We start from the raw sequence: 128,792 nt of genomic DNA on the forward strand, positions 1-128,792 counted from the left end.
TAATAACAAAGGCTGAAGATGTTAAAGCCCTACAAGCCTATGCTTTATTCCTGCGTGGCTGTGGAAATGTGATGGAAGAGCTTCATTACATGCTGGAATTGGATATGCCGTCCAATATGAGAATGGTCGTTTCCAAATTGCCATACAAGATCTAGGAACGATGGAGAAACATAGCTCATAATATTATGGAAAACTCCAATAACATGGCTCATTTCATTGACATAGTTGAATTCCTTGAGAAGCATATAAGAGTCCTTGCTGACCCGATCTTTGGAAACATTGAAGATGTATCACAAAATAGAGTTGGTTCCAACAAGGTCCAGCAAAAATCAAGTAACCGAGTGAAAGGAAGTAGTTTTGTAACAACAGTAACACCAACAAATTGTGTTGGAAGGAAAACAACAAATGTTTCAAAGCCACAGGGAAGCTTGTTATGTCATTGCTGTTCCCGCACTCACCTTTTGGACAAATGCCAACAGTTCAAAGAAAAGAAGCACAGAGACAAGATTCACTTTCTAAAGGAGAAAATAATTTGTTTTGGATGCTTGCGTATTGGGCACATAAGTCGGGACTGTAATGAACGCTTGAAATGTGAAGTTTGTGAACAACATCATTCCACTGTGCTCCATATAAAGAAACCAACAATCGAGCAACAAGGAACTCAATCACAAACTTCCGTTCAGACATGTGGGCGTACAGGGGCCAGAAAAGATTGCTGTATCCTAGCAATTATTCCGGTACAAGTCAAATCCACTAAGGGAAGTGAGGTTATTCAGACCTATGCATTTTTGGATCCGGGAAGTTCAGCTCCATTCTGCTCAGAAGATCTCATGCAGAGGTTGAATATTACAGGAAAAAGAAGGCATTTTCTTCTGAAAACTATGGGACAGAAAAAGGTCGTTCCAGCTTACTCCTTATTTGGGATGGAGGTATCTGGTCTTGAGGAAAATAACTTTTATCCTCTCCCAGAGGTCCTCACTCAGAAGCAAAGGCCAGTCACTGCAGACAACATTGCTACTGTTGTATTGTATGATATTGGAACCTTGGGAAATTGTCAACAGCCGTGGAGATAGCCCATACGCTATAAGAAGTGTTAGGATGGGTCATTAATGGTCCTTTAAATGGAAATGGAAATGGCAGCAATGTTGACATGGAGGTATCTTGGTGAATAGGATCTCTGTAATCAACTTGGAGCGCATGCTGAAGAGCCAGTATAATCATGACTTCAATGAAAAGGCCTCAGAGGACAAAGCCCTGTCGATGGAAGACCACAGATTTATGGAAATTATGAACGAGTCTGCAACACTATAGGACGACAGGTACAGGTGAAGTTGCCCCTTAAGAAACCTGATGTCCTTCTACCAAATAACTTTGCAGTGGCAAAGCAAAGGCTACTTGGATTAAGTACACAAAGAATATGCCAGCTATCTAAATGGGGTTATTGCTATGCTGAGCAGATACCTCAGCAGCAGTGTGAAAGTGGAAAGTTGTGGTACATCCCACACCACAGTGTTTATCATCCCAGAAAGGGTTCTCTCCAAGTTGTCTTTGATTGCGGTGCTACATTTAAAGGAACATCTTTAAACTGCAAACTGTTTTAAGGTCCCAACCTCACCAGTTCACTGCTTGACGTCCTTACTCGTTTCAGGCAGCAGCCTGTGGCATTTATGGGTGACATTCAAGCTATGTTTCATCAGTTAAAAGTTGCAGAACAAGACAGAGATTACCGAATGACTGTACATCTGTTCGGGCTGTTTCATCACCCAGTTGTGCTAGCTAAGTGCTAAGGAAACCCGCTGACGACAACAGGTCTGACTTTTCTGCTGACACTGTTCAAGCTGTTAAACAAAATTTCTATGTGGACGGTAGTTTGATGAGCTTGGGCTCGGAAAAGGCAGCCATACAAATGGAGGAAGATCATATCTGCATGCAGCTTTTGCAGACGTTAGAGCAAAAGATGGCAGATCTTCCAAAGGAGATAATTATTCCAGATCTACCTCCATTCACCAATGTTGGAGTAGATTATTTTGGACCTGTGGAAATTAGGAGAGGTAGAACCACTTGCAAACGTTATGGAGTGATATTTACCTGCTTAACGAGTAGAGAAGTTCACTCATTTATAAATGCTGTTGAATCATGGGAAGATTCAAGGAGCTCTCATTTCAGCTGGAGTTGAATGGAGTTTCAATCCCCCAGCGGGATCTCATCATGGTGGTGTTTGGGAGCGCTTGATACGCATGGAAAAGCGCATTCTCAATTCAATTTTGCACCAGCAGATGTTGGATGATGATGGACTACACACAGTCATGTGTGAAGTAGAAGCCATTCTTAACGATCGTCCAATCACCAAGCTGTCCGACGATCCAAATGATTTGGAACCCATTACACCAAATCATCTTCTTCTTTTGAAAGGAAAACCGGCTCTCCCACCTGGATTGTTTGAGCCATCTGACATGTATGTAAAACGTCGCTGGAGGCAAGTTCAATATATCTCGGATCTGTTTTGGAAGCGATGGGTTCGGGAATACCTGTCGTTACTACACGAGAGGCAGAAGTGGAATCAAAGGAAAAGGAGTTTGGTCGCTGAAGATGTTGTAGTCATCATGGATTCTTCAGCTCCACGTGGTTCCTGGCCTCGTATTGAAGGTTTTTCCGGACAAAAGGGGTCTTGTGCACTCTGTCAGACTGTTAGACTGCCGGGGGACACCTCCCTGCTCTCTTCCTCTCTCCTCCCCTCCCTCTCTTCTTCTCCCTATCTATCTCTATCTATCTATCTATCTATCTATCTCTATCTATCTATCTATCTATCATTTATGTAAATGTATGTTACTAACTCATCATCCAGGGCATCATCCCCGGAGTGTCTGTCTCTCATGTGGTAGGTTGCCACTGATAAAGTTTACGTCAGGATCAGGAATCATGGCTGCGCCTGCTGCCCTGGTCCTGCTGGATACCGGGAAGCCTTTTTGACATTTTTCTGGATTCACCCATACTTTCTCTTTTTAACACAACATCATTTCTGTCAAATGTTGTATTTGTAAACTGTGAACTTTGTTAAAAATTCAAAATTGGACTTCCTGTTGGGCGAACATGTGAGGGCAGCGTTGTCTCGTTCTCCCACGACTCTATTTTATGAACATTTCATTTATAACCACCAAATTTGAGCTAAAACAGTATTTGTGAACATCATTTGGACTCCATTATCTCTGAAGATCAGATGGGATTTATATGGGGGAAGCACTCCTTCACAAATTTCCGATGACTTCTCAGCGTCATCCACAGTCCGCCTTCTCCTGCCGAACCGGAGGTTGTCATATCTCTTGATGCTGAGAAGGCCTTCGACAGGGTTGAGTGGGCCTATCTGTTTGCATCTGGGCTTCGGTCCTGGCCTTATCTCTTGGGTTAGACTTCTGTACTCTTCTCCTCACTCCTTTGTATGTACGAACACCCATCGCTCCAAATTCTTCCCTCTTTTCCGCGGGACGCGTCAGAGTTGTCCGCTTTCCCCACTACTATTCGCAATTGCTATCGAGGCATTGTCAATTGCTCTAAAAGCAGAGAGAGGAATTAAGGGGATTCAGAGGGGGGATATCGAACATAGGGTCTCGTTATATGCTGACGACCTGCTTCTGTATGTGCGCGATCCTATAGCTAGTAATCCACACATACTCTCACTTTTGACTACTTTAGGTTCATTTTCAGGATACAAATTAAACATCCAAAAGAGTGAATGTTTCCCTATCAACCAATAGGCTACAGAGTTACCTCCGTTGTCGTTGCTTTTTAGAATATCCAACTCAGGGTTTAGATATCTAGGCATTGCAATCACAGTCTTTTAGTGCGTTACGAGAACAAAATCTTACTGTCCTGACGGCAACAGTCAAATCTGACCTACAAAGGTGGGGTCACCTGTCACTCTCTCTAGCAGGAAGAGTTCAGATGATAAAAATGAACATACTGCCCAGATACCTATACATCTTCCAATGCCTACCTATTTTTTTTGCCTAAATCTTTTTTCACTGCTATTGATGATATTATTTCCTCATTTATGTTATTTATCCGGATAGATTGGATGACAGGTGTGATAGATGCTCCCAGGCCCCCTGCGACCTGACTCACATGTTCTGGTTGTGCCCTAAATTATCTACCTTCTGGCAATCTTTCTTCGAATGTATTTCTGAAATTGTAGGTCTAAAAATCTCTCCATCCCCTCATGTAGCTATTTTCGGTAGGCCTCCGACACTCAAACCAATGTCATTGCCTTTCCCTCTTTGATTGCTCGTAGGAAAATCCTTCTCTTGTGGAAATCTCCTTTACCACCCTATTTTAAAATGTGGCTGAGCAATACTATGTCTCTCCTAAAGTTGGAAAAAATTAAGTTCAGATAAGTTTTATGCTCATTGGAGACCACTGATCAGTAATGTAGACCGTCTTCCCCCTTGATATAGTGTCGCTGTAGGGATTCTTCCTGTATCTGCCTATAATTCCAATATTTTCACTCCCCTGTCCACCACACATGCAGCCCATGTGACATCCCTTGATATATGTGTTAGTATGTGTACGTTTACATGTGTGTATGTATGCAGGTATGTGTATATATGTGCATGTATATTATTCTATCTATCATTTGGTATGTAATTGATGTACTGTTGCCTTATTGCTCCGGGAGAGGGGTCGGTGGGATGGGTTGGGATGGGGCTGGGTTGAGGAAAAGTGGGTAAGGGTTCTTTTGTAAAAAAATAAAAAATAAAATGCCTTATTTGCTGTAATGCTCTGTTACACTTTTTCATGTGAATAAAAATATTTTGAAAAAAAAATGAACTATGAACTTTATCTAGTGCATTTTAATCTATGTGAACCTAACTTTGAGCTAGCTCAAGTGTGAACTTGCACAACCCTGTTGAAAATGAAATAAAGAAAATATTTACAGTAAATATACCAAGCAGATGCAGAATAAACCAAAAAAAAAGTTTCTGTCTTTCAGCTGAAGTAGAAAACTAAAGTAAAAAACTACAGGCCAAACTTTTGAAAGACTTGGTGGAAGGGTGTAGCATGGGCCAAAGAAGAAACCATTACATTTTGGAGCATATCCAACACAACATAATTTCTGTCAAATGTTGTATTTGTACTATGTTGTTTATCCTGTACACACGACATCTATTGCACGTCTGTCCGTCCTGGGAGAGGGATCCCTCCTCAGTTGCTCTCCCTGAGGTTTCTTCCATTTTTTCCCCTTTAATTTTGGGGTTTCTTTTAGGAAGTTTTTCCTTGTGCGATGCGAGGGTCTAAGGACAGAGGATGTCGTAACCTGTACAGTCTGTAAAGCACACTGAGACAAATGTATAATTTGTGATATTGGGCTATACAAATAAATTTGATTTGATTTGATCACCGGGCAGATACGGATCATTGTTCACTTCAGTACTACAGTCCCCTCCAAAACTATTGGAACAGCGAGGTCAATTCCTTTATTTTTGCTGTACACTGAAAACAATTGAGTTTGACATCAAAAGATGAATATGAAAAAAAAATCAGTCTTTCAGCTTCTATTTCCAGGTATTTACATCTCGATCAGTTAAACAACTTAGGAGATAGCAACAGTCCCAGTTGATACAATAGCTGCCCAATAGCTGGGTTAAATAGTTAGGTTTAATGCTGAGTAAATGTCACTGTCTGTGCTGTGTACGTGTGTGTGACCTCCTCAAATGCTATTAGACAATACCTTCATTATATATCCCCAATGGTAGCTATGGCTTTAGATACAACTTGCAACAACATTAAGGGCTGTATCCATAAAACAAACTCACAGAAAGTGGTATGGCATACAACCTCACTGATATGCATGAAAAGATCAAATTAGATCAGATGAAAGCACATCAGTCCCAGTTCACTGACCATGAAGTCAGAAAAAGCATTCAGCAGCCAAGAAAACACACAGTGGAACACTGTGATACGTTGGATAATGACTGGAATATAGAGCAGCAATTCTGCTGACGTCGTTGGAGCAGGATGGCACATACATTTTCTATGACAGCATGTGTGGAAGTCCTTTGTTGTTGGCAAAGGACAATCCTTCCTGACCCATCTGATTAAAATAAGGAGCCAATTGCTACTCTACAGAAAGCTACGAGAGCTTTTTGCAAAATGCAGGTACTCGAAAAACCAAACTGAGTCTCCTTTTTTTGTATGAATGTTACAAAGAGAGATACAGAAAAGAATGGGGACAGCACACACTCATTGTCAAATCATGACAGTGGTGAATTTCATCACATGCACAGTTTTAAGCTTTCGTGACTGTTATCACGTAGTCCCTCTCTCCCAGTGAATCTTTCGGAGCCTCTGCTTCTCTGAATTGGTCTCTTCTGTGTTTTATCCTGTGCCAGGTGTAGAATGCAAAGACTAAAAGCTCAGTTTTGGCAAAAGATAAAAAGTAATAATACATCTAGAAAAGGAAAGTTGCAATGTGTCCTGACTGGAAACGCCAGAACAGCTCATTCACTTCATAGCCACTATGATAGGTTACATTAAAGTCAAGCTAAAATTTAATTTATATTTGTTTTATGTAAAGAAAATATTAGCTTTTTCCTTTTCAAATGAGGATAAACTAATTTTTGGAATATATGTGCACCTCGGAATGGGCCTATCAGGTTGGTTTCAAATCCGCTCAGCTATTATGAAACAGAGTTGTTGTTTTTTTGATTGTACATTGCACAAATAATTATACAAATATGATAATATAATAATGTAAATAATTTAATCCATCCACCTGTTTGTTATGCAATGCAGAGGGAAATGTGAGTGAAATGTGAACATGAAGCATGTGACTTAAACATCAGTCAAACTTCCACTGAAGAGATAAAAACTATCTGTGTTGAGCAATGAAGACACTGTAACCTTCCTTACATTAATACATGAAACAAACAGAAATGTCATATTTCCATGTTTTCCGCATGGTTTTCCATTGTTTGAGGTTTGACTCTAGCTCTTTTCAAGACATCTTGTTGTATCCTCTTCTTCTGCACTGGTTTGATCAACCAGTACCAAAATGTTCCTTTACTAGAGAACACATATACAAATATAATAGGCTCTCTCTCTACAGGAAAGTAAACACAATTCTGATTTCTTCTTTTTGACCTAATACCAGTGTGGGATAATCAGCAGCCTAACAATTGCTGCCCACAGATGTGGCAACTCAGTGCTCTACATTGCACTGTGTTGATTTAGAGCCTCTGAAGGAAAATCAGCTGTTCCAATAAACCAGGGGACTGATCCACATATAGGCTTCAGTTGTTCCTAAGTCTTTCTGCTGTTTTACTGGAATTGTAGCTTCTGGGTAAACCTACTGTTATTTTAGCTGGATTGTGGTACTGCTATATGTAAAAAATAATTTTAGGGAATTAGGGAAATATAATGGTTTTAATCAAATACAGCAATTTAGTCAAGAAGTTAAATCAAGTCAGTATTTACTTAGTACTTATTGTGTTTAAAAGGAACTCATTTGGACGGCATTATCCATCCATCATTTTTCTTCTGCAAATCCGGGACTGGGTCACGGGGGCAGCAGGCTAAGGGTATTCCAGACATCCCTCTCCAGCAACATTTTCCATCTCCTCCTGGGGAGCTTCTGGGCTTTCCCAGGCCAAATGAGATATATAATCTCTCCAGCGTGTTCTGGATCTACCTTTTGCCAGTTGTACGTGCCCAGAAAACCTCACGGTATGCACCCAGGAGGCATCCTGATCAGATGTACGAACCACCTCAGCTGGCCCCTTCCAAAGCAAAGGTGAAGCAGCTCTACTCAGAGATCCCACTGGATGTCTGAGCTCATCACCCTATCTCTAAGGCTCAGTCCAGCCACCCCACTAAGTAAACTCATTTTGGTAGCTTGTATGTGTAATCTCATTCTTAGAAGAATGAGATTACACTCAGTACGCACTCATTACGCTCATGACCATAGGTATGGGACGGAACGTAGATGGCTTGGTAAATTTGAGATATGTGCCTTCCGTCCCAGCTCCCTTTTTAGGAAGTGCCAGGCAGTGTGTATGTATCTTAATATTCCTTGTGGCACCATGTCCATAGACTTTTTTATTTATTGTCTGTCATTTTGGTTTATTTGTCTAAGTTTTGTCTCTTTTCTAATTGAATCTAGTGAAACTACACGGAGGAAGGCAGTTTTTTTTAACTGATGATCAGCTGTATGCACGAGCTACAAAGTGGCATCCATAGAAATGGAATGGAATTGTTGGTTGGGACAGAAGGGGTATTTCTAAGAATATAGGGCTAAACGGGATTCAAAATAAGTCAGCAGACTGACATTGTTACCATTATCCTTCCGACGGGACAGTCTCAGTCTCAATGAATCTGTTAAGCCTGATACTTATCATCCATGTTTGTCCTGCCAACCGGAATACTGTAAACTCTTCTGAAAAACACTGCATTTCTCTAACTCTCTATTTGTTTGTGTCCCACAAAGACCCTCTCTACCTATTTAATCCTCCTTGCCTTCTCTTCTCACTAAGACTTCGGACCATCAGCTACTTTCACTTCTGAAACCAGACCTAGGCCCTTGCTCTTATTAGACCCCCAATTTTACTCAAGTACAATACCAAATCACTGGAGTAGTGCCCATTAGATACAGTGCACATAGTAGACAACACATGGAAGTTTCATTATATATTCACTCAGAGGCCCAGAAACCAACCATTAGTACGATAGAAAGTATAACCCCTAGAGTTCTGTAATTGCATTTGTAGTAATTCAATCAACACATATTTAGGAATAATTAAGAATATGCATCATGTAAACAAATGTATAGAATATAAACAAAAATATTGAAACTAGATTTTGACACAAGATTCCTTAACAGTTAGACCTGGTTGCCTCTTCCCTTGTAATTAACAGTTTAGTAAACCACAGTGGTGTCAGTGGCTGCAACAATGTGACTTCCACCAACAGCACTTTGTCATGACGCAATGGTCCTAACTCCCTGCAGGGTGTATTGTTGCCACAAAACACAGCTGATGGCCTCTAGCTAGTCAGGGAATAAGAGAACAATTTCCTTAGCTGCCGAGCACTTGTTTGTTTTTGTGCTTGTACTTTGTGTGGATCTTGAATGGTCTCTCTCAGTCTTCTGTTCTCTCAGCGGATTGTTTTTGCCCAGCATTGAGTTCTGATCCAAAACTAAAACTCCCCACAGGAAATTATCCAGGGTGACCTTGACAGCTGCGGCAAGCAGCCAGCTCCTTATTTTGACTTACATCCCCTACCCCTCGCCCTGTGACCTCTGCAACCCTGCTGACCTGTTGTTTCGGGGATCATTGCAGGGCAGGAGGGGCCAGGGTCAGGGGCCAAATTCACCATAAGAGCATGTATCAGCAAGATGAAAGGCTGTCATGCTGGTTTTTCAAGACCCACTGCTGTGTACATGACATGATGTTTTATACAAAACTTTTAACTTGTCAGAGTAGCAGCTGAAGACTGATTACCCAATGTGACAAGGTGAAAAGTAAGATTGGAAACCGGAGTGGGTGCTAGAGATGTAGTGAAATGCAACATGTGCACTCATTAATTTTTTATCTTTGAGTTGCTTTAATGTTAGCATCATTCTGGAGGTACATTTTCTGACCAGAAACTGATATTCCATAATCCATAATTACACAAGACAGGGTGTTGTGGGTTCGATGGACCTCTCTCCAGCGGTACCATGCCATTATTCCGACAGCCAATTACACCGAACCCCAATATTTTGAAAATTCATTTAACCAAAGGCTCATTTGTCCGACACCAACAAATAGAAGCACATAGCTAATTATAATGCAGACCTACCCAGTCACAATTTGTTGTTTGTTTGTGGGGAAGGCATGACCCGCCCTAATCTGCCTCTGATTGGCTTACCCTGATATTCTTACCATAACCCCAACACATCTCACTCATAATGCCTAAACCTAAACAACCCAACCAACGAAGGCAATGATTACTAACCACTCAGAGGCAGAGTAGGGTGGGGTCATGCATTCCGTAGTAGAAAATAAATTGGGAAGGTCCAATGACATCATTCTGCATAGTAATTAGCCATGTGCTTTTGTTTGTTACACAAAAAGGGTGTTTTTTTATAGTAATGGGCCTTCAGAACAATGGAAGATTGTTTTGTGGATAACAGGCAAATAGGCTTTCGGTCCAATGTGAACATTTTTGGCCTATTGGGTTTTTGGAATAATGGGCCGTTGGAAAAGTTGGCAGTCCCCTCTCCCAGAGCACCTCGACCTGGCATCCCACTGACACAAACTAACACTCTTGACTGCTGGCACGTACGACCAAACCAATTAATCATTTTAAATTACCTATTATATAAGCAATTAGGCACAACCCTGTTACATGCTTATGTTGACATAACTCAAACACAGCCACCCCAGAGTAAAAGGCCAGGAACATCCTTCTGTGTCTCTTTATATGAGAAAGTGTCACAGTGGCTGCAATGGATGCCCTTCTTGTTCACTGTTAGAAGAACATATACTTTTAAATGTGTCTTTGTTTTTTAAAGAATACTTTTTTCATTTGTGTCTTGGAGTAATGCCTTCAGCTTCTCTACATTTGCTTTAATGCATTATTGGTTGTTGGAATTTTGAGTGATGATGATTGCATGAAACTCATTGCTTCAAAATGTTAAAATCAAACACTTAAAAACCAAACAACTTTTTTTTCCAGATCTTTTATGTGTTATTACCATCAATTTATTTATTATTATTATATTATTATTTATTTAAACCATCATCAGTTATGCTCTTTTTATGCTCTGTTTTCACTCCCTTAAGTTACAAGCTTTGGACATATTTAGCTTAATGTATGTTAGGTATGCCATGTGCTTTTGTTTGTTACAGTTTAGCAGTTTTAGCATGGCAGTAACGTTCTAGAAGAGTCTTTTGAAGGAAACAAAGATTTCCAACACACCTCAAAAACAGGTTATCAGTGTTACAAAGGATATTCAAGGATTCAAGACAACAAAATTGCATCAAAGTTCAGTGGAGCTATCGACCACTGCATCTACATGCGCCGCTGTGGCTATGTGTATATATATATATATATATATATGGAACCAGAATTGTAATATTTTAATAACAATATGTAATAATACTGTATATTGATCACCTAACTGAAAATGTCCCCGGTTTATATATCAGAAAACTATTTGATGCTAAAATGAAGTATGGAACAGAACAGATTCCTCCTTGTATGTTGTTCCATATTGCCATTTTATGCAAACCTAAGACCAATGTTTTAAATATATTTTGTATTTTTCCACAAGATGCTTTATTGACATGACATAGTTGGGAACTGAAAATGTTAAATGCATTATTTTGTGGTAACTGTGATCTTTATCCACTTAAATGGTCAATTTGAAAAAGCAATATTGAAAAGAAATTTGGTAAGATGTAATTTGACATTACAAAAGGGTAAATTAAGTGTAAAATTAACACCATTGATTGAAAACTTGAAGAACTTGAAATTTACAAATGATGCATCCACTTGCTTATTCTGTCATCACAGAGGAAGTTTTAGATGCTGTTAGACGATCCAACAAGCACTTCAACCGATGCATGCTGAGGCCTTTTGTCAGGTTAGCAACGGAGAGCGAGAATTTCAGGTCAAGATGTTTGGTGTCACATGATGACCTAACGCATGAATCTGTCCCCACAGAACATGTCACTTCAGCTGTCAGTAATATACCTTCTATCACCTGGATTTGAGCGTCTCACGGGTGATTGTTAGCCTCCCCCAGTAAGGAAAAAAAAAGGTCTTATTTTTATCTTGATATTGTCTTTGTGTATCCTGATTAATACCTGATTTTCACTATAAACATAAGCGTGTTGAGACAAACTATTTACATTGATTAATAGACCCTGTCTAGTGAGTTGTTGAGAGGAGAGCCCTGGCTAGCAGGGGTCACATCTTAACTTACATTAGAACTCGTTCTAGAATTTCAGCCTCTCCCCCTTCAGTATCCAGGAAAGCCCAGAACTCAGTTTGCCTTTTGGCCCTGTGAAACAGATGTGTCACCTCAGACAACATGTGTGTTACGGGTAGAATTGTAGTTACTTTTCACAACAAGTCAGTATCCCTCCGCGTCTGAGAAAAAGCTACAGCTGTGTATTCGCTCAGAACAGAGGCGCTGTTTCGCGGGCTTCCGGGAGGGCCGTAAGTGAAGTTACCGATCGATATATGCTGTAAAGCGCAGAGTCTCAGCTTTCAGAAACCGTTGAAATCTTTTCGATTGCGCAAACTATGACATAATTACGGTAATCCAAAATGTTGCTTGCAATTGCCGACACATTCGGTGTTAAAGGGAAACAAATGTTCAAAGCTTTACTCTGGAGGAGTGGATTGATCAGTGCCTATCTCCAGAAAAAAAAGCCCCTAAAAGACGATATGCAGAGCTACGTGAAGAGCAGGTAGACCAAATAATCGATCAACGTTGTCTGTCTAATATGTTCGATATCTATTAGTGTTGTTGCATAGCAACCACCTCGCATGTTTTGTGCAGAAGGCAACGGAGGGACTATTTTATTTTGAACATCATTATTTAATAATAAAAACTATTTAAATTGGAGTGTGTATTTTTCTTTCATATTGCCACACTTGGTAACCGTTTTATAAAAGCAATAGCTCACTTCAGACCGTGATATATGGTCATTATATCACAGTTAAGGGGGTTGTCGGCCGACGCGAAACATGCCCCTTAACTGTGATATAATGAGCATATACCACGGCCTGTCGTGAGCTATTGCTTAAGTATATTAGGGCTGTCAAATTAGCGCGTTAATTTCGATTAATTAATCACAGAAAAAATAACGTGACAGAAATATTTACGCAGATTAATCGCGCTCTTAGATGCCCCATGACTCTTTACGTCACCGACGCGGCGCGGCCACAGCAGCCTTGCCATGATGAAGCGGATGAGAAAACGTTACTTGGCCCAGTGAATGGAAAGTTTACATTAATAAACTCCCGGATGTAACTGTTGATGCTCCGTTCTGTGCTATGCCTGCAGCAAAGAATGTTCGAACCATCGGAGAACTTCAAGCTGAAATATCACCTCAACGCAAAGCACGTAGCAGCTCGGAGCTAGCTAGCACCGCCGCTGATACTAAAGTCAGCGACCCATCTCGTCATCTCTCCATCAGGCGTTCAGACGCAGAATGAGTCGGTCTACCTGAGACACATTAACAACTCCATCGAGAAATGTATTGCAATGGACTGCAGGTAGTGGAGAACAGGGAGCTAACGGAGGCTTTACACATGGCGTCACATGACACAACTTTTAAAGATATTGTTTATTGTGCAATGAAAGATGTTATGCCAGATTTTAAATTGCACTTTATGTCAAACTGTTGGTCTGTGTTATCTAAAATAATTGTGGCATACAAGATATTGGACAAATTGGTATTGAAATAAAAGACATGTTGACCAGTTTATAATGCTACTCATTGATTCACTCATCTTCCAAAATCCATTTGAATATTTTGAAATGCTTTTCACAGCAAATATTGATATATGCGATTAATTTAGATTAATTTAGATTAATTAATCACAAAGCTTGTAATTAATTAGAATATTTTTTTTAAGCGCTTGAATATATATATATATATATATATTCAAGCGGTTAAAAAAATATTCTAATTAATTACATAACTGCTGGCTAAGGCTAAACGTAAATACAGTAAGATTGTTATTCACGTCGGCGGTAATGACAAGCGATTGCGTCAATCGGAGTGTACTAAAGTTAATGTGGAGTCGGTGTGTACATTTGCCAAAACAATGTCGGACTCCGTAGTTTTCTCTGGTCCTCTGCCAAATCTTTTGAATGATGACATGTTTAGCCGCATGTCATCATTCCGTCGCTGGCTCTCACGGTGTTCTCCAGATAATGATGTGGACTTCCTAGACAATTGGTGGACTTTCTGGGGAAAACCTGGTCTGATTAGGAGTGACGGCATCCATCCTACTTTGGCTGGAGCAGATCTCATATCCAATAATATTACAAAGTTTATTAGTGGACCTAATCCATGACAACCCAGAGTTGAGACCAGGACAAAGAGTTGCAGTCTTACACACTTCTCTGTGCTTCTTTCCGGGCAGTCACCCACTCAAATCCCCATAGTGACTATGTCTGCCCCACGACCACTGAAACTAATAAAATCTATGGTTAACAGAAGAGGAGTTATACATGAAAACCTAATTAAAATAAACACCACCGCTGCAAAAGTGCAACTAAATCGAAAAATTAAATGTGGGCTCTTAAACATCAGATCTTTATCAACGAAAGCTGGATTGGTAAATGATTTAATATCAGATAATAAGATTGATTTATTTTGTCTCACTGAAACCTGGCTGAGACATGAAGAATATGTCAGTCTAAATGAATCCACTCCACCTGGTCATATTAATACTCACATTCCTCAAGGTACTGGTGGAGTTGTGGCCATATTTGACTCAAACCTCTTGATCAATCCTAAGCCTAAACTAAACTATAACTCTTTTGAAAGCCTTGTTCTTACGCTCTCAAGCCCAACATGAAAAACAATAAAGCCAATTTTATTTGTTACTGTGTACCGCCCTCCTGGTCCGTATTCTGAATTTCTATCTGAATTCTCAGAATTTTAGAAGTTTAGTCCTTAAAACAGATAAAGTAATTATTGTAGGTGACTTTAATATTCATGTGGATGTTGATAGTGACAGCCTTAATAATGCATTTATCTCAATATTAGATTCAATTGGGTTCAGTCAAAATGTACATGAACCAACTCACTGTTTAAACCACACTCTGGACCTTGTTCTGGGATATGGTGTTGAAATTGAAAGTTTATCAGTGTGTCCACATAATCCTCTTTTATCAGACCATTTTTTTAATAACTTTTGAAGTCCTGTTACTGGACTACAAGCCAGTAGGCAAAAATATCCTACGCTCGATGTTTATCTGAAAGTGCTGTGACTAAATTTAAGGAAGTGATTCCATCAGCACTTGATTCAATAACAGGACTCAATATCAATATAATGAAGGACTCCAATGCTAACTTTAGTCCCTCCCAAATTAATCATCTTGTTGATAGCGCTGCAGCCTCACTGCGACTAACACTCGACTCTGTCGCTCCTCTAAAGAAGAAGATCATAAAACAGAAAAAGAAAGCTCCATGGCTTAATTTACAAATCCGCAAACTAAAACAAAAGTCGAGAAATCTTGAAAGTAAATGGTGTTCCACTAAATTGGAAGAATCTCGTTTAGTCTGGTTAGATCATCTTAAAAAACATCTGTAACTCCTGAAATATATCTAGACTGTTTCACTCCAATCAACCTTAACCAACTAACTTCAACAATCTCATCGTCTAAGCCATCAACCTGTCTTTTAGACCCGATTCCAACTAAACTGTTTAAAGAAGTTTTACACTTAATTAACACCTCGTTATTAAATATGATCAACCTGTCTCTATTATCTGGCTACGTACCACAATCCTTTAAAGTAGCTGTAATAAAACCACTTCTTAAAAAGCCTAGTCTTGATCCAGAGGTTTTAGCCTACCCTTTCTCGCTAAGATCCTTGAGAAAGCAGTTGCAAAATAGTTATGTGATTTTTTACATAATAATAGTTTATTTGAGATTTTTCAATCTGGATTTAGAGTTCATCATAGCACAGAGACGGCACTGGTGAAAGTTACCAATGACCTTCTAATGGCATCAGACAAAGGACATCAGACAAAGTCAGTCTTGGAGTTCCGCAGGGTTCTGTACTTGGACCGATTCTATTCACCTTATATATGCTTCCTTTGGGCAATATTATAAGGAACCACTCTATAAACTTTCATTGTTATGCGGATGATACCCAATTATATCTATCAATTAAACCAGATGAAACCAATCAATTGGCTAAACTTCAAGCATGCCTTAAGGACATAAAAACTTGGATGTCTAGCAACTTTTTGATGTTAAACACAGACAAAACTGAAGTTATTATACTTGGCCCTAAACGCCTCCGAAACGCATTTTCTAATGACATAGAAGCTCTGGATGGCATTAATTTGGCCTCCAGCACCACTGTAAGGAATCTTGACGTCATCTTTGATCAAGATCTGTCGTTTAACTCCCACATAAAACAAATCTCAAGGATTGCCTTCTTTCATCTACGTAACATTGCAAAAATAAGACACATCCTGTCTCAAAATGATGCAGAAAAACTAGTCCATGCATTTGTTACTTCAATGCTGGATTACTGCAACTCATTGTTTTCAGGTTGTCCCAAAAAGTTGCTTAAGACTCTTCAGTTGATCCAAAATGCAGTGGCACGTGTATTGACAAGAACAAGGAAACGGGATCATATTACTCCTGTATTAGCTGCTCTGTACTGGCTCCCGGTAAAATACAGAATATAATTCAAAATCCTTCTCCTGATTTACAAAGCAATTAATGGTCAGGCTCCAGCATTTCTTAAAGATCTCATAGTACCTTATAAACCAACTAGAACATTACGCTCCCAGACTGCAGGGTTACTTGTGGTTCCTAGAGTCTCTAAGAGTACAATGGGAGCCAGAGCCTTCAGCTATCAAGCTCCTCTCCAGTGGAACCAGCTTCCAGTTTGTGTTCGGGAGGCAGACATCCTCTCCACATTTAAGAGCAGGCTGAAGACTTTCCTTTTTGATAAAGCTTATAGTTAGGGCTGGCTCAGGTTTGCCCTGGATCAGCCCCTAGTTATGCTGCTATAGGCTTAGACTGCCAGGGGACACCTCCCTGCTCTCTTCCTTCTCTTCCTCTATCCTCCCCTCCCTCTCTTCTTCTCCCTCTCTATCTGTATGCATTTATGTAAATGTAGGTTACTAACTCATCATCCGGGGCATCATCCCCGGAGTTTCTGTCTCTCATGTGGCAGGTTGCCACTGATAAAGTTTACGTCAGGATCAGGAATCATGGCTGCGCCTGCTGCCCTGGTCCTGCTGGATACCGGGAAGCCTTTTTGACATTTTCCTGGATTCATCCAACTTTCTCTTTTTTCAACACAACATAATTTCTGTCAAATGTTGTATTTGTACTATGTTGTTTATCCTGTACACACGACATCTATTGCACGTCTGTCCGTCCTGGAAGAGGGATCCCTCCTCAGTTGCTCTCCCTGAGGTTTCTTCTATTTTTCCCCCTTTAATTATGGGGTTTCTTTTAGGAAGTTTTTCCTTGAGCGATGTGAGGGTCTAAGGACAGAGGGTGTCGTAACCTGTACAGTCTGTAAAGCACACTGAGACAAATGTATAATTTATGATATTGGGCTATACAAATACATTTGATTTGATATATATATATACATACATACATATATATGCCCTGGCTGCTGCTGTTTACATGGAAAGAAAGCCAATCACCACCTCCCATCTCTTGGTCCTCTGATCCTATATCAGATGCTTTAAAGCTGCATCCCGTAAAGTTTCACACTCTCCTTACTGCCCACCTTTTCTGTCACAGTGCCGCACCTCTAGCTGATCAATGACAAAAAACACTACTTCCAGAAGTTCGGACTAATAGGCTACAAGCACTACGGTCTGTAATGTACTTCCAATTGCAACTATTACTGCTCGTCTGTTTCCGATGTCTGTTGCCGGTAGCTGTAGGTAGCCTTTGTTCCCTTCGAGTTAGGGTGTTAATGTTTAGGCTATTTATTTTTGAAAATGTTCTGTCTTGAACATTTACAAAACAGCAGAAGAAATACTCAGAGCATTGCTGTGTACCATTTTGTTTGGCGTCATCCAAATTTACAAATCTACAGAAGACCTGTCCAGAAAATAAGAGGATTTGAAAAAGGAAATGCAGGAGTTACGTGTCCTGCGAGAGTTTGAGTTACAGTGGTTTGCTGGCTCTGACACCGACATCTGATACCATACCTGGTAATTTATGCCTAAATTGTATCTAGTCTATTTGATATGAGTTAAATTATAGAAAATCCTTTTGTCAGTCTGAATATTTTTTTAAAGGTTTACTTACCGTGTGGCCACTGACTATATATGCATGTATGCAGTGGTGGAAGAAGTATTCAGATAATTTACTTAAGTAAAAGTATCAATACAACACTGAACATACTCCACTCCAAGTAAAAGTATTGCATTCAAAACCTTACTTAAGTATGTAAGTATTATGGTAAATGAACTGCATTTATATAGCATTTGTACTAGTCCTAATGACCGCTCAATGCACTTTTACAACACAAGTCAGCATTTACCCATTCACACACATTCATACAGAGGCAGAGGCTACCATACAAGGTGCTATCTGCTCATCAGGAGTGATAAACCTCCAAGAGACACCTGCTCCTGGCAATCAATGAGTTCTTTCTTTTCCTTCCTGTATTCCTGTCGGTTGGTTTGAAGGAGGGGGACCTAACACATCGATTTAATGTACACCAGCCCACAGTGAGCCGCATTTTTGCAACATAAACACATTTTCTAGCCTCTTCACTGGGGTCACAATGCATTTGGCTTACATCTGCAGAAGTGCAAGCTTACCTTCCAGAGGCATTCAGAGATTTCACAGACACACAGGTGATCCAGGATTGTACAGATCTCGGTTGTCAAACTTCTCATTCTCAAGCCTCCTCCCAAAGTGAGATGTACTCTGCGTACAGATGCCACTGCAACATGAAAGCCCTGGTTGGCATAGCACCACATGGTGCAGTGACATTCATCTGTAATCTGAATGGTTGTTCGGTTAGTGATAAGGGGAATATTAAAACAATCTGCAATAGCTGAGAAGTTGACTGAAAACATGGCAGTGATGGTAGATAAGGGCTTCCTAATTGTACTAAGAACTTTCGGCCCAAATTCCATTTCTACATTGTAATCCGCAGACAGGGTAGACGGCGAGAGCGAGAAATTGAAATCGAAAGAGAGACCGCTGCAAACAGTTGTATTGGGAATCGATCATAAATCATAAAAATATTTAGTGTTACATTCTTGTGCTCTGATTTACAAATATATTATTTGATTTTGAAACAACAGCTGTATGATGTTATTTAACCTTTCTGAGGCCATTGCATGGTTAAACTTATACATTTTATTTTATAAAATAAATTTCTCCCTCACAATTTTTACCAGCCCCATTAGTACTTGATCCTGGTGTCTGGCCTGAAGTGGGTGAGAAAAAACTGAACCCATGGATACTGTCAATGAAGACTACTTTAGACATGGATTCACAAATAGGGACATTTGAGTGGTTTTGGAGGAATGGCATTATAGCAAACTGAGGCTCCGGACAATAGAGACAAAGCTACAAAAGAACCAGCATTGGCGGAAACTAATAAGACAGATGAAGCTGAAGTGGCATCCCTCATTGACCAACAGCTACAAACGTCTGCCAAACAGCACGGATACAGATGGATGCACTAGAAATGTTGGATGGCAGGGATAATTAACGACTGATAGGGTAGATCTGCGTGCGTGGCACAGAGTTTGTCAATTTAGGTGAAAGTAATGGCAATCAGCAGATTGAACCTTGGTGGGGCACCTTGAGAATTATTTGTGCCCAGTTTTGGATGGATCATTTTGACCAGCTGAAAGCAGATGGCTATTTTGACAAATCACTGATCCAGTTTTGTGTCCAAAATACCAGTCTTATGTAATTCATGTTAGAACTCAGTGGGAGAAGGTGTTCTCTCTGTCCTTTAAAGAGGCACTCTAACATTTCCCCCACCATCTGGCTTTCATCTATGGTGACTCATGTTTCAAATAATCCCCTGCAGCCGAGTGCTCAAAAGGGTCCTGAGGACAATTAAAAGATGAAGACATGCAATATATCCTGTCTCCTTACTTTCTTAATAGTGGAATATCAACTGCAGTTTTACATAAAACAAGTTAGGGATCTATAGTAATTTTGTAATTAAAATTCAATCAAAATAGATTTTAAGGCTAATATTTGTTTGATTGAAGATAGTGATGAAATTTCCCTCCTCCGTTCACGTGACTGAATCGAAACCAGCCGAGACAGAACAACTGGGAGGCGGGGTTTAAGGAAAATGTGCATGAGCTTGCTCTATGGGCCCCATGGATGCGGTAGATTGCAGAAAGATCCAGATAATTTTATACTCGAAAGTTGAACCATTTTGTCTTCATGCGCCACTGAGCAGCTTTCATAGGAACAAACTATTAATACAGACTACAATTGAGTGAGAAAAATATCCAGTTGATATGCAATACAAAAAAATAGTACAAAATTTCATAATCACATTGACCAAGAGTGCTCTTTTCTTGTTCCTTTAAAATTGACTTTCTCCATAGTAATCAGCTCTGAGCAATAGATAACTGTATCAGTTGCATACAAATGGACTGCAGCATTTGAATAAATGATCAATCTGTTTTGAAATGTTATAGTCAAAACAATTGATGTTGAAAATAATTGGCTGAACTACCAAGTGCAACAACCTTAAAGGGCCTACGAAATGATATCTTGTCAGTGTTATTGGGCTTGGCATATGATATATATGGTATATATATATGGTATATGATTTTAATATTGATGTATTCGTAATAAATCACGATCATAACAGTATAAAAATGACTTCCGCTAACAACAATCGATCGCTGCGCCGAGAGCATCCACTTCGGCAATGTTCGGGCGATGACGTCACAAGTAGAATACAGCCGCCGCAAGTAGAATACAGCCGCCGCCAGTGTTCGTCTGCGTTACAGCCGCCGCCAGTGTTTGTCTGCGTTGAAGCGTCAAAAACTGCTGTCAATTATTACGAAAAAGAACGGACAACAATCGATCGTCAAGGATAATTGTGAAGCGATGTGTTGTATGGGGATGTGAGGCCGTCTCCAAATCTAGCTTTCTGTGGCCAAAAGATGATAAAATTGCGCGTTTATGGACAAGACAAGTGCGTCGATGAAACCGACGATTTGTGGGCAGCACTTTGAGAGATCGTGTTTCGAACAAACTATGCTCGACAAGGAAATGAGATTCAAAAAGAATTTAAAACTGAACGCAGATGCTGTGCCTACAATACTGCCGAGACCCCAGCCAGCACAAGCCAGCACAAGCCAGCACAAGCCAGCACAAGCCAGCACAAGCCAGCACAAGCCAGCACAAGCCAGCACAAGCCAGCACAAGCCAGCACAAGCCAGCACAAGCCAGCACAAGCCAGCACGCCGATTCAAACACGTCCGCCGGTGCAGAGTCCTCCACCAAAAAGACGACGAAATGCATTCGCCTAAAAGGCAGAGAGCAAAGGTAAGCCGTGCTACTTGTTTACTGTATTTATTGTTTCAATCATAAAGCCATAATCGGTCTAGGCCTACTGTATGTAACGAGTTGACATACAAATGTAAACTGTACTGTAAATGTTTCCTAAATTTCCCTCGGGATGAATAAAGTATCTGTGGCAGTGGGGTGTGGTTAGGGCGCCGGCTGCTGTGGAGAGACAGGAGTGTCCCAGCTGGAGGCCAGACAGCTGAACGGAATCAGGTAATCAGTCACATAATAAATGCACGGTGATGGCCTGGTTCTGCTCTCTTGCAGTAGGCTGGGTTCCAGAGCAGACCGAGACGCCTGGTGAGCCACGACGCAGCGGAGCCTGGAGAGCGACGAACAGCAGAGCGACCGACTGGAGAGCGACCTGTTATTGTGATTGTGATAGAAAGCTTACCTGTGAGCGAATAAAGCGGTGTGTTTAAACCCTATACTCTCTCTCTCTGTCATCCCTGAATCTGACTGTGGACAAGAGGGTCCACAGTATCTATCTATCTATCTACGCCAGGCCAAAGCCAATATCTGTGTTATTGTTTGTAGTATTAATATTAATAACTTTAGCTAATTACACTTCATTAGCTTAATTAAGTATAGATTCAATAGTTTATAACAGGCTTCCCCATTTTATTCTGTATTTTGAGTCAAAGCGTGAGTCTATTTAACTTTTAACTATCACCCTATTATTACATAGGTATTGAAACATTGGTGAATGAAGCCACTGACAGAACTGAGGATACCTGTATGATCAGTGACCATCTATTGGACATCCACACTGGGGAGGAAGCTGTGTGTACACCAGTAAGTCTACAGACTGTACATCATCTGTACATTACAGTTGTAGTACCAGTAGACCTGCACATGACGTGTTAAACATACAATCACCACATGCATGTACATAATTCATATATTTGTTACTGAACTCTTGACCGAGACTCAATGCTTTGTGCCAAGACAATGTTGATGAGGAACCTTTCGAAGTCCCAGATCCACTCAGCAGTCGGTGGAAGAATCAAACAAGAGGGATGCTGTTGTGCTGTATAGAAGCAGATTCAATCACTGAACTGACATTGTGTTTTGTTATTGACTCTAATAAAGTGCTGATACTTGAACGACGTGTAGTTGTCAGATGGAAACGTAGCACAGATCTTTTGAATGGCACATGATGGCATTCTGTGGTTCTTACCAAGTATTCACCAGCTGGCGGTATGCCATATAGTGATACATTCTGTAACATACAAAATAATACATGTCAATGGTAATCACTTCAACCTTATTTGCTTATTTATCTATGTATTCTGTGACTGTGCCAGAGTGACCATTCGACTTCCCATAAATACATCAAAGTTTCTGAGCTCTACACATTACACAAGTAACTTACTCATTACGTGGCTGATCACCTGCTTGTTGTCTGTCCCTCTTCAAATACCTTTGGTAGGCTGTCTGCAACACCCAAACATCCAGACACTTTGATTTTTATCCTGGGTGATCTGTTATGCAGGTTATGTTTGCACCATGTCCCTCATATTCATTGAATTCCTCCATGACATCCTTTTCTTGGCAGCAGCTCTTCAATTGCTTCCATAATTGTACAGTTTTCACATGTACACCTAAATGTACAACAGAAGAGTGGTAAGGACATATACACAATATGCAATATCCAGAAAATAACAATTCAAGGAAACCAAGCTATCGACTTGCTAGCAAGCTATCGATAGCTTGTTATCTATTTACGATCGAGGATAATGTTACGTTTTATTAAGATGTATTTACTATATATTGAGAAGTTCTATCAACTATAGTCAAATGTATATACCTGTCTGTGTTCTGTTGTCGCACTGGATCTCCGCCAAATCCAGGATCACCGTCACCATCATCCGCATGTTCGCTCCCGTCTGTGTCTCCATCTTTAATACTGTGTCTCGAGCTGCTCTGTTTCCACCACGTTAAACTCGCCCGCATGATCTAAATCCACGACACTGGCATCTTCTTCAATAAACTCCTCTTCTTGAAGGTGCAACGAGTCTATTGACGACTCACTGTCACTCAATTCTGTCGAAATATCCGAGCCAGAGTCCGACATCGCCACGTCTGCCGCTTCTGCTGCTTCTGTCTGTGTATTCAACTGGTGGACTATTTTATACTTGTGACGTCAGAACACGGCGTCGGGTGTTTCCGGTAGCGGCAATGTAAACATCGTTGGTCGACATACTAAATCATGATATATTAAATACTGTGACCATTGTGTCATAAATAACACATTATTACACCACAAATAGCATTTACTATCATCAGTAGAAATTCATGTTTATCATTTCGTAGGCCCTTTAATGCCTTTCAGAAGCGGCTGTCTGAAAGTGTACGTCATGCTCCATTTGTACGATTCAGTGTGTTCAACCCTCTTTCAGTGCAGCCGTTTGGAACTACTTTTTTTCAAGAACACTCGTGCCCTTAGGCACCATTTGAAGAAAAGTATATCTATCTAATGATCTTTGATTTTAAAATGAACAGCAGAGGTATACAAACTTTTCAGTCTATGTACCAGTATGTGCACATGCTTGGCTGTATTCTGGGATAGCAACTACTTCAGATGGAGGAGTGATAACCTCCATAGAGAAAGGAGGTGTGTATGTGCTAAAAATGAGTATCAGACACAACTGGCAACACTGAAGTGTTTCAAACAGCAACAACAAGGTACAAAAATGATTTAATACTATTAGTGAAGTAAGTACATTTAGCAATGGTTAAGAGTTGAGGCCTAAGTAAAAATCTTGTAGGAGCAGCTTATGACATGAGCATTGCTGGTCCACTCTAAAAGTCAGGCCGCCTTAAGCTTGAGATGTTTTTTGTCACCGCTGGCTTCGGGGCTAACCTCAGCACCTTCAACAGGTGGAGTTGTTGAATTTATTCACCGACAAATAAACTGTACACATACTGCATGGCTACGTGACTGCCGTCTTCGTACTCACTGCACACACATGCTTGCTCCCTCACTCTCTCTCCCTCGACCGAGCGACAGCAAGTGTGCGGCTGATCAGTCACCGTACAACAGGCTCAACGGAGATGAACGGCAAATCATGAAACCATGAAATTGGATTTGTGTTCGCAGATTGGCAGTTAAATAAAATAATAATTACTAACTTGCCGTTTCTCTCTCTCTCTCTCTCTCTCTCTCTCTCGCACTCCACATCTTAAAAGTACATTTAAAAACCTTGATAATAACCTATAGCTTAGACCCAGAGCTCCAGACACCCCGACCTCCCCATTTTCCACTTCTCTCTGCTTTAGCATACCTATGTAAATCGGCTGATGTTCAAACCATGATGCAACAGTCAGGGCTGGTGAGTTGTAGCAGGTGTGTTGTGATGAGTATGTTACTAACTTGTACTGTTGTGTTATTGATTTATTTTTCACTACTCAGAGCTAATAATTTCTGACAGCGGTGTGTACAGTAGATGGACTAACGCAAAAACACTTGACACTTAAACACTTAACCGACAGTCTTGTACTTATTCGCTAACTACCTAGCTATTTAGCACTCAATTAATGTGATGAAAGTTGTTCCAACAGTGCTCATCATCGCACATTAGTATACAACCTGCATTCTAATGAATGACTGGTAGATGATCTAGTCTCATCAGCGATATTATGTATTGCTTTTGCATGATGTGAATATTGTATAATATTGTATATATAAATCACTGCACCCTTGTTCTCGCTGCCTCCATCTTCCCCATGCCGTGTTGGTGCTGTCCTGTGAGTTGGCTCTTCCAGATGCTCTCTACATTGTTTTTTACCTTCATATGGCTTTAGACTGGCCGTATTAAACTCTGACACTGCAGCCATAAAACCAGAATGTTTGTGTGTATGCTTATTATTATTATGTATTATGTGTGTTATGTATAGTGTTACTAACCTGGAAAAAGTTGTAAAGCGCTGTAATTACGCAGCCAATTGAGGGAAATCCATCGTAGCGACGGAGAACTTTAATCCCTGGCTACATCACAGGGAAATGCGATTATTTTATGGCTGTGTCCTTTTTTTCCAAACCTCTGTAACTTTCTGGATCTGAAGCTTGTCAGTATTTCCTTTATGTATGCTTGTGATTCATTTTGGAGAAATAGTATCCAGCACAGGATTACTTACTGATGAAAGTTTGCATCAGAAAGTTTCCAGCAGAAGACCCCTGTGTATACAAACTCTCATCCCATTACATTCCCCAACCCTTCCACACCACCACAGTCTCTGCTCAATCTCTCCCTTTGAGCAGAGCCCACATCAACAAGATGTAGGTGGATTTCGTGAGCGTCTTTGGTCCATTTATGATGATTTCGGATTTAATTTTAGGAAATTGATTTGTAGCCAGGATTTTATTTCAGTGATGCATTTTGTCAGGATACAGTGTGTAGTGGTGGACATTGACTTGGTGGAGATGAGGAGCTGGATATCAGGTAACAGGTACAGGATGAATAGGAGGGGGCCGAGAACTGAACCATGGGGGACACCTTGGGGTAGGGAAGCGGTGGGGCATTTGCTGTCACGGCCACGCCTCCTGTCATTCCTTGTGTTTTCCCTGTGTCGCCTGCTTGTTTCTCTCTCTGTGTATGTGTCTGTGTTGTGGGCGTGTCGCCCCCCTCACTCTCCCTTGATTGCAGTTCAGTCAACTCACCTGCTCCAAGCCTCACCCCTGCCATCCATTAACTCATCAACCCAGCAGTATATCAACCCTAGTCTTCAGCCACTCGTCGCTAGATCGTCTACTCAGCTACAGTGGTAGTTTGCGTCTCTGGCTGCTTGAATTGTGCATTCAAGTACATTTGCTTGTGTGTTTTTTCGTATTAACTCTTACTGGTTTTTGTGCTATAGGATCCCTGGCTTCCTGTCCACCCGCCTGCCTGCTACCTGCTACCCACTTCACCCTCTGCCTCCACGAGCCGGATGTTCTCCGTCCTCTGTCCCCTTTCCCTGGAAACCCCTTCAATAAACCTCCCACTTATTGCTCCAAGTTTGTGTCCTGCGTTTGGGTCCTTCCCTTGTTGCACACGTGAGAGAACGATCTAGCCAGCATGGACCCAGCGGACTATGATGTTTTGAAGACTGCAATCTCCAACCAGGGACAGCGTTTGGGTCATCAGGAGTACACGCTGCAAACCGTTGTGGATCAGTTGAAGGACATCACCTCCATATGGACAACGCTCAGCTTCCAACAGATCCAAGCTGTGGCAGCAACCTCTGCTCAGCAACCAGTAGCTGCCCAACAAGCTCCTCATGCCTCTCCAATTTCTGAGCCTCACATCCCACCCCCATCTAAGTATTCTGGTGACCCCAACACCTGCCGTGAGTTCCTAACACAGTGTCAGCTAGCTTTTGATGTCCAGCCATCCCGCTACAGCAGTGAGGTAGCTAAAGTAGCTTACATTGTTAATCTGTTGGAGGGAGCCCCACTTAGCTTGTACAACGCCCTCTATGTGCAAGGCTCCACCACAGCCCAGTCATTTGTAGCTTTTTCAGCTGAATTAAGCCTTGTTTTTGACCACCCTGTATGGAGGCAGCTCGCAGGTCAACACTTAACGAAACTGCGACAGGGCAAGCTCAGTGTTCGTGAGTACATAAGAAAATTTCGCAGTTTGGCAGTTGAATCAGGCTGGAATGATTCTGCCCTTATCACTGCATTTCAGATTGAGCTTAACAAGGATATTGGTCGGGAGGTGGCTCTCAGGGAGGAGGTTAGGTCCTTAGATGAAGCTATCAGAGTAGCTATTAGGATATCTGACCAGGTTACTCAGTGGCGCCTTGAGCCAGAGCCCCCTAGAGCAGCTGGCCGTCCCTTAGGGTTTTTTGGGGGTGCCAGTTCTAACCCTCAGCCCGAACCGGAGCCCATACAGTAAGGTCGTGCTTGACTGTCTCCAGCTGAGAGACTCTGAAGGATGAGAGGGGAGTGCCTGTACTTTACATTACATTACAGTTCATTTAGCTGACCCTTTTGTCCAAAGTGACGTACAAAAAGTGCAAACAATCATGGAGATACAACTCCGAACAGCAAGAATCTTGTATTGCGGCCGGACCGGCCCTTTCCTGACTTCCTGCCCCTTTCAGCCAAAAGGCTCACCGGTAAAAGTGGGGAAACTGGTGAGTCAAACTTCTTCTCCACCCTTCGAACGCCTGCAGTTTCACGCCACCCTGTGTTGGAATCAAGAGTCGTTACCCCTGTTGGCTTTAGTGGATTCTGGTGCGGATGAAAATTTCTTGGACAGTAACCTTGCTGCACAAGCTGGCATTCCTGTCAAATCCCTTGCTTCCCCATTCAATGCTAATGCCCTGGATGGGAGACTTCTGGCCAAAGTCACCATCCAGACCAGTCCTGTGCCCCTCATTCTATCTGGTAACCATCATGAACTGATCGAATTCCACCTCATCTCCTCCCCTCATGCTCCTATTATTCTGGGACAATCCTGGTTAAAGCGTCACAACCCCCATTTTGACATTTTGACTGCCCACGGGGAGTGTCGAGCGTTAGCAGCTACCGAGTGACCTGCAGCTCGATGACTGCAGCGGTGGCTAGCAGGGAGCTAGCTAGCTGTCCAGGTGTTTCAGGTGTCAACAGGTAGGAAAACATAGAAACCTTCACACGGCGAACAGTGATCCAGACAGCGGTGGGTAGAACCCAAACAGTGAAATAGAGCTTTACTAGACTGGTCGGCCAAAAAGCTGCTAAGATTACTTTAGGAAAGAGTAGATTTTCTTTCATTTATCCAGACAGAGAAGCGGCGAACAGCCAGCGTCCTCGTCCTCCGGACATACTATTTATTTAGTGATACAAAGAGATATACAAAATGTGTTGTTATTATAATAATAATAATAATAACAATAACAATACTAATCATGGTTATAACAATCATAGTAGTAATGATGATAATAATAATAATAGCTATGACTACGACAATACCACTAGTAATATCAAGAGGAAAATAAACATCATGAAAGAGGAAAAGGAACATAAAAAACACACATATTAACATTCCTTTCCTGGTCAGAGGTATGCAAGCCCAAGGTGGTCATTACTTTGTGAATGAACAGGATGATAAGAAAGGAAGGTGTTATTATCTGTTACTGTTACTGTCAATGCCACATAAAAACATATATACGTGATTCTGGACAGCAGTGTCAAAACCAGTGTTCACATGATGTGCATGTGGATATGGAACAAACTTTACTTTCACTTTATCCACAGATGCTCTACTGTTTAACAAGCCAATTTTAGATTTGAAGACTGTCTTTACTTCACTTTATCCACAGATGCTCTACTGTTTAACAAGCCAATTTTAGATTTGAAGACTGTCTTTTTGCAACTAATGTGTATGGACATAGGAAAGAAAAAATATACATATTTTTCGGTATTTGTGAATGCGTTTGTAAGAAGCATTGGCATTGCACATTCAATCAAAAAAGACACGTTAACTTTTACAAGACAAGTTGATTAATTATAGTATCAATAAATATAAAATATTTTTTAATAAACAACTACTAAAAATCTGAATAAATTTCACAATCTGACAGAATGCGCTATTTCATATTTGCTAGACAGTTCCTACACAGCAAGCAAAAAAGCACTTTCTCTGACAAGCCAGCGGTTTATAAAATGTTTTAATCCAAAGTTTTCTTCAATAATCAAACTTTTGTATGTATTATCTTCTCAAGGCCCCACATATCTGTATGACGTAAACGTATGCTGGCGCATACAAAATATCGGCAATAGGTTGATATAAATTAAGGGTAAGTTACGCAGGCGATACGCCAGACATACGGCCCTGTCACACAGTTCCGTATGGCAGAAACATGCCGGCGTATATGAAAATTAGCTCAAAATGTGTCAGAGTCCAAATACGTCTAACTTTACCAAAGAGGTGTTGTAGCTGATGTATACATAACGAATACATAACAAATTACTATACGTATGTCTAACCTATTGATAGCGTATCACTTACTTATACAAAACTATCAGAGTGTCTGGCCAACGGAGCTGGAAAAGTGTCATTTGGTTCACGTCATGCTGATGCTGGAGAACGGCTAGAATGCTGAACGCTAGCTGTACTGTAGAAACACGTTTAATAAGTTACTCCGTCGTCAGGCATAATCTTAATATAGGGTAGGAATAGGGTATCCACTCGTTATCAATACATTGGCTGTAGGGTTCACCGTCAGCCGACGTAGCCCATATCTAACGTACCTCTAACGTAGTCACGTAGGTAGTCACGTAGGTATTTACGTACTGTATTTACGTAGGTAAGTATTCACTTACGATTATTTTTTCCCAATAAACGCAGTTGAGTTGACTATTTTTATTTTAGCCAAGAGTAGTGTCAGGTAAATTAATCCTGATCTGTATTAATCCACACTGGAAAGACTATCACATGTATTTGTCCTACCTCAATCAATATGTATTACGACACTATGAATATGTTTCTGCACTATTATGTATTTTCTGCACAACTATGTATTTTCTGCACAATTATGTATTTTCTGCACAACTATGTATTACAAACATAATAGGGGCACTTCCCCTTTAAGAGTAACAGGTCAACAAACCATCACTTCCGGACTGCTGACGAAGGAACGTGTAGGCGCCAACTGGGACCAATGAGGAGAAGGTCAACGCCTACTCCATGTATTAGATGCGAATTTTCAAATGTTTGTACACACTTGCAGCGGGACCGTGAGACAGTTAACTGGGGCTTTTTAGAGCGTTCAGTCTGTGGAAACGGCGAAGTGAAAAGTGTCCTCAGCTGAGAATATTTTCTTTGTTTGACTTATTGCGTTAAATAAATATATAGATGACATCAGGAGATTGCTGTTTTGATTCGACATTCAAGCTCCGAGTTCTTCAGCTTTTTCCTACCCTTTAATAGTGTCTACACCAGGGGTAGCCAACGCGGTGCCCGCGGTTCACTTGGTCGCCGGCAGGGACCACATGAGTCGCCCGCAGGGCATGTTCTAAAAATACACTACTCACCATGGAGCTCCGTCTAAAATTTGTATTTAATTGTTTTACTGTTTTTATTTTATTTTATCAATAACACTTGATTTATTCTTTATTTTAAAATGACAATATTGAATATAGAATAAAAAAACTAAAATGTTTTATGTATATATAAATAAACTCTGACCCTCTAAGCTAAATCTCCATTTCCCTTTTCTCTGAGACAAGCTAGCGGCAGCAGCTACGATGCGGCGCTAGGTGCGTTTTTTACGCTAAACACGGCAGAAAAGCGAAAGAAAACGAACTATTTTCACAATGATTGAGAGGAAGAATTATTTTTTACAACAGTGAAAGAAAAGTGTGTATGTCTATTTGCGGGGTGACGGCAAAGCGGCACATTGTGGAGACACTTTGGTACGTGTCACAGAAGCTACCATGCTAACTAACTAACTAACTAACTACCCACTTGCAGCACTGCGGGCAGAACAAGCTGAGAGTTAAAGGCAGTTTTGGGCAGCAGCATCTGTTTTCACGAGGCCGGTGAACAAGTCACAGAAAGCAACGGAAGCTTCATTTAGAGCTGCACATTTTAAATAAAGAACAAGAAAGCCTTTTCGGACGGAGAGGTCTTGAAAGGTGCAATGATGTTATTGAAAACACTGTTCTAAGACGAGAAGAAAGGTTCTGATGTGATCTCCACTCTCTGATGTTACAAAGTTAGTGTTTGTACAAACAGGATATGATTTGAAGATGTGACAGTTAATGATTTCCACATTTTTTTACAGAAGTGATGCTTTGTACTAAAATATAACTGCTGTGATTTTTAACAAAATGCTACAAATGTTCTCATTCATACAAAACTGTCAAAAATATTTACAAAAATATCAGAAATGTGATAACTCTGACTTTCAAATGTTGAAATAGATTGAGAACATAAATAAATAATGTTGCATGTTTAAATATATCTGTTTCCTACCATGGTAAATCATTCTTAATAATTATTGTGAGGAATAATAAACATTAACATGTGATCAGAAAGTCTCTTCACATGTATGAATATTTATTATGATTATTATTATTAATGATAATATTATCATTAAAGGTGAACCGTGCAACTATTCAGGAAGTTTGTATCAAACAAGTAGCCCTTCATATTATTAAGCACCCTTGAAGTAGCTCTCAGTATCAAAAAGGTTGGTGACCCCTGGTCTACGCCAACAATAAGGTAGGACAACCTGTAAGTAGCATGAGAGGGAAAACATGGGGACAAACTGTTTGTTGATATCATAGTTTTGAGCGCCTGGTAATAACTGAGTATCATCATTTTTATCATCTCATATATACTGTACTGTACTGTACTGTACTGTGGTGGACTTACAGTCAGGGAACAATGTTTAAAAGGGACAGTGAACCAAAAAACAACCAGATACTATAAAAGTGAGAGGGTGGGGGGCAACATCTTTGAATAACCGGGGGGACATCCAACCATCTCTAGGGTAAATGATAATTATATGATAAAATAAATGATAAGTGAGAGGGTGGGGGGCAACATCTTTGAATAACCGGGGGGACATCCAACCATCTCTAGGGTAAATGAAACACCTGTGATTAAATCTCAATGAAACCTTTCTCAGCACTGACAACACTGTCCTGTTGAAGTAGCTGTGTCAACCAGAAGGAGGAGCTCTGGGTCCACTTACTGTCAGCCTCTGAGTTTGTCCTAATGTTGCATGACACTCAGTTACGTACATCACAGTCAGTCATTTAGAAGCTCTGCTACAATAATCAACAATTTTTAAGTACCCAGAGTAGTCTTGCCTACCGCTGATCCGGGCCACTGTCTCCACAGAGCAGCAGAGCTCGCTGTGTTATGATCAAACTCATGCAGCTGAACAAAACCAATCATACTTCAGTGTATATGCAGGTAACAATGGAGTACTCCCCAAAAACACTGATTTCAAGCAGGTTGGAATTTCACTTGTATAAATATTTTGTAAAAGCAAAGCAGACCTGACGACAGACAGTCTCACTGGCTGACGTTCTAAACTTAGAGGGGAGCCACGAGTGCTGGTTAGTTAACTGTGTAGCTTTTTTACTGGAGAATAAGTAACTGTGCAGCATTTAAATACAAAAATATCATAAAAGGTATCCTATGCAGATATTTCCTAAAACTAGAAGTGTGTGGTGGTGTCTGGATTTGCAGAGACTCTGAGAAACAATTTTATATATTTATCCATGCATCCATCCATCGTCTACCGCTTATCCGGGGTTGGGTCACAGAGGCAGCAGGCTCCAGTAAGGAACCCCAAACTTCCCTTCTCGGGGCCACATCCGCCAGCTCCAACTGGGGGATCCTGAGGCGTTCCCAGGCCTGTGTGGAGATATAATCTCTCCACTGAGTCCTGGTCTTCCCCGGGGTCTCCTCCCAGCTGGAAGTGCCTGGAACACCTCCCTAGGGAGGCGGCCAGGTGGCATGCTTACTAGATGCCCGAACCATCTCAACTGGCTCTTCATGACCATAGGTGAGGGTAGGAACGAAGATCGCCCGAAAGATCGAGAGCTTTGCCTTCTGGCTCAGCTCTCTTTTCGTCACAACTGTGCGTTAAAGCGACTGCAGTACTTGAACTCCTTCACTTGGTATATTTTCCTCCTTTATGCAGGAGTACCTTATGATTTCTGATGACCTTATTTAAGATTTTTTGAAAGTTTGTTTTTCACTAAAAAAAGGATGTTCACAAAAAAAGTGAGTCCTAACTGTGATGCAATAAAAATATTAGTATCTTAACATATTGTAAAGTAAAGTGATGACATGTTTAAGTGCCATTTTAAGAGTTTTAAGCTCATTTTGATAGTAAACGTGATAATATCGTGAATAGCTATTATTTTGGCCAGGATGATCGTAACATTAAATTTTCATATCGTTCCATGCCTACACACAAATTTGTGCCGTTGACCAATAACGAGCCATCTTGACAGTGCTGACTTTTACTTGTACACAGAGCTTGAGAGTCCAAAACAGAGATGGCTTGTCTTTTGATATATTAATATTAGCATGATATTCTTACCCTCACCCTAAACAATGTCACTCCTCATGCCTACACCTAACCGACCCAACCAACAAAGGCAATCATTTTTAGTCAATCAGATGCAGAATAGGGCGGGTCATGCCTTAGCCCAGGGGTCGGGAACCTATGGCTCGCGAGCCATATATGGCTCTTTCGATAACGCAATATGGCTCGCTGACAATTTTGAGCTGACATTTAACATGATTAACAGGTAATAAATAATTATATTGTGTCATTTTAAAGTAAAACATTTAGCAGCGGATTTGTTTTTAGTTCTCCCCTCTCCTTTCCTCCGCTTTGTCTCTGGCTGTAGGTGAAGGTGTGTTCACACGTGTGTGGGTAGGGGGCGGAGCCCCGCCCTTCGCGAAACCGAGCAGAGGAGAAACTGCACAAAACAAGCAGTAGACCGGGGGCCAACATTAAAAACTGGGACTACGTCGAGGGCCAAACACGGTCCACATGAATTGAACAGGGTACACATAAAGTGCAAAAAGATATGGAACATATTTAAGTCAACTGCAAACGGATTGTTGAGCAGTTCAATTAAAATATCTGAGCAGCAAAGTCGGCAAATGGTCTCAGTTGATCAGCAGAATGCTGTCGGGAACACAGCAGTGGCGATGGTTTGTCAGTGTTTGGAAACACGTAGTGACCAAAGTTTCCTTCTGCATCCGAGTCTCCCACAGGCAGCTCGGCTTGGAAAGCTCTCACTGCATCACACATGTCTGTGATCACACGGCCCTGAAGCTGCAGGTTTAACAGTGAGATGCTTCGTTATGTCGCACAAACAGTCCAGCTCACATCGTCCCAGAGATCTGTGGTGTCTTTCCCTTTGCTTTCCAAAAACTTTTATTCCATTCACATATTTAGATACTTCCTCAAATGTATTTTCCCGTGGTTGTGCCATGCATTGATTTAATTACCAAAACTGGCGGGCCAGTTATGACAGACATATGATATTTTCTCGCGGGCCGGATATAATTGCCTTGAGTTTGACACCCGTGCAGTAAACACTGAAACGTGCACATAAATGAGATGAATAACGTAAGTGTTATTTATTTAATAAAAGAGCACCTGTTCAATGAAACACTGATACCTCTATTAGTACTCGGAGACGTGTTATTCTTAAAAAATGCACGCATAAAGTTGCATTCAAATTTATTAAATATATGGCTCTCAAGGAAATACATAAAAATATATTTGGCTTTTATGGCTCTCCCAGCCAAAAAGGTTCCCGACCCCTGCCTTAGCCATTGTAGCAGAGTGTGTATTTGCGGAGCAATGGGTGTTTTTTTTCAACGAATGGACTGTCGGACAAATTAGCTTTCAGTCCAATTGGACATTTTTCAGACTATTGGGCTTTCGGAATTATTGCACTTGAGCACAACAATTGACATACCCTCCGACAATGGGGTTTGTGCTGGCTGAATTTGAGTTGCTGCTGCTACTGACTGAGGGTCCTTCTCCTGGAATTCCTGCTCTCCCCCAGGTAGGGTGGTCTCCTGGCAGCAGGGAGGAAAAGACGAAGGTGCAGGTTTTTTAAAATCATTTCTCACACTTTGGATTTAGGCCAATAAACAAACTATCAAATCAAACATGGAGCATACAGCTCCCAGATAGTAAACATTATATTATGGCAGAGTTGTTTGGCAGGACTCACACACACTCACATATATTCAGTTTACCTTCTTTTGACCTCACTAATCTCTTAGCTTCATAAAAGCCCTTCTAGGGACAGGCGTTGCAGACTAGCAATTGCTATACACACTCACTACCTGCATATTATAGCTGTTTAAAGTTTGTCTATGTATTGCACATCTTATCGTATCAAATCAATTGAAAATAGTTAAAGTTTTTACAAACTAAACTGAAGTGAGCTTTGGCTACAATTGAGGACTGGTGTGGACAGTGGGTGTTACATTGTGAAAGAGCAAGTAAGAATGCTGAAGACTGAGGGTGTGTCTGTGTGTGTGTTGTGTCTGGAGATGGCCTAAATGAGGTTGTTGGGTCACATAAGGACATGGAAAAAGGGATGTGTCTTATTTTGGGAGCGTGTCAGACTGACCGCACTGCGATGACTCTTGCATGGTATGAACTGCAATCGAAATAACCAGAGCCTTTCAGCACAGTCATGACAGAATTCTCTGTTAGCGCAGGAGAAACCCAAAACAGCTTCAGACAGAACAAAAAAGAGTATGAGAGAATGTAGATAATGATTAATTGTCAGGGAGCACATGACTCCAGACGTAAAGTGATTAAGCTCAACATGAATACACAAAACATTAATCCTATCATAGTTAAAAAAGGAAAAGTCTGGTAATGTTTAATATTTTTATTCTACTCTGGTAATGTAGCTCTGAGGTCACAGTGTTCATGCTCTGGTCTTCCTGTGGATAACAAGACTTTCCTAAAACTGCTGGCCGCTGTGTTGTCATCATTGAAGAATGAAACCTTATCAAACACAAGCTTCAGGATCGAGCATCAGGTCCCTCAGATTATCTATAAAACATGGCAGATTCATTGTTTGTACTGTCATGTTATTTCTAGGCCAACTATGTACTACTGCAGATATATTTGGTCTTGAATGAACAAGAAGCATGTATTTAGCAGGGAGTGTGGTGATCACACTACAAAAACCCATTGACCAGGGAATCGGACGTGCAACAACGCTTAATCATTTCCAGGTTTTAAGACTAATTCCTGCAGCACTCATAGTAGGTAACTCAGGTAACAGGTAACACAAACTTCATACAGCAACAAAGGAACTAAGGAAAACACATTGAGTATATCTTAGTGTGCATGCTATTTGTGAGCATTTGTAATAATTTTAGCACTCTATTGACAGACTGTAGCCTACACAATTTGGTACAGAAGTAAGCAGTTCCATCTCACCTCAGCCCTTCATGGCCAGATTTAGTTTTGATTTGATTCATTGCAGATAAAGATATGCTAATACAAACTGAGGAGGCAGGTATCTGCAAGACATTCTTTAGTGCCTTGAAGATCTTCAGCATCAAAAGACTCTTTGTATCACAACAATGTGTGTAAAAGTTACTGAGGGAAGTGTGGACAGGGGGAACACATTCTACATTGATCCACCCTAGAACCTGTATGGCACATGAATACCATTGGACGTGATATCCAGCATCACATCTGAACATCCTGTCTTTTTACTCTTTGCATGTCTCTAGACACAACAGGGACACAACAGGGACACCTATCTGCAGTGTCACAGTACAGACACTGCAGAGTGGGTAAATGGAATGTGTAGTGTCGTACCCAAAACATCTTCCCTTCCACTTAACATGTAACACTTTGTTAACTGGATAATCCTTGCCAGAGAACAAAATACAGTTAGGAATTGCACTTCGTCCAAAACATACTAAATAAAACCAATAACTAGTATACAGCAAGCATTTTTATTGTCCTCTGCTTCCTTATAAAGAGTCAACAGTGGGAACAGACACATTCTAAACCACAGGAACATACAGTCCACTCATACACTTTTTTATGGCCCAATTCCAAAAAAGAAACACCAAGAATGTGACCAGTGGAAAAACATGCAGATCAATAATTAACAGAGGCAGATACCACTTCTGTAGAGCAAAGGAAATGCAATGTCCATCAAGGAAGAATATGTAGCTATTTGTATCCACATGTTGGTGCAAAGATCCCTTAGCTTGATGAAACAAAAAACAGGAAACAAGTTTCTCCAACCGTAGCACATTATTGGCCATGCCAGCATATGCACAATATATTTTCTCTCCCTTGCCTTTCTCCAGCACGCAGACCTGTTGCTATAAGGTCGTTTGTCACGCTCCATGTGGAAAAAGGCCATTTCCAATCTGAAAATAGTCTATGAGGAGCGACACATGGGCGGTTTACTGAGCGCTGTAAGGACCTCAAAATACTCCTGTAATGCTGAACATTCAACTCCTTCTGCATGCCTGTAATTGCATGTAAAGAAGCTTATTACAGCAAAAGTATTGTGACATGGTCCACATTTATCTGACCGAGCATCACTGGCAGGCTCGGCGTGTCCCTGTGGTTGGCGTGCAACGTGGATAACATTGTTCACGACTTCCAGCCTGCCAACCTATTATTACGGTTCACCTCAGAGCAAACAGGCATTTTTCCTTAAATCCATGCTTTCACTTATCTGATTAAATATGCCGCCCACACAAATACACATCCACCGATTTAGATTTGACTACATGGTTGGCATTATGGCCACGGGTCTTTATTTAGCGTGAGACACTGAGCCAGCTGAGCTGTGAGACGTTAAAGACACCTTCAGGGGAATTAAGACATTTATGACTTTTACGGACCTCTGTTAGCCAGAATCACTGCAACATCCACTCATCTCTAGCTGAGCTTACTTAGGGTTGTAATTGACACAGGCAAGGCAAGCTTTATTTTTGTAGCACGTTGCATACCCAGGGGAAAACTAAATGCGCTTTATACGAAGATTAAGAACAAAGAACAAAAAGAGAATTGTAATAACAATCATGCTAATAGTGATGATGATGCTAATGCTGATAACAATACTAAAAGTAATAATAATAAATAAAGCCATACACAACTAGATAAAAGCTGGACTTTGAATTGATTCACTGTTAAGCAAGAATATTAGAACTAGATGACCTGAGAGGTCTGACTCATAGCTTTTAAGCAGGTTTACCATATATGATCATTCAGGGCTTTCTAGACAAACATAAACTTATATTCTCTTCTGGTGTATATAGAGGCCAATGTAATGACTGGTGAAGACCGGTGCAATTAGCTCTTTTCTCTTAGTCTCTGTTAAAAGCCTGGATGCATCACTCTAAAGAGGAAGGAGTTAGACCAGGGGTGTCAAACATGCGGCCCGGGGGCCAAAACTGGCCCGCCAAAGGGTCCAATCCAGCCCGCGGGATGACTTTGCAAAGTGTAAAAATGTGTTGTTTGATCATAAAGTAAAATACTGTTCCAGATACCTGTGACGAAATGTTTTGTGCCTTTGTAGATACACTGTGATCTTTAAGTTGTAATGCACATGTGTAACTGATAAACTGGAGCAAACATGATTTTGTGCTTTTCGATGAATGACTAAGCCTGTTGCCTGTTGCCTGTTGCCTTCATCTATATTACTGCGACATTCCCATCTTGTCACACTCTTTATTTAGTGGTCCTTCTGGACACAGACAGCCCCAGACATTCAAAGATTAGATGGACTTTCTCACTCCTTGCTGTGTTACATATGACTGGAGCAGTATGGGTTAAATGTGGTGATGGCCATACCACCCACTGTGACTGCTGGATGCCAGGTTTGGTTACCAAACCATGCCACTGGTACTTCCAACTCACCCAAATGATGTAACAATTCACGATCCAAAAAACTGCAGATTAGTTGTGCAAACTATATTTTGTGTCTTTTGTAATGTGAGGACAAGCCTGCATAATAAAGGCGACACTGTGTTGAGAGAAGTGTGATTTATGCCTCTGTTAAATTATGTGATGAAAACAAAGACTTTACAGCACAGCTCATGACATTTCAAAGGTATGTTCTATTTTATGTGTATATGACTGCATGTATGGTGCAACACAGTATTTTAGTTATTTAGCCATACTTGTGGCTCAAGGGATTGCATGTTGGTCAGTTCCACTCTGTTCCAGGCTGAAATAACTCAGAAACTATTGGATAGATTGCCATTTGTACATTCATGGACCACAGATGATGGATCCTTCTGACTTTGGTGATCCCATTTTTGTCTAGCACTCCCATCAGGTATATAACAGAAATATCTCGACAGCTGGGAACCATCACCTTATCGTGGTGGAGAGGTTTGTGTGTCCCTATGAACCTGAGAGCTGTGTTGTCTGGAGCCTAGTGCTCCTGGTAGGGTCTCCCAAGGCAAATTGGTCTCAGGCGAAGGGCCAGACTAAGAATGGTTCAAAAACGACTTCATGAAAGAAAGGGAAAGGAAAGGAGAGACCCTGCCCGGAGGAAGCCCGGGGCCCCCGTCTGGAGCCAGGCCCAGAGGGAGGGCCCGACAGCGAGCGCCTGGTGGCCGGGTTTGCCACGGAGCCCGGTCGGGCACAGCCCGAAGAAGCTACGTGGTGCCTCCCATCCATCCATCCTGTGGGCCCACCACTCATGGGAAAAACCGCTGGGGTCGGGTGCGCTGTCACACGGGTGGCAGTGATGGTCAGGGACCTCGACGGACCAGACCCGGGCAGCAGAGGCTGGCTCTGGGGACGTGGAACGTCACCTCTCTGTGGGGGAAGGAGCCGGAACTAGTGCGGGAGATGGATCGCTACCAGTTGGATCTGGTGGGGCTTACCTCCACGCACAGTCTTGGCTCTGGAACCGTACTCCTGGATAGGGGTTGGACTCTATTCTTCTCCGGAGTTGCCCAAGGTGTGAGGCCTCGGGCCGGGGTGGGGATACTCACTAGCCCCCGGCTGAGCGCCGCCACGTTGGAGTTTATCCCGGTGGACGAGAGGGTCGCCTCCCTACGCCTTCGGGTTATGGGGGGGAAAACTCTGACTGTTGTTTGTGCCTATGCCCCAAACCGCAGTTCGGAGTATTCGGCCTTCTTGGAGACCCTGAATGGAGCCCTGCAGGTGGCTCCAGTAGGGGACTCCGTAGTCTTGCTGGGAGACTTCAACGCACACGTGGGAAACGATGGAGACACCTGGAGAGGCGTGATTGGGAGGAAGGGCCTCCCTGATCTAAACCCGAACGGTCGTTTGTTGTTGGACTTCTGTGCTAGTCATGGAATGGCCATAACAAACACCATGTTGGAACATAAGGATGCTCATAAGTGCACATGGTACCAGAGCACCCTAGGCCAAAGGTCAATGATCGATTTCGTAATCGTATCATCTGATCTGAGGCCGCATGTTTTGGACACTCGGGTGAAGAGAGGGGCGGAGCTGTCGACTGATCACCATCTGGTGGTGAGTTGGATCAAGGGGTGGGGGAAGACTCTGGACAGACCTGGTAAACCCAAACGGGTAGTGCGGGTGAACTGGGAACGTCTGGAGGAAGCCCCTGTCCTGGGGATCTTTAACTCACACCTCCGGCGGAGCTTTTCAGCCATCCCTGTGGAGGTTGGGGGCATTGAACCTGAGTGGGCGATGTTCAAAACCTCTATTGCTGAAGCTGCGGTGATGAGCTGTGGTCTCAAGGTCTTAGGTGCCTCAAGGGGCGGTAACCCTCGAACACCGTGGTGGACCCCGGTGGTCAGGGAAGCCGTCCGACTGAAGAAGGAGTCCTTCCGGGTTATGTTATCCGGGAGGACTCCGGAAACAGTTGCAGGGTATCGAAGGACTAGAAGGGCGGCAGCTTCTGCCGTGTCAGAGGCAAAGCAGCGGGTGTGGGAGAAGTTCGGAGAAGCTATGGAGAAGGACCTTCGGTCGGCACCAAGGTGCTTCTGGAAAACCATCCGGCACCTCAGGAGGGGGAAGCGAGGAACCATCCAAGCTGTGTACAGCAAGGGTGGGACCCTGCTGACTTCAACTGAGAAGGTTATCGGCCGCTGGAAGGAGCACTTTGAGGAACTCCTGAATCCGACTAACACGCCCTCTATGGTTGAGGCAGAGCTGGAAGCTGATGGGGGATCATCGTCAATTTCCCTGATGGAAGTCACTGAGGTAGTCAAACAACTCCACAGTGGCAAAGCCGCAGGGGTTGATGAGATCCGTCCAGAAATGCTGAAGGCTTTGGGTGTTGAGGGGCTGTCTTGGTTGACACGCCTCGTCAACATTGCGTGGAAGTCTGGGACAGTGCCTAGGGGTTGGCAGACCGGGGTGGTGGTTCCCCTATTTAAAAAGGGGGACCAGAGAGTGTGTGCCAACTACAGGGGTATCACACTTCTCAGCCTCCCTGGTAAAGTCTACTCCAAGGTACTGGAAAGGAGGGTTCGGCCGGTAGTCGAACCTCTGATTGAAGAGGAACAATGCGGATTCCGTCCTGGTCGTGGAACAACAGACCAACTCTTTACTCTTGCAAGGATCCTGGAGGGGGCCTGGGAGTACGCCCATCCGGTCTACATGTGTTTTGTGGATCTGGAGAAGGCGTATGACCGGGTCCCCCGGGTGATACTGTGGGAGGTGCTGCGGGAGTATGGGGTGAGGGGGTCACTTTTGAGGGCAATCCAATCCCTGTACGCCCAAAGCGAGAGTTGTGTCCGGATACTCGGCAGTAAGTCGGACTCGTTTCCCGTGAATGTTGGCCTCCGCCAGGGCTGCGCTTTATCACCAATCCTGTTCGTGATTTTCATGGATAGGATATCGAGGCGTAGTCGTGGAGGAGAGGGGTTGCAGTTCGGTGACCTGAGGATCTCATCGCTGCTCTTTGCAGATGATGTGGTCCTTATGGCATCATCGGTCTGTGACCTTCAACACTCACTGGATCGGTTCGCAGCCGAGTGTGCAGCGGTTGGGATGAGGATCAGCACCTCCAAATCTGAGGCCATGGCTCTCAGCAGGAAACCGGTGGATTGCCTACTCCGGGTAGGGAATGAGCCATTACCCCAAGTGAAGGAGTTCAAGTACCTCGGGGTCTTGTTCGCGAGTGAGGGGACAATGGAGCGAGAGATTGGCCGGAGAATCGGCGCAGCGGGGGCGGTATTACAGTCACTTTACCGCACCGTTGTGACGAAAAGAGAGCTGAGCCAGAAGGCAAAGCTCTCAATATACCGGTCGATCTTCGTTCCTACCCTCACCTATGGTCATGAAGGCTGGGTCATGACCGAAAGAACGAGATCACGGGTACAAGCGGCCGAAATGGGTTTTCTCAGACGGGTGGCTGGCGTCTCCCTTAGAGATAGGGTGAGAAGCTCAGCCATCCGTGAGAGACTCGGAGTAGAGCCGCTGCTCCTTTACGTTGAAAGGAGCCAGTTGAGGTGGTTCGGGCATCTAGTAAGGATGCCACCTGGGCGCCTCCCTAGGGAGGTGTTCCAGGCACGTCCAGCTGGGAGGAGACCCCGGGGAAGACCCAGGACTCGGTGGAGAGATTATATCTCCTCACTGGCCTGGGAACGCCTCAGGATCCCCCAGTCGGAGCTGGAGGATGTGGCCCGGAGAAGGGAAGATTGGGGTTCCTTACTGGAGCTGCTGCCCCCGCGACCCGATCCCGGATAAGCGGTAGACGATGGATGGATGGATGGATGGATCTCGACAGCTATTGGATGAATTGCCATGGAAACATTCATGTTTTCCTCAGAATTAACTGTAATAACTTGGGTTGATCTCCTCACCTTTCAATTTGCGCCATCCTGCGCCAAAATCTTTAAATAGGTCAATACTTTTGTAAAGTAGGGTGGCCAATGGCCCCTTCCCCACTTCCTACCTGCTAAGTCCAGCGCCCTTGCTTGGATGACACCCATCTTCAAACTCAACCTTTATTTTGATCTCATCTACACATCTGTAAAGTATCACACCTGCATCTTGCACGATTGTGACAGTATCGGGGTGAAAAAATCTGTACACACAATTACTTTCATGTTTTGTCACATGAAAATCATTCATATTGAAAGATTGATTATTTCTTCATAGATAAATCCCTGCTACCCTCTGATAATACAACTGAATATTTTGCCATTGTAGAATCGGATAATTTAGTAGTATTGCTTGACTTTTGTTTTCTCCTCAAACGCGCGGAACGGCCCAATTGTAGATTAGATTTTACTTTATTTGCAGATCATATATTTTTGTGTCTCTCATCTAGCAGGTTGCCACGTTTAAAGGTTGTGTCTGGATCATGAATAGTGGCTGCACCCGTTGTCCTGCTTGATGCCCACATTATTATTGTTAGAGGCACCTGGAAGCTTTTTGACATCCTCCTGGATCCATCTTTTTTACAAATGATCACATTATCATTTTCGTTTATTCTGTTCATACATCATCTATTGAACTTTCTGCTCTGCAAGGGTCTAAGGACAGTTGTAAAGGCCTCTGAGACAAATGTGTCATTTGTGATATTGGGCTGTATAAGCTTTTGGCCCATTCGCTGAAATGTAGATCTGCTGCTCAACTTATACCACTGACCAAGAAGACCCCTGATGAGCCACTGGTATACCCTGTTGAAATAAATAACCCTTTAAAAACATTGTATTCAAATCTGATTTTCCAGTGGATGATGAACCACATCTTCCATTCCTTAACACATTGATCTCTACATAGATGGCACTTTAACCCTTAAACTATCATCTCACTTAAAAATGTAAATTGATAAGGTCGTTGAAGACTGGTTAGAATTATGGGATAGTGCATTGGAGTAAATGGGTCAACCTAACGCGCTCGCCTTGGCTTAATTAAGTTTAAGGTTCTTCACCGAACTCATACACTAAGGCCAGACTGTCCAACATCTTCCCTAATACAAACAAAATATGTGATTGCTGTCACACAGAAAAGGCAGACCTGACTCATATGTTCTGGTCTTGGCTGTACAACTTATGGGCTTCTGTATTTCAGACTTTACCTGAAGCATTTGACAAAGATATTCAACCCACAATATTTGAAGTTCCAGGGGAGGGTATGTTAATAAAGTTTCACAAGTTTGCAATTCTTTGGATTTTGTTGCCGTGGATATCAGAACATCCACCCAAAGTTTTGGCATGGTTTGATTCCTGAAGCTAGAAAATATACAATACTCCTGTGGGAGACTCCTGCCCCACTCAGGTAACAATGACAGAGGGAGAGTAGGTTGGGTGTAGAAACACCATGTTTTATTATTCATACAACCTGCGCCCAGGTCTCACAAACAGACACGTTTCACTGTCTCTCTCTGGGTCTGCTCCAGCTCTGTTTTGCCTCCATGTCTCTCTTTGGATCCAGCCTATAGCAAATTTCAGAACCAGGTTCCCACCAGGCTTATATTGTGTGACTGATTACCTGATTCTGTCCAGCTGTCTGGTCCAGCTGAGACACTCTTATCTCTCCACCAGCAGCCGGCGCCGAACACCACACCACACCCCTCTGCCACAACTCCATGAGAGGGTCGACCTAAAAAATGTATAATAAATGGAAAATGTGTGTTGTCAAATGTTTGTGGGCAATGTTCTGTTTTTCTAATTTAAATATGCTTAAAGACCGCCTCTGTAGTAGTTCCTGCTACAGTAGGTGTCACCAGGAGCACATTTTGCCGTGATGACACACTCGCTGTATTTGTGTTATGTACTTGTACTTTATGGTTAGTGTAGGGTTGTAATGATATGAGATTTTCATAGTACGATAACAGTCTCAGTTAAATATCACATTATTATATCATATCATATTATTTTTAACGGTGCGCGATCTACCCGCACTACACTCGATCGACTTTTAGGGCACCCCTGCTGTAGACTCTTCACAGACATAGCAAGACATATTCACAGTACAGCGGAAAAACTCCTTCATTATTGGAGTGATGGTGCAACAAGCACCAGACTGTTGCAAAATAACCACAGAGATGTCTGTCCATATGTGTATATTACATTTCTATGAACATTTGTGGATCACTTAAAACTTCTCTATCCCGTAACAACTCCCTCAGTACCGTCTGTTCCTGCCGGTCCTCCCACGGTGTTTCTATCCAAAACACTGGGTAACTGGGTCACCCGATAAGTGCTACATCTTCGTTTTAAGAAGTCTGACCACAGTACTACCTGGAGCTCCGCATATTTAGACACAATACAAGTAGAGTTGTGGCTGTGATGAGCAACATGTTGCGATAGCGATCGTTTGGATTACATTTGTATAGTGGTGTTCCTAGAAACTAAAGAATGTATATGTAAAAATAAAAAATAGAAATGTATGTTAGCTGTACCAGAGATATTATGATATGTATAATGACATTGGCTCTTCTCATTTCACACAGTCCCACTATGTTAGTGGTGACAACCACGCAGAATATGTATTTTTAGTAGCAATGTGTCATTGAAACAATGGCCGTTTGTTTTCAGGATGACGCTATGTCGGCATAATTGGCTTTCGGTCCAATGGGAAAATTTTCAGACTATTGGGGTTTTGGAATAATGGGCCATCGAAACAATAGGCAGTGCACGTTGGAAGAGGGGGATCATCTTACATTCAAGCTACGTTTTTGGAAACAATTACATTTCCACCCAAGATAAATGATCCACCCTTATTTAAAAATGAGTACATATGAACCGTATCCTGAAACAATGGGGCTTCATTTCATGCTCTTGATTCCCATCATTTAGTCTGATTCTCCTTTTCCATTTTAGTAAAGCTTTCTGCTCCACCTGTTGCTACATAACTGTGTACTTTGGCAGTGCTCTCATGTGGAACAGACAGAGCTCAATGTTAATGGGAGGCATTAGTCCCACTGAAACAACATGAGGATCACATCTATCTTCCTGCTGCCCTGGGCAACAAGTATAGCATATCTTAGCCTGGGCCACTAATAGCCCATAATAATAAGGAAATGAAGCACGTTTGATTTGTGAGACAGGACGTCCCTGAACTAACCTCAGGCCACAGACAGCCCAGTCTCTGCCTACATGATCAATAAAGTGGCGAGCAGAGATGGGAGGTGTTCCTCTGTGTCTGAACACTTTTATTATTATACAAATGTAATTATAATTGAAGATAATTCAAATAGACACTCCCCCCATTTCATTCACACAAAAATATTGTAATAGTAAAAATTGTAAAATAATTATTTTATTTGACTAGGCATGGATTGCATTTTAAAAATAAAATTCACAAATGTTTTAATCATGAAATGGCAATTTTAAAAAAAGGGAAAAGGAAACGGAAAAACATGAAATGTATTGAAAAAGAAACATTTAAAAGATTTATATTTTAACCAAATGTTAAAGAGCAAATTAACTGCAGAATATAAATAATTGTTATTTATTCTTTCATTTTGTTTTCATCACTCCCCAAGTTTTCTCTTTTCCCATTGGCATTTACCATCCCCCCCCCCCCCCACTTTGTGAAAGTGGAGATGAAACTTATCATTGCACAATTAAGATGGAGCTGAAATCAAATCATCTGTGACTCTTCACATGTGACTCTTTTTCTTTTACTATAAAGTAGGATGAGCATATACTGAACATTTAACTTTCTGTTAGAAGGTTTGATGACAATAGAAAAGCAAATGTAACTTATGTATTAAACAACTGACTAATAGCAAGGACACATGGATGGGGGCAGAGCAGCAAACAAAGAAACAGACAGATCTAATTATACTGCAATGAAGAGGCAGCCATATCTTTGAGGGTGATAATGTTTCAGTAAGTAAACACCAAGCGAACACTGGTCATAGCTGATTCTGATGCCTCTCTGCAGGTCTGATGATTGACAGAGAGACATGTCTCACATACAAACTTCTGATCTGTTCTTACAAAGAGGTTTATAGAATACACTGTATTCAGTGTTTCAAACCTTTTGGTGACATTTACCCTATCAAGTCCATTTAAAGAGAATATTGCTAAATTCAGGGTGAAATCCTGCTTCTCTCTGGGTTGATTTGGTTTTGTAATATTTGGGATTTTAAAAGTGTGTTGGATAAACTACCAAATGCATTGTGGTCAAACAAATCGGTTTTCATAGCTGCTGGACATGTAGTCATATTCAATATGGAGTTTTTTAAATTGTATTCTATTCAGAATACAGAATTCAGAATACAGAATACAGAATTCAGAATACAGAATTCAGAATACATTCAGAATTCAGAATAGAAAGCAATTTAAAAAATCTTTAGTCTTTACTGTGGTTTTGTAGTTGTAGTTGTGGAGATATCTTTATCTCTTTATCTTCACAACTACAACTACAACACCACTACAACTACAACACCACAGTAAAGACTGTCATGGTCCTGAGAGGATGAATCCTAATTCTGTGAGTATGGGTAACATTTCCTCTTTTTCACCTTCACCAAATTTCTGAACTCACAATACAACCATCTCAACATTCATATAAAGTAACAATGCATTACTATGCTGTTTCACATGTCAAACTAATAAGGATGTGAAGTTCAAACCAATTATCCATCATTTTTAATCCGAAGTTCCCAAGTAACACATCCATCTGCAGATACCAACAATGTAACAATGAAAGAGCCACCTTGCTTATATACAGGCTTTGCTTTTCCTCTGTGACTCATTTCCTAGATTTATGTAGCTAGCCTGGGAACATGTTTTTATTTCCTTGCTAGTAGCGTCGCTTGATGGCTCAACTTCTGATTCTCTTGAGCGTTTTAAGGTTCTTCTGACTCTGATATGTCAGGGAAACAGTTTTTTTGGACCTTTCAAATGTCCTTTTTCTCCTATGATCAAGGACTGAGGAGTCAGAATCCGATTGCGTTTAGCTAACGGCTTACGTTATAAGTATGTACTTTGTCATATGTCACCTCACAGCCACCCACATTCCATTTCTAAAATATTTAAATGATTACTTTTTTCTTCATTGTTGATTGTCATTAATGTGATGTGTTTATGTATGTATATATATATTTAAGCAATAGCTCACGACAGGCCGTGATATATGCTCATTATATCACAGTTCGCGTCGGGCCGACAACCCCCTTAACTGTGATATAATGACCATATATCACGGTCTGAAGTGAGCTATTGCTTTTATAAAACGGTTACCAAGTGGGGCAATATGAAAGAAAAATACACACTCCAATTTAAATAGTTTTTATTATTAAATAATGATGTTCAAAATAAAATAGTCCCTCCGTTGCCTTCTGCACAAAACATAGTGCTAACAGCTAGCGCGCTAACAGCTAGCGCGGTGTTCTGTTTGTTTCGTTTTTTTTCCATTTGGTCTTGTCAGGTAAATTAATCCATATTGGAAAGACTATCGTATGTATTTGTTTACCTCAATCAATATATATATATCTACACTACGAATATGTTTCTCTGCAATTATGTATTTTCTGCACTGAGTGTATTACAAACATAATAGGGGCACTTCCCCTTTAAGAAAACGGGTCAACAAACCATTACTTCCTGACTGCTGACGGAGGATCGTGTTGGCGCCAAACTGGGACCAATGAGGAGAAGGTCAACGCCTACTCCTTGTATTAGATGCGATGATTTCAAATGTTTCGGGACACACCTGGAGCGGAGCCGTGAGACCGCAACGATGGGGCTTTTTGAGCCATGCGGTCTATGGAAACGGCGACGCGAAATGTGTCCTCAGCTGAGAATATTTTCTTTGTTTGACTTATTACGTTAAATAAATATATCGATTGCACCAGGAGATTGCTGTTTTGATTCGACATTCAAGCTCCGAGTTCTTCAGCTTTTTCCTACCCTTTAATTGGCGTCCCTGGGTGGGCATCCCGAAAGGAGAAGTGAAGAACGATCGCCGAGCATCGTTGACTGGTATTCATTGCACGTGCAAAAGATCAGGTGAGAGTGAACACCGGTTAAAACAAATATTCACTGCAGGTAGACTAGGAAAACTTATTAATGAATGCCAGCAACAATGTTCGACGGTCATAGCTAATACAACTGCTGTTAAACGATAAAAAGCAATCCTGAATGTTGAAATACAAGTGATAAGAGCAAGCATCGAAAATATTAATTGTGTTAACGATATGTATTAAAAGCCTTGGGAGGGCTCCAGCGCAGTCTGGTTAGAGTTCTGAGAGAATTTATAGATTAATCAAACAAATCCCGAGGTAGGGTGTCCGGTCTGGTACCGGATAAAGCTTAGGGTAAGCTTGCATTGATATAGTTTAATACGAAAACACCTAAGGAAGGTAGCTAAGAAAGCTTAGTTAGTTTAATGTTAAAGAAGTCCTTTGGAAGGCAGATAGGTATAGTTTAATTCAAAGACTTAAGGGAAGCGTGGCTTAGAAGCTAGTGTTGTTTACCAAAGGAGGATAGCGATTATAATCCTGAATTACGTGAGAACCGATGACGATCGCCTCATAGTCTCAGATGTTGTATATCATCTTCTTTGCGGCAAGCATAGTGTAAAACATGTAAAGATTTGTGTATTGTTGTATTGTTGTGAGTAAAGTGTGACTAAAGCAGGCCTAAGGCGAGGCTAAGCTAGCGCTGATATTTAGCTAATGCATTGGAGTTTGTAGAACGGGTGAAAACTGTTCTAACTGACTGGTGGACGGTTGTGAAATCAAAGAGAACCGTGGAGTGTATGTGAAGTAGTTTTAAGTTGGAAAAACGTGAAAGAAGGAGACGTTTTTGTGAAAGGCCTCAGAGATTAGGACCAGCTAACGGTGGCCACGTGATGCTGGGTCGCTAATTCCGCCTACTTGATGTTACGAGGCATGTGAAAGTAAATTGTGATAAACTAAACCTTGAGTCTTATGCTGGAGCATTTTGGGTGGAAATAAAATGCATAAGTGATGTAGTGACCGAGTGATTAAAACCAAAAATGCGAGTTTTCTCCAAACTGGAAGGAGAGAAAATTTAGAACAAAGAAACCTCCATTTTCTCTTCATCCGGTGGGAATTTAAAAAACCCACATCCGGTTGATAGCTAAATGCCTCTGGTGGACAAAATTGAGACTACAACTAAAAGTTTCTAGAAACTTTACAAAATTTAAACACCTCCACCTATAGGACGGCAATTAAAGCGCACCTAAATTTAAAACCGTGCACCAGCAGACAAATTGGTAAATTACAATTAAAATCCAATTGAATTGAGGAAAGCTAAAGAGAAGAAAAAGGTGAAACCAGAACCCCAGACTGTAGACCGGACGTGAGAAAAAGGACTGACAAGAGAACATGACTCCCCAGCAACGGGGATCCACACTTCCGGAACCAGGTTGTATATCTGCATTCACACACACTATTATAGTCAATTAAAGGAGGAAAACTGTCTCTTATATGTTTTTGAGAAAACATGTTTAATAAGTGTGTGGATGACAGATATGTAGACTTTTTGTGTAATTCTGGAGCAGACAGAAATGATTAGAACAGAACAGAGCCGCAAAATACTCAGAATAAAGAGCGTAAAATAAAAACAATCAGCTAATGATAGATTAGGTTCAGAATAATAAATAATAATAAAAGACTTTAGTATCAGGCCATATTAGAGATGGTATCTGTCTAAGCAAGAAGTGTCAGCATAACCCATTTAACACACACGGTCACGGAAAAGGCCGGCGTGATTTCCTCTTGGATGGCTGTCCGTTCCCACCTCTCCCAAAAATATTCAAACCTCATGACATTTTGTGAAAGACTATAATCGTCGACAGACGAATAGTAGGGAGATAGAATCTTCTGAGAGTTTAGTCTAAACAGTGTAGGGAGCTAGAAGCTCCTGAGGGTCCGATCGTAAATGTCATGAGGAAGAAATATGGTGAAGAGAGTTTGTAAGATAATAGGGAATGAAACAGCTGACAAATTATTTAAGAAAATAAAGTTTTGGTAAACTCATCTGTTTTAGAAATACCAGACTATAAGAAGCCTTTTATTTAAACAGCAGACTTCATGACATTAGTATTAACACAGAACCATGGAGATAAGAGTAGACCAGTGGTTCACTACTCTTCACAACTAGACCCAGTAGATAAGGCGATGCCTGACTGCACATGAGCAGTAACTGCAGCTTCAATGGCAGGTCAGGCCTCTGCATCAAGTGTTATTCAGGCCATTGACTTTAACAGTGACACATGCAGTGTCAGTTTCGTTTTCACAACCGCATCTGACTATAGAATAATGTACAACTTTGATCCATCTACATTATTTCCAACAGCTGAGGACGGAGAATCACATGACTGAACGACAGAGACGGACAAGGAACTTCACCAAGACCAGACTTGACTGACGTTCCCTAAGAGGAACCAGAGATAGAAATGTTTGTTAACGGATCATGTAAAGTAACCTAGAGGATCCGAATGTGACGAGATTTCTGTAGTGACACAGACCGACGTATTAAAAGCAGAAGCTCTACCCAATCATCTGTCAGCAGAGCAGCAGAACTGATAGCATTGACAGAGACATGCAGATAAAAGAAAGACAAAGTTGTAAATATCTACACAGACAGTAACTATGCATGTTCAACATGTGTTTGCTCAACAAGTACAGCATAAAGGTATGGTAACATTGACTAACAAACATATTACTCACTCTAATAGAAGACTTATTGAAGGCAGTACAGCTACCAAAGTATATTGCTTTATATAAAGGCACAACACATATGATAAGAACTGATCCAGTTTCAGTCGGCAACAATATGTAAATGAGAAGACAAACACACCAGAACACAAGACAGAGATATTGAAAGAGATGCAGAATGCAGCTCTAAAGTAAGAACAAGCCGTTTGGACTAAGAATAATTACATACAAGACAGAGACAACTGACGAAAGAACACTTGACCAGAGAAGAACTCAGTACTACCAAGAACATATATAAATGTGTGTATTGAGACACGGTATTTGACCATGTCTCAAAAGGGGGAGTATTATATTGAGTATTATATTAATAAGAGTATATTCATAGCATTTGATTCAAAGGCCGAATGCCGACTCCAATAAAATCCATGCAGATGTGCTGAAACGGATATTCTGAACTAAATAAATATGAAGGAAATAAATATAGTTTAACGATTATAGACGTGTATAAAATGAGCTGAAGTATTTCCAACACATACAGTAGACGCTATGACAGTAGCTAAAGTGTTTACAGCTAAATGAACTGTAAAATAAGGTAATGTGTGTAAAGGATGATAATAATAATAATGATGATAATAAGCTTTATGTAAGAATTGCAGGTCAAAGTACTTGCACTGCAAAGACATAAAACATTAGACAGAATAAGAACATTTACGGTACAATAATCAGTGTTGATGTAAATAAGTGTGAAAGACTAATGGTATAAAAGAACATTGGAAATCATGCCAAGTTTCCCTATCTGTGCCGGGAAAACTATCAGCCATATTTAGAAATATACCACCATTTGGAAAGGAAGAAGAGGGAGAGAAAAATATATCCTGGTGACACATAAATATATCACCACTCCTGTGAGAGACACTGACTCCATAAAGCAGAAACTGGACCTCTTCGTGGTGAAGTCTGACTACACAGGGAGGTGGTACCCATAGGGGCGCTTGTCTCACCATCAGTGAAGATTCAACAACCCGAAGTTTTAGAAGGGGACTGTGACATGGGGGTCAGAGTCATCACAGGAGGGTGAGTATAGCCCTGTACAACTGAGACTGCACAACCACATCAAATTTGATTTCTGTGACGTAATAACCTGTCCCTCTTCCCTAACAATATGCAGAACAGATCAGGTGGGCAGAGGAACACAGCTGCCACGGAGAGGAGTGACATGTAAGAAAATAAATGATTGTGATCCATTATTCCTCACCATCGTTTCATCGCATCCCAGAGATTAGAGACTGTTTGTTTTAGGCAGCAGAGGTTTTAGGAGCAGGTCCACAAGGACACTTTAGGATAAAGGTAGAAAACAAGAAGACTGCAATCTCCAAGCAGTCAGAAGGAAAGGATATAAAGTTACTACAGTAAGAAATAGAATAGCAGGGAGACAGGATATGTGGAGAAGAATATGTGGCTTGACTGCAAACTGTATACCACTAGCTCAGTAAATATAGTGTGTGTGTGTGTGTGTGTGTGTGTGTGTGTGTGTGTGTGTGTGTGTGTGTGTGTACACCAGTCAGGCCCCTCCTTGCTTTAAGCCCAGTCCCAGTAATACTCGGACCAATAACAGAGTAAACCTGTCTGTTAACAATGATGCACAGTGTAACAGAACCACTCAGCCCAATTTGCAAAAATCTCATTAAAAGATTTCCAACTCACAGAACCAATAGCACAAGACTGAAATATGTGCATTGATGACACTGGTCGAGCGTTTCTATGTTTGGCCCACAACAGGTCAAACTCTTGTGAGCTTGAACTCGGCTGAAGAGAAACACAGCACCTGGGGAGAGCTTCAGCTCCACAGCATACAAGAGATGCAGTAGGAGTCCCCCGGGGAGTGCCAGAGATCAAATTGGAGCAGGTTTTGACTCATTGTTTTTATGATGGGCAACTACTAATAAGAATGTGGACTAATTACATTCATTGCATCTAACAGAGGTTTATTAATTATTACAAGGGATGCCGTTAAGGGACAAGCTGAACAACAAGCAGCTTCCAGCTTATTGACATGATAGAATGTCTTTAGACATGCTCCTAGCAGAGAAAGGAGGTGTGTGTGTGCCATGTTTGGATCATCAATTATATCAAATAATACTGTTTCAAAGAGATCAGTTACCAGAGCCTTACAAAGATTGACAACATTATATAAAGAATTAGCAGAGAATTCAGGGGTAGAGAATTAGTCTGGTGATGCTATGGAAAGACGGTCCGGGAGATGGAGAGTTCTCATGTCACTGGTATCTTCAGCATTAATAGCTATATCAATATTAATTTGTACATTATCTCCACCGATTTATATTTTGTAAATATTTATGCATTTTTTATATTCATGTACCAGCTAACCCAGAGCAAATTCTTTGTAGGTGAAAACCTACATGACAAGAAAGATTATTCTGATTCTAAATACTTACTGTATGTGGATGTTGTTATATACCATAAATTAGAAGCCGCATGACGAGATTGATTGATTCCACAATCACAAAACAAATGTACACGAGTATCAGCCCCTCTCCATAGATTTATGCAATTTGATAGAACTAGCCTGATTACAGAACGGAATTGCATTAGACATGGTGCTAGCTGAAAAAGGGGGTGTCTGCAAATTGTTTGGCTCTGTGTTGTACTTTCATCCCAAATAACACAGCCCCTGATGGATCCTTTACCAGAGCTTTTGAAAGGACTTGACAGACTCAGCAAAGAGCCTAGCATCAAACAGTGGGGTACTCATAGACTATGATATAGAGCAGGAACACGACAGCCAGGAAGATGATTTCGTGTGAATAACTCTACAAAGTGTTCTTTGCTGCCATACCGAAGCCACTGACTTTATTGTAGTTACAGTCTCTCAGTCGTATACAGATATTACAGTCTTATACAGATATTAAAAGTTTACTAATATTTACTGTCTTTTACTGGAAGTGTTTTTTATTATACTGAAGCTAATTGTCTTTATGCTGGAATAACAAATGAAGTTCTTTGGTTTTATACAGAAGGTACTTTTTATGACTGGAATAAAAACAAGTGCACTATGAATGTATTCTTGTATACCATATGCTGAATTTGTACACCACTCGGTGCCTTATATTTACTGGAGATTATACACACCATAAATGGTGTGTAAAGGGGGAATTGTCAGGTAAATTAATCCATATTGGAAAGACTATCGTATATATTTGTTTACCTCAATCAATATATATATATCTACACTACGAATATGTTTCTCTGCAATTATGTATTTTCTGCACTGAGTGTATTACAAACATAATAGGGGCACTTCCCCTTTAAGAAAACGGGTCAACAAACCATTACTTCCTGACTGCTGACGGAGGATCGTGTTGGCGCCAAACTGGGACCAATGAGGAGAAGGTCAACGCCTACTCCTTGTATTAGATGCGATGATTTCAAATGTTTCGGGACACACCTGGAGCGGAGCCGTGAGACCGCAACGATGGGGCTTTTTGAGCCATGCGGTCTATGGAAACGGCGACGCAAAATGTGTCCTCAGCTGAGAATATTTTCTTTGTTTGACTTATTACGTTAAATAAATATATCGATTGCACCAGGAGATTGCTGTTTTGATTCGACATTCAAGCTCCGAGTTCTTCAGCTTTTTCCTACCCTTTAGTCTACCTGCTCTTCACGTAGCTCTGCATGTCGTCTTTTAGGGGCTTTTTTCTCTGGAGATAGGCACTGATCAATCCACTCCTCCAGAGTAGAGAACATTGTACTATACGGATTGCATAAATGGACGGTCGCTTGTATTGGCGCATGCGCGATCGGAACCCGGAACCAGATTGAACTGTAAACACGTCTGTGTTTCAGCCTGTATAGTACGTGTTTGATTATTGTCATTTCACGCTGATATTATTTATAATAAAAGCAACCGAACGAATGGAACTCTGTTCTTATTTACATTGTAAATCTTTGTAAGTTTGTTTCTTAATGGACGTAATTTAACAGCTGTAACGGCTGTAGCTTTTTCTCAGACGCGGAGGGATACTGATTTGTTGTGAAAAGTAACTACAATTCTACCCGTGATATACGCTCATTATATCACGGCTAAGAACCAATCAGATTGCTTGATTTGACATGTCCGTTTTATAAATATATATATATATAACTTGTCTGTACGGACCAGATTGTCATGTATTGTCAATAACAACAATAATAGTAATAATATTATAGACATTTATTGTTTCCTGAGGAATATTTTAGTTTGGTCAACAGGTGACAACATTTCACACGTTCATAACATTAAAGATTATCAGATTGCTTAGATCTTTGTCCATGTTGGTTATTATAACATGAATCAGAAAAGGTTTACTGTGATTTTAATTGGTAAAAGTTGTGCAGAAGGAATACAATCACTTCACTTTAGTCATCAGTGGAGGAGAATATGAATACTGTTCCACTATCTGATACAGTATCAAATCCTACATATGTAAAGGTTGCATCACAAGTCTCTTAAATTGATACATGGAGAGACGCATGTAAACATGCGAGGAGAGAAGAGACGAGGAAATGTGTTTTTAGAGAAATGAGACGTCCTTTCCTCTGAAGCCTAACGTGAGTTGATCAGCTTGCAAAGTCCTCCTTTTCTGCTTTTGAGGGTGATAATGTTTCAGGCAAAAACTTGCTGCTACTTGTGCCAGAGTAGGTATGAATATATAGATATGAACACAGGTGTGCCTTGAGATTTTGGCTTGGTCTTTGGTGTGCCTTGGCCACAGAAAGTTTGGGACCCACTGCTCTAGACTGCAGCATCAGCCACAAGTTCATGGTTTCCCACGACACATATATCAGGACTATCAGGACTATCAGGACTGGGGGCTCAATAGAGGGCCGGCCCCCAATGGTTTCATGCACCAGGGACTTCAAGATGGCAAACCAAAACGACTTCCGGTTCAAGCGAGGAGATATCAAATAAAAGACTTTTAACCTCTTAAGGGGTGGGGACTGAGTAATAGTGGTCTGAATATACTAAATTTGAAGAAAATCAATTCTGCCTGAAGTTTGTTGTTGAAAAAGATGCATGAAGATGGCATAGCTGGTAGTTAAGAGCTGGAAAACACAATAGGAACATAGCATTAAGCATTACCAAGTTCAGGTTCAAATTTCAGATAAAAGGGACAAAAACTTAACTTATTAGACAGGTTTTTCTAAGAGTAACACCAGCTGTGCATTTGGAGATATTATAATATTTATTGATAATAAGGCCATAAATAACTATTGGCCTTTACTATAAATAGCTATTATATACCCAATATTCCCTGTCAGTAGTAATGACACAAAGTAAATGAAGTATAAACAAAAACAATTGTAATATTCTTGTGTTTATTTTGTATTTTGTAATTAATAAATACAATTATGAAGAACAATAACATATGTAAAAGTAAAACCATGGTTGTCACATGTCTAAAGCTTCAACAGTTCATTGGTTGCATGATACGCGAGTCAACGGGAGACTGGGCAGCTGTTGGCTCCGTCTGTAAACAAAAGAAGAGGGCCTGGCACTTCCTTATCAAGTTGACATTGGCTATTGAAGGTTGTCGATAAGGCATGGAAGCTCCTATTGGCTTAAATGAAGTGTCAATTGAAAGGTCAGAGTTCGGCATCTGGCTAGCATGCATCAAAATAGCGCTAATAACTTGATATATGCCGTTTTTACCGAGTATCATCGCGAAAATAAACACATCGATCAGCTGATTTCAAAGATTGCAACAACTGTTCATGGGCTTTTATCGATGTGACGATGTTCAAGATGGATATATTTTTACTGGAAACAATCTGTAGGACCTCTGCAATGACACAGGAAGTGTTTTGTATTTGTTTTTTGTTTTTATTATTACTGATTACAGGATTATGATGATACTTCATAGGTGAGTTGGCTCAAAGTTATGGGTTTGATTGTGAGTTTGCTTGATTTTGTGAGATACATACTGTACTTGCTGTTGTGATTTTGATCTCAAAACCGTTTCGCTCACTAAATAGACGAGATTCTAAGCTTTCGAACGATATGTGGCATTGCGTAATACATTGCGTTGTTTACAGTCTTACTTGCGTAAGACTGTAAACAACACAGGGCAAGATACAACCTCTCTGAAAATGCAAAACTATCACAGCCGTCCACCCGTTATCCATAGTAAAAGTTTAATCTACCAAAATCATACAAACTACCAAACAGTTAGGACATAATAATAAGGTTTATGCAATTATAAAAATCTAAAATGCATTCATATACAATTATATTAGAGATGGATGACACAAAGTGGACCATTTCATTGATAATCTTGGTGCCTTGACATATCAGTTTACAAACTGCAATCTGCTGCAGAGTGTAGAGGAGCAGCTCGGTCAGCTCTCCCCCCTCTTGGTTCCTGCCAGTGCGGAAACACCTGCAAACAAATCTGCTGCAGTCCAACTTGTGACAGTTCATCAGGAAGGCCAGCATTCCACACACACCAAGCAGTGCAGGTCAAAAAGAGAACACTATTTTCACTGGAGAGGCAGTCTGCTGGTGGTCCAGCAATTTGTCATGTCCACTGTGACAACCGCACAACAGGTGAAGCCAGGCCGGTGAATATCAAATAGAGGTGAGCAGTGTGTATGGAAACATACAGATCAGCAAACATTCCTGGCATGACTAGGCAAGGAGAGAGAACACAAGGTCCCATGGTGTAATTGTGGGTTGACATGTGTTTGTGTGTTCGACAGTCAGAGGTGTGTCACCTGTCAAATTGATGGGGACTTCCTGTAGCGCTGCACTTCCTCAACTATGTTTTGTTGCTCGCCAAAATAAGCATGTCCCTCTCACGTGAATGCTAATAATAGAGTAACATAGAACACACTGAAGGCTTAGGAGTGTCATCTCTTCTCCTCTTTGTGAGGAGCAGAAGCAGCGCAGTGAGTGCTTGTAGTATCGGGAAATTCCACATTCCGAGACTGTTGACTCTTGTTGACTTCTGATCACTTCCCTGGGAGAAATGTTACCCAATGTTAAGTCACACTAACGTGCAGAGCCCAGGCAAGGGAGCTGTACTTTGCAAAAAAAATTCTATAATGGATAAATCTTGGGAATTTGGGAAATAATTACACAATATAAGAAAACATGACGTTGGTTGGAGGGATTGGATGTTGATGTATCATTGCACTATGTTATATCCAGCTGGTGGATGGGTTCTGGGGGGATGGTGTCAGGACTGTCCTGTCAAAAACAATTTAATATTCTTTCTTTTTTGTTTACAGAAAATTCCTGTTGTTTTCTCCATTTTTCTACAAAAGGTTAGCTTTGCCATGCCTCAAAGCAGATCATGTCTGCAATGAGACAGAGGCATGTTGTCCTGCAGCAGAGGTGCTCGGCTCTTCAGCAGCCTGTTTCTCATCATTCACTGTAAAACAAATACAAATCATTTGAAATATGAAGTTCTGGAATATCAGATCATATAACATGTTTCACATCTCACACAGCATATGAGGACACTGGCTGAGATTGCTTGATACATGTTAACAAAACAAAAATAAGTGGTATCTAATCTAATCCACTAACCCAACTCACACACACACACGCAAATACACATACACACAGATTTACCAACTGTCTTCATAGAATTTTGCAGACAGGCATTTTTCTGTTGTTGATGTTTATTGTTTGTGCGCTTGTTATTGTTGTCGGCTGTATTGTAGTTGTCTATTTATCTGACAATCGCTGTATGACATGATGAATTTCCTACAGGACTAATATCTATCTATCACATCATTTAATCTGCAATATGCTTGATAAACACAAATATTATCTTTCCCAATGGACATCATCCCAGCCTTACAATACACACTAATTCAACACTAGCGCCCTGCTAATCCTGCCTCAATCTAATCTAAAGTTAATGGGTATAAAAATAACCTATTAAACAATGGTATTCATGAGTGATTAGCTATAACTATTAATATTGCTATCAATAATTGTATCGTATCAGTAGAGAAGCAGCTCCAATATTTGTGTTAACACCAAGTGGCAACCTCCAGGGTTGAGCAGTGAAGCCCATATTCAAGTACCAAAAACTGCAGTTCTTTGAAAGGCCACATGAGGTTGCCTCCGTAAGGGAGCAATCTCCATAGACCCCATGTTAAAATGCTGTGTTTACAGCCTGGTCCAACAAACTGTTTTGGTCTCTATAGCTAATTTCCACTTTTTATATGAACTATTGTATATTAGCACGATTGTAACTTTCAAAGAAGCAATGGACATTCATTAGGCAGTAAACTAGAATATGAAAATCCAAGGTTTGGTTGGTTTCCTAGAGGATCCTTCTGCTCGATGAGAAAAGAGACAGTTAGATGAAGCTGCCCAGCTGAGCCATTGAACGGAATGTGTTTGCTTTTCTGATTTAATTGTTGAGTAAATGTAACATTCTATAGTTGGGGATACTGTTATAGTGTCAGTAAAGCAATAACCTGACACTACAACTTGCTTCACACCCCCTCCTGAGTTTATTTGTGGACATCAGAGATGTTTTCCATGGTCAGCTGGCCAGTAACCTCACAGAGCGTGTGATTCCCACACTGCACTGGGCCCTCGATCCATAAACATCCCCGTGAGGTCACCCAAGGGTGGAAAATACTGCCACTGTGCACAGAACACACACACATATTATTATTCTGTTATAATATATATTTATTATTTATATTTTCTAATACTTTACTTTATTGTTATGTTATTAGTATATTTTTATTTAGCATTGCCCTCTCGGTATATGTTTTACTTTTGCCTAATAGCTTTCAGAAGAGTTTCTAACCTTTAAACCTTACACATTTAGATGTTTATTATTTGGCAGAGTTAGATTTTTATCCCATCTCATTTGTCTGTGTGGTACAATATCAAAAAGTCATCAATAGATTTAACGTGTTTTCTGTAGTAGTATTATTTGCTTTCATAGAACAGTGCTTACCCCGTTACTGACCTCACGACAAGTTACTGCAAAAGTTGGGTAAGAACGTTTGTATGAGCAGAAATATGTATCACTAGAACTGAATTTGAATAATTTGATTTGGAATTTTAATTGTTCAACTTGACAAAATTGATCCTTGACCACCCCAACTCCCCACTGGATTAGCAAACCTTCAGTTCCTATACAAACAGGTGAGACCCAGCGCTGCAGCTGGGGCTGGTGATGAGTCAGAAGGTTAACTGGTGCTGAATTTGAGTTGCTACAGCCACTAAGTGATGCTTGATCTGGATCCTTTCCGATGTCCAATAGCGATGGAAAGAGCACATTGTGTCGGGCCGAGGAGAGCTTTAATAGACTTTAATATTGAAGTTCCTGAATTATAAGCACAACGAGCTTGTAATAAAGGCTGCCATGGAAGAAAGACATCCTCTACAAGAACCAGCAATTGAGATTTTAAAAAGACCTTGCCACAGAAGTGCATAAACAATGGAAGTAGTCAGACTCGTGCGCCAGCAGCTGCAGAGCCTGGCACTCAGACATGGCATAATACCCAAAAAATAAGAGCACATTTTTGGTTGGAATTAACCTTCTTTGATAAGGAAGGTGTAGACCAACAGCAGGATAAACAAGTAATTGAATTAAAACTGTAGGACATCGCAAAGTTTGTTTGTTTTAAGCAAGTACAGGAGGAGTTCCCATGGAAGGAGGTGATACCCAGAAATCCCCAGATCACTAGCAAGCAGAACCAGACAGGGATACATGGGGATAAAAGTAACAAAGGGAGATGGAGTGTCTCCACCAGTGGAGGCGATAATAAAACAACATCCAGAATGTAAGAAACAAATCCAGCAATGTATGTCGCAGAACGATCAGGATTGGCCAGTGCAGTGTTGATGCAGATTTACCTTAACGAAAACAACTTCTGGCATATTACAGCATCAAATTAGACAACATTGAGTCAGGCTTGCCACTTTGTTATCAGGAGCTAGCTGCAGCAGTTTTTGCTTTTCAAAAAAAACAATTACAAGCCTTGCTCGTTCTAATTCGAGCTAGAGAAACTGGTTATGAGGTTATACTTTCAGTACCAGAACTCATCCTACGTTGCAGCACTGTAAATCTAGAATGGTATTGCCTGTAGATGGAACTCTGCACAATTGCACAAACAACGGATGTCTTCATGCGAGCTAGATAATGAATCCCTCACAAGCTCAACAAAGTCCGATGGTGGTTAAACCAGACACAGATAATAAACTTCCTGGTGCTGGTGCGTAGTTCACTCCTCCCCTTTCCTCCGCTCTATAGGTGTGTGCTGGAGGAGGCCTAGACCACTGACCTAGAGCAGGGATTTTCAACCACTGTGTGCCATGAGGTGTACCGTGGGAAATTATCCAACTTTTTAAAATCTGGTTTAAACTTTTTTTTTTAATCAATTTCCTCCGACAGCACTCGTACCGGAGCTCCGACAGCATCCCCCCCTCGCACCGGAGCCCCGACAGCATACATATATATTCCCCAACGGAACCCTGCGCCCCATGAAATTCAAGTTTTTTGTTTTTGTCTTGCGCATTCACATTCCCTCCTCCCGCACACACCTACAGTGCGGAGGAAAGGAGAAGAGTGAACTACACACCAGCATCCCCCCCATCCCCCCGTTGCACAAACCGATGGGGAATTTGAGAAACACTGTTATAGAGGGTATTTTGCCCAGATATGAATACAGGTGTGCCTTGAGATTTTGGCTTGGTCTTTGGTGTGCCTTGGCCTCAGAAAGGTTGAAAACCACTGACCTAGAGGACACACACAGTCTCTGGACCCAACACCGCCTCCAAGGACGGAAAGAAATTCAGGATACAATACAGGATGATGTAGCATATGAACATGTTGATCACACACATGATTATATGACGTAGTATTATGTATGAATAAAATTATATATCTATTGTGTAATCTTCCCCCAAACCCTGTGTTATTAAAGTTATTGAATGTGAATGTGAAATTTACATTGTTTGACCAATTTAATAATATGTTTAAATATTAACATAGAAAGGTTTGTGGGGACAATTATGCAATTTTAATAAATTCTAAAATACACCAAATTAGAGTCTGAACTAGATGCTACTTTTAATGTATGTATATGTTATGACTAATTTAGAAAATATTGGAATATTTATTGGTCAAACATTTAAACTTTTAGCGCAGTAGTGGGCTCATCGGCGTCACTGTCTTCCTCCATCACCTCGGACAGGATGCGGTTCATGGCTGACCTCACCTTCTTGAACTTCCGCTTGGACATGGTTACCAGGCTATCACGTACGTAGTTGGCGAAGGCACTACGCTGGGTGACCGGCTGCTGGTGTTCCTGTCTGGCCTGCAGATCTTTGAGGGCTGCACCAGACTCATCGATACGCTGCTGGAGGGATGACAGGAGAGCCCCTTCGGCGTCCTGCGCCCGCTTGCCCATGGGCACGCCAAGCTGTAGATCTGCGCACGCACCTTCAGCAGCGTCTAGGTCACCAGGATGTTCATCAATGGCAGCTTTGATCTGCAAAGACAAAGAATGAGTGATATGAATGCAAATGATATAGTTTTTAACAGAATGAGGTCACAGAAATATGTCATTCCTTGGGCAATACTTACACTTTTGCAGGGCTCAGGCCTGTGTCGGACAACAGACTTCAGGAAGACGAACTTGTCCTTGATCCACTGCTCGCTCTCTGTCAGCTCAGTTGCCCCATCCCCACTCTTGTGCTTATAGAGACGGGTGTTCGTATCCCTCAGGGATTTGAACCAGCCCTGAAGATGGAAATCTGATGAAAATACAAAATATTGATATTAGTCTAATGAAATGATTATATGTTAATGATAAACGTCAACACAATAATATAATCGAAAACATGTCACATTTATCCTTACCAGTTTTGTCCATGAGTGTGCCCTGGTCATCCCACAGCTTGCCCTTCTTGTCCGCCCTCCTGTAGTCGCTCCTCTTGCAGTCCCAGATGATGGGTTCTCCCTGGGCGACAAGACAAGGAGAAATCTGCCTTCTTGGCTCTGTTCTTCTTTGTCTGCTCCTGGGGCTGCACAGATGAGTTGGAGGCGACAGAAGACTCACAGGAAGGAGATGGAGGAGTCACAGATCGATCGGAGTGGGAGATCGACAAGGAGGAGACAGAGACTCTTGGGACAACACTCTTGCATAGGAGGCAGCAGCAACATCAGCAGCAGTAGGTGCAGAAGCTGAGGAGTGTCTGGAAGAGGATGGTGATGCAGAGGAAGGTGGAGATGGTGGCTTGGTCTTCTTGGCCCTTGGATGCTTCCTTGGCAACCTCTCCCTTCTTCTAGATCTTCTTGGGCGGCATGTTGACTGCTTGTTGACGGCTTGAAGAATGATGTTTCTGTGAGATCGGCTACATATTAATAGGCATAAGTCACGTGATTGTTCGAACGACGCAGACGATATGCAGAACACGCCAGACATATGGCCCTTTAATACGTCTGAATAAGTCGAGACACGTTGTAGATACGTCAGACATAGGTTAACCATAGGTTACGAATAGGTTATCCACTCGTTATCAATAAGTTGGCTGTAGGGTTCACCGTCACATATATCAACGTATATCAACTTACGACTGCCGTACTTCTAACGTATTTGACATGCTCAAAAAATGTTCACGGCCTCAGTAGGCTACACTAATAATGATACACCCAACGTGATTTAGATATGGCTCCAGCTAATCAGCATTGTCTACTGGTGTCTACTTCTTTCATATCAGAGATCAGATGAGGTGGAGGGGCTTCAAGACAGGGAGGGTGAGACCGGAAGAAACAGCTCAGTGTTGCAGGTATGTGCTGTATAAAGGGCCAGGTAATTTATTTGAATTATGTCTCATGTCAGCAACAGGCTAGCACATTTTCATATTTCATAGGAGAGACCTGAGGACACAAGCAGAGAAGTGCAGGCTGGGAAGCAGAAAACTGAACCCAACCATGCTGACCCGAAGCTCATTCTAGTGCAGCAGCTCACCAACAAAACGCTACGATTCCAAGAAAAGTGGTACTGTGAATGTCCTTGGCTCCACTAAAGTCCAGAAGTCAATTGAATCTTGGCTTTGTTCTGTCCTCATGCTTTTGGGCATGAAAGATCAAATTTGGCCAAGAACGCAGATCCAACATTTTTCATAACCGGTTTCCGAAACTGGAAAATGCACACACAGTTGCCATCACTACCCACTGCCAAAAAACAAAACCAGTAGATGTCCAGTTATCTTCAGCCAAAGCTGCACAGCAACAGAAATCAAGACCGTGTGTCTTGAAAATGTAGGCTCTGTACAGCTCTTGGCACGCCAGGGAGCTGCTCTTAGGGGCCATGCAGCTGAAGAGGGAAACTTAAGATGTGAAGATGACCCTGGCTTAGAGAAATGGCTGTAAATAAGAAAACATGATGTCATGTCTCGTCGAGTTTGTTGAAGTTTTCATGTTGGCATGTCACTTCCTGTTTTATTTTGTACCTACCTCTTGTTCCTCCCTTAACTTTCTGTCTTTGTGTGGTTTCCCGCCATCGTCAGCGTCTGCCTCGCCCCTGATTGTTTCCACCTGTAACCACTCACCTCATGTATAAATAGTCCTGTCTCCCCTTGTCTTGTGCCAGTTCGTCTGTCGCTCTTCTAAAGAAGAAGAGTATAAAACAGAAAAAGAAAGATCCATGGCTTAATTTACAAATCTGCAAACTAAAACAGAAGTCGAGAAATCTTGAAAGTAAATGGTGTTCCACTAAATTGGAAGAATCTCGTTTAGTCTGGTTAGATCATCTTAAAACGTATAAGGAGGCTCTCCGTAATGCCAGAGCAGCTTATTACTCTTCATTAATAGAAGAAAATAAGAACAACCCCAGATTTATTTTCAGCACTGTAGCCAGGCTGACAGAGAGCCACAGCTCTATCAATCAATCAATCAAATTTATTTGTATAGCCCAATATCACAAATTATACATTTGTCTCAGTGTGCTTTACAGACTGTACAGGTTACGACACCCTCTGTCCTTAGACCCTCGCATCGCACAAGGAAAAAATAAAACCCCATACAGAGCCTTCTATTCCTATATCTCTCAGTAGTGATGACTTCATGAGCTTCTTTAATGATAAAATTATAATTATTAGAGGCAAAATTGATCTCCTCCTGCCCTCAATTGGTAATGACTTAACTTCAACCTCTTGAATTTCAAAAACATCTGTAACTCCTGAAATATATCTACACTATTTTACTCCAATCAACCTTAACCAACTTCAGGTGAAAACAATCAGGGGCCAGGCAGACGCTGACGATGGAGGGACACCACACCAGGACAGGAAGTAAAGGGATCTGGGTTGAGAAACAAGAGGTAGGTACAAAACAGGAAGTGACAAGACAACATGAACAACTCAACAAATTCGACAAGACATGACAGGGATCCCTCCTCAGTTGCTCTCCCTGAGGTTTCTAACATTTTTCCCCCTTTAATTGTGGGGTTTCTTTTCTTTTTTCCTTGTGTGGTGCGAGGGTCTAAGGCAGACCTGGGCATTGTACGGCCCCCGGGCCACATCCAGCCCTTTGGCCAATCCTGTCCGGCCCGCATGAGTACAATCGTAAATTATAACATATATGAAAAAGTATGTATATTTTTTTTAACAGCACCCTTTTCATAATAAAAGCAACACCATTGTATTGCGTGCATGGTGTAAATAACTTTCTAATTGTGTTGCTATTATTTTGAAAAGGGCGCTGTTTTTCTTTATTTACGTATGCGCGCCACGTGCACGTGAACAGCTACAAGGGATGCTGACCGGCTAGCCCTCAAAATGTCCACTCACGCCAAAATAAGAAAGATTGATATAGAATGCTGTGTTTTCAAGAAGACATGGACTACTAAATATTTATTTACAGAAGTCAAAGGTAAAGCCGTGTGCTTAGTTTGTGGTGCGCAGGGAGCTGTGTTCAAGATTAGAACGTGTCTGATTAAGAGCGGGAAAAGGAGTCGGGTTCTTTGCTAGCTAAACTGCAAAACCAACAAGGACTTTTTACAAAACATTGCACATCCAGAGATGCAGCTATCAAGACAAGTTATGTGTTATCCCACAAAATCGCTAGAAAAAGTAAACCGTTTTCTGACGGAGAGTTTATGAAGGAGTGTTTGGTGGATTCTGAAGAACTCATATGCCCGGAGAAAAAGGAGGCATTTGAGAATGTGCCCCTTACGCACTGTAACGAGGAGGATTGAGAAATCTGGAGCTTCAGCTGCAGAACAGAGCGGTCAACTTTGACTTTTTTTTCCCTTGGTTTTGGATGAGAGGATAAAGTGACAGAAATTAACCCTAAACAGAAATTGGTATTTATGCATTGTATTATACATCAGGAAGTGTTGTGTAAGTCAGTTGTAAAAATGAACCATGTTGTTGATGTTGTAACTCAAATAGTTAACTTCATCAGGGCAAGAGCATTGAATCACAGACAGTTTGTTGCACTTCTGGAGGAAAATGAGACCTGAATATCGTGACATAGGCTACCACGCCGCTGTCAGGTGGCTCAGCCTGGGCAAATAGTATGGGAGCTGAGATTCAAGACTTCTGTGTGAAGAAAGGAAAATACATCCTTCAGCTTTCAGATGCAGACTGGATGGCAGACCTTGGTTTTGCTGTAGATGTAAGATTCTAGTCCTCTTTGGATCTAGCTACATATGTGAACAGACATTCTCAGTGATGAAGTTCAACAAATCCAGATACAGATCCTCTATCACTGATGATCACCTGTCAGCTGTCCTGCACGTATCCACCTCAGACATTCAACTAGATTTCAGTGCACTTGTTCAAGCTCAAGACATTTTCTCACTGAACAAGTAAAGTGAACTGAAAAACATCAAAAGCATTATTGATTTTTGTATAAAGTTGATTCATTGCTTATCTTTACATACTGTAAAACACCTTTTCAGTATTGGTTTGTGAAGATTAACATGTTAAAAATAAAATACTGATGTAATGATTGTTTTTACTGTTTATTACTTCTCTAGGAGTATTTTCCTATTTGACCCACTCCACAATTTCATATATTCATTGGAAGAGAATATCCTTATTCTTTTGATTACCAGTAGCAGCTAATCAAAATATATAATGTACTGCTTTTTACAATGGGAGAAAATTAATATTGAGCAGAATTAAGTTCAATTTATTGTTGATTCGGCCCTCCAACACAGCTCGGGTTTCTCATGTGGCCCCTTGTAAAAATGAATTGCCCACCCCTGGTCCAAGGACAAAAGGGTGTCGTATGCTGTACAGTCTGTAAAGACAAATGTGAGACAAATGAGAAATTTGTGATATTGGGCTATATAAATACATTTGATTTGTCCTCTTGTTAGACATCATTTTTAATAACTCATCATCCAGCTGGCATTGCCTTATTGTGCCCATAGGTCTCTGCGCAAAGGAACCTCAAGTTTGTTGTGCTCATTTTCTTCTCACTACTGGGTCTTTTATAGAGGTACATGAGCTAGAAGCTACAGAGGTAGATGAGGAGGATGGTTGTATTCTGAAGAGCCAGCTGCAAAAATGTTGGAAAAAGGCAAGACTATAACTGTCACGGACGTCAGGACTCAGGGATGGAATTGACAATAGTTTATTAGGCTCAGCCAGCGAGCAGATGGAAACACCATACAGACAGGGGAGGGGTGAACACAAGGATCAGGAACTCAGGAATACTCAGGCTCTAAGCACTGGAAAATAAGGAGACTGGCGTAAAAGCACAGTGGACTAAGAAGTACAAAACAGGGAGCGTCAAAACAAGGTACACGAGTTGAACTCGGAACAAACGAGAACCAACGGAGCAAACAGAAAACGGTGCGATACCGGGATCAGGCAGACAGACGGGCAAAAAGGCAAAAGGCAGGAAAATCGCGTTGCAGAATCTGGGGAGGAAGTCCATGGGGTTTAGTCCACTTTGTACGAGGCCAGATGCGGAGTGAAGAGACTTTATGCTGTGAACACAGGTGCTGGCAATCAGTATTCCGGTGATTGTGGATGCAGTGCAGGTGAGTGAGTGGAGACAGAGGGGGGCGTGGCAGGTGCGAGTTCAGGCACAGACGTGACATTACCCCCCCCTCCAGGGATCGCTCCAGCGGGCCGAGGGTCCCGACGTCGGAGTCGTCGTCTCGGCCTACCACGACCTCGGGGTGCTGGGAGGTGCGGGTGGTCTCGATGGAAGACCTCGAGGAGGGCCAGGGTCCAAGATGTCGTCACGAAGGACCCAGGCTCTCTCCTCAGGACCGTAGCCCTCCCAATCGATGAGGTATTCAAGGCGGCCTCGATGACGTCGTGACGCCAGAATCTCCCTTATGGCGTAGACGGGACCCTCTTCCAGCAGGAGCGGCAGGGGGGGGTTCGTTCACGCCAGGCTCTGAGGGAGAAGAGGGAGAAGTGATTGGAGGGTGATACGGTTTCAGGAGAGACACATGAAATACTGGGTGTATACGGTAGTGAGGTGGCAACTGGAGCTTAAAGGCGACCGCATTTATTTGCTTGATAATGGGAAAGGGACCAATGAAGCGAGGACTTAACTTGCGAGAGGGTAGTCGCATCCTGATGTCCCTGGTGGAGAGCCAAACTTTCTGCCCGACGGAGAAGGCGGGGTTAGGTCCCCGTCGGACATCAGCCTGGCGTTGGTGGCGTCGGACTGCCCTCTGCAGGTGGTGATGTGCCTCGTTCCAGACCCTCTCACTCTGCTGGTACCAGTGGTTAACAGCGGGGACTGTGGAAGGTTCGCACGTCCAGGGAAACAGTGGTGGTTGGTAACCGAGTACGCACTGGAAAGGGGTGAGCCCCGTAGTGGCCTGACGGAGGGAATTCTGTGCGTACTCGGCCCAAGGGAGAAACTGGCTCCAGCTGTGCTGATGGTTGTGGCAGAAGGTTCGTAGATACCGGCTGACCTCTTGCACTTTCCTCTCAGTCTGCCCATTGGTCTGTGGATGGTAACCAGACGTCAGGCTCACGGTCACACCTAGGCGCGAGAAAAAGGCTCTCCAGAACCGGGAAATGAACTGTGGTCCACGGTCCGAGACCACGTCCTCTGGTAGACCGAAATGGCGGAAGACATGGTCAAACAGGGCGGAGGCAGAGTCGGCAGCTGTGGGAATACGTTTTAAAGGGATGAGTTTACAGGATTTTGAAAAACGATCTACTATAATGAAAATGCAGGTGAACCCATGTGATGGAGGCAGGTCTGTGACGAAGTCTACGCCTAGATGTGACCATGGTCTCTGGGGAATGGGCAGAGGTTGTAATTTGCCGGCTGGTAACTGGCGAGGAGTCTTCGCCATGGCGCATGCCGCGCATCCGGCTACGAACCTTCTGACCATCTTAGCCATGCCTGGCCACCAGAAGCGTTCCTGCAGGAGTGAAAGGGTTTGATTGGCCCCAGGGTGACCTGTGCCCAGTGAGCTGTGAGTAGACTCCATTACCTGATCTCGCAGAGTGGCTGGGATGTATGTCTTATTGGCTGGGGTGCCCGGCGGAGCTGGATCATCGACTTGGGCTTGAGTGATGTGTTCGTCCAGGGCCCATATGATCGGGGCAGCGATCAGGCGAGATGGTAAGATGCCCTCCGGCTCTTCGACGCACTCCGGCGCGTCATGGATGCGAGAGAGAGCGTCCGCCTGGATGTTCTTGGGTCCTGGACGGTACGTGAGGGTAAAATCAAATCGGGTGAAGAAGAGGGCCCACCTGGCTTGTCGGGGGTTCAGACGACATGCCTGACGTATGTACTCTAAGTTCTTATGATCTGTGAGCACGACGAAAGGATGACGCGCCCCCTCTAGCCAGTGTCGCCACTCCTCTAACGCTAGTTTTACTGCCAGGAGCTCTCGATTCCCAATATCGTAATTTAGCTCCGCCGGGGTGAACTTCTTTGAGAAAAAGGCGCATGGATGGCGACGAGGTGGAACGCCCGAGCGCTGAGACAGCACCGCACCCACTCCCGTGCTGGAGGCGTCTACTTCCACTAGAAACGGAATGCTGGGGTCAGGCAGGGCGAGAATGGGTGCGGACATGAAGGTTCTCTTCAGCAGGGCGAATGCGGCGGCTGCCTCAGGGTTCCATAACAGGGACTTCGGCTTACCTCGGAGAAGTGTGGTCAGGGGAGCAGTAATCTGGCTGTAGCCCTTTAGGAACCGGCGATAGAAGTTGGCGAATCCCAAGAATCGTTGTAGCTCTTTTACCGTCTTAGGTGGGGTCCAGGTGTTGATGACCTCCACTTTCCCCTCGTCCATACTGATTCCGGAGGCAGTGACGTTGTACCCTAGGAAAGACATGTGATCAGAGTGGAAGGAGCACTTCTCAGCCTTGGCAAAGAGGTGGTGTTCACGGAGCTTGTGAAGAACGAGGGACACATGATGGGAATGTTCGGTCTCGTTCCGAGAGTAGACCAGGATGTCATCAAGGTACACTATCACAAACCGATGCAAATACTCCCGGAACACCTCGTTCATAAAACCCTGGAACACAGAAGGGGCGTTGGCCAACCCGAAGGGCATGACGCAATACTCGTAGTGGCCACTAGGGGTGATGAAGGCCGTCTTCCACTCGTCCCCCTCACGTATCCGGATCAGATTGTATGCACTCCGGAGGTCGAGCTTCGTGAACATCTGTGCTCCTTGCAGTTGTTCCAGAGCCGATGGAACGAGGGGAAGAGGGTAACGATTCTTGATGGTGATCTTATTTAAACCACGGTAATCAATGCAGGGCCGAAGTCCACCGTCCTTCTTCTTCACGAAGAAAAAACTAGAAGCAGCCGGAGAGGTGGAGTGACGAATGTAGCCCTGCTGAAGAGCCTCAGTCACGTACTCCTCCATGGCCTTCCGCTCAGGCAAAGCGAGGGGGTAGATTCTCCCACGAGGCACAGGCTCACCGGGCAGCAGGTCAATGCAGCAGTCCCCTGGTCGGTGTGGGGGGAGGTGTGCTGCGCGCTGCGGGCAGAAGACATCTTTAAACTGGGAGTAGCGAGGAGGAATGTCAAGGCTGACCTGGTCGACGGGACTCTCGATGGAGGTGGTGTGCAGGCCAATACGTGCAGGAACAGGTGCGTAGCGTGAGGAATGGCGGCGTGCAGCAGTGCGGCGTGGAGTGACAGCAGGCAGGCACCGGCCGAAGCATCTCGGACCCCACCGAGTCACCTCTCCCGTCTCCCAGCACAGCGATGGAGAATGCAGGATCAGCCAGGGTCGCCCGAGGATGACGTCAGCAGTTGACCCCTCCAGTAGGAGAAATTGTATCTGCTCCCTGTGGAAAAGGCCGACTTCGAGCAGGACTGGAGAGGAGAGGTGCCGTACTTGCTTAGTGAGGGGGCGACCAATGATGGTGTGGACAGAGAATGAAGTGGGGCTCGAGGACTTAGGCAGACCTATCTGCTGGCAGAGAGCCCCGGAGATGAAGTTGCCGGCGGACCCCGAGTCGATGAGAGCCTTGGCTGGAAAGGAACCAGAAGGAGTAGTCAGGGTTACCGGGACCAACAGAGGTTTACAGACAAAGACATCTTCTTGAAACGCACTCACCCGGGCTTGTGGGGGTCGTAGAGGACATGTCACCACGACATGTCCTCGCGCTCCGCAGTAAAGGCATAAGCCCTGAGTGATGCGGCGGCTTCTCTCCTCAGGGGTGAGTCTCAGGGAGTCCACGCTCATGGGCTCGGGCTCCTCTCCCTGGTAGGCGGGGTACCGGGCTGGCGCAGGGAACTGGGTGGTGGGCAGCGCTCGGGACTGGACAGTATGCAGTGGCTGGTCTTGTAGGCAATGTTCACGGCGGTTGGCGACCCGAATGGCGAGCTGGATGAAACGTTCCAGCCCGACCGAGTCGTCATAACCGGAGAGATGGAGTCGGAGGGTTGGCTCTAATCCTTGCCTGAAGACGGTCAACAGGGCCGCCTCGTTCCAGCCACTTTCGGCCCCCAGCGTGCGGAACTGCAGGGTATACTCAAATCGGCGTACGGCCTTGACGAAGTCGGAGAAGGCGCACCTGCGTCGAAGTATCGCATGGTGGTGCGTCGAAGACCTCCTTGAAGTGCTGCACAAAAGCAGCATAGGAAGCAGTGATGGGCCCGCTCTGCTGCCACACGGACTCTGCCCACTGGAGTGCTCTACCCTGGAGTAGAGAGACGACGAACGCCACCTTCGATCTCTCGGTGGGGTAGCGATTGGGTTCCATCTCCAGGATGAGGTCACATTGGAACAGGAATCCACGGCACGCAGATGAGGAGGTCCCGGTGAACGGAGGCGGTCGCACGGCTCGGTCGGTGTGGGCGACCGGGGCAGGAGCAGGCGCTGGAGCGGGCATGGTGTTGACTGCGGCGAGGAGACCGCGACGCATCTCCTCGACGAGACCCTGGAACGGGTCTCCCGTGGCGGTGGGAGCAGGGGTGACAGAGGAAGCGGAGGTGGCTCCGCTGGCTGAATCCATCGTTTTGTAGATCTGGCCTTCTGTCACGGACGTCAGGACTCAGGGATGGAATTGACAATAGTTTATTAGGCTCAGCCAGCGAGCAGATGGAAACACCATACAGACAGGGGAGGGGTGAACACAAGGATCAGGAACTCAGGAATACTCAGGCTCTAAGCACTGGAAAATAAGGAGACTGGCGTAAAAGCACAGTGAACTAAAAAGTACAAAACAGGGAGCGTCAAAACAAGGTACACGAGTCGAACTCGGAACAAACGAGAACCAACGGAGCAAACAGAAAACGGTGCGATACCGGGATCAGGCAGACAGACGGGCAAAAGGCAGGAAAATCGCGTTGCAGACTCTGGGGAGGAAGTCCATGGGGTTTAGTCCACTTTGTACGAGGCCAGATGCGGAGTGAAGGGAGTGAGGAGACTTTATGCTGTGAACACAGGTGCTGGCAATCAGTATTCCGGTGATTGTGGATGCAGTGCAGGTGAGTGAGTGGAGACAGAGGGGGGCGTGGCAGGTGCGAGTTCAGGCACAGACGTGACAATAACGGAGTGTCACAGAGAAACTGACGCCATATTATGCAAAAAGTATCAAACTTCACCCACTTCAATACATTTACATAAATCAACTCAAGGGATACTGTGAAAAGAGTCGGTCTGCACATCACTATTAAGCAAAGGTGCCCTGAAATTCAAGTTTTTTGTTTTCTTCCTGCCTTGCGCATTCACATTCCCTGCCACCATTAACCCACTGTGAGCGTCTGCTAAATGACCTGTAATGTAAGAATTCTGAAGACAGGACAGGGAATGCAAAGTACAAATGGCTAATGAGAACATACTGTACATCACTCCAGTTAAGTTAAATCACTAAAATAGCAATATCCCAGATTTACATTCCTGGCAGAGACATTTGTATGTATGTACCAAATAATCACACCAGGTAAAAACACTGTCATCTTAATATCCACAACAAACAAAACTAAAAGAAAACTTCATGTTGCCGGATCGTTAACACAGCAGCTCCGATGATATCACTTAGATGAGGTGAAGTAAAATACTATCAGAATCAAACAAAAGCTATAAGGCATTAACGGGTACTTTTATTACACAAATGTGGCCTTTTTACTTGTTTATTGTTGTTTACATATGTACATATATATTTATAAGAATCTTTTAAGTAAATATATTGTTTGAGGAAAAGAAAAAAGTACACAAGCCGGAATGTTGTGAATCTGCACTTGATGCGTGTGTCCGCAAACTGAAATTAAATTGCAAGAACTGAATTTGAATCGTGAGAACTGAATGTGGAAGTATGTAGATTGTTAAACTTTCAGGATCAAATACAGTTTCAACTGAATTCAATTTATACAATATATTTCACTTAAACATACTTGGTTTGTAATACTAATGCTGTATTTTTTAGTTGCTCCTACACAATTGCACAATTATCATGAAAGTATTATGCAAGGTCACAGCCATCCACGTCCACAAACTACATCCCTCAATCCCATTTATTTTACTGAATAACTTATACTTGTCAGAGGTACACGTTTCAGTAAACTGTTGTGTATGTTGACAACATGTGGTAGTGTTTATGTCTAATAGTATACTGAGCATGCTCATTGAGGTAGGGGATTTGCATGTTCCCTTGCACACCAGTCCAAACACATTCCCATTCAACAGACTGTATTCTGTGCATTTCTAAATGCACAGTTCAAGACTCTGCATAACTTATGTTGGGTTGTTACATAATACTTGGTATATTACACCATTTACTTTAAGCTACATCATGCATGTGGGTTTGAAGGCCTCTGTGTCTCTGAACAGCAAACATAATCTTTACTCCTGCAAAGCATACCTTTGTCAGCCATTTATTTTCATAGCCATTTACAGGGTCTTCTGATGGCGCCACAACAAAATGGACATGTAATGGTGAGCTCCTCAGAGTCCATTTTTGAAAAGTGCCCTCTATCAATGTAAACTAGCACTAAAATCAGCTGAATTTAAATCTGAGTGACACCTAGATCAAAACGTGGCTAATGGTATGATACTATGATTCAGCAGTTTATGCCAATCCCTTGAATGGTATGCTGCCCTCTCATATACCATTGCATAATGGCAGGTGCCGCTTGAAAGTGGTAGGCCACTGTCACACCATACCGTCCACTGATACATATTTCCCATAAATGAATATTTCTTCTGTTTCAATTGACAATATTGCACAACATCGTGCCCGTAAATAAGTGTCTTGAGTCTAACATGGATGTTGTTAGCCTAGCCACCGTAGCCACTCTGACTAATCAATAACAGAAATTTAGAGCCAACTAACTTAATAATAATAATTGTATTACGATAATGCATGTTTAATAGTAGAGTGCGATCACACATTATATAAAACTCCACGTTGCGGAACATTAACCAGGCATAAGTATGGCATATAAATTATTTGCCATAAATACTTGTTTTGTTTACCATTATGAGTACTTGTTTGTATTGTGGCATTCGTCGTTTTCTACCGCCATAGCTATGAAGGACGGGGAATTTTCTCACTATGATCTATCTTTTGATAGTCTGATATGACAATGTAGGTATGTATTAATTACATCTGATAACCTGTATAAACCCCCCCCCCCCACATAAAACGGTTTATGCCGCTGGAGCAGGAGTGGTATGCCGGAGTTCAAGACGGCTAATGCCACAATGATAGTAACAGGTACTTCTACAAAGTGTGTTGAATAATAAATAATTTGTCATAGTCAATAGACATATGTATGCCTGGTTAATGTTCTGCAACGTTTATTTAATGTGGGATCGCGTTCTACAATTTGCTAACATAATACAAGTGTTATTTAGTGTTTTGTTTTTTGTGTTGTAATTTATTTGTAATATTTATAAGATATTATTTTCCGTTTAAAGTTGTACAAGAGTGATTACTGCCATTATCTACTATAGAACAATTCTGAAATTATTCAACTTCCACTAGCTATTGCAATTGTGTTTAAAGTTATTAATTTAATTATGAATCAGAATCATAGTCTAATTGAATAATAAGATTTTTTGAATGGCCTGTGTTAGCCATTTGGGCTGATGTTGTGAATGTGTGTAAAGACAGTAAATAAATCTAATCTCTGTGAAGGTGGAGCTGCTGGCTGGCAACAGAAGACAGTTGTTGCACTGGGCAGCTGCCGGTGGCTGACAGTTGGATCCCAGTTTCTTCCAAAAGGCTTACAGAACATTTAATCTTTATAAATGTAAATGTGCAGAACGAAGCTCTGTCCACAGTTAAAATAAGGATTCAATGATTGATCCCTGCCTGTCCCTGTTTTGACCATGTGGTCAAGCCAGGCTCTGATCCCCTGACCAGCCTGGAGGGACTGTGTTGCACCACAGCTGAAGTTTGAGGGCAGGACACCTGTCAGGTCTTGTGATTGCTGCTGCTTGGCTGCTCCAGGTGAAGACATTTTGCAGGCTATATTGAGCCATGAGGTTAAACATAGACACCTCCTCCTCCTTAAAGCATGCTGACAGAGTGTCAACGAGTGCACAGCCTCCTCGTGCTGTTAACTCACATTACACACACACACACACACACACACACACACACACACACACACACACACACACACACACACACACACACACACACACACACACACACACACACACTCTCTCTCTCTCTCTCTCTCTCTCTCTCTCTCTCTTCTGGGAGGTCCAGCTGGCCCTAAGATCATGAACACAAGCTCCACCAACAGCCCAGACAAACTAACTTCAGTTCTACTTAAGATGGATGCCAGATTTCTGGGTCCATATGGGAAACACGTATTAGTGCAGAGACCTAGTGCATAATATTGGCACCTGGTTTCATGCTTACATTTTTAATTTGACCAACCTTCAAACAATTTGCAAATAAAACTCAACAAGCCAAAATATGTTTCTGAAAATAAAAACCAAGCACAACTGTTGTCAGACTGATTAAGGCAATCATTGCCACCAGATCAACGGCCACAATACAGACATTTGCTTGGGGCAAAACATTCTAAATATGGGGAAGTAATACACGTTGATATGACTTAAAACACATTCATGAGATGACTCATGCCTAATGTTTATTTTACACAGATTAGAATGAACTTTACTGAGGACATTTATTCTCCCAAGAAATGGTTTGATTTCTTCATCTCGATCAGAACAATTAATATGTTCAATATGTGTATAACAAAAAATGTGTGGTTTTGTCAAGCAATTCAAGAAAATGACACTTCTTATTGTCTTTTTATTCAAGACATAAGAAAATTATACTTTTGATTAATAGTAAGTTAAACATTGTAAAAACAGCAAGAAAACTACAGAAAGGTTCCAGGATGAATATTGTAATGCTGGAAATCATAAATCAGTGAACTACAATTTACACTACTGTAACAGAAACACTATATAACAATATATGTAAGTAATTAGCATTTGATATCAGTGCTAATATGAGTGGAATGTATTCATGTGATTTAGTATTTCATGTGTGTATACAGCTTTTTGTGTTGAAAGGAAAAAAGTATTTAGAGAGTCAATTTGGCTAATTGCATTAACAGTTCTACATTCAACCCAAAGCATTCGTAACCGAGGTAGACGAGACAAAACACTGAGATACTAGCAAGACTGACAAACCGAGGACAGGGCAAAAGCTCCAGTCAAAGCAAACCAGTGCATGTGTAAATTTGGAGGTGCACGACCAAGCAGCGTGTGCTTCATGCAAAACACGTGATGTCATTTTTGGCTTGCGCAACCTCGTGACAGGGTTACTACGCTGAGCATACATCCAGATAAGGGTTGCACTACTGACAAATTAGTGCTCAGCTGTTTGGTGGTTCCTTAGCTAGTGACTCAGTTCTTGGCAGTGTATTTGATAGTTCCTCTGCAACAGGGTATGCCGAGGGCTCTCCTCTCAGTTGGACATGCCCGTAAAGCCTCCACAGGGAGACATCCAGGCAAAGGGAAAACTACATCAGAAAACATGGAGGACATACCGACAAAAAACAATTCGACATATACAGAGACACTAATCACAAGAACAGGACACAGCTGGAGGAGGCAGGCAAAGACACAAGGGAAGCAGAGTGATTAGCCACAGGTGGATCAAATCATCGCAAACAAATCATAAAAGGCGGGAAAACACACAAAGACAGGAAGTAAAATGAGACATAACACAAGAGGAGTGTTCTTTACAAAGTAAACAGAAAAACTAAAAGCCACGACCATTACAGGAATAAAGGAATAAAAGCAAGGATGAAAGGAATCAAAGGAAGGAAGGAAAGAAGGAAGGAAGGAAGGGAGGGAGGGATGGAGGAAGGAAGGAAGGAAGGAAGTTATGATGGAGGGGAGCAAGGAAGGAAATGAGAAAGATATTGTGCATTTAAGGACGAAAGCATGAGATTTTCTCAAGTGTTTTCTTCCTTCCTTTCTTCCTCCTTACCTTACTTATTTCCTTATTCCCTTCCATCCTTTCTTTATTCCTTTCCTTTCTTCTTTTCATCATTCCTTCCTTCCTTCTTGTCATTGCTTCTTTCCTACCTTATTCCTTCCTTCCTTTTTTCCCTCCCTTGTAATTCCTTCACTGCATGGAAATTGGCATTTTCTCCAGTAAGCAGATCTGTAAATTGAAGTGGACTTTCAGGTGTTCACTGGAATTTGTAGTCAACACAGAAACAGATTTAATTTCTAACAAATGTTCAAAGCCTGAGAAGCTTGGCAGTTGACTCCCCCCTAGTTCAAGGGAGCTTATTATATGTAAATGAAATGCTGTGAGGTTTACAAATGTAAATCAGGATAGAAGTGGCATTTTGACTCACCGGTCCAGAGGTTACACCTTTTTCTAAAAGATACCTAATGCATTCTATATTGGATAGATACATTAGGCTAAGTGTAAGTATAGACTCAAATTCAATCTTGAATATGTTTGCCTTATCTAAGTAAGTGTGCTATGATGAATTACTTTGTATGCCACTGGCAATGATTTATAATATCATAAAAAGATACACAAAACAGTACAATTTAATTCACCAATTTATTTACTATTCTATGAAGCAGTAACTTCTTTTACAAATCAGTAGATACATACAGGCGTTCAAGGGCTCGTCATAGTCCGTTGCCCTTGACTGAGACACATGACTCGACGCTCAACAGGGAGCAATTTTGCAAAGTAGTTGTCTGTTCTCTGCAAGCTCCAAACTTCTACTGGTTTGCCACAACAATGTCTGTCCGGCTGGGGGTTGAAGCCAGGAAACTTTTGCAAGGATATATTTGTCTGCTGTACCTTTTGTCACTAAAAAAAAACTATTTACTACTTTAGAAGGAGATGGTTCTGTTCAAAGATGGGTTCCTCAAAACTGTTAGTGATCGCAAATGCTGATCTTTTTTCTTTAGATCCATCTATGGAATAAGTCACATTTAGATTAGTGCTGTCAAGTGATTAAAAAATATTAATCTAACTAATTACATGCTTTGTGATTAATTCATCTAAATTAATCGCATATATCAATATTTGCTGTGAGAAGCATTTCAAAATATTCAAATGGATTTTGGAAGATGAGTGAATCAATGAGTAGCATTATAAACTGGTCAACATGTCTTTTATTTCAATACTATTTCTCCAATATCTTGTATGCTACAATTATCTTAGACAACACAGACCAACAGTTTTACATAAAGTGCAATTTCAAATCTGGCATAACTTCTTTCATTGCACAATAAAAAATATCTCTAAAAGTTGTGTCATGTGACGCCATCTGTAAAGCCTCTATTAGCCCCCTGTGCTCTACCTCCTAGAGTCCATTGCAATACATTTCCTGATGGAGTTGTTAATGTGTCTCAGGTAGACCGACTCATTCTGCGTCTGAACGCATGATGGAGAGATGACGAGATATTTCAGCTTGAATTTCTCCAATGGTTCAAACTTTCTTTGCTGCAGGAATCTCACAGAGCGGAGCATCAACAGTTACATCCGGGACTTTATTAATGTAAACTTTCCATTCACTGGGCCATGTAACGTTTTCTCATCCGCTTCATCATGTTGACGAGGCTGCTGTGGCCGCACCGCGTCGGTGACGTAAAGAGTCAAGAGCACGATTAATCTGTGTTAATTGTTTTGTCGCTTAATTTTTTCTGTGATTAATTAATCGAAATTAGCGCCCTAATTTCACAGCCCTAGTTTAGATATGTCACTCTTCTGCATGTAATGGCAAAACAGTCAACCTCAGTGATACCATTTTCATGGTACATCTGTGATACATTGTCAACATTACATGTCTGTCAAGGTCATCCAAGATAATCCGGTAAAACAGAGACAGTGGCACCAATTAATAGTTTTCTAAGATAAATCTTTCAACTGACACCAAAACACTGTGCTTCACATGACACTCATCAGTTGTGTCATTGCGTCACAAAGTCCCAACCATTTGTTATCCCGAAATACTAGCAGCTGCATATTCACATATCCATGGCATACTAAACTGTTGTAATTGCCTTTGTTTTATTGTAGTTATTGAACTCTCGTAGTAATGCATTAAAAATGCTCAAATAAAAAAACACAGAAAGAAAGAACTGGTCAGTAGTCCGACTCTTTATAAAATGTAAATGCATGTTGGGGGTCATTGCAATGTGCCAAACAGGTAGACACATTTAAGTTAAATGAAATATGGTACACACACACACACACACACACACACACACACACACACACACACACATACACACACACACACACACACACACACACACACATACACCTTGAACTTTAGCATTCAATGAAACAGATAAACAGCTGTCTATCTAAAGATCAACAATACATCATCTACATATTGATTTAACTGATTCAACTATCAATATCAATTTGTTTTAAACCAGTTGGGACTGTGACTGAAATTTAGAATTTCAACGTTTGGCTGAGAAGTGAGTTTTTCTTATATTATTAGGGTAAACATCCCTATTAAGTCCACATACAATATAAGCCCACTTGCATCTTCTGAGTAAAAAAAACTATAAATTGCTGTTTCTTGTTGTTTTTATTCAATTAAGCTGCATAAATGGGACTTTTTATGGTAAGCAAATCAGGTCAATATTTAGTTATTGAAGCATATGTGCATAGGGAAAACTTTATATAGTAAAGAAAATCGCATTTTGAAATGATTCGTGCCTACACAGAAATTTGGCAAATGTATGATACATAAAATTATTTATTTATTTGTTTAAAAAACATTGTTAGTTTGTCCCGGCCTGTTACTGTGCTGCTGAAATCAACTGTTCAGATGTCGCACTCAATTATATCTCCTCAACCAGCTCGCTATTTAATGCATACAAACAACTGTATCGGTATTTTATCAAAACAATATAATAATCTACATAATATTGTCCTGGTCATTATGATAATCATCATAAATAGGCTCTGTGTGGGAAGGACATTTCCTCACGTCAAATATGATAACAATTATTTCTGCTGCAGTAAACTACATCAGCTTCCATCACTGCTCCACCTGGTGGATGGATAAACCACTGCTACTGATTTCCACCTACTGCGCCATAGGGGTGTTACGAGTGTTACTAACTTTTTCCGGCTTGGTCCAGAAATGTTCTATACTCAATTTGGTGACGATTGCTCAAATTTTGTAGTAGGAGTAGCAAAAAACTTATTTAGACACAATTTAAAATGGCAGAAAATCTTGTTACAAAAGTAACACGGCAAAATGTACAGTTTGTTTTTATGATAGCTCCACCATCGGGCCAAATTGCACAACATTCGACAATGCATGTTCTTTGGTCCCCGAGCAAAACACCTGACATACGCACGGTTCTCGAGATATAGAAAGGACATACCCAGATACAGACAGAAAGATTACTTGCTTTATATTTAGAAGGAAATGTGTCCATCATGGTGCCTTAATATCCCATTTCTATTGATTATGCCTAATATGTTTCTGTGTTGGAGGTGTTAAAGCATATTATTCAGCAGAACTGCCTAAAAGATTAATGCGATGGGAAACACTTTCAACAAGTGTTGAACCATAGAAATATACAATTTACTTGGTTTATCATATAAAAACTACATAATACATACATGAAGCTACTCAACAGGTTTTTATATTTTCTCAATAGGTCAACTGTTAAATTACTCCAGGATCAGTGTTACAGCCGGCTCAAAGTCTCTCTCTCTCTCTCTCTCTCTCTCTCTCTCTCTCTCTCTCTCTCTATATATATATATATATATATATATATAATCACACACACACACACACACACACACACACACACACACACACACACGGCCATCATTTGCTATCATAATAAATACACACACGCTTACTCGCTGGCATCTGTCTGCTGTTCTTTCCCCTCACCCTAGTACTGGTTGTACTTGTTCAAACATTCTGTCAAACCACCAATCTCGACATCTAAAGTATCAGTCTGAGAGCCAAAAATGACTTTCCCACTTACAGTGTTTGATGTGGTGTTTAGCCTCAAGCCAATATCACGCCGACCTTGACCTCATAGTTAGTAAGGATTTTGCAAAACCACAGAACAGTACAGCTGGGAGCACTGTTTCAAACATACCGATAGATTACGTCTGTTGGAAGAAATTCAATACACACGACATTTAGCATTAATGAAGTCTGTCACCAACTTTTTTCACACATTATTTCTGTAGTCTCAATTCAAATATAATTCAAATATTTTAAAAAAAGTCTTAATTTTACTTTATTTATTTATTAATGTTTGCTAAGCTTGTTCCTCTGATAATTTAAGATCCAGACATGTTTACCATGAACCAAATTATCCACAGAGGCCTCCTAAAAACTAATGTTTGCTCAGCCTCTTTGTCTTATAACTCGAGATCCAGATGTTCGATGACTATAATCCTTCATTTGGATAAAATATAATTAAAAATTACCGTTGTGTAAATGTAGCTTAAAACGTGATAAAAAGTCAACCATAACGCTTACATGTGCTGTAAAGGGATATGTCACAATTACAGGCAACCAAATCAAACGGAACATTACCTTGTTTACAATTATGGATATCTCCAGGTTTAAAAATTGTTGGAGACATTTGGAAATAAAGGTAAGTACACAACTCAACACAATATATGACATATTCGTTTTTAGACATATGTGACACATTAATGCGGAATGTTACATATTTATATCTTCTGAATCTCATCATGAGACCTGAATTCTATTTTGGGGACGGATCTTTTTTTTCCTATTAGTGTGTGATTTTGACAGTGTGTGGCTCATTTTATTCTTAGATTGTCAGCAAAATGAACTAATATATCAACCAGAGAAGATGAAGATGATTTCCTCAAGAAAGGGTCTGGAGTCTTCAAGCGTTCATCAGGGGATTACAGAGGGTTTCCAGCAAATAAGGTAATGGTATCTTATTCCTAATTAAACTATTTATATTTATATTAAACAAGTATTCTGGCCAAATTATAATAATTAACATTTATGAAATTGTGTTATTATAAATTAAATAAATCATTATATAAATTAATGAAAGTTTGACCTAATGTCCATCCATCCATCGTCTACCGCTTATCCAGGATCGGGTCGCGGGGGCAGCAGCTCAAGTAAGGAACCCCAATCTTCCCTCCTGCTCCGATTCTCCGGTCAATCTCTCGCTCCATTGTCCCCTCACTCGCGAACAAGACCCCGAGGTACTTGAACTCCTTCACTTGGGGTAATGGCTCATTCCCTACCCGGAGTAGGCAATCCACCGGTTTCCTGCTGAGAGCCATGGCCTCAGATTTGGAGGTGCTGATCCTCATCCCAACCGCTGCACACTCAGCTGCGAACCGATCCAGTGACTGTTGAAGGTCACAGACCGATGATGCCATAAGGACCACATCATCTGCAAAGAGCAGCGATGAGATCCTCAGGTCACCGAACTGCAACCCCTCTCCTCCACGACTATGCCTCGATATCCTATCCATGAAAATCACGAACAGGATTGGTGATAAAGCGCAGCCCTGTCGGAGGCCAACATTCACGGGAAACGAGTCCGACTTACTGCCGAGTATCCGGACACAACTCTCGCTTTGGGCGTACAGGGATTGGATGGCCCTCAAAAGTGACCCCCTCACCCCATACTCCCGCAGCACCTCCCACAGTATCACCCGGGGGACCCGGTCATACGCCTTCTCCAGATCCACAAAACACATGTAGACCGGATGGGCGTACTCCCAGGCCCCCTCCAGGATCCTTGCAAGAGTAAAGAGTTGGTCTGTTGTTCCACGACCAGGACGGAATTGACGCATTGTTCCTCTTCAATCAGAGGTTCGACTACCGGCCGAACCCTCCTTTCAAGTACCTTGGAGTAGACTTTACCAGGGAGGCTGAGAAGTGTGATACCCCTGTAGTTGGCACACACTCTCTGGTCCCCCTTTTTAAATAGGGGAACCACCACCCCGGTCTGCCAACCCCTAGGCACTGTCCCACACTTCCACGCAATGTTGACGAGGCGTGTCAACCAAGACAGCCCCTCAACACCCAAAGCCTTCAGCATTTCTGGACGGACCTCATCAACCCCTGCGGCTTTGCCACTGTGGAGTTATTTGACTACCTCAGTGACTTCCATCAGGGAAATTGACGATGATCCCCCATCAGCTTCCAGCTCTGCCTCAACCATAGAGGGCGTGTTAGTCGGATTCAGGAGTTCCTCAAAGTGCTCCTTCCAGCGGCCGATAACCTTCTCAGTTGAAGTCAGGAGGGTCCCACCCTTGCTGTACACAGCTTGGATGGTTCCTCGCTTCCCCCTCCTGAGGTGCCGGATGGTTTTCCAGAAGCACCTTGGTGCCGACCGAAAGTCCTTCTCCATAGCTTCTCCGAACTTCTCCCACACCCGTTGCTTTGCCTCTGACACGGCAGAATGCTGCCGCCCTTCTAGTCCTTCGATACCCTGCAACTGTTTCCGGAGTCATCCCGGATAACATAACCCGGAAGGACTCCTTCTTCAGTCGGACGGCTTCCCTGACCACCGGGGTCCACCACGGTTTTCGAGGGTTACCGCCCCTTGAGGCACCTAAGACCTTGAGACCACAGCTCATCACCGCAGCTTCAGCAATAGAGGTTTTGAACATCGCCCACTCAGGTTCAATGCCCCCAACCTCCACAGGGATGGCTGAAAAGCTCCGCCGGAGGTGTGAGTTAAAGATCCCCAGGACAGGGGCTTCCTCCAGACGTTCCCAGTTCACCCGCACTACCCATTTGGGTTCACCAGGTCTGTCCAGAGTCTTCCCCCACCCCTTGATCCAACTCACCACCAGATGGTGATCAGTCGACAGCTCCGCCCCTCTCTTCACCCGAGTGTCCAAAACATGCGGCCTCAGATCAGATGATACGATTACGAAATCGATCATTGACCTTTGGCCTAGGGTGCTCTGGTACCACGTGCACTTATGAGCATCCTTATGTTCGAACATGGTGTTTGTCCAACAACAAACGACCGTTCGGGTTAGATCAGGGAGGCCCTTCCTCCCAATCACGCCTCTCCAGGTGTCTCCATCGTTTCCCACATGTGCGTTGAAGTCTCCCAGCAAGTCTACGGAGTCCCCTACTGGAGCCCCCTGCAGGGCTCCATTCAGGGTCTCCAAGAAGGCCGAATACTCAGAACTGCGGTTTGGGGCATAGGCACAAACAACAGTCAGAGTTTTCCCCCCCATAACCCGAAGGCGTAGGGAGGCGACCCTCTCGTCCACCGGGATAAACTCCAACGTAGCGGCGCTCAGCCGGGGGCTAGTGAGTATCCCCACCCCGGCCCGACGCCTCACACCTTGGGCAACTCCGGAGAAGAATAGAGTCCAACCCCTATCCAGGAGTACGGTTCCAGAGCCAAGACTATGCGTGGAGGTAAGCCCCACCAGATCCAACTGGTAGCGATCCACCTCCCGCACTAGTTCCGGCTCCTTCCCCCACAGAGAGGTGACGTTCCACGTCCCCAGAGCCAGCCTCTGCTGCCCGGGTCTGGTCCGTCGAGGACACACAAACCTCTCCACCACGATAACGTGATGGTTCCCAGAGAGGTGACCTAATGTATATAGTATTATAGTAATTTCTTCAGGCAAATGATTTTTGTTGAGACTACCACTTGAGTTGATTGCAGTGTTTCCCCTACCATTGTCTCAATTCAAGGTGTTTTTTTATTTTTTCAAGATTTTTTTATTCACAACTCACTTTTCACATTGACAGGTGCTCTTTTATTAAATAAACTAAACACTTAGGCTATTGATCTAATTTATGTGCACGTTTCAGTTTGTACTGTTTACTTTGCGCATTCCCATTCTCTCCTTCGCTCCGTTTTGCAAAGGGTGGGGCTTCGCAACTGACGCACACGTGCGCACACACCTACACGTGCGCACACACCTACAGAGCAGGAAGAAAGGAGAGGAGAGAACTAAATAGAAGCTGCGCCACGCACGCCCGTCACACGGTGAGCACCCCTCCAAAGCAGTAAACCTACTGGATTGATTAGTTAATTATGTTGAAAGGTTATCAAATACTGTACATTGTCCACCATATTTACGTTTATGGAAAAACTAAATATTGGAGCGCTTTACAATATAATGTTATACAACACACTACAGACTCAAAGATTCCAATTTAGGAGTATTTCTTTATTATTAATTATTCAAATAATTACAAAAATCATTTAAAATGTCACAAATGCATTCAATACTGTAGTAGTCGGTCATATTGGACTGCACCACCAGTACAGTTCATCATCATGGTCACCCTCACATATCCCTCGCCCCCCAGGTTTGACCCATCAGAGCCATGGTTACTGTGTCAGTGTTAATATCTGTGTGTTGTTTACCCCCTTCATCACCTGTTCTGGCTTACGTAACACTTCCCTCTGGATCATGAGTTTACCCTGACTTTTCCCCTGTTGTGTAACAGCTGGCCTTCACCACGGTGATTGTAGAGTTGGGTGCTTAATACCATAAGTGTGATTAACTGTCACTGAGTGTAAATGTTCTTGGCCAGAGTTAACCCCCCGTATTACCTAATTCATACAGGACACAAAAACAATTCTGCGGTTTAAATAAAGTTTGTTTCCTGTATGTCTGTGTTGTCAGTGTTACAGGGATATACATATACATTTTGCGGGACATTCTGAGTCTTAGCTTTTTTAAAGGTTGTATGCATAGTGCAAAACCAAAATGTCTGGTATCATGGACATTATCACTTTGACCATTTTTGTTGTGGTATATATTTATTTTTCCTTGTTACTAGCTATGTTACTTAATCACAATATTAATGTATTGAATACCAAATCAAATATTAAGATTCAAATCAGATCCAAAAAGTGTAACACAAATAAATATCTCATTAAATTGATTTACAAGAGTTTAATTTAAATTAATTATATAAAGCCTTGTCTTGTGGTTTTGAGAATAAGCTTGATTTCTGTGTAATAAATGTACCTTTTGTAACAATTGAAATTGACAACACTGAAATTGAGCATACCTTGTGATGTCATGGTAAAATCTGCCTCACAGAAAGAAGACCGAGAAGCCTAAAGACCTGGAGATCAGGGCAACTCTAAACTGTCTGTAGGAACGTGTGTCTCTTTTTCACCTCATACCATCATCACTGAGTTGTGTGTAACAGAATAATATAAAATGTCAAATGTCGAATTAGTAGCTTTGTGTAGCTTTCCATTGCATTTAGAATGGAGCTGACTCATAATACAAGCATGTGTTTTACAAAGTGAGGTCACATGAGCACTATTTGCTGAATGAAGACTGTGAGATGCGGTTTAAAGCTCTAAAAAGCTAAACAAATATTACTAACGACCGCATACTGCCACACCGGATGAGCTCTCTAAATTTGGGACGGCTGTATTCCACAGCTGCATTCAGAGGAGTTTTTGAAGCGGGACAGGAGTCCTCGGCCAGTTATGACGTAATCATTTAGGAAATGTAGACAAACCCCCAAAATCTGAACAGGATGAGAAGGTGTAGTACATGCATGGATTTAATTGAACTGAACCAAACAGTTAACTGAGCTGTATTGAAATGAGTCTAGACTGTGAGTTACTGGAAAATTATATCCAATAGAATCTTTTCTGAACCATTTCAGACTGAAAGAATGAGATCCAAACAAAAAGAGAAAGAGGTGTATTGAGTGAAGTGAAGCACAGAAAGAGCGTAAGCAGTTTTATGTAAGTATGTAAGCAGTGGCCTACATGCCCGGTTCTTTTATGAGTCATCAGACACACCTACATCACGAGTCAGGCGGGGTGACTACTACAACATTCTGCAAGTGGTTTGACTGAAGCTTCACATACCAGCACAGTCTGCCCTATCAAGAGGAATGTCCCAGTACTTTCATGTGGTGTACTGCGTAGAAGTGAAAGCACAGGGAAATTGTCATACTGTCCTCTACATTCCTCAGATAACACAGGGAGCAAAGGACGGCTCGGAAAGGGCACAGCGAGATGATGGAGCGATCTCTCAGTGGTATAAGACCAGGTGACATTATCGCTCCTGACTGGCTCATGGGAGAGCCTTCTTATCTTCAAGTAGATCAACAATAATTAGGATACAAGTGGTGTGCCTGTGCCAAAGTCCACTTTTAATTGGCTAATTATTCAAACCACATTGCTAACATTGAAATGACCATTAAACATTAAACTCTAATGCTGAAGGATTGTTTTTCAAAGTTTTCCACGTAGTAACAACAAACTCTAATTCAGATGACCTTCCTCAAATGTCCTAAATATGTGGAAACTGTCAAGGTTTTAGTTTTCACAGGTTTATGCTACACATGCATGTCTGACCATCGAAAAGTGTCTGAAACCCCCTTTCTGATGGACAAATGTTTTTTGGCTGCATCCAAAATCCGTTTGTAAATTTCATACAGTCCAACAACCACGCAGTGAAGTGACATGTGTAATTAAGTGTAACTGTAATGCTGTGGTTTTATTAGCTACATTACAAATGCATTGCTTGAAAACAGCCAGCAGTGAAAATATCCCTCCTGAGCTACCCATATATCTTTACCGAGCCTGGACAGTTTTGACACCTCCCACTTCTGCATTTCCAATGTGTTTGCTTGTTGTTTTTGCACAATAAGCAGCCAAGACGAACACACATTAGTCTGTTGCCACAAAGAAAACAGCACGCCTGTTTTCTTCATCTCAAAGGATTCGCCAAGAGCTAAGTAGCCTTTCAATTCATGAACTGAACCTCCACTGAGCAAAGTATTTTATTTAGTATACATTAACTTTACTTTTCTAAGTAAGAACTGCTATACTGTTGTAAATGTATGAACATGTGTTGATATGGTTTTATTCACTGAACTGTATTGTGTAATCTGTTGTATTGAGCTAATGTGTAACATTAGGTTGTTTCACCAGGTGATGTATTGTAGACACAGATAGAGTCACATGCACACTAACCTTAACCTTAATCTTCTTAACCCGGCACCATTGTCATGCATGTTACGATCTCATAATATTTTTTTATTTTGCCCTCTCCAACAGCGACACACACAGAGATAAGACTCAAATTTCCTGCTTTATATGTCCTCTTTGTTTTCTACACATGTTTGTGCACGTGTACGCAGAGCACGTAGAGACAGTCACAGGATCGCGGACACATTCTTTTCGGCGTATCCCCAACAGGCACACACACACACACACACACACACACACACACACACACACACACACACACACACACACAGACACACACTCTTATTTGTGTACATATTCCCTTGTGATTGTTTAGTAATAGATATTGTGTGTTTTGACATTTATTATCTTATTAATAATTGCTTTTTATGTTTAATGTTTTAAAGAGTCAAAGAATTCCAAAATCCTTCAACCTTTACTTGCTATTGATATGGTCATTTTGTTTATAGTTATTTCATTTTTTTGAAGGCTTTTGTAGATCTTTATAGAAATCCAATTGTTTTGTATGCTGTATTTGTTCGTCTTATGCACACAAGCACACACAGTCCTCATGCAGGAAGCAATGCAAGAACAAATGTCCTCTTATTTTTGTTTTTATCCACAATTTGTTCTTATTTTGTTAGTACCCATTGATTCCTGGGATTCACCAATGTTTTCTTGTTGTTGCTCTTCTCTTAAGTAAGAGAACATTTTACGAGGTTGAGAGCACTCTTACCCCGATAACAACAAAGCATCTCATTTTCATAATCTACAAATTGTTTATGTTTTGTTTATATTGTTTAGCTTCTGATTGGCTTACATACTTCTTAGATTCTTTTTGGTTTTCCTGTAACGCCAGTACTGATTCTCTGGAAGATCTCATGTTAACTTTGCTTATTTAACAGTACCTCAATTTTACTACTGCTGAAGTTCTTCTTCTTCTTCTTCCAGACTTTTTTGATGGCATCACTCCAAATCTTGGGCATGTGCTAGAGTTTTTCACACGGCACAACACCTGCCTTTATATAGTGTGAATGGGGTGTTACCAATGCTAAAGAGCATTTAGTGCAACTGAGGTGGAATTCACTTATTTATTATCTAAACAGAAAATTAAGAGAAAATATAAGAGACATTTTAGAGAATGGTGCTGCATGAGGCCTTGAGCTATACCAGCCCTGTAACAAAGCTGCCTTGCAGGAAATCCTTAACCAGACACATTCCAGCAGCCTACTCACATCGCCCAAGCTTAAACCCACATATTCAGATATTAAAATGATTAAGAAAGCTCCATGGCTTAATTTACAAATCCGCAAACTAAAACAAAAGTCGAGAAATCTTGAAAGTAAATGGCGTTCCACTAAATTGGAAGAATCTCGTTTAGTCTGGTTAGATCATCTTAAAACGTATAAGAAGGCTCTCCGTAATGCCAGAGCAGCTTATTACTCTTCCTTAATAGAAGAAAATAAGAACAACCCCAGGTTTCTTTTCAGCACTGTAGGCTGACAGAAAGTCACAGCTCTACAGAGCCTACTGTTCCTATATCTCTCAGTAGTGACGACTTCATGAGCTTCTTTAATGATAAAATGATAATTATTAGAGACAAAATGAATGTCCTTCTGACCTCAATTGGTAATGACTTAATTTCAACTGTTGGAATTTTAAAAACATCTGTAACTCCTGAAATATATCTAGACTCGTTTACTCCAATCAACCTTAACCAACTAACTTCAACAATCTCGTCGTCTAAGCCATCAACCTGTCTTTTAGACCCGATTCCAACAAAACTGTTTAAAGAAGTTTTACCCTTAATTAACACCTCGTTATTAAATATGATCAACCTGTCTCTATTATCTGGCTACGTACCAAAATCCTTTAAAGTAGCTGTAATAAAACCACTTCTTAAAAAGCCTAGTCTTGATCCAGAGGTTTTAGCCAACTATAGGCCGATATCTAACCTTCCCTTTCTCGCTAAGATACTTGAGAAAGCAGTCGCAAAACAGTTGTGTGACTTTTTACATAATAATAGTTTATTTGAGGTTTTTCAATCTGGATTTAGAGTTCATCATAGCACAGAGACGGCACTGGTGAAAGTTACCAATGACCTTCTATTGGCATCAGACAAAGGACTTGTCTCTGTTCTTGTCTTGTTAGACCTCAGTGCTGCTTTCGACACTGTTGATCATGACATTCTACTACAGAGACTGGAACATTGTGTTGGCATAAAAGGAACCGCACTAAGCTGGTTCAAGTCCTATTTATCTGAGCGATCTCAATTTGTACTTGTTAACGATAAATCCTCCATGACAGCCAAAGTCAGTCTTGGAGTTCCGCAGGGTTCTGTACTTGGACCGATTCTATTCACCTTATATATGCTTCCTTTGGGCAATATTATAAGGAACCACTCTATAAACTTTCATTGTTATGCGGATGATACCCAATTATATCTATCAATTAAACCAGATGAAACCAATCAATTGGCTAAACTTCAAGCATGCCTTAAGGACATAAAAAGTTGGATGTCTAGCAACTTTTTGATGTTAAACACAGACAAAATTGAAGTTATTATACTATTAGGCCCTAAACGCCTCCGAAACGCATTTTCTAATGACATAGAAGCTCTGGATGGCATTAACTTGGCCTCCAGCACCACTGTAAGGAATCTTGGCGTCATCTTTGATCAAGATCTGTCGTTTAACTCCCACATAAAACAAATCTCAAGGACTGCCTTCTTTCATCTACGTAACATTGCAAAAATAAGACACATCCTGTCTCAAAATGATGCAGAAAAACTAGTCCATGCATTTGTTACTTCAAGGCTGGATTACTGCAACTCATTGTTATCAGGTTGTCCCAAAAAGTCGCTAAAGACTCTTCAGTTGATCCAAAATGCAGCGGCACGTGTATTGACAAGAACAAGGAAACGGGATCATATTACTCCTGTATTAGCTGCACTGCACTGGCTCCCGGTAAAATACAGAATAGAATTCAAAATCCTTCTCCTGACTTACAAATCAATTAATGGTCAGGCTCCGGCATATCTTAAAGATCTCATAGTACCTTATAAACCAACTAGAGCATTACTCTCCCAGACTGCAGGGTTACTTGTGGTTCCTAGAGTCTCTAAGAGTACAATGGGAGCCAGAGCCTTCAGCTATCAAGCACCTCTCCAGTGGAACCAGCTTCCAGTTTGTGTTCGGGAGACAGACACACTCTCCACATTTAAGAGTAGGCTAAAGACTTTCCTTTTTGATAAAGCTTACAGTTAGGGCTGGTTCAGGTTTGCCCTGGATCAGCCCCTAGTTATGCTGCTATAGGCTTAGACTGCCGGGGGACACCTCCCTGCTCTCTTCCTGCTCTTCCTCTATCCTCCCCTCCCTCTCTCTTCTTCTCCCTCTCTATCTGTATGCATTTATGTAAATGTATGTTACTAACTCACCATCCGGGGTATCATCCCCGGAGTGTCTGTCTCTCATGTGGCAGGTTGCCACTGATAAAGTTTACGTCAGGATCATGAATCGTGACAGCGCCTGCTGACTTGGTCCTGCTGGACACCGGGAAGCCTTTTTGACATTTTCCTGGATTCATCCATACTTTCTATTTCTTTTTTTTTCCAACAAACATAATTTCTGTCAAATGTTGTATTTGTACTATGTTGTTTATCCTGTACACACGACATCTATTGCACGTCTGTCCGTCCTGGGAGAGGGATCCCTCCTCAGTTGCTCTCCCTGAGGTTTCTTCCATTTTTCTCCCTTTAATTTTGGGGTTTCTTTTATGAAGTTTTTCCTTGTGCGATGCGAGGGTCTAAGGACAGAGGATGTCGTAACCTGTACAGTCTGTAAAGCACACTGAGACAAATGTATAATTTGTGATATTGGGCTATACAAATAAAATTTGATTTGATTATGTTTGATAAAGAAAACATACTATAACTCTAAAAAGCATTATTTCTCCACTTATAAAACTGTTTTTCTACAGTATGCTCTGTGTCACCACTCCTTTGCTGCACTGACACTTTTCCAACACGCTCCTATTTGTATCTGTCAGTTCTTTTCAGTGGAAATCCCCCAGGAAGGAAGCTTGACAACATTGTTACCTGATGCTGGGAATTCTCTGACAGGTTAAGTCTTGAATATCTTCTGAGTTTTTCCTCAGGTATTTCTAGACTTACAACATCTTAGAAACTCATATCCACATAATTCACTTGTATTTACAGTTGACTATGACTAAATGTATACAGAAGTAATGGCCTCATTATGGTAGGGTGGATAGTTATAGTCCCCTGAGGATAAATGACACACAGGGATTTTGTGATTTTTTAATGACATTTAGAAAAATAATTTTTTGATCTCTGCCTTGCATGCATTCAATGGGACAGATATGTTAAAGATACTAGCACTCAAAAACAAATCAGCTTTTGTATATCAGTCCAACTTTTCAAGGGTGGGACATTTCAAACTTCACATTGTACCCCACAAACAAAGAAAAACTGCCCACCAAATGCAAAAAAGAGGCAACTTACCAATGAATGATGAATACATTAAGAAGTAAGGGAAATTGTTTGTTATTTTACTGAAAAAGGTGAAATTAAGAGAGTAAACAGAGACAATATATTTAGAGGTTAACCAAGGCCAAACAACAAACACAATAATCTATCTCCTCAAAAAGTGCTGAGTAACTCTTGGTGAAACAGACAGAAATGCATTTAGTAAACCTGACTCTTTAGGATAAAGGATAACAGGAGAAAACAGTCCAAAAGGAAATGGCAGCTCACCTTGGGGCGTATGACTCAGGAGGTAGAGCAGTCAAAAAATGTTTAATTGTGCTTGGGCAAGATACTGAACCCCCAAATTGCTCCTGATGGCATAGCCATATGTTTGTTTGAGTGCGTTTGAATGTTTATCGCTCCTCATGAGCAGGTGGCACATTTGATGGCAGCATCTGCCACCAGTGAATGAATGTGTGTGTAAATGGGTGAATGCCGATATGTGGTGTCAAAGTAGTCACAAGCGCTGTATAAATGCATTCCATGTACCCCTGCAGCTTCACTGCTATTTACAAAATGTGGATTATTCTATTTACAACATTTACACATATACTTAACCAACTAGGGCCCTGGGCTTAACAATTTCTCAAAGATCTGACCTAAAAAGCAACAACAGAAGGGTTTTGTGGCCGAGGACAGAGCCGAGGTACTGCTCTCAGATTGCTGCCCCTAGACTGCTGGAAACCTGAGCATTTTAAGAGGCAGGGAGGTTGGAAAAGGACACAGTCCGCAGTGGATACTCCCCAAGCCGCACCCACAAATCCAGCCAGTCAGAGGTTGGCACTCAAAGATCTTCGCAAAAATAGAGCACACACTCCTACACAAACATAGCCACACAAAACGCAGATCAAAATGAGACAATGGTCAGGGCAGTAAATATTTCTACATTGTTCTGTCTGATTGTTAATAAAACTCATCATCTCATTTTTGGATCTTGTATTTGGTGTGGATTCTGCACTAATGACCACACACTTTTCCCACTTCACTTATTGACGGCTTGAAAGCAACCTTGTCAAAAACACTGCAGTATATAATTTAATACCAATGCCTCTACTCACCTCTCCACTTAGACAGTTGGCCCTGGACGCCTTCATCTAACTCAAAAGAGTGCCGAACCTGAACCCCGCATCCTTATGGATTAGAGGGGTTTAAAGAACACAACATGACGTCACACAAATGGACCATTTGAGTGATACGCTCAGGCAGGAAGTCCAGATGTCTTTCTCCTTAGTCACGTCTCCCGGCTCGTCCTGGTGTATAATCCAGTGTGTTCTTGATCTGCCTTCTCCGCCCAGTTGGACGTACCCATAGTACCCAGTCCAGGTATCCAGGAGGCATCCTCATAAGATTACACCTCAACTGGCTACTTTCAGTGTAAAGGAGCAACTTCTACTTCAAGCTCCTTCAACATGCCAAGTCCAACTGGACTACTTCAGACTCTGATCTTCGGCATTCCAAACTTCTGACTAGTTTCTGCACTGGCACTGAATGTTGGAAATTAATTTAGTCAGGCTCCTCCAGTCCTCATGTCGAAATGTCCAAACTGGACCAGACCATTGGAGGGTGAATATTGTCATGTGTTGTAAAAGCGCTAGCTGGATCTAAATGTAAGTGCTTTTACTGATGCAGAGCTGAGTTAAGTACATGTTGTTCTTCTAAAATAAGTCTCCAACAAAAGGCACATAGTGTATCTGCACTGTTGGTCATAATTAACCAACAAGCTTCTTTTTTTGACACAGTTTAGAGTTCTTAAAGGACAGAAGACCAATTTCCTTAAAGGAGAGACAGCTGTTATGGGACAGAGGTCATGTAAAAAAAGAGGTCCATCAGGTTTTACTTCACATAATAATAATAATAATAATAATAATAATAATAATAATAATAATAATAATAATAATAATAATAATAATAATAATAGTAATAATAATAATAATAATAATAATAATAATAATAATAATAAATTGAATTTATATACCGCTTTTCGGGACCTCAAAGCCGCTTTACAATAGTAGGGGAAGTGGGGGGAGGGGTTAGGACGAGGGAAGAAAGGGAAAGAGAAAAGGAAAAATAAATAAATAAATAAAAATAAAAATAATAATAATAATACGGTTAACAGGGGGCTAGCAAATGATACTTGAGAAGATGTGCATCTTGAGGCGGGACTGAAATATGGAGAGGGACTGAGAGTCACGGATGTCTTGGGGGAGGGAGTTCCAGAGCCTGGGTGCTGCCCTGGAGAAGGCTCTGTCTCCAAAGCTGCGCAGCTTGGATTTGGGGGTGGAAAGGAGACCAGCTGAGGTGGATCTGAGGGACCGTGGGTTGGTAGGGGGAGATGAGGTCAGTGAGATAGGAGGGGGCTAGGTAGTGGAGGGCTTTGTAAGTGAGGACCAGGAGTTTGTAGTTGATTCGGAGGGAGACAGGCAGCCAGTGGAGTTCTTTGAGGACTGGGGTGATGTGGTGCTAAGATTTGGTGTGTGTGAGGAGTCGATTGTGGATTTGGAGCCGATGAGGAGGAGTTCAGTTTTGCTGCTGTTAAGTTTGAGGAAGTTGTGTTGCATCGAGTTTTTTATTTCTGTGAGACATGTGTGAGAGGGGTGGGTTATGGGGGGATTTGGTGCTGAGGTAGATCTGAGTGTCGTCGGCATAGCAGTGGAAGTCCAGGTTGAAGTGGCGGAGTATCTGACCGAGGGAGAGGATGTAGATTGTGAAAAGGAGGGGGCAGAGTACTGAACCTTGGGGGATGCCTTGGGTGACTGGCGCTGTGGCAGAGGAGTGGTTGTGATGGGAAATGAAGTGGGATCTGTCGGACAGGTAGGACTGGAGCCACCTTAGTGCAGTACCCTCGATACCGATGTCCTTGAGTCTGGAGAGCAGGATGTTATGGCTCACGGTATCAAAGGCTGCACTCAGGTCAAGAAGGATTAGGATGTTGAGTGAATCGGTATCAGCAGAGGTGATGAGGTCGTTGAGGACCTCGAGTAATGCCGTTTCTGTGCTGTGGAAGGGGCGAAAACCAGACTGGAGGGGTTCAAAAAGGTGATTGGCATGGAGGTGGGAATGGAGTTGTTTGGCAACAATGCGTTCCAATGTTTTTGACAGGAAAGGGAGGTTTGAGATTGGGCGGTAGTTTTTGACTGTGGAGAAGATGGTTCTGGGGTTCCGGGAGGGGTAATTGAAGATGGTCGAGAGGTAAGCAGACTTGTCAGCGGTGAGGGAATCTTTGTAGGCGGTGAGGTGGAGTTTGTAGGCTTCTTGATGGACTGTAAGGGAGGTTTGTTTGGCGAGATGTTCAAGTTTGCGGCCAGTCTGTTTCATTTTGCGGAGTGTGGGTGTGAACCAGGGTGAGGAGGTGTTGAAAGAGACAGTTTTCCTTTTGAGGAGGGCTAGAGTGTTGAGGGAGGTAGACAGGATGGAGAAAGGAGGTTCGTAATATTGTCGGGTGAGGTGATGGTTGTGTCCATGTGGAGAGTAGAGGAAAGCAGGCCAGAGAGATGGTGGAGATCGATGGCATGGAGATTACGGAAGGTGATTTCTCTGAGGGGGCGAGTGTGGGGGGTGGGGGAAGCAATGGTAAGTTGTATGAGTTTGTTGTCTGAGAGGGGAAAGGAGCATGGGTAGAGGTCGAGTACTGGGAGGTTTGTTGAGCAGACAAGGTCGATGATGTGTCCTTTGTCGTGGGTGGGGAAGATGACACGTTGAGTGATAGAAAAATTGTCCAGTAGAGTAAAGAATTCAGCTGAGAGTTTGCAGGTGGGGGAGTCCATGTGGATGTTAAGGTCACCGAGCAGTAACAGGCATGGGGAGATGGATGAGGCTAGTGTGAGGAGTTCAGTAAAATCAGAGAGGAAGGAGGGATGAGTTTTAGGAGGCCAGTAAATGAGAATAACTGTCATTGAGGAGAGGGCTTTGAAGGCAAGGAACTCAAAGCTGAGTCCCCCTTTAACTCCTACTGGCCTCCGTATATCACCCTACACTTTACTGTTTGTGCACCCTGCATTTTATTGGTCCTCCTACTGGAAGTTTCCCTAAGAGGCCCAGGGGCATACTAGGTCAAGAAATGAAGTGGCTAAGCTCCTCATAATTCTCAGGCTTCTCAGCACTGCAAGAGGTCGACTTGTGCAATCCCAGTTTTTCAAAAAAGAGTGAGTAGGAGGGAAGGGCTTCAGAGAGCGTCGATTGCTTTCATCTTGCTCTGGTCGTGTATTGTATCATGTGTGTGTTTATGTAAGCATGTACACATAAGTGGTTGCATACAGCATATGTGTGTATGTGCACACAACCGAGACTAATATAGCTTATCTACCACAATGCAGGCACATTTGCCCCCGGATCTCATTAGTTTAACTCCCAGCCTCCATAGTCTGCCAATTCTAACACACACACATAAGCAAGACACACACAAACACTAACAATAACATTAAGGCCATATGGATGTTCGGAATGTAGTTGTTCACAGAGCTATACCGTCTCGGCGTGTGAATATAAGATGCGGTGCGAGTTGAAGCCCTCAGCTTGCCAGAGGTTTGCATGAGCTTAGTATTATCTCAGTTCCTTCAGCATCCCTTCACTTATCTCAAACGAGCACATCACACTCTCAAACCGTCACCCAGCCAGGCTCACATGCACACTGAAAGTGTTTTTTATTTTCTTTCGGCCTGTGCTGCCTTTCATACTGCATCACATTCCTATTGCAGTTACATTTGCTTTACAAAAATGTGTCATCTTAATTAGGTTTTTCCATCTGCATGGCTAGCCCAGTATACATAGTAATTTATGTATCACAAGATTTATCCAACAGACAAATAAAATATGAATCTAAATTTAGACTTAAACCAAAAAAGGTTTGTTTTGACATCATAGTCAAAGCTCAAAATGTACATAATTCTTCTGCTGATATTACAACTCAAAAAGATGATAATTTGCAAATGGAACGGCAGTAGCCATCAGTGTCTCTTCATTTATACAGTATAGACTGAATCACTGTGACTTTGCACTAAAAACAATCACTTCCTGGTAGACAACTGGCAGTTGATGAGATATGTGAAATTGGCAAACTTGCTTATTTCCGTTGTCATTTCCAGGCATAGAGCTCTGTAGTTAAACACAGTGTTTCATCCTGTTTCTACACCGTGTTGCTTTGTTAGCGTCTTTGATAAACCAAATCTAACAATAATCAACTCAACCTGTCACTTTCTGACTCCAACCTAAGGAGACATCAACTATGCGTTTCAGATTAATCTCTCTGTTCAGTTAAAAGTATATCAGTATATCTGTATATATATATATACTGTATCTGAGTTGTTCCTCGCCACGTTTGCTCAGTGCCGTTACATTGTATGTATGACGCAGGATGTCCTTGAAAACAAACATTGTGATTGGTTCTATATACTTGTGGCTGATGTATCAATCAAAAGTAACAACTTGTTCCACTACCGGTTCATATCCGCCTGCTCACACAGTAACAAGATTCATTTGTGGACTCATAACAGTCTGTGTGTGCGGTCCCTCAGTAATGTCGTCCATGACATGACGGCAGACGCTGAATGTGTTTGCCCTTCAGGGTTCAGTAAGCGGGGGGACTTCAGTGCAGTGATGTCATGCTCATACTCTTTGTTGAAGATGCAGCGCTGTTCCTGCTTCACTTCTCTCATGGGATATATATTTTCATCCCATGTTCATTAATAATCACAGCCCAGTGACCTTTCATCTTCTGATTGGCCAAAGACCAAAGCTACAACTGAGCTGTTCTCTCAAATTACAAAATATATTTCTTACTTCACTCTACTGGTATCCATCCATGCAGATAGCTTTAGAGATAGATTTAAGATGTCTGCCTCCAACCTAATACAACCAAGGAAAAATATGGTACTCAGAACATTGAAAATATAAGAGCAACATAGTTTATTGTATAGTACAGATAGATAGACAGGAAAGGGAGAGAAGAGGGCACCTACAAAGGGCCACTTTACCAAGTGAGCTACAGGGCTGCCTTGACATCTATTCTTAGATATAAAGTAGTTATATTGAAAATATTAGGGTTGTGTAATTATCTAATTAAGAAATGGGGACTGTTTCTGGAATAACCCTTTTTTAAATATAGATTTGCAGGCCCATGTTTCCTGATCTAGGCAGCACACAAACAACTGACTTCTTATTTAGATATTCAAATGTGTGTGCACAAGCGCTGAAAAAGTTAATTCTTCATGATGTGTGCATTTTAATGTTCAAATGTCCCACATTTATATTGTCATTTAATTGGTGGATCCTTTGAAGGTGTAGCCTACAGAGGACAAAACTCTACGAATCAGCAGAAAGCAGAAATAAAGGACACAGTATTCATAGTGGCATTTGTATATGACCCTACTGTACTCGTTAAAGACTGCTTTGGGTGGAGGGGGTGCTTCACTGAACATGACCTGCAGGAATCAGCAGGCCTAACATCAACAGCCTAATGTGCACACATTGGGATCAGCTGGACCCACGTGTTGCTCAATGACTTGGCAGTCAACTCAACATTGTTTGTCTGAAAACAGTTGTTAGATTTGTCGCTTCTTGCCAGGGTGTAAGAACAGTTGCTGAATCTAGTGTCAAAGTCAACAGTGATAAGAAATATGTGTACATACATACATTAAAAGTAAAAGTTATTATTAAATCAGTATGGGATAAACCTTTGATTTGTTACAGCAATGATATCAATTGCAACACAAATTACATTTAATGTTAGTTATGTGTGTGCTTATCTTCAATAATTCCCACATTGTCAAGACATCATCTAAGGAAATATAGAGCTTGGGTTACAAATAGGAAAGTCAATGAAACATCCTTCAACTGTCCCATTCAATATAGTTCATACAGTTAAATTTCTTATGACCCAGTAACCCAGTAAATAGCTGTTTTTATGGAAGGAAAATGAGCAGCTATCTCCAAAGTCTGCAGTCCCAAGCTGCAGCAAGACAGTTTCCCAAGCGTTGACTTTCCACTTAAATCATTACTTAGGAAAATCTGAGGCAGGTTACACCACACAGACAGGAGGGAGTGGAAAATGCTGTCTGTAATCTCTGTCCCTCCTCCTCCTCCTCCTCAATGTAATAGTGCAAACGCACACACACACACACACACACACACACACACACACACACACACACACACACACACACACACACACACACACACACACACACACATTCCTATTTCCCTATTCTGTGTTCCTCATTCCATCATTCAGTCCATTCATGAACTCTGACTGATTTATGTGACAGCTTTTGCGTGAAGGAAACAGAGTGACTGTGTCAACAGTGATGGGGCTGAATATTTTAAGATGACTTTCCGCTTGCCAGGGGTGGAATGAGTAAACTAGAAACCAAAATATCCATCTTAGTATTTACTGAGAAGTCAAACTCGGGGCTTTCAAATCTCCTTCAACAAATATTAAAGCTGATGTCTGATGATGTTTGTAATGATTTGTGTCTTTTGATGTGGGGAAAATTTCACTAAAGATATTGTTTAACAAAAAAATAAATATTAAATCTGCTTAATATAAATAGACTCTTAGTCAGTTACAGCTATATTTAGATGCAAAGGCAACCCTATTATGGCTGTTTCAGATGCAATTGAACCTTTTAAACGCTAGTGCTATCCTAGGAAAATATCATCCCCAAACTGAATCAGGAATAGCTCCTCAACCATAACATACAACATAACATATTTCTGGGCTATATATATATATTATATATATGTATATACATTAATAATAATGTTTACTGTTTACATGTTTAGATTTTTACTTCAAAACACTATTTATTTCCATATAGCCATGTTACAAATAAAGAATAAATTAATAAATCTCTCAAACACATTGAAGAAATAATAAACACAATGTCATATTTGACAGAAGAGAAGTCGTACAATAGAAAACAATCAAAAACCTTGTCTAAAGTAAACGAGTGTAAATATGCACGCCAGCGGGCCGTCCACCCGTTAAGAGGTTAACTGGCATTAAAAAATAGACACACACACTCCAAGAAACACCTTAATTTAATATTCTTCCAGCACCCCCGACGTTCTCTGAATGACCCCATTGAGAAACGCTACCTTTGTTTTAGTACAACCGAATAAAGCATACTCTGTTTTATCATCTATTTAACTGAAGAAGACTTGTAACTAGAGATTTAGGCTATAAACTTGTCCGGAAAATGTTTACTGAGGTAATAAATAAAGTGAGAAGTAGGGTCATTTTCTCATAGACTTCTATATAGCCAGACTTTTTTAACAACCAGTGGAGTTGCCCCCCTGCTGGTCATTAGAAAGAATGCAGGTTTAAGGCACTTGCATTGGCTTCACTTTTCAGACGGATGCCCCTTTAATTGTACTCTGAGAAATGTACTGCATGTTAGTAGAAATGTATCTTAATCAAATATATAGTATGACAGATATCTCGGTCCTAGCTTCCCTTTTGTCTGTGGCATTAGTCAAGGAGCATTTGAAAGTATAGCCAAACTCTAGTTAATATGAGGGCAACGTTGGACTGATAAAAAAATAAATAATTCCCTTCAATCACAGATCAAATGATTTGCAGCATTCTTCTGAGTATTTAGCAGCACAGACCCAGCACTGCCTCAAATCTGCTATTCTGAAGTGCTTCAATACTTGTGTATGACATTAATGCCTAATCTGTTGTGAAAGTGCTGAGGACTTCTTGAGCTGCAATCTAAGCATGAACCACAACATACATGAAAACATAAAGTAAGACTTAAATGCCTCTGTGAGGTTGAACAGATCAGGAAATACACGTTCCTTCATCCCTTTACTGCACATACCCAGTAATTAGTAAATGGACTGCATTTATATTGTGCTTTACTACACCCTAAACCACTTTTGCGCTTCCTCCAGCTTTTATCCATGCTGGTGTTCATCTGAAGGAAAGGTCCAGGTGAGAAGTATAGAGAAATGGTGATGTAATCCCAACCAGTTTAAATCACAAATACATTTAACAAATATCAATAAATAATTCTTAGAAATATCTTGCAATTCAGACCACAGACAGTTCTACACATGGAGGCCACATCTTGTCTCCTACTGATGTAGCAGGGTGTGAAACATGTCCCATCTGTCCTGTTAGGTTTCACTCACCTGTATCTGACACCATCATTTTCACACTGCAAAAATAATCTTCCAAACATTGTTTTTCAAAATAAATATTTTTAATACTTACACTAAAAACAAAAAGAGTATTAATATTGTAAAACATTTTACAGCACCAATAAATATATTAATGTGAAAATATACTAAAAAATATGTGGCTGTACAAACTCAAGAACAAGTCTGTCATTTAAATACAAATAGAATGTTCTGAGAACTGGAGAGTGTGCTCACTGAGCCAGCAGCATGTCTCAGTGAGCACACTCTCAGGCCTCAAGTTTGAGGGTGGCAGCACAGAAGGTCAGTTCACATGAACAGCAGTGGTACAGCTGGCACTAATAGAAACACAGGTAGGATTCATGAAATATGTCTTGGGTCACTATACTGTGGAATAAGGACTAAAATCTGAGTCTGAAGTCAGAATCACTGACTTTGAGTCTTGACCCGTCTTCTGACCATTCCTGACATATTGTACAGAGCCTCGCAGGTAGTACAATTAGGAGTTCACACCTTTTAATTAATAGTGCACACAAATAAGTAATCCGTTCCTTCAAATAAATAATAATTTCATATGTCTTCATACCGGACATGAGTACCCCGGCACCTGCCAGGCTCCATAGAACTGGGATGAATGTCAGAACTAAATTATTTTTCTCATGGTCATATTTAAAATAATATACACAATATATGGAGGCACATACTGTATTACAGTGACCTTAACTTATTTCAAATGATTTTATCTTATATAACATATGTATAGTATTTTTTTTAATGTTCTTATTGTAACATGTTTCTTTATCCTTCACAATAAAATATGTACCTTCCAACATAACTTAACTTTATATCCTATTTCTTCCTCTATTATGTCTCATCAATGATGAAGGTCTTCTTCTCATATGTTAACAGTTTAGCATCAAAGGAAATGTTTACATTTGCAGTAAGTGGCTGTATCCTACTGAACCACACATCAGTGTATTACGTGCGAATGAGGTGGTTATGTAAGGGTTGGAGTTAGAGAAAACACTGTGCCAGTTCACCACCGTCAGACTAGAGGCCTGTCTGATTGGACATTCTTCACTAAATTAGGTCCGAGCTGAGTAGCAGCAACGAGACGACTTCAGTCCTCCATATGACGTGCCTTTGGGCCCACAAGTGCAAAACCACATGTCCATCGGCCCAGACCAAAATGAAAAACACCTGTGTTGGCGCATCATTCACGCACATGTTGGTGGCTGGGGTTTCTATCGGTCAACAGGCCCACCATGATCCACCTCTAGCTGGTGAGAAACACAGCTTTAGTTTAAATCAGGAATGTCAAAGCATTGTCTTTCAGTCCTTTTTCCCCACAAAAAAAGGAGTCTACAGTCATACATGTTCTCCATTCAATCTCCGGACAGATTGAAAACAATAAAAAAAAATAACCTTAACACTGCATATAAATATCAGAATACAGAATACTGAGCATATTCTATAAATTAAATGTAGTGTACTAGACAAAGGGATTTCTAGTAAGTATATACAGATCGTTTAGGGTGAACTACTGTGGTGTGGATGCCTGACTATTTCTTTGGAACACACACAAAGCCATTAAATAAGGAAACTGGAAGGTTGCGGATTTCTACAGTGAGGTGCTGATCTGACCTGTGATCAGTCTGTCTAACTTGTCTCCATATATACCTACAGAAATATCCCTTTAAACAACCTGGTCTCAAGACATTTTGTGAAAGGAACACAATACCTCATAATGTAAATAATTAACTCTGTGCACATCTGTTTTCCCGTCGGGGAAGGGTTACATGAAGGAGGCAGGACCAGAAACAGGTAGTGGTTTCTTACCTTTATGTTGGAAACTTCGACTTCCTAACTCTTGTCCTACCCTTAAGTCCAACATTAACGTTGTTTACTTGGCCATACTTAGGGATAGGCCTTACACAAACCCTAACATTTATTTATTTTGTTTAATAAAATCTTTTTACTAGCTAAAACTTCACCATTAGCTTCGCTTTAGTTCAGCTCTTGCCATCGTCACGTAACCCTTCCATAAGGAAAGAAGGTCATCTTCACATTATCCGTCACCACGGCACATAACCTGCATCCACAGTCACTTCAGGAAACTCCGAGAGACTTTGAAGGTGTATTTTCACACCGGCTGGAGTCAGTCCATACAGTGGGGACAAAGCTTCACATCATGTCACAGAGGGAAACAGTCCTTGGACCTGTAATTCAGTTCAAGTACAACAGGCGTTCCTCCCCCTCCTCCTCCTCTTCGTCCTCCCTCCATCTCCCCTTAGTCTCTCTTCTGTCAGAGTTCGGAGGTGAGTTCGGCTTCTGCTGCACTGCTCGTTTTTGTTACTAAGAAATATTTTAAGAGATTCATATCCACAGCAGACCAGCATCCAGTGAAATGTTACATACAAATAACAGATTTCTTCTACCAATTCTACCCATGAGCAGAACACCACTGAAACATTTTCCATTCACACGCCAGTGGCGCATTCGTTTCGCTTTAAATAGTGTCTTTTTATGTAGCAGCAATACACATTGTCGATGTACTTATAGTATATGTACATATATATTAATATCTTTAGGCGGAAATCAGTGGCAAGTGGCAAGAACTGCGTTAAGAATGTCCTGTCTTGCGTTGTCATTGTGTGTCCTTGCAGGGAATGCATCCTCAGGTTTCAAAGTGCTGAGCCAAGAAAATAACTCCTTCATAACAGTGTTGCTGGTCTCATCTTCTCGGTTTATCACATCTGTCGAAGACAAGATGAAAATCTGGTTAAGTGACTGCACATTGGTTTTGTACAGCCTCGTCTCACAGAACATGATGAACACCATTTCTTACACAACATTGCTCCATGCAAAAATAAGGGATTATTTAGAGACAAGGGCAAAACAAGAAGCAGAAGTGGAGAGTGTGTGTGTGTGGGGGGGGGGGGGGGGTTTCTGCTGTATATAAATGTTTTATTATATATATAATATAATATATATATATATATATATATATATAAATATTTTTATTTAAAGGTTTGCCCTTCGAAATTGAGCAAAACACTTGATTTAAACTTCAAATTGAATTCTTATGTCACTATGTTTTCTGGCAGCTTAGGTTTCAGGGGTTGGGTTATAGCTGGAACTGGGGGGTGGGGTGGAGTGGTTGGGTGAACAGGCACCAGACCCCCCCCCCCCCCCCCCACACACACACACACCCCGTCCTTAGGTCCCCTCCACTATTTCTCCTGAACACTGAGTAACAAATTGGAATCATGTCAGTGGTCACTTCACCCAGAAGTGTGTGGCTCTGTAAATCCAAAGCAGTGTGGGGGGTCCCTCGGGGGTGAGAGGTCATGGAAGTGATTGGGTCAGGAGAGGTCGTGACACCTTGATAACGAGGGGGCAGCAGTCCCAGCACCGCTCTATTTGGTGCTTCAAACAGTCGGCGTGATGAGTTTCACTCCACTCATTAGTATTTGAGGGTTTTTTACTCATCAAAATGACACACATGACTAGGAGGCAGTACATGTGACATGTAAGCAGCATGAACACGATCACCTGCAAACCTTTGCCAAAATGTATGATCATGGAAACCCCTGACATTGTTTTTTGACTCTTTGTCTACTAGTAACAGAGCAACAATCTCCTCCCTCACAGATAGATTCATATTTTATCACTGGCATTAAAACCTTGTATCTCCAATTTGGTGTTTTTTTCTTTAAAAAAAAAAAACTCATGAAACTTAACTTACTTTTTCCCCTCAAGGGCTTTCAGCCTTCTCTCAAGGTCTTCAGCAGCAAAAGGAGTTTGCTCTGTATGAGTAAAGAGTACTGAGCAAAATCTATCCACTGATGAAGACCGTGAAAGCTCTGGGACTTAAAAAGGTAGTAAGTGGGCCGTGAGTTCAGATTTTTGTCAGGTTTTCTATTTCCTTTGTCAAGGATGAATTGTCAAAGTAAAATTTGCCACCAGGATTAATAAAGAACTCTATCTAGTCATCTATGTAGCTAAGAATTAATTTAACGCAAACTGTCTCTGAAATTTCTGCCTTCACCCCAATATAGTGGAGGTCAATGACAGGAATCAATGAGTGAGTGAGATTGGGGTGTGACATACAATAAAGGTCTGTGGACAGAATCAAACTGGGGGGCATTTATGTGATATCTCCTTAAACTATCGGCAATCAGGAAGTCCTGAAAAATGACATTTTTATTCAATTTGTATTGGAATTACTATCGACTGAAGGAATATTCACAATGCAAATTACTCACAGTGACATCTGCGGATTGTAAAGAATAATGCAGAAACAATTTCTGCATTAATCTTTCAATGTTTTGACCTTCCCAAATGAGATTGCATTCAGCTTTATTATATTAGGGTGGCAGTAAGTGGATTTCATAAAACCTGAAAAAATAAAAACTCTGCAAAGCTAGATATCACCAGAGGTAAGTGACACAATAAGGGTGAACCAACCCTTTAAAAGTTTACTTACTCCTCCATGGGCTGGAGCAATCCTCTTCGGCTCATACAAACCCTAAAAGCCTTTCCTTTACATAATGGCTTTTATCATTTAGCTAAAACATGATCACTTATTGAACTAAGAAAAACCTTGCATTCATTTCTAACTTCAAGTTTGGGAGTTTCTAACCCTAACCCACACTTTTATAATAGATGTTTTAAATCTGAACGGAATAACATCGTGGCATGCAAGCAGTAGCATCTTAAACATTCAGACTGGATTAAATCAACATTTCAGTGGTAACATAAAAACATCTGAACAGTCTGAAACAATGCAAGCACAGAGAAGCACGGAACTGCCACATTCCCACACACACCAGCACAACATCAAAAAGCAAAGAGAAGCATGCATTTCTCAGCAGGAAATCAATCTTTGCTGGAAGCACAGAGATGGGTAGACAGGTGGGGGGGAGAATTAGGGGTTTCAAGGCACGTTGTTTATCGTGTATGTATGGTAAACAAACCTGCAAGTTCTTTCGTTTAACTCAAGTTGCCTGGACTTGCAGTCTAATTGTGTGAATTTGCAGGAACATTTACAGGTGAGAGGGTCCTGCACAAACAAGCGCTTCCTTCTCTCTGAGCAAGGCGCACAGTGGCTGCAAGGGAAGCAAAAAGGGAGAGACAGAGAGAAATCTAAGCTATAGAGCGAATTCTGCAGAAAGGGCAGACACAGACACTCATGCAACATCCCTATCCTCCCCTCCTCACACCCCAACCCACCCCTCACTGACATCGCTTGGTAAAGACAATACTATTTACACACAGGATTTGTGGCTTGGATTTGATATTTCAGCAATTAGACTAATCCATCAACTCTGGCATCCTCGTGCCCTTTAGCACCTGTATAAATGAAGCTTGGAACGATCTGCTCCAGGAACGACACAAGGCCATTATACAGACATCATGTTTGATGCTGTGTTTGAATCACAAGGTTAAAGAAGCTCTGCAGTAAGTAGTGTGCCACCATGACCGTGACTTTATAATTAAAGAACAATCACTTTCTGGAAATCAATGAATCTTCAGTGGTGACATCGTCCTACACCAGAAGGTGTCATCAAAGGTTTAGCTAATTAGGCAAACAGAATTTTGTTTTCATAATTTAATGTGCTGTAAAAAGGTTAAGGGGTTTCATGTTCAAATGCATTAATGAATCGGGTGCACTCAATGAGTTTGCATTGTCATCTTTCAATGCTGTGGGATAGCATATTGAAATTTACATGACAATTTTTGTTTGCAGAACCTTAAAACAAGCAGACGCTGCCAAAGCAAACTGAGCCAACTCCACCCAATACTTTATAATAAGTCCTTAAAGGTTACCTTTGACCAATGTGACCGAGGCAGCAGGGTCACCCATAGAAGGCGCACGGAGATGAAAAATGAACATCTAATATTTTGATGTTGAGGTAGACACTATAGTTGCTGCATTATCTGTCACAGTGCTCAGCTTATGAGATGGAAGGTCACACCAGAGACACAACAAGGACAGAACTAGATATGTAACAGTAGCTGCTATGGGGTGAAAAGGAACTATGCTTTGTCTTTTACAACTGATTTTGTGTTGAATAACACACATCCAATCAGCAGGATCAATTCTGTATCACCTCCTAGACCTCCTGTTTGAAAACAGGAGCAGAGCAACCCAAAGCAGAACTTATCTATGAACCTCTCAAGGCTACAATGAGCTTAAGCTCTACACATGTGTCTGTACTTCTGTTCTACTGCAACTGTAGCTGTGGCCATCTATCATCTGAAACAAAAGCAAACATGGCAACAGATAAAAAACCCAACAGAAGGTAGAAGCAGCAAGCACTTATCAGTGCAGCACACTACAGGCCAGCAGACAGCCTTAAAGATAACCATTTCTCATAGAGATAGTGGGACACAGGCCATGGGAAATTAATTTTGCTGCCATAGAAATGGAGTGACATCTTGTTGCAGATGTAAAAAGAACACAGGTAACAAATGGAACCTGTGTAGAAAAGGTTAATTTAGAAGACACTAAAATGTTCTTTGGCACCAAACCATCAAGAAAAGTAGCATGCCCAGACATACTGTAGCATTGAGTCAGGCCTAAATAATCCTGCTGGTGTCTCTGGCTTTCTGCCCTACAAACCGGACAGACAGATGGAGACACCTGAGCAGATGTAGGGACTGTCATGCAGGGTTCAAGCCATAGCTGATAAAGCCAAACAGGAGGTAACCAACTAACAGAACATCTGCCCTAATCTGATCTCCTTATTAGCAGGGGTCGATATATCCATGGGACTGGGCAAGGTGTATCAAGGTGTATGTTCCTCTTTATAGCACCTCCACTCCACCCTGCCACAGGGCTAACTACTACATGCCTACGTGCGCATTGACAGGCAGACATCCAACAAGGCTGGACGAAGCTCAGCTGAGTCCCATGACAAGCGGGTTTGACTTAGCTAACATGATCCAATCTCTCCTCCACCAATCCATCAGGTTTTAACCCGCCAAGGCACAGATCTGAACACATGCACTCCTCTTATCCAATTAACAAGCTGACCTACTGCTGAAAAGCCTCAAGACACAAACCACATGCATGTGTCAAACACACACAGCCCTATGTCAACCGTGACAGTGAGTGAATTCTCTCAATCTACGGCGACACTTCAGCTCGTCTCCGAGCTCATCCTCTATTTACACCACTAAAAATAAAAAGAGGTTAACTGCATGACACCTGTTGCTATGATTAGACTGGGGAAGTAGCCGAGGGCCGAGGGTCAGGTTTGTGCAACTGGAGTCAGTGTGCAGACAGCAGCGGGTGGTCTGAAGCCGGCCGGCAACGCCTCAATCACTCACGCTGTTATAGCCGTACCATAAAGTACTAAACCCGCTGCCATAAAAAGAGCATGCTCAAAGTGTGAGAGCCCTGTAAAGATAGGCGGAAGATCTGAAGGATCTACTCTCCACCTCCAACATCATGGAAACATGATGGTACACTTTGAGTTGGATGATATACTTTTGACTTCTTAAATTCTAGCATCACCACACATGGTCTCTTTCTGTTGAACTGAATTGAAAGGAACACTGAAACTGAAATATATTATTTCTAAGTCTGTGCATATTAACCAAAGTTCAAAAAGCTAGAAGTGGGTAGTGAAACTTAATATGCATTTGGTACCGACCAAATCGTGTAAGTAGCACAGAGAATAACTTGTCCAAAACTGAAGCTGAAATTTAATTTGTAATCTTATTTCCTTATTCTTTGTTCTGATAGTTCCTGATTTACAGTAAATCTCAATTTGGCCACTTTAGGGAAAATAGTTTGAAGGTTCTCTCCCATGTTGTGTTTAGACAACATTTAATTTGAGGGCTTTGGTGTTAAATAAAAAAACAAAGTTTTAAAAAAGTGTATCAAATATTTACCCCAAATTAACAATAATGCTGTCACTACAAGAAGGAGCCCCAATGTTTTGTCTCACCGCTGTTCAATAATCTATGGCTGAACAAATTCACAAAGAGTGTGCATCTCAACACGAAGACAGAGTCAGAATGCATCTCTATGAGTCTGTTAGCAGAGCTCTGCTGGTTCCAGTACAACACGCCACCAACCAAAGTCAAAGACACTAAATGTCTCTTTCACAGCTAAACCAGTACCCCCCCAGAAACCCTTCGAACAGATAACAAAACAGAAAAAACAGAACACGTACTTACTATTCTTTCTTTGCTTGAACCTCTGGCTTTAGTCTGAAATGAAAAAAAGAGCACAATGATTTAGTTTTTTGCTTTTATTTTTTGTACAGCACTGTCACTGTGTGTGAGGTGTACAGTCTCTTACCTGCATTCACACTTTTGATGCTCTGTGAAACTTAAGTGAATAGTATGTTGCGTTACCATTGGTCTGTAACGCATTACCTTGAAGAGAGAGGACAAAACAAGGCACGATTTAGATTAAACATCAACATGACTTTTTGTAACCCTGACCGCTCTGAAACCAAATGGCTCCAAGACATGACCTGTCTGTATTACTTTACGACCCTATACTTCTCCAGCCAAACAGCCAGCCTTGTTGGAGGAAGGGAGATGTTTTGACCACACAGACATGGCTGTAAACACAGTGTGTCGAGGTAAACAACATATCTGAGATGCCTTGCCGCCTCACTTTCTCTGCTCTGCTTCTGGAAAAATAGTTTGTCTCTCAGTGAACAAAAACAAAACCTTGGCCTCAAAACCCCTTTTCATAATGCATGTTTAAGAATAACAAGGAGCTACTAAACCTTACCCTATGTTTGTGCTCTCAAATTTTTAGATTTGAGGTTCAACAAAATTATCTTAACACAAACTCCTCTTACTAGCTTTTTCTGGAACTCTCAATGTCATGGTCTTCACCAGTGGTTGGAGTTTGCTCAGTTTAAGTGGCGATAGATCAGCTGTCAAAATGTGACCTGCTATGGAAATTCAGTCAAGTGATAACATGTAACTCCATACTTAGATCACACGTGATGACAACTGAGCCATAACAACTAAGCAAAGTCCATCTGCTGAGGAAGACCATGAGCTGTGGTTGAAAATGGACGTTATGTGAAGATTATTCTGTCAAACAACTAGTTCCATTGTCAAGAATGAACTTGTATGTGTAAATAAAAAATAAAAATTCCCTTTAGATTGTACCCTTGAATGAATACAATCTGTTCACAAATTACAATTAACAGATCATAAACTTTAACAATATTGTTCAGAGTAATAGCTTAAGTGCTACCATGAAGTCCCATAGTTGACCACGGATGATTTAAATGTCTTTTTTTTCACAAGTTAAGTTCAACAAAGGATCATTTTGTGAATGTGGTCTTCCCCTGGGCTCACCTGCAACGTGACGTTGCGGGTTTCCGTAGATACACACTCCATTGCTTCGTCAGTGCAGCAGCCTCCGCAGCGGTTGAGGACCACGCAGGAAGGAATGTAGGTGTGTTCTGTGTCCTCCGGATACTCCTGGAAGATGTCCACCAGCATCTCCCTGGGCTGACATAAACTCTTGGTGATGACTTCTGTGAGAAGGATAACTGAAAAAAAAAGACAAGAAGATTGATCATATTTTCATCATCGTCATCATCTTTATAGCCAGTGCAAAAGGTGAGTAGAACAGCTTTATGTAATAATGGATCGACTCTACATCTTTCACCATTGCCTGCTTGCAGAAATCTTAACTGTTTCTTGAAAAAGTAAATGAGTCTATGTCAAACTGGCAGAGATGAAAACAGCCTGCCAATCATTTGGTGGAAATGGATATGACATGTTTGACTCCCAGTACTGTGTGCAAAAGTAAAAGAAATGTCAAGAAGACAAAATGACAAAATACAAGAAACCCACATTTAGAGGTAGACAACTCAATACCATGTGACAGAAGAGTGAAATAGATCTTAAATGGAATGACATACTTTAGGGATTATTTCAGAGGCTACACAGCTGGCTTCGAGAAGCAACACTTCTGACAGTGGAATTAAGGTATATGTACTGCAGGTGGATACAGATATATACTATATAGCAGCAAAGTCTGTACATATTTAAAGCAAAACTGCATTACAACATGACACACAAGCAAGTAATATTTGAAGATCAAGAACAGAAAGTTGATAACAGAGTTTAGATTACGATGTCAGACAGAACCCTATAACACAAAGCTCAAGACCTAAAGAAACTAATTGAGTGACCTGCCAGCCCTCTCTGTATTTCTATTCCCTGTGCAGCCCAGAATAATCCGTCCCACAGTCCATTAGACTAGGTTCCCAGAGACCCCCAGCTTACTCCTGACCCTGGTTTGTCAGAGCAGCCATGACCTCAGGCACTGTGGTGCCAGGGTTCATCTCTGACATGTGACCTCAGGAAGCCCACCCCTGTGCAAGCTCTGCCTCTGGACTAATGCTGCAGACGGACTGTATTAGCTTTATGATTATGTTTCCAAAATGCTGCAAATAATACCCAGATTGATGCTTGAGAATGTGGTAACTTTAGCAGAGACATGATGAGGCAAGTTGCCTTTACAGACCGTGGAATAAAGTACTCTCACGTCACAATGGAAGCTCTTTGGTGATACATCAGATATATCAATAATTATACTGTAATAATACCTTCATGTTGACTGGCTAGGGTCAGAGGTAACCTTCATCGTGTCGAAGGTGGACCTCACTGAAAGCCGTTTCTAAATAAAAACTAAATGTATTACCACCATGTATCACTCCAGCTCTATAATGATCAAATCTTCAGTTTTGGCTGCAGAGGACATGAGCAGCTAAAACATTAACACCTGCTGGGTGGATTTGGTTCATGTCAAGTCACTCAACTGGTTCTACCTCCTAACTAGGATTACAAACATTTGCTCTGTGTAACATCATCCTTTAACAGTTGCTCTGGTGATACTCTACAAGTGTCTTTTACTCAACAAATGTAATAACAAAACCCAGAACAACAGTGAATGTATCCCACTAACGAGTTTTGCGTGTGTATCAAGGTCTGATATATCATCTTCCTCTGTGCCATAGAGCACTATTGATGTCCAAACACTATTAGATACACATCAATGAGCCTCACTGTACTGCCCTATGTGTTACTTAATCACAATCAGCATAGGGCATTGGCTTTTGACTATCAGAAAAGTCTTAACTCAAGGTCCACATTCACTTTTTTCAAGGATTTTCAATCTCATCATCATTATCACATGACCAAAGATAAATACTTAAGTCAAACGATGAGCCATCTGCATGAAAACTGAGCAAAATCATGATGGAGATTGTGAGATGTGGTTGAAAGGCCCAGAAAAGAGAAGCATAAGTTGAGTTGAGCACCATCCAGCTACGCCAAATAGTTCCTCATGTGTACGTACCAATATTATCTGTATCAATAACGGTTCAGAGATCTCCATGAGGACCAACCACACCACTGTCTTACCACAATGTAAGTGACAGCTCTTGACAGGTGCTATGATCTCTGACACTGTGGGTGTGAGAAGGTCAGCAGCATGCAGATGACACTTCTTGCTCCTCTACAAACACTCTCAACAACCACACAACCCATCCAGTGGTGCTGCTTGTAGCGACTAATCCGTGTCTCCATCCATCACCAACCAACAGGTCCAACCTTGGCCTCAGTACAACAGTATTACTTTCAAGTAAACATGAGTATGGCATTGAACCAAGGCTGAATGTCTGCTCATGTATTGACTGTGTTCTTCCACCATAGATTGGTAGAAAAAAACGAAACACAAAAACTGTAACAACTTCCAGTTATTGTGGAGGCACTCACTACCTTTTCTCTCACATAAACTCTTGTTTTGAAATCTGCAGCACTTTATGGCGACTCCAAAGTCCTGAGTGAGACCTTTCACTGCTGAGCACTTTGATTCCTATCTGCTCTGTACAGAAAAACAATCCCCACTCAGCTTATGCTAAGGAACAAACCCCCCTACATGTATCAAACCTTTAAAGAAATAAAGTAAGTCTTAGGCAGAGTAGATACACATGTTCCTCACATGTCCACTAGGCGGCTCTGTTCATCTGGCCTGCACACTGAGGAAAAGAAGTCTTTAAATTAGACAGCTCTGTAGAAAACTTACCCTCATTTTTACTCTTCTCCACTTCCTTGTTAATGCTGGCAGTCTGTAAGAGATGCACATCAGACCAGGTGTTAAATATTTCATATCTGCATGCAGCACTGCCCCTATAAAAATGTCATCACCATAAAACAAATCCAAATTATAGCTTGTTAACTTTTACTATACTCATCTGTAGTACATCAAAGTACATAAATGTTTTTTTTTCAGCTCTTAAAAACATAAATCAAAAGATGATCCACGAGAAGCCAAATCACCAGTCTGATCAAACTACTTACCATGACTAAAGTGTACAATCATAAAGATGATGTATATCAGAATAAATGTGTCACACGTGTTGTTATAGGCCTTATTCACTTTTATATCTCTGCTTGTTAACAAGTGCAGTCAGATGTATCAGCCATGTCAAGCTACAAACACGCAGCTAAGGAGCAAGGCTGATTTACTTTCAAAATAAAAGCGCTGCAGCTAGGTTAATGTAATGTATGATAATCAAAAGGATAACTACATTTAATTAAAATTGACAACAAGTCTGGTTTGTATACCCATAGCCTACAGGTTTACTTCTACGCTCGAGTTTAATCATTTGAAGATAAAAGCAAGGAGCCCTAACAATATTCCAACATATTCCTATATATGCAACAAAAAAAACATTTTGTTACATGCATTCATGTCAAGTGGTTAAATCCAATTTGTTGAATTTCTGGGATATGGCTTAGTTTTATTTTGAAAGGAGCAACAGGAACCGGCCTTTATTTTGATTGTAAAAGACGTTGGCGAATCAGCACCCCTGGCAAAGCTCCGTTCACCTTATGTGGCTGCTGTAACCGGTGGAGATATTGCGTGAGAAAGCGGATCGGCCTGTGTGGGAACGAGGTGGGCATCCTGCAGGGCGGCAGGACAGGAGAAACCGGGTCTCAGCTTCCACACACTCCGGATAACCGTGAGAAAAACATGACTAAACCCTGCGGCTGAATATCTGAGAGGACTGACTGTACAGAATAAAAACTACACTCATTACTGAGCTCTGGTGAAGGCGCGTCAAGCAGAACTCCATTCAGAAATCTCACAGTTTAATGCATACTCTCCGAAAAATATTGTCCATATTAGTAATGAAAAGTAAAAGTAAAACGTAAAGTAAATACACTTTTAGGGAATCTTATCAGTCACTATTTAATTTGACATAGAGATAATCCAGCAAGCAGCATGTATTTAATCAAAATATACAACTTTTATGACGTATTCTCACTGTTACACCCAGTGAGCTACTTTGTGGTGAACAACATACATGCAGAATTACCTGTTTTAAAGAATCAAAAGAGCCTTTTGTTCATATCTTTGCACTTACAAAGCAAATCATAACTCACTGATTTTTGATGGACTCTGGTCCAACATGGAACCTTTTTTAAAGGTTTGACCAAGAAGGACAAAGTCAGACGAATAATTTTAGATACAAACAGAACATAACATTATAATAGTTTACCCACACAGGCAAGCTGGGATGTAGCCTATTTGGCCGACAGAAAATATGTATTTATCCACATTACATTTTCAGTTGTTATAATTAGCCCTGCGTATTTAATCAGTAAGCATGTGAACACAGTGTTTCCTTTGCGCAACACATTTACAGTCATTATATCTAAAGAGATAGAGGATAGAGCGAGCTGTTAGAGACCAGAATCCCTTGTCTTAATATTAATAATAACACTAAACATATACAATCAAAGACTCACCTTTACAGTGGATAGGTGAAGAACCGCTGCCAAAAGGATGTGTACCAAACTAACAACAAAGTTCATGGTTGTAATTCCGCACGATGAGCCTTGAAATCTCTGCGGTCGTTTAAGAGTAGAAAAAAAAAAAAATCTAATAATATCAGCAAAACAGCACGCACAGTCAAAAAATGAAAAATGAATATTTTTAAAAAACCGCGGCAAATCTTTGCTATAGCAAAAGCAAATCCATATCTTCCACACGCATGTGGCACGTTCACAGGGACCCTTCCAATGTATCCCAGCCACGCTCCGCTGGAAAGCTTACCATCCAACAAGCCTCGCTCATCCACAGACAAAGACACTGATGGGCTCTAAAATCCACGCTGGAGCCGGGACCTCGGGGTAACAGTAACAGGAATAATGTTCACTTTGAAAGCAGGAGACGGGGTCAGCTCATCAACTTTACGCACTGGTGTCTCTCTTTACACTCATTAATCCCACAACATGAAGGTGTGGGTGTGTGGAGGGATACTGCAGGCACTGTTTGCCGGTATAAAGTGATCCTATTGCTTTCTTTCGCAAACCTCCCTTGTAGTGTTTCTTATTGACTGTGCTGCGCCTCGGCTTCTCTTCTCTCTTTAAGATGTTCGGTGGAGCATCGACAGCAGATTGTCCCCGACACAGCAGCGGTACCAGTCTCTCTCGCGTTCTGTCTCCTCTTGGCGGCTGCTGCTGTAGTTCATGCGTTAATAAAGTGGCCCGGCATCAGCGGCCAGCAGGCTTATTACTGGAGGCGGGGCGGCTGGGAGGAACCAATGGTAGATGGGGTGGGGGGGACTTGACGTACTGTTCACTCACAAACTCATGGGAGAGGTTTCCACTCATGCCATGCTGTATCACTTAATGTAAGCAAAAGGAATTCCAGTTTATTGCAGCATCACTGTCTTCTGAGGAACACCTTTCCTATCAAACACCTTGTAACTCATACCCCATTCTAGCTTCAGTGCTCTGTTTCAACAGGAAATACAACACATCAGGGAAGTAAGCATGCTTTCTTTCTTTAATGTGAAATGGAGCACACTGAAAACGTTTCACCTTGAATTATAAGACTAACCCTTAAATGCTTACCTCAGGTATGCAGTGAGCCGGAACTATAATACACCCTGTCTAATTCCTTCAATGAAACTCAAACTGTTAACAATGTCCAGAAGTCAACATTTCAAAAATGAAAAATAAAGCACTGTTTCCCATATCTTTCTCTAAAAAGTTGATATTGTCTCTAGAGACCCGAGGTATGAAAGAGTGTTGCAGTTGTTATTCACGGCATGCTGGATGCAAGTGACGGCAGGTAATGTTGTTTTTTCCTGTGTGATGGCGCTGTTGTCTCACTGTTACCCTGGATAAAGACAGACATAATGATAAGCTTATATTAGCTTACTGTCACAGTAACATGAGAGGGCAGCACCTGGGTGTCAGGGAAAGTCAAGTCAAATAAATAACTCAAACAACCTACAGCAGCAATCTTTATAAAAACTGTCATATATAGCATTATATATGTGGCCTCTTGTGTTTCTTTAGTCTAAATGTCCAGTAACAGGGCATGCAAGTTGCTTCTATATGAGCTTGTCCACTTGATGCAGTTTGATAAGTGATAAGCTATTTCCTCAACCTTTATTCTGGAAGTGAATGCCACACTAAGATGTGCCTCAAAATCCTGCCCTCCCAGAGGAGTGACATGTGGTGAGTTGTACAAATGGGGATAAGATACAGACAGTATCCTCTCTAAGGCATTCATGGTGTCAGTTGTACACGTCAAAAGGAATGAAGCTCTACCTTTAGTATTTAGAGATGAGGGTAGGGAGATGGTCGTGATGGATGATGGGCGTTTAATGTGCAACAGTTTGAATTTAGAGACCGACTCCGGTCTGTGGGCGAGGTTAAGGATCACGTTGTGTCTCAAGCCTGAAGTCACTGCGTTAGTTAACAACATTTCCTCATTTGGTTAATAGAAAATGCAATCCGGTTGGCATTATATTTCCTCTAAACATAGTTGCTGTTGCAAATGAGTTGTATATAAACAACATTTCTAGGAGTTGCAATAAGTGATGGCGGTGGTTAGATGCTTGAGAGAGAAGTGGCATACTTTCAGAGAGTCACAAACATGGCTGTGATTCTGGTGTCACAGAGGGTTTTTCAGATGTTGTCAGACGATCCTAAAAGCACTTGGTTTAAATCATACTGATAATGACTGCTTTCATAACTTAATACGTTCTTTTTGTTTACGTCATGCAGCTGGTCCAAAGGCTGAACACTAGGACACTTATCCTTCTGTTGAAACACACACAGTAGAGATCGAAAGCGGTTCTCTTGATTTGGGGCCTTATGTGAACAATGCTTTACCTTTATATGTGACACTACTCCCTAACTTTGCACTTTTGCATCTGAAGGTGGATCGCTAATGCAAATAAGTGGCATATAAAAGTATTTTGTAGGAGACACGGTCAAGGGGAGAAATTACGTCAATACAGGAAGTCTGTGGCTCGACTCTCAGGGTTTTTTTTACCACTATTGTGTGTATTCTATCGGGTACTACTAACAATTACACATGTGCACGTATTTCAGTGCACTGTGCATTTGCCATCAAATAGATCTGATCTTCTGAAGTCTTAAAGCCCTCTAACTCGCCTTGCACTGGCTGACAGGAGATGCAGGCTTCAGCAGATCTGCGTTTGTGCTGCACTTTAGCCCTGGCAGCTCAGAGCACACACCTGGGAGTGTTCACACTTTGAAACATGTTGGGAGCTGTCATGATGCAGGGATTTAAGTTTTATGATGACTTTGATTTACTATACACATTTGCTTAGTTTAGATTAGACACAAAACAATTGACACATGAATTATTAGTGCAAACAGCAATACATTCAGACAGTTTCTACATATGAGCTCATTGCAAACATCATTTTGGATACAATTGAATAATCATGAAATACTCAAAGTCTTGTGCTTTAATTGCAGCAGCATACTTTTTTTATTATACATACATTCATGCCTATATATATTTAAATGCTTTCTCACTTGTAGTTAACATAATATTATTCATAACAGTATCAGTACTTTTTTCAGTGTTTTACCTCGACACAATGAACAAATGGTCTTTTCATGAGCTTTGTCTTTATTATATCAAGACTTTAATGTATTTATTATAAACGTAATTTTACTACAATATGAGTACAATACCAAAACCAAGAGGAATGATGGCTAACGTATGTAAATAAGGAATTTACGATTGATCTTTTAAGAATATTAAGAAAATGTGTTTTTCCCTCTTCATTTGCCTTGAAAATCTCCTTTACCACAACCTCTATGAGACAATCATTTCGTTGCTGTCAAACTTTAAAAGCAATCTTTTCTCTGCTGCTGTCATTTCAGGGTCAGATCGATCAACCCTCCAGTGTTTATTACAACCAGCGCCAATGTGTCGTTCCACTGAGCTCGTCAGGAGTCCCCCTCCACATCTCATCCAGCCAGATCTTCACCACTTCAGCACCACGAATGCTGACTTGTGTTGTAAAAGCGATTTGAGTGGAGTCCATTTTCCAATTGGCATCATTGGGAAGATCTGATTGGAATAGAAGGAAGAGAGAAAACTAGATTTCTGTAGCTCCTCTTTGCCCTGTTTACATGCCTTTGAAAATGTATCTATATATAATAGATATAGATATATCTATATATATATTTGACAAGACAGCGGAAGGTGCAGATGATTATGAAGACAATCTCTACTTTAATTTTGAGGTTTTGATTGTTTGCAACCTGATGCATGCTGGGACATATCGCAACAGAACAGGTGGTGTCGTGCTGCATTCAAAGCGTCACGCCAGCGTCCACACCTCAACCCCCTACTCTGATCTCCAGCAGAGTTTGGCTTGTTCTCTTTCAGCTCAGCCTGCAGTCTCATCCCAGAGATGGCTCAATGCTCCACTGAATCCACTCCACATAGTTTCCATGGTTCCTGCCCTCTCTAGCCTCCTTCTCTTTCTCTACTGTTGTCTTTTGTCCACCCCGTCTTGCGTGAGATGAGATTCACACCATGAGCAGAGGGTCGACTCTGCACCATATTGTGTTAACCAGCGGCCCTTGAGCCTCCACAGAAGTTTCTCGCCAGTTTAACAAGAAACTGTGCTCCCTTACTCGTCCGACTTGGAGACACATAATAGATGCTTGTAAACTGAGATACACTGTATTTATCTTTAGCTTTAGACAGAAAAAAATGTTTTAACATAATGTATTACTGTGACCATGTCAGGACCATTTAAGAGAAAATTCCAATAGAGCAGTTAAAGATACATTAAATAATGTTTTTGTGGAATCTATTGCCCTCATGATACCAAGGCATTAGTGCTTTGTAAAGAACAATTCAAAATAAAAAAAACTTAAAATAAAAACTTTTATCAAAATTAAGTTTTTATAGAGTAAAACTAAGTTACCCAAAGGTCATATACAACAAACAACAAAAAATCCTGTACTCTGCATTTCAGTGTTTGTAGAGACTGATCATCTGTGTGGAGGGGACACGAGAGATCAGTTTTTGGGGCAATAAATCCTCTTTTAATGGTTTTCTTCAAACCATCGCTGACTTGAATTGCAAGCCTGCAATACTGCCTTTAAAATGAAAGGACATTTATACCTACCTACTGCTAGTCCTCTGACTTTTTGGAGATATTCATTTAAATCATTCTCTTCAGTCAGCCCTCTAAAACTACATAATATCAAACATATGTAACTACTTTTATGGCTGGAACAAGTTGAGTTAAGTATAACTCATTTTTAGAGATGGATATCACAGCTCAAAATGTTCTCCAACTAACATGAGCAGACATTAAAGGGTTAAGCTGTGGCACCAGCAGCAGGTCAAGGTTTTATTTTATCCTGTGAAATATCCACCGATCCAAATGTTCATCTTTCCACATCTTTTGAAGAGTCAATCCTTATTCTGCTGCCATGTAATCAGTCCACACACTGTACACTTGACTAGAGCATGTTCCACGTCGGGCGGATGTCGTACAACAGGCCACACCTGATCACACCCAACTGTGATGATGTGTTTGGTCAGAGGTTCATCAGACTTGAATAAACCCACAGAGATAAATGCAGCATTGTGCTTCCTCCATACAGACCACACATTTAGTGCATATTTGCTCTTTAATAGATTGGTTTTAATTCAACCACACCTTAACCAGACTGTAGTTTCCATAATATTACACATACTATCAACATTGTCCACTTACATACACATTAGTCATTCTTAGCTAAGGAGATTTTCTTTCCTTGGATGAAACACTAACATTAGAGACCAAAGGAACAGACATGCAATGTGACAGAGAAGGGAACAACACTTACACTAAATTACATTCTTTAGCCTTTTTTAAACTATTCATTTGGAGTACACCAACTCCAAAAGCAGCAGACAGCTCATACAACTGTTATACCTCAAAGAAAAGCTACCCTTGGCTAATGTTTGATGAGTGAAGGGTGAGGCATAGAAATATTCCACATGTATGTATGTAGTGTACCGTAGTATGCACCGCTCACCCCATGTTCATTTACCAGAGAGCAGTGGTGCAGTGAAACAGGATATTACTGTATGTGAGTCTATCTAACACCACATGGCGCAATTATTTGATGCCCTGTGCCTTCAAAGAAAGATTATGGTCATGTACGTGTGACCTTAGAGAAGCAGAGATTGAAAACATATCCTCAGCTGAGACACAAACCTGCTTCATTGGAACTATTTGTGGAATCCATACTCACAAGGGGTTTCCAGACTATAGAATAAAATATTTGTTCTCAAAACACATTTGTTTTCTCTATAACTTAAAGGACCTGTTTTGCTAAAGGAACAGTTGGGTTTATGATTACCTTCATGCTGTTTTTAACAAAGTGATATATCAACAGTGATAGATGCTCCAACAGAAACACATGTGAGCTAAGGGTAGCTATGAATGAAGCAGGAATAAACTCAACTCAAATATGAAGGAAAACAATTGGCTTCCCTGATATGACACTATGTTTTCAGAAGCACAGGTTTTTTTTTTATTAGAGCAAAGTTTGTCTCTACATCAGGGGTAGCCAACACGGTGACCGCGGGCACTTGGTCGCCCGCAGGCCATGTTCGAAAAATAGTACTAGTCACCATGGAGCTCAGTCTAAAATGTGTATCTAATTGTGTTGCTGTTCTTTTTAAATCAATAACACTTGCTTTATTTTTTTATTTTAAAATGACAATTTTGAATGTAACATTTAAAATGTATATATGAACTCTGACCCTGTCTGGGGTTTCACGTGCAAGCCAAATCTCCATTTCCCTTTTCGCTGAGACAAGCTAGCGGGAGCAGCTACGATGGGGCGCTAGGTGCGTTGTTTACGCTAAACACAGCAGAAAAGCGAAAGAAAACAAACTATTTTCACAATGATTGGGAGGAAGAATTATTTTTCACAACATTGGAAGAAAAGTGTGTATGTGGCGACGACAAAGAGGCACATTGTGGAGAGACACTTCGGTGCGTGTCACAAAAGCAGTCTCTTTTCACTGAGGCCAGGGAACAAGTCACATCGGAAGCTTCATTTAGAGCTGCACATTTTTTAGTAAAGCCTTTTCGGACGGAGAGGTCTTGAAAGGTTTATAAATAATGTAATGTATATAAATAAATAAATAGTGTTGCATGTTTAAATATATCTGTGTTTCCTATGATTATATATCATTGTTAAGAATTATTGTGAGGAATAATTAACATTAACATGTGATTAGACAGTCTCTTCACATATATGAATATTTATTATGATTATTATTATTAATGATAATATTATCATTAAAGGTAAACTCTTCTCTCATGCAAAGATTAAATCTCAAGAAGTACTAGCCAGATTACTAAAGACGTTTAGATATTGGATATCCATCGTACCTTATAGGATAGTCTTTATTGATTCTGCTAACCAGCTGACCTTTTCTCTAGCACCACCATCAAGACAAGCCACACTTGAAACTCTGGTCCATTGCAATGTGACATCAGTAGCTACATGTCCCTGATATTTAATGATGATACAGTATATGAAAGCTTTCGTCATTTGTTCAAACACTTAAAACACCATTGTATACATGTTCCTGACAATCTGAGGCCAAAATGCATCCTGGGAGTTAGGGTTAGTTGTTGTAGTTTTAACTTCTGTCCACAGAACTTGTACCTTTGACTTTATATCAAAGATTTTCTAGATATTTTCCAATGCAGGCATGTTTATTTTATATAACGAATAAGTTGTGTGAAATTTATCATTTAAAAAAGTGAAAATTGAGTTTTAATTTACTAAGATAAGTTCACATATGTCCAGTATGTCTGTGATTTTCCATCCAGGCACACACCTCTAAGAAATATCACTTGGAGTTAATGAATGAACATACAGTGTGGGTCATAAGGAGGCAGTATGTATACTGTATGTGTACCTGAACAGGCAGGCACTCATTGACCTGTATAAGGGAACATGCTATTCTTCCCTCACTGTGGGTCTCAGGTCTTGATGAAGATCTTTCTCCAGGACTTTTATTTCAAATATTTTGCTCTTTACTTTATTGTGTCTCTCAAATGTACAATAGGTCTGCTGTATCCCCAGACTGTCTATGGTACATGTCTGATATACTGTACAAACTGTGTTCATGAACTTGTGATAAGTTATGGTGACAGTGGCTCATGTAGTTGCAGCGGCCAGAAGCTCCCATGAACTTTACTACATTTTTGTTTCAATTGTTGTCTTTTTCTTTCTTTTTATCTTTTTAAAAACGTTTTAAACTGAAGTATGTATGGCATATGACAGAGATACACTTATCAACATCGTAGAAGGAAGCATGGGGATTGGATTAAGTGCAGCAGACTTTGAGCATCCTCCAACAACCCAGCCAGTGAGCCAGACCTGCCAGACCAACCCCACCGAGGGTGGAGAGCTAAACTAACCCAGCATGGATAAGGCTATTCCACTACAAAGCCCACTCCTGGCTGATGTAAAATAAGATGGAAGAAAGAAGACTTACCCTGCTACGGGAGATCAGCCCACATCTTTACAGAGACCTGGCTCCATTGTGGCATCCCGGATCAGGTTGCACTTGACGGGAGGACCGCAGGAAAGAGCACTGGATTTTGGTGAGATGAGAGAAATGAGACTCCATGTTTACATCAATGATGATTGGTACTCAAACGTGGACTATGTTTCCCTGATCTAAATTTACATCAGTCAAGACCAAATGCTGTCTCACCCAAACTCTACAGGCATGAGGGTCAGTTGTGGACTGTGTGAGCACTCTGAGGAGAGCCTTCCCCCTACCTAACACCCTTCCTTGCTTGTAACCCAGAGGGTCAGGCTGAGGCTCGTAGGAACTCTCACATGCTTTCTGACAAAATATTTAGTCCGGATCAAACTTGGAGGAGAGTCACAGTGATAACATGCACTCGAAGAGGCCAGAAGACCCATCACACAATATTCATGGTGCAGGACGGGAGGGCAGTGAGAACAGAGGGTGGAAGATGTGATAAAGTCCCTCTCTGTAACCTAATCTGGCAGCATGAGGAGGACACCAACACACTCTTTTAGTTTGCAGAGCTTTAGGCTTTAATTGAAGAACAACAAGAGATTGTGTCTGCCGCCATCAGATCCTCCCTGTAGTTTATGCTGATGCCATCAAATCCCAGAGGCCACAAACTTAATGAGCTTTCCTTCTGTTCCATCGGTGTTAAACACGAAAAACAGACTCAAGTTGTTAGGTGTTTTTATGTGTTTCAAGTTTACGCTTTTCTGGAATCTGTTACTCATTAAAATATTCTGAGATCTTAATGAGCTCTATCATAGTATTTGTACCTTTTATTCCCAGATGTAATCTTAAAGTTTTCTGGCGAAACAGGAGGAACCTACAGAGAATTATATAAAGCTGAATCTACAGCTCCCCTCATTGTAGAGCTTTATAATGACTTTCAGCTCATTGTTCAGCTGTCTGTCTGCAACTACTGCTATTGTTTTGCTTCACTATTTTTCGTTTGTTGATTTTTATGAACAAGAAGATCGATGTACTTGTTCATATATTGTTAGCAGAATAGCTAACGTTACTGTCCAAAACAGAAAACAACGGTAAGGTCTAATTTGAACTAGAAACCCCGATCTCAGTGCTATGAGGACGATAAAGTAAACCCCCAGCGCTGCTGTGTTTCGCAAAATGAGAGACTTCGCTCCCGACACGTACACCTACAGTCAGAAACAGAGCGGAGGGAAGCAGAAGGGTGAACTAAAAGAAACTCCAGGTACGAATCCAGCCATGGACTTTGTCATGTATCATCTCCATCTCTCTGCCCATATTTTTGTTCAGTAATGTTATCCAATTAAAGCAAAAATGTCATGATAAACTGTATTCCTTTCTTGTTAGGGAAACACAGGACAGAGAGCACGGGTTGTACGTGCCAGTAGATGCCCTCACATTATGTAAAGCATTATATGTAAGTGGATAATGTGATTACATGAGTATATTGAGATCATGCACATATTAATTCATTGGCGAAAATCAAAGCACAGCGACATGCCTTTGACTCTGGAATCTTGAATTGTCCAACTGAAACAGATTCCTCTCGGCCTCAGACTGCAGCATGCTGTCTGTCTGCTGAATGAATGCAGGCGTTTGAGCTCTCTTGTGATAGATCATATGCGTCACGCAGATAAATTAAACTGCCATAGATATATATAATCAGACTCAAAGACTTATGAACACTAACATGTTATGTCTCAGTGCAGTAATTCTCATGCCCAACATTGGTAAGTGCCTTTTAAGACTGTGAGCTTATAGAGCTTCTCATATTGATTCACAAATGTGCTTTGCGTCACAGCCTCCACTGCTGGACTTCAAATCAAAACGATACAAAACAATAGTTTCATCATTGATCTGTCAGATATCAGGGCTGAACAGCTATACAGGTGTTATTTCTAGAATCATCACAACCTACTTGTTACCAAAAATGTTGTGTCGCTTCATTATGTAAGAGTGATGTTCATATTGTAGAATTTGTTTATTTTGTATGCAATATAGACAAAAATGTTTTCAGCCTCTCTTGCTGATAAATGTCACCATCGACTACACAACATTTATTCCATTGAAAATAAAAAATGATCTTTAAAAAGTTGTGCAACAGCTAATTAATATATGTGAACTATGCAGTTCCACTCCTCATCTGCATATTTTAAAAGACAAAGTCGATGAAAATAAATTCATTTGCAAAATATAATTTCTTAGTTGTCAGTTTCTTTACATTTCACCACCTTAGTTAACTCTAAATGAAGAGTCAGTGAAAAGCTAAAACAGCATTTAGACCCTCAGGACACTGCACATCTGATAACCTTTGCAACTGCGCATACGTTTTCGAGTGAATGGCGAGCCATTACGTGTAGCCTCGGCTAATCAGTTGTATTGATTGAAAGGTACATAGCTGTTCTGTTAAACATTCCTTGTGTAGACTACCTGTAAGGTTCAACATTAAGGAATGTTCGTTTGACCAGTTGTTTGACTAACTTCTTTCTTTTTTTAGTACTTTCACTCTGTGGATCTACTGTGCAACACACACTTTATTTACAAGACAGTGTACATGTACTGTAGGTGGAGTGAAGGGTTCTGGGTGGCTCAAATGGTAAACTAAACACTGCAGAGTGTATTGTGCTTCACATACTACTGTGAGGATATGTGTATCTTCCTCTTGTGTGATGAGTTTCCAGACTTGTACAGCAATACAAAAAGAGATATGTCTTGTTTAACTGACGCCTACAGATTTACTTTCTGACCTAAAGCCGTATCGTGGATGTTGGGAATATCTCGACATGGTTAAAAACTGTTCCATGATCAGGATCATGTTTTTTGAAAATGGCAATGCATTGTGTTGAGTGTAAAATAAATTGCTGTACTGTTTAAAAATACAACATTAACATTGTTTTAAAGAATTCAGTCAGAAGCAGACCAACATGTATTGCAGTTAATATAGAATCATGTGTAACTAAAACCAATAAAAGACAAGAACACATTTTCAAGATTTCCACATTTTGTTGTAGTAAATGTGAGTGGTGTCTCCTTCCTGAAATACTCAGCCTGTGCTCTGTGAAAAGTACTTGCCATGAAGATGAGCTTTTGAGAAACATTTCCCCCTGAATTCAGGTATTCTGTCCTTCCAGGCCCTGAACCACAGAGATGGTTTTGTCGAGGTAATATAAATAAATAATAAATAATCCACTTTTTTTGTATAGCACTTTTTAAAAGAAAGTGCTTTACGTAGTTGACCCATGTTTATAATATTTTCGAACTGCAATGAGGCAAATACAACCAGACAATTAAAATGATACAAAAATGAAATGCAAAAAAATAGCACAAATTAATATAAAATTAAAATAATAATATTGATTATAAAATAAACAGATGTTGATGTTGGAAATAAAACATTCACAAAAAAGCATAACAAAAGATACTTTTTGAGAGGTGATTGAAAAATCACTAATTCTGCACCCTGAGATCCTCAGACAGGGAGTTCCACAGCTGAAGGGGCCTGACTGTAAAAGCCTGCTTAGATTTAGTATTGAGCCCTGCCTGAAGATCTGAGCCTGCACTCATAATGGAGCTGCAATTTAACAACCTAACTGGGAGCTAAACTATATGTCTAAAAGCATGCATGGCCTTCTTAAAATCAGCTCTAATTTTTGAGGTGCTCCTCAGTTTATAACAATCGCAAATTTGCAATATCTCCGACCATGTACACAAGCATTCACATGCACACAATCTCACATGCACACAATCTCAAAAACACTGCCACATTTCAGCCGACCGGCCTGATCGACGCAGATGAAAACAATGTATGAGATTAGAACTGGTTTGTTGAGAGTGGAAGTGAAACAGTTGGTTGGGGCCAGTACATTGCTTGGGAGCTTGTGCTGCCTGAGAAAAAAATACTTTGTGGGAAAGTGAGTCCCAAAGGATTATAGTATATATTATGTTAATTTATAGCATGAAGTTGTATGAAGTCGGT

General features: G+C 41.4%; 1 protein-coding gene across 5 annotated transcripts; it reads right to left on the minus strand.

The window, feature by feature from the left end:
• Positions 1–68,662: 68,662 nt before the first annotated feature.
• vegfaa (vascular endothelial growth factor Aa) lies at positions 68,663–117,441 on the minus strand. Of its 5 annotated transcripts, XR_003833755.1 has the most exons (8): positions 117,029–117,441; positions 116,722–116,820; positions 114,992–115,034; positions 112,249–112,445; positions 111,224–111,300; positions 111,100–111,132; positions 78,354–78,432; positions 68,684–68,752 (listed from the first exon to the last, which is right to left on the minus strand). XR_003833755.1 is itself a non-coding variant. In XM_029452403.1 (7 exons), coding segments are annotated over exons 1-7 (471 nt in total). In that variant the 5' UTR covers positions 117,050–117,441; the 3' UTR covers positions 68,663–68,751. The 5 variants fall into 5 exon arrangements, 4 of the variants coding, with proteins under 4 accessions (XP_029308263.1, XP_029308261.1, XP_029308262.1 ...); XM_029452403.1 differs by lacking the exon at positions 78,354–78,432 and having other exon boundaries at positions 68,663–68,752; XM_029452401.1 differs by lacking the exons at positions 68,684–68,752; positions 78,354–78,432 and adding an exon at positions 102,950–105,662.
• Between the last annotated feature and the right edge of the window lie 11,351 nt (positions 117,442–128,792).

The sequence above is a fragment of the Cottoperca gobio genome, chromosome 16 (genome assembly GCF_900634415.1).
Source record: "Cottoperca gobio chromosome 16, fCotGob3.1, whole genome shotgun sequence".
In the NCBI taxonomy this organism is placed as follows: domain Eukaryota; kingdom Metazoa; phylum Chordata; class Actinopteri; order Perciformes; family Bovichtidae; genus Cottoperca; species Cottoperca gobio.

Excerpts from the sequence above, each read along its gene's own strand:
- vegfaa (XM_029452400.1), bottom strand. The coding sequence starts at position 116,787 with ATGAACTTTGTTGTTAGTTTGGTACACATCCTTTTGGCAGCGGTTCTT. Across the intron at positions 111,133-111,223 it reads CATCAAAAGTGTGAATGCAG|ACTAAAGCCAGAGGTTCAAG; the intron begins GTAAGAGACTGT and ends TTTTCATTTCAG. Across the intron at positions 108,018-111,099 it reads GTTCAAGCAAAGAAAGAATA|CCACTGTGCGCCTTGCTCAG; the intron begins GTAAGTACGTGT and ends CTTCCCTTGCAG.